Source organism: Leiobunum rupestre, chromosome 8, assembly GCF_980474605.1.
Source record: "Leiobunum rupestre chromosome 8, qqLeiRupe1.1.hap1, whole genome shotgun sequence".
In the NCBI taxonomy this organism is placed as follows: domain Eukaryota; kingdom Metazoa; phylum Arthropoda; class Arachnida; order Opiliones; family Sclerosomatidae; genus Leiobunum; species Leiobunum rupestre.
The window spans coordinates 6165210-6300085 of NC_143391.1; the positions used below are offsets into that span (position 1 = coordinate 6165210).

At 36.7% G+C, this 134876-nt stretch overlaps 19 protein-coding genes and 3 long non-coding RNA genes across 45 annotated transcripts in view; 8 read left to right on the forward strand and 14 right to left on the reverse strand.

Annotated features, from left to right (window-relative positions):
- Positions 1 to 2984: 2984 nt before the first annotated feature.
- Positions 2985 to 6720, forward strand: msl-1 (male-specific lethal 1). Of its 2 annotated transcripts, none has more exons than XM_090156469.1 (7): positions 2985 to 3678; positions 4965 to 5185; positions 5247 to 5548; positions 5608 to 5663; positions 5728 to 5926; positions 5985 to 6057; positions 6126 to 6720. In XM_090156469.1, exons 1-7 carry the CDS (start codon positions 3265 to 3267, stop codon positions 6229 to 6231), a joined length of 1371 nt encoding a protein of 456 aa, XP_090012595.1. In that variant the 5' UTR covers positions 2985 to 3264; the 3' UTR covers positions 6232 to 6720. The 2 variants fall into 2 exon arrangements, with proteins under 2 accessions (XP_090012595.1, XP_090012596.1); XM_090156470.1 differs by lacking the exon at positions 2985 to 3678 and adding an exon at positions 4637 to 4876.
- Positions 6721 to 7247: 527 nt separating this feature from the next.
- LOC149932230 (small ubiquitin-related modifier-like) lies at positions 7248 to 8388 on the reverse strand. The gene is made up of 5 exons (XM_090155798.1): positions 8225 to 8388; positions 8098 to 8151; positions 7794 to 7871; positions 7662 to 7733; positions 7248 to 7601 (listed from the first exon to the last, which is right to left on the reverse strand). Exons 1-5 carry the CDS (start codon positions 8240 to 8242, stop codon positions 7539 to 7541), a joined length of 285 nt encoding a protein of 94 aa, XP_090011924.1. The 5' UTR covers positions 8243 to 8388; the 3' UTR covers positions 7248 to 7538.
- A 6187-nt stretch (positions 8389 to 14575) lies between these two features.
- On the forward strand, positions 14576 to 16775 carry Rs1 (Dead-box helicase Rs1). Its single transcript, XM_090156664.1, has one exon. The coding sequence runs from the start codon at positions 14700 to 14702 to the stop codon at positions 16773 to 16775; it is 2076 nt and encodes a 691-aa protein (XP_090012790.1). The 5' UTR covers positions 14576 to 14699.
- A 315-nt stretch (positions 16776 to 17090) lies between these two features.
- ATPCL (ATP-citrate synthase) lies at positions 17091 to 24074 on the forward strand. Its single transcript, XM_090156663.1, has 20 exons — positions 17091 to 17274; positions 18279 to 18447; positions 19450 to 19572; positions 19639 to 19701; positions 19771 to 19869; positions 19941 to 20032; positions 20093 to 20172; positions 20234 to 20483; positions 20548 to 20864; positions 20927 to 21177; positions 21239 to 21407; positions 21468 to 21583; positions 21642 to 21943; positions 22009 to 22090; positions 22146 to 22384; positions 22447 to 22540; positions 22612 to 23061; positions 23115 to 23228; positions 23292 to 23451; positions 23530 to 24074. The coding sequence occupies exons 2-20, from the start codon at positions 18295 to 18297 to the stop codon at positions 23637 to 23639; spliced, it is 3264 nt and encodes a 1087-aa protein (XP_090012789.1). The 5' UTR covers positions 17091 to 17274; positions 18279 to 18294; the 3' UTR covers positions 23640 to 24074.
- Positions 24075 to 24156: 82 nt separating this feature from the next.
- LOC149932233 (tRNA-queuosine alpha-mannosyltransferase) lies at positions 24157 to 26356 on the reverse strand. The gene is made up of 8 exons (XM_090156677.1): positions 26029 to 26356; positions 25269 to 25436; positions 24985 to 25206; positions 24810 to 24919; positions 24609 to 24753; positions 24482 to 24552; positions 24322 to 24413; positions 24157 to 24267 (listed from the first exon to the last, which is right to left on the reverse strand). The coding sequence occupies exons 1-8, from the start codon at positions 26280 to 26282 to the stop codon at positions 24196 to 24198; spliced, it is 1134 nt and encodes a 377-aa protein (XP_090012803.1). The 5' UTR covers positions 26283 to 26356; the 3' UTR covers positions 24157 to 24195.
- On the forward strand, positions 25637 to 47056 carry shep (RNA binding motif single stranded interacting protein alan shepard). Of its 10 annotated transcripts, none has more exons than XM_090156668.1 (15): positions 25689 to 25782; positions 27274 to 27494; positions 28079 to 28171; positions 29228 to 29452; positions 39408 to 39610; positions 39678 to 39736; positions 39884 to 39975; positions 40572 to 40619; positions 41325 to 41482; positions 41549 to 41752; positions 41903 to 42035; positions 42153 to 42251; positions 42332 to 42439; positions 42502 to 42636; positions 42705 to 47056. In XM_090156668.1, the coding sequence occupies exons 2-14, from the start codon at positions 27309 to 27311 to the stop codon at positions 42583 to 42585; spliced, it is 1692 nt and encodes a 563-aa protein (XP_090012794.1). In that variant the 5' UTR covers positions 25689 to 25782; positions 27274 to 27308; the 3' UTR covers positions 42586 to 42636; positions 42705 to 47056. The 10 variants fall into 10 exon arrangements, with proteins under 10 accessions (XP_090012800.1, XP_090012798.1, XP_090012794.1 ...); XM_090156667.1 differs by lacking the exon at positions 25689 to 25782 and adding an exon at positions 26418 to 26564; XM_090156669.1 differs by lacking the exon at positions 25689 to 25782 and adding an exon at positions 26418 to 26564 and having other exon boundaries at positions 28079 to 28162.
- Positions 47057 to 48187: 1131 nt separating this feature from the next.
- Positions 48188 to 51025, reverse strand: Pgant35A (polypeptide N-acetylgalactosaminyltransferase 35A). 2 transcript variants are annotated; one of them, XM_090156666.1, is made up of 9 exons: positions 50240 to 51025; positions 50010 to 50176; positions 49833 to 49951; positions 49519 to 49763; positions 49337 to 49454; positions 49124 to 49276; positions 48823 to 49062; positions 48527 to 48760; positions 48188 to 48468 (listed from the first exon to the last, which is right to left on the reverse strand). In XM_090156666.1, the coding sequence occupies exons 1-9, from the start codon at positions 50647 to 50649 to the stop codon at positions 48340 to 48342; spliced, it is 1815 nt and encodes a 604-aa protein (XP_090012792.1). In that variant the 5' UTR covers positions 50650 to 51025; the 3' UTR covers positions 48188 to 48339. The 2 variants fall into 2 exon arrangements, with proteins under 2 accessions (XP_090012792.1, XP_090012791.1); XM_090156665.1 differs by having other exon boundaries at positions 49824 to 49951; positions 50240 to 51024.
- A 2625-nt stretch (positions 51026 to 53650) lies between these two features.
- Positions 53651 to 58088, forward strand: LOC149932236 (ninein-like protein). Its single transcript, XM_090156913.1, has one exon. The coding sequence runs from the start codon at positions 53883 to 53885 to the stop codon at positions 56724 to 56726; it is 2844 nt and encodes a 947-aa protein (XP_090013039.1). The 5' UTR covers positions 53651 to 53882; the 3' UTR covers positions 56727 to 58088.
- Positions 58089 to 59475: 1387 nt separating this feature from the next.
- Positions 59476 to 65182, reverse strand: LOC149932237 (uncharacterized). Its single transcript, XM_090156914.1, has 11 exons — positions 64892 to 65182; positions 64439 to 64830; positions 64229 to 64370; positions 63958 to 64176; positions 63736 to 63897; positions 63331 to 63456; positions 61657 to 61784; positions 60612 to 60780; positions 60386 to 60544; positions 60139 to 60319; positions 59476 to 60073 (listed from the first exon to the last, which is right to left on the reverse strand). The coding sequence occupies exons 1-11, from the start codon at positions 65150 to 65152 to the stop codon at positions 59994 to 59996; spliced, it is 2019 nt and encodes a 672-aa protein (XP_090013040.1). The 5' UTR covers positions 65153 to 65182; the 3' UTR covers positions 59476 to 59993.
- LOC149932238 (serine/threonine-protein phosphatase CPPED1-like) lies at positions 60505 to 80699 on the forward strand. Of its 2 annotated transcripts, XM_090156916.1 has the most exons (6): positions 60505 to 60548; positions 61702 to 61846; positions 79326 to 79535; positions 79591 to 79820; positions 79874 to 80063; positions 80128 to 80699. In XM_090156916.1, the coding sequence occupies exons 2-6, from the start codon at positions 61768 to 61770 to the stop codon at positions 80328 to 80330; spliced, it is 912 nt and encodes a 303-aa protein (XP_090013042.1). In that variant the 5' UTR covers positions 60505 to 60548; positions 61702 to 61767; the 3' UTR covers positions 80331 to 80699. The 2 variants fall into 2 exon arrangements, with proteins under 2 accessions (XP_090013042.1, XP_090013044.1); XM_090156918.1 differs by lacking the exons at positions 60505 to 60548; positions 61702 to 61846 and adding an exon at positions 78986 to 79122 and having other exon boundaries at positions 80128 to 80698.
- Positions 67317 to 68659, reverse strand: LOC149932239 (sodium/nucleoside cotransporter 2-like). The gene is made up of 6 exons (XM_090155251.1): positions 68600 to 68659; positions 68359 to 68518; positions 67986 to 68113; positions 67795 to 67922; positions 67558 to 67726; positions 67317 to 67490 (listed from the first exon to the last, which is right to left on the reverse strand). Exons 2-6 carry the CDS (start codon positions 68456 to 68458, stop codon positions 67317 to 67319), a joined length of 699 nt encoding a protein of 232 aa, XP_090011377.1. The 5' UTR covers positions 68459 to 68518; positions 68600 to 68659.
- On the reverse strand, positions 71198 to 78401 carry LOC149932240 (uncharacterized). Of its 2 annotated transcripts, XM_090155806.1 has the most exons (13): positions 78261 to 78401; positions 75323 to 75450; positions 74996 to 75242; positions 73179 to 73808; positions 72994 to 73117; positions 72795 to 72889; positions 72578 to 72739; positions 72328 to 72453; positions 72136 to 72263; positions 71900 to 72068; positions 71684 to 71842; positions 71432 to 71612; positions 71198 to 71373 (listed from the first exon to the last, which is right to left on the reverse strand). In XM_090155806.1, the coding sequence occupies exons 3-13, from the start codon at positions 75152 to 75154 to the stop codon at positions 71303 to 71305; spliced, it is 2004 nt and encodes a 667-aa protein (XP_090011932.1). In that variant the 5' UTR covers positions 75155 to 75242; positions 75323 to 75450; positions 78261 to 78401; the 3' UTR covers positions 71198 to 71302. The 2 variants fall into 2 exon arrangements, with proteins under 2 accessions (XP_090011932.1, XP_090011931.1); XM_090155805.1 differs by having other exon boundaries at positions 74996 to 75450.
- LOC149932241 (uncharacterized) lies at positions 80347 to 82774 on the reverse strand. The gene is made up of 5 exons (XM_090156915.1): positions 82578 to 82774; positions 82443 to 82511; positions 80861 to 82384; positions 80653 to 80792; positions 80347 to 80584 (listed from the first exon to the last, which is right to left on the reverse strand). Exons 1-5 carry the CDS (start codon positions 82692 to 82694, stop codon positions 80440 to 80442), a joined length of 1995 nt encoding a protein of 664 aa, XP_090013041.1. The 5' UTR covers positions 82695 to 82774; the 3' UTR covers positions 80347 to 80439.
- A 719-nt stretch (positions 82775 to 83493) lies between these two features.
- On the forward strand, positions 83494 to 85442 carry LOC149932242 (uncharacterized). Its single transcript, XM_090156333.1, has 8 exons — positions 83494 to 83506; positions 83566 to 83711; positions 83773 to 83817; positions 83877 to 83957; positions 84020 to 84158; positions 84233 to 84315; positions 84382 to 84647; positions 84709 to 85442. The coding sequence occupies exons 2-8, from the start codon at positions 83573 to 83575 to the stop codon at positions 85354 to 85356; spliced, it is 1401 nt and encodes a 466-aa protein (XP_090012459.1). The 5' UTR covers positions 83494 to 83506; positions 83566 to 83572; the 3' UTR covers positions 85357 to 85442.
- A 1997-nt stretch (positions 85443 to 87439) lies between these two features.
- LOC149932243 (uncharacterized) lies at positions 87440 to 89340 on the reverse strand. Its single transcript, XM_090157087.1, has 6 exons — positions 88802 to 89340; positions 88576 to 88731; positions 88369 to 88512; positions 88159 to 88302; positions 87529 to 88092; positions 87440 to 87451 (listed from the first exon to the last, which is right to left on the reverse strand). Exons 1-6 carry the CDS (start codon positions 89066 to 89068, stop codon positions 87440 to 87442), a joined length of 1287 nt encoding a protein of 428 aa, XP_090013213.1. The 5' UTR covers positions 89069 to 89340.
- Positions 89341 to 94554: 5214 nt separating this feature from the next.
- On the reverse strand, positions 94555 to 98854 carry LOC149932244 (uncharacterized). Of its 6 annotated transcripts, XR_016472886.1 has the most exons (6): positions 98675 to 98854; positions 98407 to 98610; positions 97967 to 98006; positions 97837 to 97908; positions 94796 to 94932; positions 94555 to 94726 (listed from the first exon to the last, which is right to left on the reverse strand). XR_016472886.1 is itself a non-coding variant. In XM_090156236.1 (4 exons), the coding sequence occupies exons 1-3, from the start codon at positions 98844 to 98846 to the stop codon at positions 97972 to 97974; spliced, it is 411 nt and encodes a 136-aa protein (XP_090012362.1). In that variant the 5' UTR covers positions 98847 to 98854; the 3' UTR covers positions 97363 to 97908; positions 97967 to 97971. The 6 variants fall into 6 exon arrangements, 2 of the variants coding, with proteins under 2 accessions (XP_090012362.1, XP_090012363.1); XR_016472885.1 differs by having other exon boundaries at positions 94555 to 94932; XR_016472887.1 differs by lacking the exons at positions 94555 to 94726; positions 94796 to 94932 and adding an exon at positions 96689 to 97115.
- On the reverse strand, positions 95200 to 96616 carry LOC149932245 (uncharacterized). The gene is made up of 3 exons (XR_016472955.1): positions 96245 to 96616; positions 95356 to 96157; positions 95200 to 95256 (listed from the first exon to the last, which is right to left on the reverse strand). It is a non-coding gene; the product is annotated as an uncharacterized LOC149932245 (long non-coding RNA).
- A 141-nt stretch (positions 98855 to 98995) lies between the features above and the next one.
- Positions 98996 to 110282, reverse strand: LOC149932246 (uncharacterized). Of its 3 annotated transcripts, none has more exons than XR_016472865.1 (5): positions 109841 to 110282; positions 109503 to 109768; positions 109230 to 109379; positions 109041 to 109162; positions 98996 to 99579 (listed from the first exon to the last, which is right to left on the reverse strand). It is a non-coding gene; the product is annotated as an uncharacterized LOC149932246 (long non-coding RNA). The 3 variants fall into 3 exon arrangements; XR_016472866.1 differs by having other exon boundaries at positions 109263 to 109422; XR_016472864.1 differs by having other exon boundaries at positions 109230 to 109422.
- Positions 99619 to 107536, reverse strand: LOC149932247 (uncharacterized). The gene is made up of 3 exons (XM_090156440.1): positions 106102 to 107536; positions 104922 to 106039; positions 99619 to 104359 (listed from the first exon to the last, which is right to left on the reverse strand). The coding sequence occupies exons 1-3, from the start codon at positions 107379 to 107381 to the stop codon at positions 99837 to 99839; spliced, it is 6921 nt and encodes a 2306-aa protein (XP_090012566.1). The 5' UTR covers positions 107382 to 107536; the 3' UTR covers positions 99619 to 99836.
- A 3528-nt stretch (positions 110283 to 113810) lies between the features above and the next one.
- On the reverse strand, positions 113811 to 115108 carry LOC149932248 (uncharacterized). The gene is made up of 4 exons (XR_016472882.1): positions 115047 to 115108; positions 114917 to 114983; positions 114602 to 114857; positions 113811 to 114542 (listed from the first exon to the last, which is right to left on the reverse strand). It is a non-coding gene; the product is annotated as an uncharacterized LOC149932248 (long non-coding RNA).
- A 4308-nt stretch (positions 115109 to 119416) lies between these two features.
- Positions 119417 to 121425, reverse strand: LOC149932249 (uncharacterized). Its single transcript, XM_090157088.1, has 3 exons — positions 120891 to 121425; positions 120281 to 120826; positions 119417 to 120123 (listed from the first exon to the last, which is right to left on the reverse strand). Exons 1-3 carry the CDS (start codon positions 121423 to 121425, stop codon positions 119417 to 119419), a joined length of 1788 nt encoding a protein of 595 aa, XP_090013214.1.
- A 6692-nt stretch (positions 121426 to 128117) lies between these two features.
- The window catches only part of LOC149932250 (prominin-1-A-like), a 10439-nt gene continuing 3680 nt past the window's right edge, over positions 128118 to 134876 (forward strand). For 3 of the 4 annotated variants that reach the window (XR_016472807.1, XM_090155596.1, XM_090155598.1), the window contains exons 1-13: positions 128118 to 128292; positions 131055 to 131455; positions 131524 to 131594; positions 131677 to 131882; positions 132320 to 132507; positions 132574 to 132654; positions 132719 to 132999; positions 133739 to 133802; positions 133870 to 134176; positions 134238 to 134370; positions 134430 to 134509; positions 134570 to 134693; positions 134774 to 134876. The exon at positions 134774 to 134876 is cut by the window's right edge and continues 50 nt beyond it. Coding sequence is in view for 3 of the 4 variants with exons in the window: in XM_090155596.1 (XP_090011722.1) it covers positions 131227 to 131455; positions 131524 to 131594; positions 131677 to 131882; positions 132320 to 132507; positions 132574 to 132654; positions 132719 to 132999; positions 133739 to 133802; positions 133870 to 134176; positions 134238 to 134370; positions 134430 to 134509; positions 134570 to 134693; positions 134774 to 134876 (1867 nt within the window). In the remaining variant the exon portion in view is untranslated. Of the gene's footprint in view, positions 128293 to 130678; positions 130717 to 131054; positions 131456 to 131523; positions 131595 to 131676; positions 131883 to 132319; positions 132508 to 132573; positions 132655 to 132718; positions 133000 to 133738; positions 133803 to 133869; positions 134177 to 134237; positions 134371 to 134429; positions 134510 to 134569; positions 134694 to 134773 lie in introns of those variants that run through there. The other variant, XM_090155597.1, reaches the window with a different exon arrangement.

Here is a 134876-nt window from a genome sequence, read left to right on the forward strand (position 1 = left end):
TTCTCTAAATTACATATATCTATCAGAAATTCTCTAAATTACATATATCTATCAGAAATTATCTAAATTGCATATATCTATCAGAAATTCTCTAAATTACATATATCTATCAGAAATTCTCTAAATTACATATATCTATCAGAAATTCTCTAAATTACATATATCTATCAGAAATTATCTAAATTACATATATCTATCAGAAATTATCTAAATTGCATATATCTATCAGAAATTCTCTAAATTACATATATCTATCAGAAATTCTCTAAATTACATATATCTATCAGAAGTATATAGTGTTTAAATAAGTACCCATCTCCCAATACTGCTCTAGTTGTTATTCGCTTGAAATATGCACTTTCGCAGGCTCGCATTGATTTTTCAAAATACTTTTCTGAATTTAAACGTGAACGCTTGGTCAATTATAAGCGTTATTCCAAATTAGTAGAAACTACACTTTTACGTTCAAACTACCTTTGAGTTTTTAATTAAAAGACCGAAAACTATCGCAACGCCCCCTTGAAAAAACGTTCTTATGAATTTTTAATTATTCTGTAGCATCCGCGATTTGTCGGGAAAATAGTGCCTCGAGCCTGCGAAAGAAAATGTTTAATTTTTATAGTCTAAATGGATATTTCTCTCGAAATGTATATTATATACCTCTGTATATTATATACTTCTGTATATATACGCTCTTTTGTTTCACATAAGGAGGCTAAAGAACGCGCAATATCAACAAAGTCTCTTTGAACAAAAAAAGACTGGGTGTTTCGAACTGTACGGCAAAACCATTGTCTTTCTAGCGTTCCTCATTCTATTTCAGTCTCATTGTTTATTTTAAATTATAATTTGTACTTTAAAATAAACTTTATTCTTTATAGTTTTAAGTAGGGAGCCATTGTTGGCCAGGAAGAAGTAATTTGATAAAACCAAAAATTGATGATCTTAGCGCGCTTTTCAATTTGTCCGTTTTTGGGTCAAGGAATTAGGCGATTTTTGCGCGGGGGATGTAACCACAGCAACCGGTATGTTTTTTTGAATGCCACGTAAAATTGAGAAGGGTTTTCTCCTTTCACACTTCTCGTATAACTGGAATAACCTCTTCCAATAACAACGATGGAGGATAATCGAAATCCTAAAGAAAGAACATTTAAAATAAATTAACGAAGACGTTTCGAGGAATTCTCTTTTCCATTGTGTAAGGAAAGCCGTTCCGTCTCTGGTAATTTAATCGAAATTTATATCTTCCGGAGACCCGTTCATATTATTTCCCACGGATTGTGTTTATCAAAATTTTCTAATCTTGTTGGGAGAAAGATCGACCCAAATACTAATAATGCCTACCGAAAAGCTCTGACGAGTAAATTTATAATTTTCGCCACCTATATTAGTAAGAAGTCCGCTTAAAAACAAGTTTCGATACGCGCTTTCTCGTCGCTACTACGAATTGGCGCTGTAGTACATTAAATTCGTATTTTAAAAATGTTTTCACGGCGCATTGGTGCCATCTAGAGGCTTCTCTAGGAACAATTTACCTTTTTCCAACAAAGGTTTGCGAAACTACTACAATCCGTATATATACTAAGACGCCGTCATTAGAAGTGTCACAGAAATACTAACAACGTGGGAAGAAACGTTACGTATTCATGTTCTAAACTCCTGAAATTCATTACTGTAATAAAAATTTTATGTGTAGAAGTTATCCCAAATAAGGATCGAAATTGATCGAAGACTTTATCTCCCCTAAATGTTAGCTGCTCCCTGAGCACCAAATTGCTGTACATATTGTAAATAACTTTATTATTAGTCCTATTCAACCTTTTGTTTTATTTTTCTAAATTTCTATAGTTTTTTGTGCCAAACTTATTCTATCGAAATTATTGTAAACAATATGTTTTTGACTATGGCCAATATATTTTAAAGTATGTAACTCGTGAAACCAAAATTTATGGTTTCCTCCCTGTTATAAAAGGGATTTGTTCTTTAACAAAAAGTAAATAAATATGCATTCATTCATGCTGTTAAAAGCAAAGCTAAAATATATTCATGCTTCTAGTAAAACACATCTACAGAGTATATAGACCAAGACGGATGAGATTTTAAAGCCGAGTTTAGATAAAAATATGTAATCCAGTAATTAATTAACAAAATAGAATTTAGTAGATTATTTACTTACAGTCGAAAATTATCGGGGGCCAGTTGGCATAGCCAGAAATCCTTCAAGGGAGGGGTTCAAACTATGTAAAATACCTACCTGAAAGGGGATTAAATTTTAGTCCCGCCAAAGCTAGCTGCACCCGGGGGGGGGGGGGGAGGTTTGGACGTGGAAACCCTCCCCTTGTCTACGCCACTGTCTATTTTTACCAATTTTATTTTAAATCTATAAACATTGTATAAATTAACCATCATAAATGTTATAGTTCCGTTCCATGGTTAGTTTACAAATTAAAATATTAATGAAAAAAGACTACTATTTCATTTTATTCTTTTAATAGTGGGAGCTTTTGGACCGTGGTCCTTCCTCAACCAAATTTTTACATATTTTAAAGGTATATCTTAGGTTTATAACACATTTTAAATGCATACTAAAATTCACGATTCTGGTCTGTCTTCTTTCTAGCCGAAGGGGTTGCAAAGATTATTCTCTGAGCCTATTCTTTACGTTCACCCGCGACTGAGGTCAAAAATATCCTGCGGGGTTAGTGGCCCCATTCGCCTTACCTTCGCGGTGTTTCGCTCGCGACGTTATCAAGGCACGCAAGAGTTTTTTATGTAAATTTTTGTAATATAAGAATATTAAGAATTTCAGCTTTGTTTCTTATAAATTGCATCTAAAATTAAAAGTGTTTTTCCATTTAAGGCACTCGGGGGAATAGTTCCGTTGTTTCGAGGGGAAAACGGGCCCAGAGAACAAAATAGAAAGGGAAAATATGGATAACGATCTATATATGTTTAAAGGCATTAAAAAGCGGTCAAAATCGATAAAAGGAAAAAACCCGAAAACGTCAACAATTTCTTCTTTTGTTCGTCCAATAACGAACGCGATATCAAGTGACGTAAGCTACGTACATGGCCGCCATTAGTTCGCAGCCTTCAAATAAACGGCAGTACCCCGCAAGCCGGCGAAAAAATATTTTCCGCGGACTTTGAATAAAATTGCATCGAGGAGATAATTTACTTTTGGAATTTAATTCGCTTTTACGACGTCCAGCGCGAATGGAAACCGCGTAAAAGCGGGATTTTTTCGACGACAAAAAATATATCATGAAATCGGAACTGTTAGCGGGCTCTGATTATTGCACTGCGATGACAACCAAAGCTGCGCCGAACCTCGCGAGCGATCTCACTACGACTTTCCACAATTACGTATCTCGCGGCAACAAAGTGTCCACCTTGCCGCCGGTTTTGGCCAACGAAAGCGGATGTCAACAAGAGGAGGGCCACAAGGACCATATATACGCGAATTTCAGCGGCAATAATAACAATAATAACCAAAGCAATGTCGCCGTCGGTAGCGGCGCCGACCAAATCTCGAAAGTGCCGGCCGAAGATGCCGCCCAGCAGGCGCATAAACTGAAAGAAATGCTCCTTACGCAACTAGACCTTATTCAACGGCAAAGGGAACAATTAGCGCAAAAAGATCGCGAAGTTAATTTACTACGACAAGAGAAAGAATCGGTAATCCTTATTTATTCAAGATTCCTCGGGTTAAGGCTATTTTAATTTCTTTGACCCACACTTAATTTGCAAATAAAACCCAGTACGCCCAGGCCCTTGGTCTATCCTTTTTCCATAATAATTTTCTACGGCCTTTGCCGGAACGATGGAGTAGGAAATTTGACAGTTGGTCAGTTTGACAGTTGGCGTAATTTACATACGTAGGCCGATATTGTGTATGCCACCTCAGGTCTATAAAGTGAGAGTTTGGGGATAAAAGGCGTCGTTATCTAAGTTTTGTCTGAGGATCATAAAGTAGACTCTATCATCATCGACCTTGAATCATGGATAATTTCATAGGCCTTTGCCACGATCGAACTGTTAACTGAGGCGTAGTAGCGCTAAAAGCGCTTTTATTTTAATTAAACGTTACCGCGGTGCTCAATGACACCGCCGCAAAAGCTTGCCTTGAAATAAAATTAATTTAATGTTTTCGAAACGTCAAAGTTTTCGGCCCGAAATTAGGCAAAAATAAAAGTCAAAACAAATATTTATAGCATTATCATTCGAGCGCATGCTTAGACCTTTTAATGATTTTGTTCTTGTTCTTTAACTATTGCGTCATTTCCGTCAGGTGAGAGTTTTTCACCCATTTTTCTCCCTTTTCCAAATTTCTTCCTTCCCCTTCAATCCTAAGACATCCGGTAGTTGCGCGGGAACCAAAGCGAAAAGCATGTGCGCGGAAGGCTAATAATAGGCTTAAGTCGGTTCCTTTTTTTTAAAAAGACACGCTAAGCCTACTTCAGTTTTTGTTGCCGTTTTATTGTTTTTCTTTGTACTTGCAAGCCGTTATCGATTTATGATAAAATAAAAGGAGTCAATATTTATCAAAGTAAATATAAATGACGCGTTCTCGTTTCATGTGTAGTTTATAACTTTGGTAGACTTGATACGCAGATTCTACTTTTACAAAGATTTTACGACCTTGGCCCTTGTCAAAAAAAAAACAAAAAAAAGCTATTTTCGAATTTTGAATTTCGAAGCTTGTCTTTGCTTGTTTACAAATAAAATGATCAGTTAGCGCCATGTGCTAGTTTCTTACAGTTGTTGAGCCTTTGTCCTTTGGTTTTTTTAAAGTCAGGATGCATTTATGCAAACAATTCATAACTTAAACACTGGCATGTCACATTTATCTCAAAAGATAATGTTGAAAAAAGAAGTAGGCTTATTTAGCTTTCCAATTTTTTTGTACATAATAATGCCATGTGTTATTTTAGTTTATCAAACATATATCTCTTATTTTACAGCTAAAAGTACGCCTGGAGCGTATGGAGCGTCGAGTCTCTTATTTGAAAGAACAACACAGGAAGAGAAAAGTGTCTGAAATGGGTTTAGATGCGAATCCAACCAGTCCGAATACTGCGAGTAATGCCAATTACACTCGTATAATTGGCAACACTTCCCCTACAGTTGGCCTTGGTTTATCGGAAGATCTAGACACTAAATCAATTTCAAGATCTCGGAAAAGGTAAATAATTTCATATCGCATCAATCGAACATTATATTAATATTCTAATTAATTAATTTAGAAGCCGCTTTTCGAGGGAGTCACAAAAGGATACCAAATCAGAATTTTCATCCCCATTAAAAAATGACTTCCGATGGTCAAAATCTTCTTCCAACATCGCTTCTCAGTCCAAATTAATAGATACAAATTCAAATGACAAGAAAAACGCACTGTCACAATGTTTAGGCATTTCACCTAGAAGGCTATCTTCGGAAATCAGGCCTAATGATGAAATGCAGACTGAAAAAATGTATCATACCTTAATGGACAATTCATCTCGCTTTCCGTTACCTGAAAATACAAAAACGTGTTCTACAATTGAAGGTAAACATGCTTTTTCCAGGAGACGAGAGGATTTTATTAATGCATGTCTTCTCCCACAGTTCCAAGCTGGAGGTTTCATCCTGTAAATAGTTGCTACCAACTAGAAGGAACAGAAGTAATTACAATTGAAAGAAAATAACGCCCGATAAACTATTACTATTTTATACTTAATCTTTTAGAATATCGATGACGATATCTTTTTGAAAAGACACGCCAAGCTTGAAATTGATGAAAAGAGGAGAAAAAGGTGGGACATACAAATACTAAGGGAACAAAGACACAATGAAAAACTACGTCGAGGTAGATTAGCTTCTAGGGAGGCTAGGAAAAACCAGGAAGCAGACAGAGTGTCTTCATTTTTTCCACAAACGAATGAAGGTAATATAATGATTTTCATTTATTTCGTTTATTTTTATTTAAAAATTTTATTTTTCAGTACAATGTATTGAAGTGTCTGATACTGTGCCAGTAGTGGCTTTTGGCTGTATCATTCCCGATATTAAACCAAAGTAATAAGTTTTAAAGTTTTAACATTATTTGGTATCAAATTAAAACCACTAATTTTCCTTTATCTTAGTAACTTTTCCCTGAGTTGGTTCTCAGTAGCTGATAGGCTGAAAGAGGAACAAACCCGTGTAAAGAAACCTAAAGAATCTAGAACCTCGTCACGCAGAGGAACCTGAAATTCGTGTTGTGAAGTTTTATACACGGTTACCAGAAGTCATCAACTGCCCTTAAAATAACTAGTCTCGAGTCCAGGAACATAAAATGTTGCAAGATTCAACAAGCCAAAACTCGAGATTTTTTTTCCAGTTTAAAATCAATACCATTATATTAAGGTTACAGGGAAAGAATTTAATTAAATTTTAAAAGGCCACCTGACTGATAAAATCTGTAAAATAATGAACGCGAGAATGGCGTTAAAATGCCCTTAATTTCTAAACTCTTAGAATGTCCCACTCCAGGTCTGTGATCAATAAAGCACCTTCGGAACCTCGATCGATTCTTAGTGAAGTCTTTACTGTATAAAATATTAAAGAATGAGCACTTTCTTTTTTTTTGTAAATATTGAATAATTGTTTTTAAAAAATCGTTAAGCCTTTGCGCGAAGCTTGTGACAAACTTTTAAAATAAAGTTAGAGAAAACAATCGGTCACTCTAATTTATCATAATCTGTTTTTTTATTTTTAGAGAACAAGTTTTTGAGATTTGTTGCCTGGATTATTGCTATTTTTACTTAAAGCACTTAGTGCTATTAAAAGTCGCTTTCAGTATTAAGCTGACCTTTTTTTTATAACAAAAAATGTGCCTGATAGGGAGTAATAAATTGTTCATTGTAAATTTTTAAAGTTCATTCTTTTTCTAATTTTATTCAAACAATGCAAACCTAACCTCAAAATAAGCCTATTAGAATGCATTTGTAATGTTCAGACACGGCCAACTTTGATCACGCGATCAAAGTTGGCTGTAATTCAGTTTTTGATTCCTACACATTCAAAGTCCCTCAATCATTAATTTACTAATTACAATTTCATGGGAATTTTAGACTTCACTCTGCTTTTTAACAAAGAAAAAGTGAATCCTACCACGGCCAACTTTGATAGTTGTGATCAATGTTGCCAGTGATCCTGTTGTTATTTGGAAACAAAAATAACCAGATATTTAATAAAATGTTTTTTTTTAATTCTACATATACAACGTATTAAGAAAAGAACAAAGATATCTTCAAGAAAAGGTGGTATACATTATTAAATGAAATGATGGTACATTAATAAATGAAATGATGAGATTTGGAAATTTTATGAAAGTTTTTCATCTGTACAAAATAGCCAGCATTGATATTTTTTGCAAAGGTACACGACTGATCAATTTAACAGTTCTGATATTGATCAAACATTTTGACAAAATATACCGATAATTTTAAAAGAATGTGGACTTTCATTTTGCTTCAAATGAAACTTGCTGGCTATGAATTTGCTTCAACAAGTAATTACACGAGTCCACCAGTTTGTTCTTGATAAACTTCAATCACATCATCATTTTCCATTTCAAGCTAAATAAGATAAAATTTTAGATTAACACTTTACCTTAAATACTGACCATTAAATGTTACCTGCTTTGGCGTTTCATCATCATTTATTCGTCTACCATCAAAAAGAAATCTTAGAGATGTGACAGGAACACCCTGAATAAGTATGTCAATTTAAAACCAAACACCCCCTATAAAAACAAATTAAAAATTTACCACTCTTTCACTGTATGACTTTTTTAACTTCCCCATTTGGGTTGTCATTTTCACCCTAAAATGAATTTCATTGCTATCCTGAAAGAACAAAGGCATTATGAATAAAAGTTACGCAACAAAATGGTTGGTGGCTAGTTTGTGATTAATGAAAAGCAATTGGTGACAGCTATCCAGAATGACCCTGCTGAAAATTCTATAACAGTTATCACGTTAGCCTTTGTCAGTCAGCCATTAATAGTTAAGGAACATAGGAAATGATAGTTAGGCCCGAAAATTAGGCTTAGTAAAAAAATTTAACATTTACCTGCCCTACCACCTTCAGCTTAATATATTCGGATCCAGAATCACCCGTTTCAGCCTAAATTAAAGAAATGATAATTCTTTCCGTCAAAGTAAGGAAATTTAACTAGAGATTAATAAGAGTTACGTACTTGATGTTGGTCCGACATTGTTTCTTTGTCGTATTTTATGCAATTACAAATAACTTAAAAGTAAAGAGCAGAAAGGCAACGCCGGGATTCCTGTCTCCAAAACAAATTTTTGGTTCACGAGTTTAGAGAGAGACCGAGTCATTTCGAGGTATTCATTTTATTGGCTAAAAAATTAAACGTTTAACCATTCACGAGAACCATATATTCGACCTCTTCGACCTTCAAAATATAATAGAAGTTTATTGGATAGTATTAACCTTTTTATAGTGACGTCATGATCGAGACTTTCTCTAATAACAATGTTCCCGCGCAAAAGCCTAAACTTTTCTACGAATGGATGAAACTAGGCGAACACGTGGATGATTTTGGAAAAATACCGGCACAGCGTTGCCAGCCGTACTATAATTATAGTACATTTCGATAATGGCTCAACGGTCTCAACGTTGACTACTTTTTTTCCACTGAACGGTTTTTGTAATTTTCGGTTTGGACGTCACGTTGGCAACGTTAGCTCAACAAACTCAACGATTGAAAGAGCAGGGGTACGTTCAGCAGCAGTCAACGAAAAAAAAACCCGATGGATTTGATATTTTCCACCGATGAGCTTTTTCGTCATAATGACGCCGTAAGTTGCTGAACGCTTTTATTCAGTCATCGGTGTTTTTTAAAATGCCGTAGCTTTTATAGTAGTTTTACGTCAGAAATGACGTCAGTCATCGGAAAAACCGACTCTTCCAGCCGATGACTTCGGTGAGTAACCAATGACTATCGTGACGTCAAAACCGGAAACGCGACAAAGTGTACAGTAGGAAACCGATGTCACCGATTAGTAATCGGTGAGTCCGATGAGCGCTGCTGAACGTACCCCAGGTTTCTTCGTTGTTAAACGGAATCGTGACGTCACAGCACACGGGAAGGCCGTTAGCTGCAGACGACCCAGCAGACCATAGAAATCTCATGGTAACTCATTGAGTTGGGAATATTAATCTAGAGATCCAATCAAATCTGCTCCCCGCGAAACAAGTTTTTGAAAAATATGAATGTGCCGTCTGCTCTAAAATGACGATCAAACGTTATCATATGACCCGTGGCGCCATTCATTATTTTGAAGAAAAAAAATATTTTTGCTTCAAAACGCGTCTTTTTTTTTCAAAAATAATAAACTTTATTTTGGTGCACATGACAACTAGGCCTTCGCACCATACACACCCTGAACGCGTCTTATTTGAACGAACCATTGAGAGATAGACGGCGCCACGGGTAGAATGATAACGCCGATGGGAGCAGACGACAGTATTCTTATTTTTAAAAACTTGTTTCGCGAAATACTGAAATCCGACGTTTTGATTGGACCTCTAGATTAATATTCCCAACTCAATGAGGTAACTAGAATGCTTCCGTGTAACTGGCAAATGGACCAAACGCCGTGGCAGACGATAGCCAGATCTCAGCCAATCAGAGCTCAAAGAGTGGTTCGGTCAAGAATTTAATGTCCCCAGAGTGAATGACGTCACCTAGCCCCCTCAATAGTAGCTGAACCAAGGAGGATAATAATTCTCCTTGGTTCAAAACCATAGAAATAGAAATTAGACTAGAAGCACGATTGGATTGGGCGGGGACGTACCAGCTAGAAGGCTGCCATTATCGCGATAGTCGCGCCATCTCATAGAAACAATTTAAACTAAATAAGTAAATATGTTCACTAGGAATAACATAAAACAGATCGTAGGCAACGTATTAAAAACTTTTTTTTTATTTATCTGACATTATATTAAAGGAAAGTTCCAGCTACTATTTTTATTTTTATTTAAAAGATCCAAGATGCTTTTAAAATAAAAAAACAAGAATTTAAAAACCATAATTAATTATGGAATTAAAATAATTAGCATTTTAGTACAATTTATGGGCGCAGCCATATACCTGAAATATGCTTCACGGCAGAGCCCGAAGGCACAAACATCTGATTGGCTCTGACCATCGACGGAAAAAAAATACTATGTAGTAGTCTCTCAAGGTTAGTAAATTTTAGGCTATAAAAGGTTGCCTCGATGGCCTCGATGCGCTGTGGTTGCTAAGGGCTAAGGTTGGTAACTTCGTTGCTAACGAACATCGTGATGTCACGGAGATGAGTTCCTATTGAAAATCAATGGGATCTCATCTGGGTGACGTCAGCAACAGACAAATTTTGGAGGAAATCCAAAAATTCTTTCAAACCGTTTCTCGATCGAGACCCCGTTGGTAGTCTCTCTCACCACGGCCCCCTGCACGTGCTCGTGACGCGAGCAGAGTGCACGCGAAGCGAGCGCGTGCAGGGGGCCGTGCTCTCACATAATAACCAATAGACAGCCTTGCATGAAAGTATTTTAGTGGTTTTTAACTTCTTCAATTATTGTAGAACCTTAAGTCGTCTATTTATGGCAAGAAATTTAAGTTCGTATGATTTGGACCCTGTTTTTAATGAGGGGGAACTAAAAAGAATACAAAATGAAGCGGAAATTCAAGGAAGACCAAATGTAATCGAGTTAGAAAATATTTTAAATATCGACGAAGTGAGGAACAGCTGTGAATGTGGTCACTGGCATTTTGATTACTTTGCCACCTAGGCCTAACTCGAAGACACCGAAGTTTGAAATAAAAAATGTATCACGTGATCTAGACACAGTCTACTATTGGTTAGTTTTAGAACCAATGCGGTCGCTGTGCCTCCGTGTTATGCGGAGAAGCATGAAATACAAAAACATGGCTGCTAGCACTTTCAATGATTAAAAATTAAATTAGGTAAATTTTAAATTATTATTTTTTTATTTATTGGCATTTTTGGTATTTTTAAAACACGTAAAATGTTTTAAGCATAAAATAAAAACAACCTGAACCTTTCCTTTAAGTTATTTAAACAGCTTTAGGAAAATCATAAAAATCTCAAGAATCTACTATATCTACCGTGTCACCCTTAAAGTCACTCGTTAACTTCGCGCAATCATTGTAAGTCTGAAATACTACAAATCATCACAGTTTAACTAAATTTTAATTATTTCAGTGTTGTTTAAAATATGCCTACATGAGATTCCAAAATCTTGGTTTCAGTGTCTTTTAAACTATTATCAGTATTAGTCAAGTCAAATTGAGTGGTTTCCGGTAGTTCACTTTTTCCGTAAGTTTTCTGAAATAAACTCTGATAAATAGGGAAACTAAATAACAATTACTAAAATCAATAAATTGGCATACTCTAGAAGATGTAAATATGCTTTGTTCTGGAATAGATATTTTTGGAAGCTCTTTCAAATTGTTTTAATAAAGAAATTATTCATATTTCAGTTAGTTTTTTATTTCAGAATGTATAGGGTAATTTTTACTTGTGCAGGTACAGCATTTGCTTTCAAATGGTGCCTTCCATTTTGAAAGTAAATTTCATCCGGCAGAAAATGTTTACTACACACAAAGTCATATGAAGTAATTGAAGATGGAGTCCAATTTTTGCGATTTACCGCTAAAACCCATTTTCCTAGTAATTAAGCATTTCTCAGAGGAAATCTTAGTGTAAAAAAATCTCTTATTCCGAGATTATTATAAAATATTTACTATAATATTACATACTTATGAAATGAGAATTTTATTTCTTTCCCAGATCTCTCTTTACAATGTGAAAAAGCGCAGTTTTTAACCAGTTTTGCTGATAATTATGCTTTTAGACGCAAAAATTTAAACGCGAAAAGACCACCGCTGCGCACGACGTGATGCGCAGTGGATCGCCTTTTTTTCCCCTTTCAAAATTCGCGTCGTAGCCATGGCGACAATGTTTAATGCGTTTGTCAGATGGCGCGTACATCGCGATTCCACCCAGGGCCGGATTAAGACTTTATGGGGCCCTAGGCCCAAGTTAATTTTGGTGCCCCCTTTCAATAGCGAGCGAAGCGAGCTAGGCGCTTCCTCAATTTATATTTGAGAAATGGAAGGAAAATTCATTCATTTTGCTGCCAGATTTAGTATGTCGTCAGGGGCTAGGCGGCAGTCCGTCAAAGAATGTGACAATCAGGCGTTTTTGGTTCATAGGGGTGGACGCATTTACTAAAATTACTCCGGAAAATATTTTGTGAAAAGCAAATGATTAAAGTTTTTTACTTTTATATTTTTCCAACCCTCTTGGTGCCCCTTGTAGGCTTGGTGCCCTAGGCCCAGGCGTATTCGGCCTATTGGTTAATCCGGCCCTGAGCCTATTATGTTACGTAGCGTTTTCTACATTGGAACACATTACTAATATTATTTTCGTGTTGAGGACTAGAGGTACATCTAGAGGCAAAGACTATATATAAATAGACTGGCGTGTTCAATGGCTCAATTTGCATACGATAGCAGACGCTGGTAAAATTTTCCCCGCGCTTCGGAGCAGGCTTGGAAATAAGTGGTGGTCACTGGGTCAAAGACCAGTTTTTTTATTCAAAAGCTAGGGGTTCACTGGTCCAGTGTCCAGTGAACAAAAATTATCTACCGTATTATTAACCAACTGGTCTACGTGACCCCTTAAATAATTCAAGAGTTGGGAGTCACTGGCCAAATAGACCAGTTTAGAAATAAACCTTATTTCCAAGCCTGCTTCAGAGTGCTACTAGTGAAAGAGTTAACAGTTTTTTTGTATGGAGACGCCGGTCTAGTAAGCGAAGTGTATATGTAGTCTTTGTCTAGAGGATAGCGCAGGTTTAATTTCGGTCGGCGGCTGCTCACAGAAGCCACATTTTGTAAATTATTGGAAACCTCTGATGGAGATCGCTAAAATTTTAGGGTATAAAATGACGTACAGCAGCCTCTGACGTCACGATGCTCACATTGGCGTAGCTAGCATGGGTGACACCCGGGGTGGATATCATAGCATGGGGTGACACCCGAGGCGGATATCATGGTTTGCTACTTACTAGTATCTAGTTTGTGTAACTTTTTATTTTTTTCACGGTCGGGTGTCACCCCCAAATCACGCCCAAACGGGAGGCACCCGGGGCGGGCTGCCCCCTCCACCCCTCTAGCTACGCCACTGGATGCTCAGCTATAAAATTTGAATAACTTTTTTAAGAAAGCACATTTTAGGCAGTTTGGAATTACTGAACGCATCTATGGCAGAAGATTCCCAACGGCGTTATCAACAGCGTTGCCAACCTGTACGATAATTATCGTTTTGTACGATAATTTCACCTTCCGTACGATGTCGCCAATTGTACGATAATTCAGTAGGATGAACGATATTACAACGTACGATATCGGCAATTGTACGATAATTCAGTAGGGTGTACGATATTACAACGTACGATATTGAAAATTGTACGATAATTCAGTAGGAATGAGTTTTTGTTATGTACGTTGTTGAAAACTACCAGTTTTGACGCTAAATTATAGTACGCTCTCAAAAAAATAGTACCATTTATAATATTATGCAAAACGGTATTTGTACCATAATTATAGTACGTATGGCAACGCTGCCGATGATTCTCTATCCCTCTATGTCTAAAGAGAGATAAGAACCGATCCCTTTTTTAATTTCTCCCCCCTTTTGTACTCGCTAGTCAGACCTCTACATATTTTTGAAGCGTACGATAAAAAAAACTGAAATACGATAATTTTCGGGTGTTGGTACGATAATTCTATTCGATCAGGTTGGCAACGCTGGTTATCAACCAATAATGGGACTTACTCGTTTGATAAAAACTGTCCCATTGAAAGTTTTCCAAACTGTAGCTCTAGACGTTTAAGTCCTCTTCAAAGACTATTTAAGTTATAAGGATTTATATAGTCTTTAGTCCTCTTATACAAATCAGCGTGGCCAACCTGTACGATAATTATCGTTTTGTACGATAATTTCACCTTCCGTATGATGTACGATATCACAACGTACGATATCGGCAATTGTACGATAATTCAGAAGGATGTACGATATTACAATGTACGATATTGACAATTGTACGAGATTGAAAATTGTACGATAATTCAGTAGGAATGAGGTTTTGTAATTTACTTTGTTGAAAAATACCCGTTTTGACGCTTAGGTTTGGTCGAGGGGATGATCACTCCGCGTAATCGGTGTACAGAGCCGTACCTTTGACAGTACTAATGGGATTACGCGTAATCTTTGAAGTCCCTGCCTTTGGCAGTGGTAATCTAAGAGTAATGCGGTGTACAGACTTTTTAAGAGTGGTTAGCCCCTCGGGTTTGGTATCGAAGTTTATTCTTAGAAATATGTTTACAATTAAACTATAGTACGATAAATAGGACTGAAATACGAAAATTTTCAGGTGTTAGTACGATAATTCTATTCGATCAGTTGGCAACGCATTACAAATATTTTTGCTACGGACTCTACGGTGGTGGCTTTGTCGTCTGCTAACAAAGCACGTGTTAAGACTTTCTTACTTTGACGCCATAGGTTGAAGCTTTAATTGTGTATTTAAGATTAAGTTTATTTTATTTATTACTTTTAAAGTTTTCCAAGACTATGGCAAATAAAATTAAAATACCATACAATGAACAAGGTTTCATAAGAACGATTACTGAAGATGAAGAAATAGACCAAGGCCTGTCAGATGGGGAGGATTCTAGTGAAAATGAAGAATCTTCTCTAAGGCCAGTGAAAAAGAAGAATCTAAGTACGAATTCATTTTTTTGCGAAAATTTTCATCAACAAAATGTTTGGGAGTCTTTTAAAGAAAAAGGAAAGAAAGCAGTTTTGGAGCCAAATTTGACAGATAATTACGATGACTGTGTAGAAGATGATAGCGTAGAACAGTTCAAAAGTTTATGCGACAGAAAAGATCATTTAAGAGAAAAGAAAAATAAAACAAAAGGTGCTAAATCGGACAAGCCAGTTGAAGAAATGAATGCTGATTCACACATGTTTTCAAGCGACGACACTTCTTTTCTTATGATGAATTTGTCTAGGCCTCTTCAAAAAGCAATTCAAGCCATGAATTACATCTACCCATCAAGAATCCAAGCTTCGACCATTCCTGTAGCATTGTTGGGAAGAGATATTTACGCCTGTGCAGCGACTGGCACTGGTAAAACTGCTGCATTCATGCTACCTGTTCTTGAAAGACTTCTTTTTAAGCCAAAAAGTAATCCAGTTACGAGAGTTTTGGTACTAGTACCCACTAGAGAACTTGCTGTGCAAGTATTTCAAGTGTCTCAGCAGTTGGCCCAATTCACTCATATAGAAATCATTTTGGCTACTGGAGGCCTAGATTTAAAAAGCCAAGAAGCTGCTTTGAGAAAATTGCCTGATATAGTTATTGCTACTCCTGGTCGTTTGATAGATCATCTGCAAAACACTCCTAGTTTTACATTACAAAGCATCGAAGTTTTGATACTAGATGAAGCTGACAGGATGCTTGATGAATTTTTTGCTTCACAAATGAAAGAAATTATAGATCAGTGTTCTCCTAGAAGACAGACCATGCTGTTTTCAGCCACTATGACCGAAGAAGTTAAAGATTTAGCTGCTGTTTCGTTAAAAAACCCTGTGAAACTGTTCACTAACAGCAATACTGATGTAGCTTGGAACCTCAGACAGGAATTTATTCGAATAAGACCTCACAGAGAGGGGGATAGAGAAGCTGTATTAGCTGCTTTAATTTGCAGAACTTTTGGAAATCGCACAATGGTTTTTGTACAGACTAAAAAACAAGTTCATCGCCTGAATTTGCTACTACAACATCTAGGAATTTTATCAGAGGAGCTTCATGGAAATTTGAATCAAGTGAAAAGATTAGAGGCTCTTCGTAAATTTCAAGAAGAAGAAGCCAATGTTTTAGTTGCTACCGATGTTGCTGCCAGAGGATTGGATATAAAGGATGTTAAAACAGTGATTAATTTCACAATGCCAAACACAACTCAACATTATATTCATAGAGTAGGAAGAACAGCAAGGGCCGGTCGGGGAGGAAGGGCACTTTCTCTTATTGGAGAATCTGAAAGAAAAATGTTAAAAGATATATTAAAGAAATCAAGGAATATCATCAAACAACGAATTATTCCGCAAGATGTTATAACTGAATTTCAAAATAAGATTAAAAGTCTTGAAAATCAAGTTTTTCAGTCTTTAAACAGCGAAAAAGTAGAACAGGCTCTGGAGAATAGTGAAAATCAAATAAAAAAAGCTCAGTCTTTAATGGAAAAAAGACCTAACCAATCAATGGGAAAGAGAAGTTGGTTTCAAACTGCGAAAGAAAGGAAACAAACCCAAAATTCTATGCGTCTGGAACCCAAAGTGCCAAGAAAGGGAAAAGACAATAGAGGTAATGTGAAAAGTGATAATGCCAATGATAGAGTGTCAAGAGAATTAGAAAAAGTGGCTTTATTTCAAGCGAGATTTTCCAAACGCTCTCAGAAACAAAAAAGGATCCGAACAATTAATGAACCAGTTAATGCTCAAAGTAAAATGAAAAAGAAAAATAAATCTAGTTTTGATGATGAACTTGTTAATACTAAAAGGCAGTCTGTAAAAAAATATAGGCACATGGCCAAGGAAAAAAATGTAAATGCCAAGAAAACGAATAAAAAGATGGGAAAATAGATGGTTTAATTTTGTGTTTAAATACCTATTTAAGCAAAGATGCCGAAAATAGGCCTATAAAACCAATACTGTCTACGCGATTTGGAGCCACGCTATGGCCACGCGTTTTCTACAGGATTGATTAGTTAAAAATACTTTGGTCCACGCGTTTTCATGAAATTTTCGTGTGTTATGACATCACGTACAGTGATGGTACGATTCCATTGTGATTGGTTGATAGTGAGAGAATGAGGTGACTTTGCGTAGTCACCCTATTGGCTATTTTTTTTTAATCCTACTTTTTCCCCAAAACTGGAGGCGCCACCTCGGAAGGATTATTAGAGACGATCGAACTAGAGCCCGCAAAAGTTTGTTAAAGGCCAGACGGCAACGTCGACGTGTACATTTAAGAATTTGAATTAAATCGGGTCGGCATTTGAAAAGGTGTTTATACGGAGTTTCGGAGCTAACGACGGGTGAAGCACGTCTGTACCTTCGCATTTCCTGTTATCATCTTAAGGTAATTTGGTGTTTCAATTATATTACATTTAAAGTATGTTTAAAACCGGCAGATCGAAGGATCCTTGGTCTAGGCTTACGACTCTTTCGCCGCGCAGGTAACCAAAAATTCCCACAGGTCCAATCTCTCGATCTTCCCCGCGGGTAGAGGAAGATCTCAGCCGACCACGCTCTTAACAATTCCTTCAGAATCCATTTAACGGATTTGCGACATATTATTGTGATGTTAAAATGTTGGCCTTTTGGGGTAACTTATAGTCGTGTTAAACATTTTTTTGGGAAGATTTTTGCTTTACATTTTCTCTTAACCACTGCCATTCTGAATCTTAAGTATGGCTTCAGTGATGTAATTTGTAAGCTCCATTGAACTTTGTACTCTCAAATCTTCATAGGAGGCCTGAGTAATTTCAGGTTACTGGGTATTGATTTTTTTCCAAACCCTATGAAGCCAATGAGCATTGGAACAAACAACAGTAATTGGTCTACCTTTATCTGCTAGTACACGTAAAATACAAATAACAAATGTAAAATACGAACTACAAATGGCTACCCCAAATTAAAAGTTTCCTACTCTATACATTCCTTTTGCCTTCAGGGAAAATATTAACATCAAGCCAGTTTTATTTTCTTACCCAGTACATTAGTACTAATGTTTATTAGTCATTTAATGGTTTGATGGGCATAGCATTTTGCTAGATATCAAAAACTTTACCACAACTGGAAACTAAAATTACTAATTAGCATTGGTTAGCCATAGCTCTGTACTTTTAAAGGAAACTTTACTTAAGACTAGATTATAGGGGAAATTTTTCAATGAGGCAAAATCCAATCTTCAAGGGTTCTAACAGCATTCAATTGACGCCATAAGGGTGTCAAGGAAATGATAATATGTAAAAAAAAATTGCTTTACCAACACCTCTGTTCTTTTTTCATTATATATGACTCTGCTTTTAATGTTAACTATAACTATAATAAACCAACTTGAATTTACATCTTTTTCCTCAGTGTGATTTAATTAAAAATGTCCGCTAAAGCAATTTGTGAAGCAACTGGAAAGGATCTTCTTAATAAACATTTGGCAACTGGAATAGCAGTCAAATGCCAGTTTGCAGTTGTAGATGAAAGCTCTTCCTGGGATAACATTCTTGCAAGCAACTCTTGGCTGAAAAATACGGTAAGATCTAAATTTTTCCTTAACAACCCCAGTCAATTGTTTAGCATTGGGGTTAGAGGGTAACCCTTATATCAAAGTGGTGCTTGGTTATTTTCCTACTTGTGATGAGTTTGACCTCTATTACATTTGAAATAATTTGCCTCTTTCCTGATTAGTTCACAATAACAGTTTTTGGTTTTTTTATAGTGCTGCCAAAGTGCTGTTACAATTCTTTTGTCTTCATACTATTGTAGAGTTTAACATTTATTGACCTTGTATTCATCCCTTTAAATTATTTTTAATTTTCATTTGATACAAACTCAAATATGAGGAAAGATTTTCCCATGGGTTTTTGAATAGTTGATAAACAATAGGTTGTAAAATGGTTAATATAGCCATAGTACTTGACTGAATTTTTAGCTCCTCATTTAAGTTTCTCTTTATTTTAAATTTATTTATGGCTAGACCTTTCAAGGTCTGATAACTTATACCACAATCACTTTTCATATTGATAGTTTTTTTTAAGAAACTAAATGTGATAAAGGAGTGTCTCTTAGTTATTTTGTGATAAGCTTTGGACGGAAATGTTATGTAGGACAAACTATATGCTTCGTTGCAGTTTCTGAGTGTAAAATTATCACATACTGATATTGAAAAACAATTTTTGGGTAATATTTCCCCCTTTTTTCCTTTCATTATCATTCACCTATAGCCAAAGGGTGGTCTTTAAAAACCCCTTTTCTAGTTGGCTTTGACTAATACCTCTACCCTATTTCTTCTTATTTCCAAGTTCCCACCAAGAATTTAATAACCAGAATAATTCCTTGCATTCTTTCCTTTATTGATTTTTTGGGGGACCCATAGATTTTAGCTGTAATAGCCTAGTCCGTTGACAGATATGAAGTGCCCCGAATTATGACCTTTCATAGGTTTTTTTACCATATTAATTTCACTAGTCACTTTTTTGCTTAACATCATTTTCTAAAAAAAAAAATTAATAATCTGAAATTTGTTTGTTTATAGAAATTAGTCGTGAAACCAGATCAATTGATTAAACGGCGTGGAAAGTTGGGCTTAATTAAAGTTAATGCTGATATTGCTGGTGTTCAGTCATGGGTGAAGGAAAGAATTGGGAAAAATACACAGGTATAGGTAATTTGTTCGGAAATACTTTAACACTGTAATTAACAAATTATTTACTGTTTCTTAAAGATTGGTAAAGCTAGTGGAAAGTTACGCAATTTCATTATTGAACAGTTTGTTCCACACAATCAGGTTTGCTTTTAATCGCCTAGATTTGTTGAGAGAGTAATTTCATTAATTAATTTTTTTAACATGGATTAGGATGATGAGGCTTACGTTTGTATTTATTCTCATCGTCAAGGAGATACCATTTTATTCCATCATGAAGGAGGAGTTGATATTGGAGATGTTGATGCTAAGGTGTGTTTCTTAAATTTATTTCATTGTAAATTTTTTCTATGGCAATGTTAATGAATGATCTTCTGCCCAAGGCTACAAAGCTTGAAATTCCTATTGACACTAAACCAACCAAAGAAATCATTAAAAGCCAACTTATCAATAAATTAGCAGCTGCTAAACAAGAGTATGAATTAAATTTTTCCTATTTCTTAAATAATTAGAAAATTAATTTGTAACTTTCTAGAATTGTAGCCAACTTTATCGTAGCTCTCTATGACTTATATGTTGAACTATTCTTTACTTACCTGGAAATTAACCCCTTAGGTAAATAGTTTGTTTGTAAGTAGCTCATTGTGATGTTTATTTATATGTATTCTGTTTTTAGTGGTCACGCAAGGACAAGTATATATCTTAGATCTTGCAGCCAAACTTGATGCTACTGCTGAATATATTTGTAAACAAAAATGGGGATCTATTGACTTCCCTCCTCCTTTTGGTCGTGATGCTTATGAAGAAGAAGCTTATATTGCTGATCTTGATTCGAAAAGTGGAGCTTCACTTAAATTAACTATTTTAAACAAAAATGGTCGTATCTGGACTATGGTAGCTGGAGGTGGTGCTTCAGTCATCTACAGGCAAGGCTTGAAGCTATATTCTATGTAAAATACATTTATTGATATTTTTCTCTTAAATTTTCAGTGACACTATTTGCGAACTTGGTGGGGCATCTGAATTAGCTAACTATGGGGAATATTCTGGCGCTCCAAGTGAGCAGCAAACTTATGAGTATGCCAAAACAATTCTTAGTCTCATGACAAAAGAAAAACACCCTAGTGGAAAAATACTTATTATTGGAGGTGGAATTGCTAATTTCACTAATGTAGCAGCGACATTTAAGGGAATAGTTAAAGCACTCAGGGAATATCAGACAAATCTAGTTACGCATAAGGTCTCAATCTTTGTCCGAAGGGCTGGTCCCAATTATCAAGAAGGGTTGAGGGTAATGCGCGAAGTTGGTAAGTTCTTGAACAATATTTTCTTGTTTATGAAAGCAGAAACTAATGTCATGGGTGTTTAGGAAATACTCTGGGGGTTCCTATTCACGTTTTTGGGCCTGAAACTCACATGACCGCAATTGTTGCAATGGCCATGGGAAAGAAATCTGTACCTGAAATGCCAGAACCCAACGTAACAACGGCAAATTTTTTGTTACCTGGAGGAATGGAATCTTCACACTCCATGCCAGGAACGCCAAAACCTGATAAGAGAAAATCAAGCCAAATTCTTCCACCATCATCTGGAGTTCCTACCAAGCCATTGTTTCGCCCAGTAAGTCTTTAAAGTTACAAATTCACAATCGCAGTACACAGTTATTCTCTCTTTCTGTCAGTCCACAAAAGCCATAGTCTGGGGAATGCAAACCAGAGCAGTTCAAAGCATGCTGGACTTTGATTTTGTCTGTTCTCGTAAGGAATGGTCAGTTGTTGCAATGGTGTACCCCTTCACTGGTGACCATAAACAGAAGTTTTATTGGGGTCATAAAGAAATACTTATACCAGGTTAGAAGAAGTTTCTTTATAATAGATTTTCCATGTATACAATTTTTATTTTATTTTAAGTTTACAAGAACATGGCCGATGCCATGAAAAAACACCATGATGCTGATGTTATGATCAGTTTCGCATCATTACGTTCTGCTTATGACAGTACTATCGAAACTTTGGAGTACCCTCAAGTAAATTAAAGTTAAAAATATATCCCTTAAATTTATTTCTAATAATAATTTTATTCAGATACGTACAATTGCCATAATTGCTGAAGGCATTCCTGAAAATTTAACCAGGAAGATGAATAAACTTGCGGAATCTAAAGGAGTGACGGTTATTGGACCTGCCACTGTTGGTGGAATCAAACCTGGTTGTTTCAAAATTGGTAACACTGGAGGTATGATGGACAACATTCTGGCCTCCAAGCTGTATCGACCAGGCAGTGTCGCTTATGTCTCACGGTCAGGAGGAATGTCCAATGAACTTAATAACATAATTTCCAGAGCCACCAATGGTGTTTATGAAGGAGTTGCCATCGGTGGTGACAGGTAAATAGCCTCTTATTTTGCCAAAATTGTATTACTCTTGGATTTATTCTTTTGATTAAATTCAGGTATCCTGGTACCACATTTATGGACCATCTACTTCGATATCAGAGAGAAACTGATGTTAGAATGTTGGTTCTTCTGGGAGAAGTAAGTTGCCATATTTCAGGGCAAAGAGGAGACTTACTGATAAATGGATTTGTAGGTTGGAGGTGTTGAAGAATATGAAGTTTGCGAGGCCTTGAAGGATGGTAGGATTTCTAAACCAATAGTAGCTTGGTGTATTGGGACATGTGCTGGTATGTTCACTGCTGAAGTTCAATTTGGCCATGCTGGTGCATGTGCCAATAGTGAAAGGGAAACTGCCATGTCCAAGAATAAAGCCCTGACTGTAGCTGGTGCTTATGTACCTCCAACTTTTGACGAACTTGGGAACACGATCAAGTAAGTTGCTTAAGCAGTGTTAATTATATATATGTAAATATTAAAAATATTTTGATTATCAGACGAGTATACGATGATTTAGTTGCTTCTGGTGATATCGTTCCGCAACCAGAAGTACCCCCTCCTACAGTACCGATGGACTACAACTGGGCTAGGGTTTGTGTTCTTGATTATTTTCCACATACTAATTTAGTATTTTTTTTATGTAAACGTTACCTTACATACAGGAATTGGGCCTAATTCGTAAACCAGCATCATTTATGACAAGTATTTGTGACGAAAGGGGTCAAGAATTAGTTTATGCTGGAATACCTATCACTCAAGTTATCAAAGATGAATTGGGTATTGGAGGTGTCCTCAGTTTGCTTTGGTTTCAACGAAGATTACCCCAATACGCGGGAAAATTCTTGGAAATGGTGCTGATGGTGACTGCAGATCACGGCCCGGCTGTCTCTGGGGCGCATAATACCATAGTCTGTGCTAGAGCTGGAAAAGATCTGATTTCATCCTTAGTTTCTGGACTTTTAACAATTGGTGATCGGTTTGGTGGAGCTTTGGATGCTGCTGCAAAGCAGTTCAGTGATGCTTATGACAGCAACATGATTCCTATGGAGTTTGTCAACACAATGAGAAAAAAAGGTCAACTTATCATGGGAATTGGCCACAGAGTGAAATCTGTAAGGGTGTTGTATCATTTAACTCGGAATTGTTTTACAAAAATATTTTTTAGATTAATAACCCTGATATGAGGGTTCAAATTCTGAAGACCTTTGTGAAGGAGAACTTTCCAGCTACGCCTGTTTTAGATTATGCTCTTGAAGTAGAAAAAATTACCACATCAAAAGTAAAGGTTTATGAATTTTTAATTTTTTCTTAGTGCCTGAACTTGTATCCATTTTCTTGACAGAAACCCAATTTAATATTGAATGTTGATGGATTAATTGGAATTGCCGTTGTTGATTTGCTACGTAACAGTGGTTGTTTCACTCGTGAAGAAGCCCAAGACTACATTGATATGGGAGCACTGAATGGACTTTTTGTTCTGGGAAGAACTATTGGTTTCGTTGGTAAGTTTGTGTAATTCAATTCTGCCCTTGTTTTGAACACTCCCTTAAATATACGTTTTACACCCTTAATTTGCTTAGGCCATTATTTGGATCAGAAGAGATTAAAACAAGGTCTATATCGTCACCCCTGGGATGATATTTCTTATATTTTACCTGAAACAGAAACCATACCTGATGATAATGCTTAAGGGAATAATACTTTTACGCCATAACTGGCTTTTCCTGTGCAATGCGCAGACAATCATATTTGTATGTGTGTTACGTCCATGTTCATGGTATGTACCGTACTTATATCCATTTCATTAGGAAATGAAAAGTAATTAGGTTTAAATAAGAGTTGTGAAGTTATGGCTTTTAAAAGATCATATCAGTATCTTGAGATGTGATAGTCTAGTGTAGAACAAATTTTGAAAAGGTCTATTTAAGTGTTTAGCTGAATTGTTCCATAAAATTAATCTTCATAATGTTATATTTAAAGTGTAAAAGTCTAGATATATATATATAACAAAATTGCAAACATTCCAAATGGTTGCGTTTATAAAATGTATGTTTTTAGGTTAAAATAATTTTTCATGCGTACATTATGGTTGAATAAAGTGGGCTCAAGTTTTTTTTAAACTTCATATTGATTTTTTTTAATTATTTATACAATTAAGAGTTCAAAATACAAATAGATTTTTTTTTATGAAGTTACAAAATGAGTTTGTTTACATTTATAAACCAAATGTATTTATCCGCTCCCAATTACAAATTTGGATTTAATAACTTTTCATACTTTGGTTTCAATGTTGTCCAACTATACTTGGAAAAGTCTACCTGAAAATTATTTTGTTTTTAATTATTGTAATACCTTTGTTCAAAATTATATACTTTAATTTTGTGATTCCTTAGCAGAGAAACATTCTGGCAAAAACTTTTAAGTTTTTTGTATAGCTGATTTTCAGTGTTATACAAGAAATCTCCTAAAACATTGGTTCATGTGTATATATATACAAAATTCTTAATTTGAAATGTTAAAATTTTATTTAACCTGGAAAAATTTCAGGGTAGACCAATTTCTTCGGACAGAGAGCGTAACAGCCGCTCATCACGGCTTCAAGCCTAAATGATAAGCTTTCATAAGTTCATTAGCCAAAGTCAAAAAAAAAAAAACTAACATGGCCACTCCAAAAAATTCATGATTCGCTGTGGAAACTACTACGTCAGCAGAATATAAAATATTTATGTAATCTTCTTTAGATTCTTGGAATCCCCAATTTATAACATTTTCTTTCAAGATTTCTTTAGCATCAGTAAAAATTTCTATTTGGTGAACAGTTAGTAATTTATTTAGTTTCTGAATTTATTACTTTGCTAACTTGGTATATCTCTGAAGGTTTGACCCAAGACTGATAGTTTGAAATTCAAATTTTCATTTTTAAGTCTGTATAAGATTTTGAAGAAGAGGTCTGGGTTTTTATCGTGTTCCCTGTTTTTGAAAAAAAAAAAACATTTGAGACTATTATTGTGATATTTAATTTATCCTTTTTTTACCAACGATGTGGCCATAATATGTGCAGCTCATCTGATTTTGAAACACTTTCATTTGGTAAATGTATGTCTAAAGGGAAGTACAAAACATGGCATTTGGGTTCAATTTGAGTCACAATATTTTTAGGTCTAAAATCAGGCATTATGTTGAGAAAGTGTGGAATTGATTTCAAAAAAGATTCCATATTGTATTTTGAATTAAATACAATTTTGTCAGCAACCAAACTAAGAAAACCAAAAGAATGACAATCATGTAATAAATACATGTTAATATTGTGTAGTTTTACCATGAAAGTATTTGATTGTAACCATATTGAAAGTCTCTTTCTTTTTGTTGTTGTATTGGGTAGACAAGTTGGTTTTCGTGGAAATAAAGAATTTTATGTAAGTTCGATAGGTCTGGTCTCAAAGCGATAAGTTCAGCCAAATTCAACACGCAACTTGCAAAAAGAGTCCTATAATTTGAAATTAAAATTATATTTTCATTGCTTAGGAATCAAATACAGGTTACAATCATGTAAGATTGAAAAGTGTGCGCCAAAAAACGCACATTTTTAAAATTATTTAAATTTTTAGAGAGAGTCACGGTGGTTGGTTAGGACTTTTAGGTAAGGTTATTGGCTAAAAATAAGTTACGTCAAACTGTTTTGTGACGCATTAATCCGCGCATGACTTAAGTAGTATTGTGGTGTCGTCTGCCTAAAAAATAAGCTGTCAAAATGGTTTCCGTGGTTGCGGTGGAATATCTTCGGTCTCTGTCATTATAAGCTACGTATTAATGAAATTGTTGCAGGCTAAATCGTAAGTTTAAAGTTCATTTTAATTTTAAGAAGTCTACGATCGGCAGTAATAAGGTGTAATTAGAAGTTCAAGCCAAAATTGAGAAATATCAATTTAGGCTTAGGTTTTACGGACTAATCAGGTTTGGCCCTTTTGGGCCTTGCCTTTTGGGTACTAAACCGTAAACCCGCGACTCGGATTGTCAGAGTATCCAAGGCTTACGATTGTTATTTAATTTTCCGATAAAGATACGTTCTTAGTTCTTACCGATATTCTTCATTTTTTGGAATTTGTTGACTAAAGTAAAGAGCGGAAGTACGAGCCCTCCAGTGCCACTTTTTAGGGGGCAATGTTAGTAGTCGGGTAATTTGTAGTTCTTGTAGTTTGTCAATTAATTGTTTATGAGATCCGCCATAGAACGGTTCGATGACTAGCGCCATTTTGGGGTTGGGTGCCTTTGTATAGTTATATTTTTTCCATAGAGGGCAATGGGTTACCCATTTGGGATAAAAATTTATCATTAATTATGAGTTAGAAAGCTATCATAAGTGTTATGAAATAAAAACCATATCATTTAAGTTTTAGATATCTATACGAATAGAATTTTTATTTTTTTATAACTGTAAAACATTGGGGAGGATTATGATGAAAGTCTGGTATCCCTGTTGCTAGTCCATCGCCTTCAGCCTTCACGTCCATCAGTTTTTCAGAGCGTAGTAGTCGCCGCTCGTAATTGTCAAAATTCCTTATCTCGCAATTAAAAAAACTAGGCTTAGAGTAATCCGTTACATTTTCCGTATTATGTAAGTTTTTTTTATTTGTTAATATTTTTAAGATTAATTTCAAAGCCTCTGAACCTTGTTAATACAAGAGTTAATCTTTAATATACATTTAAGCCTATTTTTCCTCTGAATAATTTTTTACCGAGGCGTAACCACTAACCACCAGTCCTCTAGTAAACTGTAGATCCCGAGCATTTCCTTTATGCAGTCAATTATTTTTAAACTATATATAGGGTTCCAAATTGGAAAAGGTGTGCCTTTACCCCACACAGCTCAATACTAGGTCCTAAAAATATTATAATTAAAATTGGCCTTGAACATCATTGTAACTCAAATTTTGGGAGTTTTAAGTAAATTTTCATGTCTTAAACATTTTTAAAGCTGGTTTCACACTTGTTTCCTATTTCATTTTCTGCTTTTATATCCATCTTTATGCCACTAATTTTAAATTAAGAGTGAAACCAGCTGAAGATGTGATTGAAATTTTATTGGGAAGTTTATTAATTATTTCAACATAGAGGTACTTGAATGAAAAACATGTACAATGGCTTTCAAAAGAATTTCCAAAATGAAAGAGTATAATTATGCACATGTACTGTAAGCATTTATGCAACTTGTAATATCAATGGTTCCAAATTTCTCTTTTTTCTGTAATTTCTCAAGATTATCTGATCGTATGTCATATTACATTTTTAAGCCTTCATCTGTAACAAAGTTTTTACCCTCTTAGGATGATTATTGGCAAATAAGTCCAGAAGTACTCAAATGAACAGCCGGGAGGGCTCCCCTTCTACTTTGGGGGGTGAAAACAACTTAGGTGCCAGTGTTGGTTCTTGCAGTACTGGTAGCGCTAAAAGTGATCGAAAATCCCCCTTGAATGGTGGCAGTTCAGCAGGTAGTACTCCAGATCAAGTATTAGATTGCGAGGATTGCCTAGCTGATGAGAAAAAGGTTAATTACGATCATTTTTAAGTTCTATTCCCAGCATGTTTTGTGATGTTTGGTTTTATATTACAAGAGCTTGAGTTTTTATTGGCCATGGCATAACATCTAGCTTACAGTACCCGTTCATAATGATACGTTTTCTAGTGTGATATCGAAAAAATATCATGCATTGTTACCTACGATAATAATTTAAATTTTTGCTAGGTCTTAATTTTGTAAGTTTGAGGTATGATTTCTAATTTTTTTACCATTATCATTTTTGGGGAGTTATTTTAAATTGTCTTGTTTGTTTGTGATAAAAGGAGGATTCAGAATTAGCTTATATTTTACGTATGATTAAAGGGACTACTTGGAGATATATTAGAGGAATAGTTTTGAAATGGTGCTTGCTCAATTTTTATTTTGTGGCTAAATCAAAATATGCTTAAAAATTAAATATTTTCTGACAAATCTGATCTTTAATTTACAAATTGTTAATTTCCAAAAAAAGATCCCTTGTTTAGACTATCTCCAATAATTCCCTTCACCCTCAAACAGTGATCAAATATTAGAAGTTGTAAGTATTAAAAAAATTTATCCGTTTATGACAGAATGCTAGTACTGGAACTTTGATTAATCGGGGTACTCAAAGATATGGAACTAGCCACAAACAAACCAATGGTGCTGTTGTGTTGGTGAGTAAGGTACTAGTAGAATTTAGCATATTTCATTTTAAGATGAGTGGTAATAGTGCAAAGGCGATGTTGGCTTTAATGGTTCATCTATTTCTAAATACATGGTAGTTTTTTGGGTGGGCTTTAAGTAAGAATAAAGGGTTCTTGTTGGCCAATTGCCAAAGAGAAATGAAAGAATGAGACTGACACGTGACTCTTCCTCTAGTATCTGGGGAAATTGGTTTAGTCACCAGTTATAATATTCTTTTTATCCAGCCTTCTATGTCTGCCTTTTTGTTATTTAATGTTTTATCATTTGGTTAATAGGTGATCAATAAATGAAAGTGCTCTGTAATAAGGCTCACAATACTTTTCCCTGTTTGTAAAACTACACACTACTATTACTTTTTGGGAACTCATTGAACAAAGTTAAATATTTAGATGTTTATGGATGAAATCTGAGAGATTAAACCAGTGCTAGAAAACCAGTAGGGAGAATGCATGGACTAATTAATGTATACATTAATTAGTCCATGGAGAATGTGTAATTGTGTATGCGTACCCAATGGAAAAAATTTAGTACACATATCCCTAAGTGTTTTCTATTGCCGGCTTAATCTCTCAATTTTCAGAATGGTTGTAAAGTTTCCTCTATACTCTTCGTGTAAACTTATAAAACTCATAGTGTACGAATTCGTGTAAGGTTTTTTTTTCACAGCGATGCTTACTAATACCTAAAAGTTGGTGTTTAGAAGCTAAGTTTAAAATGGAAACCAATCAAGGTTTTCGTGTCCCTTAAGTTAAAATACTTTTAGCAAAACATTTTTGGAATAATTTGTTGGAATAATCAACTTCAACTACATTTCAAAAAATATTATTGGAAATATAAATGTGGGTTCATTTTCCGAACCAAGTGCTGGGCGTACGCTTAAATTTTATTATAATTACCCCATGGTTGTTACAAAGCCCAGTAGTATTACAACAAACTACATGCTAATTGATAGTTTATTCTTTAAAACTATGCAGATCTATTTGTTTGAAAATGATACATAAGTAATTATATGGTGTTTTTTTTTTAAATTTCAGCTAGTTCGTCCAAATTCTCAGTGTAACTTCAGTCAGAGACCAAGATTTGTGAGCAACGGCTACTACAGCATGACCCAGTCGAGCGCTTTAATGGCTAGTAATCCTGCAGGTGCTGGGTTATCCAACATGTCGTATAGGGTTCCTTGCATTAATCCCTATTTTCCTCGTTATCCTAATCCTAATGCGCTTCCCATGGGGCCTTACTCTGGATACCAGCAGTCAGTTGTAAGTGCAATTTTAAATGATAAATTTTGGGTTCTTAATGGTTTGTCATTTGGATCTGATCAGTGGCGTAGCTAGAGCTTTTGCCACCCATATTAATACATTTTGGTATTGAGAAAATTGTGCTGCCCCTTGCTATGCCACTGCGTCTGATTTAATTGAATTGTAACAAGTTTTCCATGGTTGAAGGTCCATAACAAAGGGTATAAAATATTGAACTCTCAGTGTGCAAGTGACATTATTTATGACCGAAGAAGGCTTGAGTTATCTTTTTCTGTCTCTAACCTATCAATAGAGCTAGAGTCTGACCTTTCATGTTTTACAATTCTTCTGTAAGTCAATTTTTGTGGCGTTGATAGTGTTCTAATTTATAACTTTTTAACCCATGCCTTTTAACAATTATTGTGAAAAGTGAGTTGACCACTGGCACTCCCTTTTTGCAGTCTGTAAAGGATTTCGAGATTGTATGATTTCTACCTACGTAACAATTTCTGTTAAAAGAAAAAGGGGTAGTGGGTCACAATAGACCGTCAGCCATCCTTGGAGGGCGGTGACTTTAGGTGAAGGAACGCGACCTCTTGTTGCGATGTTGTGAATTTTTTCAAATAGATGGCGACATTTTCGCATCTTTGGAGACGAGAGTGAGGGTTTCACTATGGACAGTATATATCCCTGTCTATGGTTTCACTTAGTGACTTGCTTTTTTGATCTCCGATTAGAAATAAAGATGTGACTCATGACGTCACAATGTTATTTGGTCGAATCAAAAACGCCACACTAATGGCCACTAAACTGCAAATGTGACGTCTCTCAATTTTTATAAAATTACTCTACATTTAATTATGGAGATGAGTATGAAATTGTGACAACAAAATTTAAAATTGTGAGAAACACTGTGTAAATTAAAAAATTTCATTGGGTTTTATGATAGAGAATTCAAAAAGGTCATCAGTCTAAGAATGCCCCACTGGCGTTTCCAAAATAGGAAATCATTTAAAAATAATTTAACTAGACCCGTTTTACATGTCTGGTTTTTTTGCTCAGTTTGAAATTCTTAATATGCTTTTTAAAATACGCATTCTTAAATCCTTGCCATCTCCCGGGCAATATTATGTTTATTCGCGCATTCCCCTTTAATATTTTAACATGGAGTAATAACCGCTCGCCTGAGTCCGGCTGCTTATGTAGGGGGTGTGGACTTTGGGCAATTTTGCGTCTTTCGCGCACGTCTGTGCTGCCGCCGCGCGGGGACGGTGTTTAGGGGCCGGCTTCCAGTGAAGGAGGAATCCGGGGTGAGTCGGTTGGAATCCATCTTTGAGGAGCGGTGTAAGACTAGTGTCGGGTTGTAGAGACAAATTAATAAACCCTTTCGGCGGGTTTCTGACCCTGGTTTTTCGTCGCTCTCCTTTCGTAATATGTCGCTTATTATTTTCCATTTTCGTCAATCGCGCTAGTTCATCATCAATACTCAGCAGTTTAAGTTGCGCTTTCGCCGTCGTAGAACCGCCGATGATCGCTAAGCCTAACCCAAGGATTTAAGCCTAAAAATTGGATACCGGACTCCTCCCTCCTCGTAATTTTTTCCGGGCTTGTTTCCTACCACTGATGGTGCCAGTTTTTTTCGGTGAATTGTTCCTATTCGGTTGTGGTGATCAAAGATGCAACAATCATCGTACCAACAGTCTCAACAAGTTTCTTACGTTAGAAACGTCTACACACGGTCTGAACCTAATAACTCCCATAATGCTCAAGGCCGAACCGGCACCAGGGGTAATGTCACGGCCTCGTACGCAAGTGGGGGCAGCTATAACTTGAGGAAGGTGAGCTAATTGATCAGATTAAACGGACCGCTAGCCTTTTATCCTTTTGCCGATAGTAAACACCTAAGCCTAAACGCTGTTGCGTAGACTAAAGCCAAATTGAAAGGCCTAGTAATTTATTTACTCTGGGCACTTAATGGTTAGCCATCTTCGGTTCCACCGAAATTATTTGATAAGGTCGAAAGTAATTTTGGCTCACTGCTTAGGCTTAGAATTGGTTGGATATTTTTTACAAATCAGAAATTGCTCTAAATAACTTTTATTGAGTAACTTGAATGTTATGGAAAAATATTAACTACAACTCGCTTTTCTAATGATTGACCTAAATCATGGTACTTGCCCAACTTCTTTCTTGAGCCTGAACCATTAGAAATAGGTGTACCATTATAATTTACTTAAAGGAAGTTGGTTGAAAAAGCTATAAGCAGTTACCTCGGAGGGAAATTTTTGATTGCACCCGAAGGTCGTTTTTTTAGTTCAAATGTTTGTTCGTATTGACGCGCGCTATTCTTCCTTTAGTATCTCGTTAAACAAATAGTTTATAATACTTCAAAACATGTTATTTTAAATCTTAATCAGCCATGCCCTTGGCTTTCGTGTCTAACGCGTGGTAATTATTTAAATTTCGTACTTCCAAGTTCGTAGCCTAAAATGTATCAATAACGCGTTTGTTTCTGTAAATATGTACCCTTTTTTCGTCGGATATTGTAAGGATAAAAGTCCCGTATCCATTCCTTTTGACTGACTTGATTTGGGATATATTTTCCCTGTTCTACGTACGCGTAGAAAATGAATTTTGCATTTTCCCTTCCATTGAATTCGTACGGGTATAAATTAGTGCCATTTTTATTCGCGAACTTCCTTAAGATTTTCAAGAACGCGGCGGTATCTCGGTTATCCCCCTTCTCTTTCTCGATTCACATTTTTTTGCGCAGATAGTGGCTCCCTCTTGATTTTGATCTTTGATCTGTCTCTGTCGACATTTTAACCACTTATCAGTATTTTTCCAAGAGTATCCTCCACAAATAGTTTCTTCGAGAGGCCTTTTTTCACCGCTTTATGACGTTAAATGGGAATATTTATGCGGTAATAGCAAATCAAAATTTGTTAGCCCGCGACATTGAAATATCACTCCAGTTTGGAAATAAAATGCTTCTCTCTTCTTTAATTGAAATCTTACATTTTCGACGAGGAGAGGGAGAGAGAGACATAACATAACTGGTTTTTAATTTCCAACATTCCCTCCTTTCTTTTCCCCCGTTTTCCCATCGATGGGCTACGTGTAGTCATTTTGCTATAAGGAACGATATGTAATTAAAATATTGCAATCGACTTTTTTGGCCTCGAAAGGAGCTTAAAAGTTTTCCACTTTTGACTGCTTGCCACGGAGTGCGGTTTTAGTTATTCCGTGTATTGACGTAAACTCTCTTTCATTTTATATTCACTACAAAAAGCAAACGCCGTTGTCGACAACTTATTCTCAAAAGATCCATCTCGGAATATTCGAATATTTGATCTCGTGTAATGTAAATAGAAAACCGCGTCTGTCTGGGTGTCGCTTCTGGAACTTCAATTTTTGGAAGGCCTACGTCTAATTTGCGTTCGCACGAGTATTGAACCCTATCATAAAAAATGGTATTAACCCCCGCCATCTACAAAATAGGGACTTGGCAGCATGACGTCACGCCGTTTTTGGCTATGGCCGCCATGCTTGTATGGGTTACGTGTTATATACGTCATGCTGCCAAGTCCCTATAGCGCGTTTTCTCCCTGGCTTTATAATTTTTTTCCAGGAATGCAAAAATAATACAATTTTAAAATTCCTATTGAAAATGAGAAAACAAATCTCGAATTTGTACAGATTTCAGTAAAACGTCGAAAGGTTCTGTTATTATAAATATTATAGGAAACTCCGACCCGGATAGTAGGGTGGGTATCCATGTGTTTCCATCCCGGCCGATTTGGGGTGATAAGCTTTAGAGTTCAAAAGTGATATATTTTTTCCCTGTGTCAGTTTTCGTTACAATCAAACCGTAACTGCTAAAGAATGTACCAGAAAATTATATATTGGAAAAACTAAATTAACCCCGATAGATTGCTCGTTAACCAAACGCGCAGTGATTGTTGCACAATATTATTATTTCACTTTCGAAGTTCAAAGTAAAAATCATCAAACCGAGAAAATCCCATGCTTTTTTAAATGGAGATTTTTTTGGTTTTAAGTGGTCAAAAACATTTTCGGTTGCCATGGCAAATGGAATGGGTAGTGCAAAGTCTCCTTTTGGGAAATTTCATACCTCGTATAGGTCTACATTTCGCCCGAATTTGAGCCAAATGGGCAATAAACACCTCGGGTACTCTCCTTGTAAGTGTCACCCCTATTTTATAGCTTCACCGCTATGACTCGAATGATAATTTAAAAGGTCAAGAGAAATCCGATTAGTTGTAATAGAGCCTTAGTAGATTTAGAGTAATTGAACCATTTGAGCTGGTAGCGTGCCATCAAAGATAATATAGAACTCCGTAACCTATATTCGAATTCTGAGAGCTTTCTGATGGACGGTTTTGAAACCCACTTGACCTCCGAAAATTCGGCCTCCATCGGTCGCTGCCATAGTCATATCTCGGCCAACTTTGACGCACAAGCGCCAGGGTTGAACATAAGGCACTAGTCACGGTATTTGACTGCTAAAATAAATGCTCTGACTACTAAAGGTCTAAAATTAATCGAAATCTGGGGGCTCACTAGTCAAAATTGACTAGTTAGTCAAAATTTGACTAGTGAGCCCCCAGATTTCGATTAATTTTGACTATTGGAAAATTTACCTAAATATTCATAAATAATGGCGAATATGGCGTATCATAAATTCATCATTCCCATTTTATTTGAAAAAGTTGTGATCGGCCAAAGTCATGCGACTCAAGTGAATATAAATTCCTATTTTAATTCTGACGGGTAAAGGAAAATGTTGGCTGTCCTTGTTTTTATACCCCCTTTTTACCCCCACTAGTCAGTGACTACTAAAATCGAGGGGTCGGACACTTGCCATTATTTTATACGGGATATCGTAGCGATTTTATCATTACTTTTTGAAGTGATTTTGGGATTTCAATGTTAATTTACCATAGAGAGAGTTAAAAGATTTGCGATTTTAGACAAAGTGTACGGGATTTTGGTAAATGTCCGACCCATGACTAAAATAAACTAAGATAGGAGGCTCACTAGTCGGGCTGACGATTGAAAAAAATATCCTCATGTCCAACACTGAACAGCGCGTCATAAAAGTTGGTCGTCTTATCTATAATTGGTTACTATGGTAACTATGGAGCTAATTTCTTCTAAGTTCCGGCAGCAAGTGGGTAAACGCTATTGACTAGGCTGTTATTTCGAATCTAGGGTACGAGGTTGATATTATCTTTGGTGCCATAGAGCCGCGAACAAACTGTTACGTGAAAGTTAAACCCAACCTTTCCTCTTCCCCGATATTTGTGCTCTCTAAGAAATGATCCAACTTGTCAGATAAGTTTTTTTTTATTGAAAGTACAGAACTTCTTCACTCGAGTGAAATCATACTGTGACAAATCCAGATTATTAATTATTTGTTCGCAACTTTTGGAAAGACATTGAAGAGGAAATATTTTCAAGGTGGTTGTTACAATCTACTTTTCATACATCTTCAGCCGCCATTCATTCCTCCCTCGTAAAAAGCTACCAAGCAAATCATACGAACGTTGGATTTCTCTCTCTCACCCGTTGGACCAAATTCTATTTACCCGTTTTCAGATATTTTTTTTATTTTTCGCCCATTTCTCCCGGATCATGAGCGAGGGAAAAAATCAATTTTTTTCCCCAGTACCGGTAATTTTTGAAAGAACCCCGTATTTTATTTTACCAAAAGAAATCTATTTACGATTTTCTCGCCGGAGCCAGTTGCGAGGTTTCTTTTATTTTGCGTTCGCTTCATTTTGCTTCTCAGCAGATGAAGGAAGGGGGATGAAAAAGTTTTTTGTCAGTGTTTGCTCTTTGCTCGACCTCCTTGGCAAAAAGAAGTCGTAAAAAGTTCGATCAAAATTTTACGCCCTCTCCTAGCCCCGCCCGCGTCAAGGGCCGTAAACGAGCCGCTGCTCATTCCAAAATAGTTACTTCATAGGTACATAATCCTTCGTTGAATCATGGATTAAACACTAGTGTTTAATCCATGGTTGAATTGTCCTTTCAACCCACCCCCCCTCCCATTTTTTTTCATTTTAACACCCACCTTATGCCGTTCTTTCGGTCGGCTTACCGTTATTTCAACATAATTATCGAATTTTCTATAAGCGTGTATCGTACGCTTACTATTCGCCATATTTTTGCGTTTTATTTCAAATTGCTCGTAGTTCCTAGTAGCTGATTCAATAATGATTTTACGAGTGGAATGGGCAATTAAAAGAGTATGCCCGTATTTTTCGCTGTTTTGCGTTTCCGAAAGAAATTTGAGGTCCACTTTGGGTTGGTTTTTCATTGTCATTTTGCCAAGTTGGATCCTCGGAGCGGAACCGGCGACGCGCAACCTTTTAACCTCTTCATCAGAGATAGAGTTTGAGTGTGGAGGGAATACGACGAAACTGTTCCCCACATTCTGACAAATAGCCTAGTCAGTGTCCGTTTTCAGCCATCGAGGTTAGTCATTTTCACTTGTCAGTCTCTTCGGCGAAGAGTTTCTTTACCCTTACGCGCTGTCTCTGGAGACGGGGGAGGTACGTTCCATTCCCGAGTTGAGGCGCGCTGTGTGGGTGGGTGGATGTGTTGACGGCTCAACGATTTCATATCCCCTCTCTTCGGATTATTTGCGCCTTTATTAAAATTTCTTAGTATATGGGTTTGTCTAGTTATCTCCGGCGAAAGACTGCCTCCTTTTCAAATAGGAAATGCTTCGTCTACTTTAATCTATAGTCTCTTTACTATAACTTCTCTTCATTAATTACAATTGTTATACAATTTTTATCTCCGTGTAAATTTAATTTTTGTAGTTCATTTCTGATGCTGAAACTGTAAGCGTGGTTGCCGTAAGTCGAGGGAAAAGTCGGGGAATTTTAATAAATTGTAAATAGATCTGACAAATCGGGTGAAGGTGAGATGTTTAATCAGTCGAAGAAAGTCAGGGAATACAAATTTGTCGTAGAGCTTTTATAAAGGTGATCTAAAAAAACTAATGTCTGTAAACGTTGCAATAAAATAACTTTTAGTTAAAAAATTACCTGAAACGTCACTATAACATGAAGTCCATTTATTAACGTAGCATAAAAGTTAAATATAATAAAAAATGTCTAATTTTGGCTCTAAAAACGTCTGGTAATATTGATTTTAAGAAACATGATTTAAATTGATAAGGAATTTCCAACAATTCGATATTTAAAGCATACTACGGCGTAATTGCCACGTTTAGAAGCAATCTGCGATGCTCGTAAACCTTTAAACACGTTGTACGCGTATTCCTCTTTTTTTGTATTGTTCGTCCGGCGACTTTTCGCGCTTCCTTTTTTTCGCATCTCGAGAGTGAAATTTTAAATAATGAAGCTTAATTGCGCTTAAATAGACTGCTACGCAGTTTCTAGGCGCGAAATATTCTGCCTCCTTAAGATGGGAAAAACCGTACGTCAATGAACGTTAGGATAGGAACGAGCCGGCGCTTGATTGGAAAGTCCCACCATGCGGAAAGTAGCCTAGGATAAGCTCTTTAGAAATCCTCTCTGTGATCTATTAAAAATAATTTTCAAGGTTGCACTACACTCATCTTTTCTTCTTATACTTTTTTGTTTAATCTTTAACGATATAATTTGGGAGTTGATAAGAACTACCTTTTCTCCCCTAGCAACCCCGACAGACTTAATTCTCCCATTTTTTTCAAGTTCGAAATTTGAAAAGAGTTTCAATTTGTTGTGGGTAGTTGAACCGAGGCCATATTTCCATATTGATCCGTAACTTTATTTTTCCTTTCATTTTGGTATACTTTTTGTTGTTAAAATATGTCTACCTGCGGTTTACTTGTGCCACCCGCGAAAGAAGAAAAAATCGAATAAACCATTTAACGAATGTCAGAGTTTATGGCAACGGGGTTTCCCTATTTAGGCTCAGCGCGTTTTGGAAGGTGGGCCATTTGATAAAAAAAAATCCTTCATCTCTGTGTGGTATTTTTATTCTTATGGAAAATTGATGGCAGTCATGATTTAAATAATTTTACCAGGGCTTCCGGGCTTCAGCCTTTTTTTTTCATCGCGATTCTTGGAATTTCGTAACCTAAATTCTTTCTTATCATTATTGTAAGACAGGATCCAAAAGCCCACAAAGTGTATTGGCCTTTCTCGCCAGTTTAATGGCGCGTGGTTGTTACGTCATTGAGAGGGGTGTGGCTTATGTTTTATATATTTAAAAAAGAGAATTGTAGGAGGAGGGGGTGGGGGGGGGGGTAGATACGCGTAACTCTCCATCTGTAAACATCCGGTTGAGGAAGTAAAATAGGCAGGCATTTAGCCCGCCCTTGATACACAGGATTTTATTTTAACTTTTATCCTCTCGCGCAACCTCTCCCCAGTGTCTAATGCATGTAATTTGCGTTATTTTCCTAGTAGTCTGGGTTTTCCTTTAAAGCAAGTCTTGCCATTATTAAATATAAAATCCTAACAGAACGTAATTTCTGGAACAGTGCTAAAATCAACTCGTCTGCCATCTATTAGCTGTTTCAGTTGACTTAGAACACCTAGCGGCAAACTTGAGAAGTTCACGGTTGAAGAAAATTGCCGAATTTTTGTCTGCTAAGCAGACTGTTAAGAAACGACAAAGTATCTACTTAGAAGATGGAAATACAGTATAATAGGATTCTCGCGTTGATCGCTAGATCTTTTTGGTGGCTATGCATGTCCACAATACTCTTGAAGTAATCAGTGTTACAAAGAAAAACTCCATCAGAAACATGTTCCATTTCTCTCTCAGAGTAATATAAATTACGTCAGACTTATTCGGAGGAAATCTTGAGCAGTCATATGAAAAACATTTTAATTTTGACTGTCACACCAATAGAACAGCTCCAAACTGGACTTATAAATTGACGATTTAACCTACAGACGATGAGATCCAATTTACTTTACTCTTGCTTTTGGAGAAAAAGTAAAAGTGTAGACCAAATACATTGTTCTTGCCCGTAGTTTGCGCTGCAGAGTTATATCACCACTGGAACAGATTTAGGGTACAATATGTACACTTTTAGTTCCAGAGAAAGAGCTAAATAGTTGGATAGTTTTGGTTTGTTTGTGTGTAGTAGGCGAAAATCTGTTAGCTTCAGAATGGAAATAAACTAGAAGCTCTGTGTTGAATTAGACCTTATTTGCTCAACAATTACAAAAATCAGTGCAGTAATGAATTTTGTTATTATGGTCCTTATACTCCATTAATTAGTAACTTAATTTGCAATGAAATTTCTACACTAAATAGAATAAACATAAATCTTAAAACCCAACAATTAATCATCAAAGGGATAATCGTTAAAACTTTTTATTCTTAATAGTATTAAGAAATTGAAGAAATTAATTTTGCTTCGAATATACCTAAGAAAATTTTATGGTTGTGAAAATCTTTTTGGTTTTACATCTATTTGTTTAAGAGTACAAAATTAACCTCTTATAAAAAATATAGTAGGGAAACGTCTTGGAATTTGGGGAATGCAGAACTGACATGGCACTTGCTATAAGGTTGTAGTACCACAGTGTCTTAGCAATGAGTAGCCAGTAGAACCTGTTTTTGCTGAATGGGGCTCAATCCAATCTTAACCCTAAAGCCATCTTTCATGTACATGCTTCCTCAGGGCATTTTGTTGCACTCAAATGTCATTTCATATAGATTTAAAATACCATCTAAGCAGGTTGCTGATTTTTTATATTCCTGAATTATTTTATTCACAATTTTTTATAAATATGAAGATGTTGTGGTTCTTTTTGCATTTAAAAATGTTAAAAGCGTTTTGAAAATTACAAAATTTAATGAAAAATTTTGATGCTGGCTTAAAAAAAAGAATTTACTGAAGTTATTGCTGTAATTCTGACATTTTGTTGTTTAACTGTTAATATTTACTAAGTATTTTTATATTTTTCTAAATTTTCAGGCATATCCCCCGCGAGTTCCAGCTGCTTCACCACCAAACTCAAGCAATTCAGGCTCGGGCTCCCATTCTGGTTCGGGTACTGGGTCTGTTTCAGGTTCTGGTAGCTCTGGATCAGGGGGCGAACAATTAAGCAAAACAAACTTGTACATCCGAGGTTTAACCAACACAACCACGGATAAGGACCTCTTAAATATGTGTTCTCCGTAAGTGCACTTATTTTGGCTATCCAGGATTTAATTACCATATTAGTTTCGTATTACACAATTTCAGGTATGGAAATATTATATCAACGAAAGCAATATTAGATAAGAACACAAACAAATGCAAAGGTATGAATGATTATTCTTTTTACATATTATCATGTCTACTGGTACATATTTGTACGAGTTATATTTCTGTCAAGTAGCAACTTTATTCCCATCTTTATCTCTGCTGTTCTACATTGTTAAATATTAAAACTTGGACTCTGTTTTTAGGATACGGCTTTGTTGATTTTGAATCTCCTGCTGCGGCAGAAAATGCTGTCAAAGCACTGCAAGCCCAAGGGGTGCAAGCTCAAATGGCAAAGGTAAATGCAAATGTTACGTATTTACATCACTTATTCTGTGTAGGTAATTCTATAGGGAATTTTTTGTCTACGAAACAGGTTAATTTGGTAATTAGTTTTTTAAACTTTCATGTTTGCAGTTAATTAAATAAGGAATAGCAATTTTTATACAATTGTTTAAAGTTATGTGGAAAGTATCGTACCAATTTGCCAGTTGTGTTTCGATTTGTCCCAACTTTATTACTGGTTTTAGGTGATAGATTCTAAATTAAATGAGGTTTCATTTATGGTACATATTAGGATAACTTAATAATTTTAAAGTTCATTTTTGGTATTATGTTGGTTTTTATTACATTCCCCATTTCATTTTAGAATAAGATTGAACATTGCTTCCTAAATATTTTGCTCAGATATGATCATTATTGCTTTTTAGGCAATCATTTAGCTCTTCATTTTCTGCCCTGGGCTATCTTTTTTCGTGCCTTTCTCTATTTTTGGCTTGCCAAATTTAGTGTTAACTTAAAAAATATCCAATAATCAGATAAATTAAATTGAAAAAAAAAGAAAAAAATACAATCAAAATCAAATAGTGTTCTGTGCCCTCTTTATCCGTCTAGTGTCAGTCCCGAGCTAATACTGCACCCGTGATGACTTTAGATGTAATGGTAAGTTCATTCTGCCAGCTATATGTAGGTAAAAAATATACATGTCCCTGCCCTACCTCTTTTTATGCATTATACTTCATCACTTTATAACAATAGCGTACATTAATTCATTTTTTTAGTACAAATTTTGTCATAAGCATGAGTCTCCTCAGAGCGCTTGATATTTTTATGGGTATTTTAGGTGTTTTCTCTCTAATTTTGCATGTTTTTATCTTTTGCATTATTAGTGCCAAACTAATCACATTCTCTTTTATATTATTTAGTTGTATAAAAATCATTTGAAATAGACCCTAAAATATGCACACTGTTTTACTTAAGTGGTTTTAATATTAAGCTTAATGTAATATATCACTGGCCTCCCTTTCATTAATGTCCAGAATGATTTCACTTAATGTCCAGAATGATTTCACTTGTAGAAGAGTGTGCATTGGTAATTGTTTGTGCAACAAAGCAATCTACCATAGATCTGCTAGTTATTTTATGTACGCGTATCATGTTAATTTATTAATTACTGGTAAATGCATGTATACTGCTTTATATTCTTGTCTGACAATTGATTACAAATATTTTTTGCTTGTGTTTGCAAGAAACAAAATCCTTGTTGAAAATTTTTTGTGTACTTATTTTCTTTTTGCCTGTTTTATCTTATTGCAAAATGTGTGAACCTTTTAACTGTAGTGGTGTTGTAAATAATGACTATTTCAGCAACAAGAACAGGATCCGACCAACTTGTACATTGCCAATTTGCCTATATACATGATGGAGCAAGAATTGGAACAGATATTGTCTCCCTATGGCATGGTCATCTCTACACGCATCTTACGCGATAGCAACATGCAATCCAGAGGAGTAGGCTTTGCAAGGTCTGCTCTACGTGCAACTTAAAATCTGCGCTTATCATTTTCTACATTTTAATTTGGTCTCCATAGGATGGAAACTAAAGAAAATTGTGACCAAATCATATCCGCTTTCAATGGAAAACTCTTACCAGGTTGTAAAGAGGTTCTTCTGGTGAAGTTTGCTGATGGTGGAAACAAAAAGAGAAATCAGTATAAAAATCAGGAACAACGGATATGGAGGGAAGGAGAGGGAATTCCCCTATCTTACGAACAAGCCGCAATGCCTCAAAATGGGTAAAACTTTCACCACCTTTTGAAGTGGCTAAGGATTTAAGTACATTTAGTGTACTTAACTAGTTTCTATTTATGCTAAAAAATTATTATAATAAAAACCAACAAAGTTGTCTGATGCACAAGTATTAATTAGTTTCCATTGTTTCACAGTGTGACTGCGCAGTTAGTAGCTCCTATAAGCGGTTACCAGAGGCCATACCCAGGAGCCATTTCCACTTACCCATTTCAACCCACCTATATTCAGGCTTCTCCTCAATACATTGTTCAACCCCATATGGGACAGGTCAGTATCGTAATGCTGGGAATTGATTTTTGTATATTATTATGGTGATGGTGATGTCTTACCTCTAACATTGTGGCTTCCCTTTGTATGAATGTTAAAATGTCATCCCATCTCAAGGTGATACCCTCATCGATGGATCCCAATGCTCTTCATTATGGTCCAATGATCCCCCAACTTACAGCACAGATGTCACAGCTTCAATTGTCAAACACATCGGTAGGGTCAATCCAAAGCTACCATTTAATATTTTACGTATGATTTATTCATATTTTGTTCTTGTTTAACGCAAACTTTAGTACATGGCAGCTGCTGCAGCTAGCGCTCCTCATCCTTACGCTGGCCACCCTTCTGCAGCCCCTATTTACCAACAGCCCGCTCAGCTGGTTCAGTCCATATTAACGGAAGTAAGTTTTGTACTTTTGCAATAAATTATTACTAAATTTATGAAGTAAACTGTTATTTTTAGGATCCAGGAAATGCTGGCGTAGTATCGGGTCCTTCTTCTGATGAGCAGCAGCATCAGTACCAGGGGTATAATCAACCAAAATGAAAGCTAATAACATGTTCCAATTTTTTGATTTAGATAATATTATTAAAATCGGTGAGTACCTTTTCTAAATTAATTACATATCAGCTTCTCTTATACTTATCAGACGTGATTCTATTTAGTTGATGAAGATCTGAGAAAGACTTGTAAAAAGAAAAATAGGAGCCCTCATAAATTTTTGTTTAATTTTGCGTGTGCGTGACGGGTTCATACCCTGGACACTTAATAGTTTTTTTGAGGGTATTTTTTCCTATAATTGATCCCAGTTTTTCTCCTTTATATTGTTTGTAAAAAAAAGGATATTGGGGTGCTCTGCGAACCAAACAAAAAATGCCATTTTTGTTACCTCGAACGATATTTCGGAAGTCTTTTTTGGGTGTATTGAGGAAAAAGCCCAAAACACAAATTATTTGAAAAATAGACTAAAAATGACACAGCTCTAATTTTTAGTGTGAAAGGGTGAAAGATACATCCCCTCCTCCTACCCTACCATGTGGTTTTCCTTTATTTCTATAAGAACCCAAATACATTTCTTCTCTAAGAACATAAAATTAAAATAAAAAGCCCCCTTTTAACTCGCTCACGCAATCATCTTCCCTCCAAGAGAAAAAAATGTAAAAAGTCACGAATGATATTTTCCTTTTTATTTTCCATTCCCTCATCCCTTTAATTTTTAAAAAAATGCATCTTGTACCCCCAGTTTTTAAAGCCTCTTGGCTGTGTTATTGTTTTTGGCTTCTGTTTTCCAATCTTTTATGTTTTAGAATGTTAATACGATAAGAAGAGATAAATTTATTTTATTATTAAGAGAAAGAAAAACATATTTTATAAAGACAAACTGGCCTTTTCATCTCTGGTGTAAGTCTAAATACGCCACCATTAAGATCCAAAGTTTCTTTTAATTTTAGGGATTTTCTCATCCCTATATGTAAATTAAAACTAATATAAGCTAGCGAAAAAGAAACAATTTATCATAATTTTTAGCCGATGCAATTTGGTGTGAAAAGTCAGTTTAAATTTAGAACTAGGAAATTTCTTTTTTTTTAATGAAATTTAAAGAAAATGACGCGGAGAAAGTTTTTTCTTATAACTTAATTTAAAAAAAAATCTACTTTGTTTTTGTTTATTTAGAGGTCTATAATTTTTTATCATGGTCGCTTTTGTGACCTAAAGCTAAGAGCACGATCCTTGAATCCTTTTTCTACTATGTGTAAATTTCTGTTAATTCCAAAAAAATCCCATTGTTTTTTCTACCACATTTCCTTTTTCCATCCTATTTGGTAACTGATTTTATTTTGCACGTGTGGCTGTTGAAAGAGAAATTCTGTGCATTTGTCAATTTGTTTCGAGTAGAGTTAGAAATTTAGAATTTAGGATTTCTATTTAAGAAGTTTGTAAATTGCCAAAGCGATTTGCAGAATTAAGAAACACCAAATTGAACTTATTTAATACTGGAAAAGAATGGACTTTGTAAAAGTGTCAAAAAAAGTATTGCTCCGAAGATCTTTTAAGAAAGTTTGATAAGCCCGATTTTTGACTTAAGCGCGGTGCCTTTGAATAAGTTTACTGCCTAGTAAAGTGAAACTGAAAAGTGACTTTCATGGTATGCTGTTTTACTGGGTGGTTTTTTTTGTCAACTGAGAATGTCTTTAGTCAACTTGTACATTAGTTAATGCAACGTAGATTTTTAAGGCCTGCGTATTCAACGAATGGTAGAAAGACTTTGTAAAGAATGTCTTCCTTTTTTAAAATTGGTTTTCAAAATGGAATGGTCAAGAAAAAAAGTCAAAAAAGCGAAGGTTGAAACAGTTTTGTTAAAATTAAAATGTTGGTTGTGTAACTCTTTAAGAATGAAATTTGGGCACTAAAGTTTTGTATAAAGAATTCAATTGCAAAGAAATCCTTAGCAGTAAATGCTTTTTATTTCAATGAAAAAATCCCTACCAGTAAAATTGATGCAGTTAAAGGGGAAGGAAAAGGATAGTGTAAAAATATTTGGGGAGCTTAAGGTGTTTATTCCTTCTCTCAACAGTTGATTGTTTTTGTTTTTATAAATTTAAAAGATTTTTAAAATGATGGCGCGAGTATCTGCGATATTTGTACTCAACCTAAAAAAGAATTTGAAACCAGGAAATTTCACCGTTTTGTCCAAAACTAGTTTTGATCATAGTGGTAATACTGAAACTTAATTTTATTTTCTGAAATACAAAAAGAGCCAAATGAAGGTAACTTAAAATGCCAATGATTCGAAGTAGTTTAGTAGAAATTGCTCTATTATGAAACTCTGTTTTTAAATTTGATAGAGCTTGCTGTTTAGCACCGAGGCAAAATTATCTTTATTCGTTTTGAAAACCCCAATTTTACATTTTTTAAGCAGCTGAAAAGACAACTAAGAATACTATTATTTAAATATAAAAGCGAGGAGTCTTAAAACTGAGAGTTAAGTTTCGATATAGTTTACTATTTAAAAGTGTGCCTAAAACTTGAGTGAATAAATAACGAAATAATTAGATTTTTGCTACAAGAAAAATAGATCTAAGTAACCTAATTTATATTCCTTTTAAAACCTGAATGTCTTCCCCAAATTCCAACATGATTAAACTACCCAATTACTACTTCACAATGGGGCCCCCTTGATAAAAAGAAATTCCTTCCTCGCTGTTTTTAATGATTTAATTTAAATAGCTTTGTCAACTGCTGTGCCAGTATTTTAATGCCTGCAATCTGAATATGTAGAAGTGTACGGGAGTATTCTACCTTTCTGATAAATAGTAGTTTATTCCTTCGGAAATTTCCCCAAGAAACTTAGAACAAATAAGTCAGTGCCTTGTTAATGAAACATATTGGCTATTTTGCCTTAAGTGCGTAATTTTTAAAAGCTGATGTAAATTAAGAGAACTTAAAATGGGGAAAAAATCAGTGAGATCTATTTTAAAATTTAGGTTTTACAAGAAAAATTAGTTGTCTTAAACGTAAAGCTGTCTAGTATCTACTATAATCACCAAATAGTTTGATTTTTATTTTAAAATCTCTTCAGAATAAAATTTGACATTCCTTTTCCTAATATTTTGGCTGGCTACGTAACTATTATACTAAATTATTGTACTAAGGCATTGGTATTTTAATTTCACTAATTTCTGTTTTAATAACATTCTGGCTCTGCATCGTTGGCTAATTCGGCCTTTTCAATAAGGTTTTAACGGTCAATTACTAGAATTTTAATTTTGGTGTTGCAAACTTAACTATGCCCAGTGGCTTCTTCTTAAGTCTTTAAGCCATCAGTAATATGTATTTAAATTCCAGTTGATTGACCGTAATTTGGATAAGGCCATTTATGTAAAAAACTAGAAGCCAAAGAGCTTTGAGCGACTTTTTATACATTCCGCCCGCAAATTTTTCAATTTTTTGTTTGCTGAGCAAACAGTGATATTGAATAATTATAAGAATGAAAAAGAAGCACTACTAATTTCTAGGTAGTTTACTTTTTATTTACACACTGGTATTATTATTACTGTACTGGCAAGAGTTACAGAGTCTATTTTTTGGTACATAAAACAAACTAAGAGTAGCGGAAATTTAAGATGAGCTATTCGAATGTTTAAACTGTAAGATAATACAAATTGAGCGATGTGTGTCATCGTCTAAATTCAAAATGCTGATTATAATGTTGGAAAGTTTTTCAGAGTAAGAGTTGGAATTTTGTTTCAACAGTTTTTCATTGTCATATACGTAAGTCTGTGCGAGTTAACTCTAGCCAAAATCTAAAAACATCAACCAAAGTTTACCTTGCATTATATCTAGAGTTGTTTTCAGTTGCTCACATGCAAATATAAAATATTATATTTTTTATATATAGTGACAAAGATAATATAAAAGCTTTTTAAGTTTTACACAGAATTTTTATTTATATTAACTCGCACAGAACTTAAAGCTACATCCAACAGTGTGTTGAAGAGAAATATTGTAAAATGTATCATTGTTTTTTTTTGCAATTTATTTTGCAAGATTGTACAGGAAAATGTGTGAATTCATTTTGCAGTTTACTGCCAGTTAAAAAGGATTCAACAAAAATGTGGCATTGAAAACTTTTGCGCCAAGTTTTTTTTGTTAATTGTACAGAGAAAATTGTGTGGTTTGTGTAGTTTTTTTGTGACAAACTTTATTGCGAAAATGTGAACTGCATTCCCATAACTTCCAAAATTGTTTGGGAACATTTTTTGGTCAATTTGGTCTTTAACTTTTTTTTCTCTATCTCTTGAGAAAAAGGTGCCGCTTTTACATGAAAAAGGAAAAGTAACAAATACCCATTTGAAAAGCTGGATGTTATTGAAGAAACTTGCGTTTCTACCCACCACCCTTTTTCCCCCTCCTCCAATTTTCCCCAGCAAAGAATAAAACCCAGTTTTTTGGGGTTTGAAAACTGAAATAGGGATAATTTTGTTGTTGCTGCGGGAATAAAAACTTTTGAATGAAACGTAGTGTTTATTATTAACCTACATAACACCTCTTATAATACCAAAAAAAATTTACTTTTTGACTAACTAAAAAGTAAAGAACTTGTTAAAGAAAATGTTCTGAGTCTTTTAAGTTTTACCAAGAATGTATTTATTTCTACTTTGAGACTACTACCAACCAGTGGCGTCGCTAGGCTGTTTTAGGAGGCGCTTGAGCCACCTGTAATATTTCAGAAGCGCCACCTAAAATTTCTTATAAACGCCTCCTAAATTGAAACTATTGCTTCTACTAAAATTTCCGAAAAATTCTAGTAAAACCATGTCCCGCTTCGCTCTTGAGTTTTTCAAATATGTCGTTATATACCTTTATTTCTATGTTTACTGGCTACTCTCGTTACCCTCCTATTCTAAACAAAAGGAAATTATTTTTTTGTAAAGCCGGTTTACCCGGTGAAAGTAAATATTAAGAACCACATAAAACAGGGCGTACCGAGGATTTGAGGTATGCGCCAACTCCTTCTTAATTTAGGCGAAATCTTGGAATTTGTCTTGAAAAGAGTTAATTGGTCCAAAAAAGGTTCATCGAAAACTAAACTTTAGGGGTGATACTCCCACTCCCTCCCCCCAACGGACATCCCTCCAGGGTTTGTGGCTTAAGCGCCCCCAAACTTCCACCCCTGGCGACGCCACTGCTACCAGCAAGGAGCATGGTCATAATCTTCTCCAGCATGGACTTCCCTCACGCCTACAAATGCAAGTTTTGGATAACCAATAAAATACCAGGGCATTTCCCTTACCAAAAAATAAGTGGTCTAAGAACTATTTAAGTTGGTTTTAAGTTTGTATTTGAGACAAATACCAACTAAAAACCTACTTAAAAACAAATTAACACCAACTTAAAATGCTACTTAATAAAGACCACTTAAAGCCAACTTAAAACGTTACTTAATAAAGACCAATTAAAACCAACTTAAAAAATATGTAATTTTCTGACCACTAAAAACCAACTAAATACCAGCTTAAAGAAAAAGGCATTTTCCCACCAACTTAACTAGTTTACTGAAATATGCTGACCACTTAAAACCAACTTAATATCAACTTAAATGTGAATACCAACTAAAAACCAACTTATTTTTTGGTAAGGGTTAATTTTTCATTGGGAAGAAGCATATTTTTGTAGCATGAGGCGGGTTGAGGCAATGCTAAATATCATTTCAATATTGAAATTCTCTTTATATACAAATACATTGTTAAAATATGCCCATTTTTATCACAGGTTGCATTAGGGTTTTTGTTTAGACTATTATTTCCTCAAGTCCCACTTTTGGGCATTCTCGCTGCTGCACATGACCATTAGAATATGCTCTCCAATTTCAACTTTTTTCACTCCCAAACAAAGACCCGCCGCAGGGTTGTAAATTGGAGTATTAATCTATTTAAAAAAAAATGAATAGAAAAAGATATATAAGAACCAAATTTTGTTACTGTACATTTGAAGAATGTCTCCAATCTTGTAAACCTCCCATTTCATGGCACTTGTAAAGTCTTGGGTATTTCTCTCCCGCATCCAAACACAGCAAAAACGCTAATCTAAGATCATTTTTCTTAGTTTCAAACCATGTTTGTTTCTTTACTGACGAACATTTCTGTAATTGCAACAAAGATCCTTTTGAAGTTACTTCTTCTTCAGACTCTACGCATAGAGCTGATCCAGACAACTGAATCTGAAAATAGGCATTTAAGTTTATTTAAGAAACTTGCTGATACTTGGCAAATTTAGATTAACTTGATATTTGTCAACAATTTCAGGTGGGACTCTACGAAATATCGGACTTTGTTTTCCATTCTTTTGAGCTGGTGCATTGATTACATTCTTTTTGTTAGCTGGAAGTTTTAGATCTTTATATACATTTTTCATGTACCAATCAAATGATTTGCATTTCAGGCGTTTCCTGAGTTCAACTCTCTCCGCAATATTGCCATATGGTTTATCTTTCACTTCTGGACGAGTTTTAAAATAATATTCCTACAATGAAAAAAGAATAAATAAATATCATCATATGCCTATTTTCAATCTATTCAAATACTTTATATTCATCCATCCAAACATGAGCAACTCTTAACGAGTTTTTAGTTAACGTATCCTCTCCTTGTGGAGAACCATACGGCCTGCGATGGCGAAAGACATGACCCACCCTTGAACAAGGTATAATTTCTAAACGACCACCGCACATCCATACCTAAGTTTATTGTGAACTGTCAGTAAAATCTTTTAAGCCCAGGGATTAGAAATCTAATACCCTGAAAGATATTTCCAGATTTTCACCACCCCAGACGTCCATTCCCTCGTCATATTCACCAATATGCTTAAAATACTTGCGATTAACAGCAAATAATCCACCAGCCATTGTAGGCGACCTATAAAGTAAGAAATTTATAGATATAGAGAATCTGGGTTTTCTAATAACTACGTTGAAATTACTCGATTGGTTTAATAAAGTCTGATTTTTCATTTATCATATCTAAAGGAACGCTGTCCCATTTAAAATGAAGCCCCCAGTTGAAACCTCCTTTGACTGTAGGAGATGCTGAATATTGGAATGTATCAGGATTGATAATGTCAATTATAGGGCAGACAATTGTCGATGGACTGGAATTGATTTGTTGTAATAATGGTTCCAGCCAGCCCTGGTTTGTTTCGCAATGACTGTCAAGGAAGACTAAGACCTATAAAGTAAAGTACGATATTTATATTGAGCGATCTTTCAGGGTATACTTGATGTATACTTCTCCAACCGACTGACGTGCTCCAAAAAGCCTAGCTCTTATTAATCCGGCTCTTTCAGGCGTTCTCAAAAGTTTCACATTACGAGAGAGATTCAGTTTAAGATATTGATCCAATTCTTTTATCAGTCCTATAGGGATATACACATTTTAATTTTTGAAGTAAATTGAATTTTCGGTTGTCCATACCAATGTCACTATAATCATCAACTAGTATGATTTCTTCTATTAAATTTTCTGGCGTTCTATCGAGAACAGATTGAACAGTTCTTAATAGCGTGGATAACGCTTCATTATAAAAACAAATAATTACACTGGCTTTTGGCAAGCTATTATCAAAGGACTCCTTTTTACATCTTTAAAAATAAAATTTAGTTATTCTGAATTACACTTGAAGAGACTTCAGTGCGAAACCTTACAATGGATGTCTGGTATCAGGAATGTTTCGATGGAAGCCTAGGCGATTACTTATTAGCAAATTAAAGGCATGTTTCAAATAGCCTTCATCTTTAACTCTCTGGTCCTTAGGGTCTTTTATAACTCCCAACATTAGTAGATCTGTGCTGTTAAAACCATTTACATCGTTGGGTATTATTTTATTAGATACTTTTCCTATTATATTGTTTTGTCGAAACCAAGATTTCTTATATTGTAACTTTTGTTCAGGAGATACTTCGCTTTTATAATAACGAGGTATTAGTTTAACTTTAGGAGAATTTCCCAAATTACTTCCGTAAATGTGGAGGTATAAATACATTATGGTAAACCAAACTATTGAAGTCACTATAATTCCTAAGAAAAATGACTTAAAACGCACAGACTGAAACATGATATTTATCGTCAAATTGTGGTGGTGAGCATTATTACTACACGTGTAAATATGACACCAATGACACTTCCAGTTTCGGCAGTGTCGCGATTTTATTTTTCCTTTTAATCGAGTTTGTCATTTTTCCTTCTATTAATAAACGGATCCGAATTAGAAGGGGTTCAATAGTTTGTTTTCAGTGTTTCAGTTTCATCATGGGCTGTCTCTTGGCAGATATTACGTTAATTAGTTCATTCTCCACCTTAAAATTAAAAACCGTCTGCAAGCGATGAAGGGTGATGCCTTAATTGCCTTTTTCCGTTCGGTGGTTTCAAAGTAAGGCAACTAGTGTAGCACTTCTATGTCATTACACTCCAATTTTGCCCTAGTTGAGTTACACCGTGCACGAAAGATAATAAGAACCCATGCCCTAGTGCGTTTAACCAAAGAATATAAAGCTTTATATTCTTTGGTTTAACCCATAGATAGCTTCTTCTTCCATGCGTATATAAAGGTCTAGATAAAATATTTCAAAGGGAGTGAATACGGAGTTGACAGCTAGCAGAAACGCGTAATTTCTGCCGGCTATCCTTATAAGGCGCTATCTTTCGGTAAGAAAGCTCGTGCTATCGTCGCGAGAGCCTATGTCTCCTGCTTAAAATTTATACTAAAAGTCACCAACAGATGGTGTCTAAAGACTACGGCCTGCGGAAAGCATTGAGTTGGGAATATTAATCTAGAGATCCAATCATTCTAGTTACCTATGAGATTTCTATGGTAGCGATAGTTTCGGTCGCGAATAGCGTCTGCTTTAGCCACTACCAGGAATCCATACCTCTACTTGGAATGCTTAACGCGGCAGGTTTTCGTCTCGATGTGGCCAAGGACAGTAAATATCTACTGTCCTTGATGTGGCTGACGGTTTTTGGACGTCACTATTTTAACTTAACAATCCTGGGGCCTGATTCTACTCTTATCGTTAGGAGTTAACGAAAGAAAATTTTCGTTGGCTCCATTGAAATTATATTAGCTAACGAAAAATTATTTTCGTTAAGTAGCTAATGATAAGAGTAGAATCACGCCCCTGGTCAGAGTGATCTTACCATAAGGGATACGTCAGGTTAAGCATTCCAAGAAAAGGCATGGATTCCTGCAAAGATAATATAACTACGTACCCAGTAGTGCATGCAGATTTTTAAAAACCTTTTTATGTAGTTGAAATAGTCGTGTCAGAGCTCGAAATTTACCTAACGTTGTAAAAATTTAAAAAAAACTAAGCCATGTAGGGAGATTTACTTATTTATAAAGAATATTTTATAGTGAAGATTATACTAATTAAAGTGCTGTCTTGAGAGAAACCATGAAGTAATTAAGGTAGCCAAAATTCTGGTGATGGGGAGGGGGAAATATCAGAATTCTACCCACAACCATACGTTTCCTTTCTACGTCACTTCCATTATGTTTCTACTTTTTATTCATTTTATTTTGCAAACAGTTTGGAGCAGCTTCCAAAATCGAATTGTAACCAGAGTGACGCTTTGACTTTTCAGACGAAAAAACGCGATTTCTCACTTGAGCGCCGTATCGATCAATCACTGCTAAAAAGGCCGCAGGCAGCCATTTTGGAAAAACGTTATTACTCCGACTCGAACAATTCACCCCCACAGAATTGGAGTAAAATTACGTCATAGCGTTAACCTTCTTACACTACTCCGAAATCCCGGAGCAAGCGAAAAGAAACCGCCTACTGCCAGACGGTAATTATCATACACGTAAACATGAATATATCTAGCTATGAATATCCAACCCTACGATATAGCCCTTCTATCATGTCGATTTGATTTGGGTGGCAACTTTCGAGACCAGTGACGCGTTTTCAGCCAATCAGGAAACTGAAGGAAATGACGGCATGCTCCTCACTCGGTCGGAGCAGATGTGATTGATCACGTGACTAGATAAGCCCAACCCAAATTTTAGCGGGAGGTTAGAGAGGCCATGGGCCAAATAATGATAAATCCAGGACATGACTCTATGCGAAAAACCCGTCCAATAGCGCTAACACCCGACCACTATTGCCCCCTATTGGGAAAAGCGCGCGATCGCGGACCTACGTCATTTTGGGGGCAGTTTTCAAAAATAATACACGTGGTCATCGTAGTAAATATCAAAGAATATTTATTCACAGTTATCATATATAGTGTGGTTATAAATGTAAGTACTTATTTTTATACGTACTAAGTTCATAATTAGTATAATATATATAATTATATAATACTTTCCTAGAATGGTTAAAATTAATCTAAAACTGAGAGGCCAATATGGCAGGATTTTTGAATAACAACCGCCACTTATTTCCGAATTCCGACTTAAGCAACACTAGATGGCGTTCGGGAAACCGGAAATTTCTGCTTGATTTTGCTCCCAATTTTTTTTTATTTACTCCTTTTCCCCACCTACTAAAATGGCCGCCTGTTACTTTTGGTGGACGACCGATTTAGTACGTGAGAAGGTACCAGAGTCATGTCCTGGATTTATCATTATTTGGCCCATGGAGAGGCTATTGCTATTGTATATTCATAGCTAGATATATTCATGACGTAAATTAATTCGAGAAGATTTTTGGGATGTACGATATTTTCAATAGTACGCATTTTTCGATAATTCCGCTTACGCGTACGATAATGTATGATACTTATTGAAATTGTCTGAAAACCAGTTAAAAGTGTGACTTTTAAACATAAGTTTTCAATCGGTTGAACTTTATTTATTGAAGTTAAAAATTAAAAATCTTTATTTCAAAAGTTTAAAGTCAGTATTTCACACAAAATTCAAATTTACCGCTAGTTTTCAGGCGTACTATAATTTATATCTGCAATCGATAATTTTTTGGCTCTGGAGCCTCTGGTACGATATTTTAAGTTTCAGCCTTTCAGGAAGTGGCAAGTGATTGTTCGCTAATCGCTATTGTAGTTCGTAACATCTACGATGTCAATCGTAAAAGTATTCCATAAGCTCGGGGTCAAAATTGCTATGTTCACTAAACACAATGTAACTTAAAAATCTTCCCGTAAATTCCAGAAATTAGGCGGTATATACATTTCTGAGTTTATAGATTTATATCTGCCTTATAGTAACAAAGTACTTTCAAGCAAGTTACAAGCTCTATTTTTGAAGCCTTGGTAGGATGTTTGTTAGTTTTTCAATCATGTTTGCTACTGCGACACAACGTTGCGTCACTTTCTCTATGAATTTAAATGCTAAAATTAAATTTATTTCTGAGAGTTTTAATTAATTTCACAACAATAAAAAAAATCGATATGGATGCAAATATGGAACAAGGAATAGCACAACTTCGGGAAGTTTTTAATAGTTTTGATGAAAAGCGAACTGGATTTTTGGGACGAGAGAACCTGATAAGTTTGTGCAATCAACTACAGTTGGGTAATCAGTCGAATATGTTTATTCATCATTTGCTAAGGGGAAATAACACTGCAAAAGTCAACTTCAACGATTTCAAGGAAGGTTTCATCGCATTACTAACTCAAACTGCAGGTGCTGATGAACATAATAGTCTAGACGATGATGATGATGATGATGATGATGATGATGAGGATATGGATTCAGTTTTTGCGTCAAATAGAGAAGTTTCTCCAAAGTTTGTTTTGGGTGCTAAGAAATATGGACGTCGTTCCCGTCCAGCCTCAGTAATTGAAAGTGAAGTTTTTGATTCTCTTTCTGTGGAACAATTAACTGAAACAGAGATTTTGGTGACATCATCTACTAAAACTATTTTCAAAACCACCACCACTGGTGATCCTTCTAGTTTATCCTTGGATTCTGAGAGTTTAGAGCCACACGTCCCTCTTCATTTGGATTTGAAGAAAAACTTGACAGTGTCTAATGATACTGAATTAAACACCTCTTTGCCATCAACTCCAGAACACATGTTACGATGTTCCGTGAGTCGAAATTCTTCATTTCAAAGCCAGTCGGAGATAGATAACCTACATTCTGTAGCGCCCGAAGAATATCTGAAGAATTTGTGGAAAAAGCTAGGTATTGGAAAAAATGGTTACCTAAATTTGGAAGAATTGGGAAATGTCTGTAGTCATATTGGTATGGAGACGACCAGTGAGACTGTTAGGCAGCTCTTTGAGAAACTAGACTGCGATCACGATGGGAAGGTCACTTTTGAAGAGCTGCTTCAGGGATTATTTCAACACGAAGTTCCAAATTCAGGAAAATCACCAGCAGTATCAATATCAGAAATGTCGTTTACCAGCAGCCCAGTTAATCATAGAGTTTTCAGACACGGTTCTCAAGAAGAAACGCAAGTCTCGGAACCCTCTGTTGAAGCTGGAATTTTTTCCTCCATTGACCCAGAAATGGGTGGCTATGTTCCAGCCTCCGTGATCGTGGATTTGTGGGAATCTCTCGGAATTCCTTGCGGAACGCAACTCCTGAAAGATCTTGGTTTCGATGTTAATTTGAAAATAAATTTGCAAGATTTGACACTACTGTTGGAAGAAGAATTAGCTAACGCGAGTTCGGATCAGGTCTACCAAGCCGCCCTGACCACTTTGCAAAACGAACTCAGGTACGCGAAAACCGTGGCGGCGCAGCTTAAAACGGAACGCGATAAATTGCGTGATTCTGTGGCCGAAACGAACGAAAGAGCCGCTTTGTTGGCTCAAGAAGTGGACGACCATCACGCCCGCCTCGAAGAATCATCTCGTCACGAAATATCTTTATTGGAAAAGAAGCATCAAGAGCAGATAAAAGATCTTCAAGAGGAGTTGCGCAAGGAACGAGAAACGTTGACAACTCATATGGCGAACCTCAAACAAATACTGGAAAAGGAATTGGAAGCGTCTCACGCCGAAGAAATCAATTTGAAGAAAGAACTTCAGTTGCAGAAAGCGGACAACGCTAGGTTAGAGAAAGAGTTGCACGATCTTTTAACGAGGTTCTCCGAGTCCGAAAATAGAAACGAACAGTTGCAGAAAGAGTTGGATTCGTTGGCCCAAGTACGTTTGAAATTTTCGGAACTAGAAACTTCGACTAACGACGAAAGATGCGAAGCGCTCACTCAAGAAATAGAGGAACTTCGGAAACAAAACCAAGATCTCCAAGATCATACTCTAGAGCTGACCCTCGAGATTGAAAACTTGAAACTGATCGCTAATGCCAACAGCAACAATAAGAGGCATAATCGAAATAGCTCCTGGTTGGCCGACTACAACAAGTGCGCCGGGGATGCGGGAATAAGCGTTAGCGGTAGCGGCCTCAAACGACGAGGAAGCGGATCGTCTTCGGATGGCAACTCCGAAGACGACAGCCGAATGGTGGGCAAAGTTCGAAGGCGGCTGTCGGTGACCTCCTACTCAGCAGAACAACCCATGATGGAGTCCTACGACGAGAGCTGCTCCTTCTTAGACGAAGAACAGGTGGGCATCAGCTTCGCCATCCCGAAACGAGAAAATAAAAAATTATCCTTGAGCAATTCGTACCCCAAGTTTACGGAGAGTGAACGGGGTGAAAGATTTTCCAGCCTGCAGACGCCGAGCCAAAAAGAGCGATCTTCGGAAGCGGTTTTCGAGAAAGAACGCGTCGCCAACCACCTTGAGAAAGGCGATCTTTCCTCGCTGCAAAAGAAATTAGAGAAAGAAATCGAGGGTCGCCGGAATCTGCAGGCCATGATTGATTCCATGAAAAACGAGATTCAGGACACCATTTGCCAACTCTACGAATTAGTCCAGAAGATATTCCAAGAAAGCGAAACGGCCGAGAATCCCGTGATCGCGTCCCTTAAGAAGAAAATAGAGGACCGTTTCTCCAAAGTTCTTCTGATGGCGGATAGCGCCTCCAATAAAGAAAATTCCCGAATTCGCGATTCGTCCGAATGTTTCGATGACCAACCCAGCAAAATGGACACTTTGTTGAGGGATCTTTTCCTCGAAAACGGCCGTTTGGTCAAGGAACTCAAAAGCGCCGAAGAACATAGACTGAAGGCCGAACATAGCAACATGAGATTGCATTACAAATGCAAGGTTCTTCAGAATTTGGTTGCCGAAGTGACCCACGCCAGCATTAATTAACTAAACTGTCTTTCGCGTCAGACTTTTTTTATACGCTCTTTTTTACCAGGTGCTTTCAGTAGGCCTCTTAACATTTTTAAATGGTATTATCCTGTTTACCGCGTAACGGCAGCAATTTATGCAATATACATGTTCAATATATAATGTCATAAGTATATTCCAGCCATATTAACGTTAAAACCAGGAAAATGTACAGACGAAAAAGTTATTTAACAGATTTTGACTTTAACGCGTATTATACACGCTTGTATCTGTAGCTGGTATGATTTTTAATAATAGCTCAATTCAGTGTAGAGGTTTCCCTTGATGCGTAATAGCGTTTCATTGTGTATATTATTTTGTGGGTTTTGGGTACTAGTTTTCGATATCATTGATAGCTGGTAGAATAGCCGCTAAATTCCGTCAGTTATAGCACGTATGAAAATTGTGATATCTTAAAAAATTCTAGCTGAAACTTAAATTATGCAACTAAAAATTTTCATTGTTAAATCGATAAAGTTGTTAGTAAATGCAGCCAAGGTAGAACCATCCCCTCCGAAACTCTGTAGGTTGAAAAGTCAGTAGGTGATAGAAAACCAGTCTTTCAAGCTCTCTGCGCCTATAGAAGACACTTTTGGGTGCTTTAGGTACTGTCGTGTATTTTAATAAACATTTTTATAAAACTCGCTTACACGTGGATATTTCAGGACCCAACTTGACCTAGAATTGTTTACTCAATTTACATATTTGTAAAACGGAAATTGGTTTTTATTCAGTTGTTGGTAATTTCGAAGTGGACCAACGGACTTTTAACGATACGTCCAAAGCCATTTAATGAAATTAATTTTAATTTATTTATCGTTAATATTATTTTAAACAAAATTATTATATTATAGAGCGTTTTCGAAAGATTCATGTACTAAATATTTCCTAATTACTGGTATCATCTTACCATATATAGGATAACTGTGTAGATATAAAATTAAAACTAACGTTCCTAACCCAAATTAAACGCAGCTTGACCTGTTTTACCCCATTTTCGCGATCGTGTCTGCTCTCTGATTATGCCATATGGCCCAACTAGGCTTTTCAAAGAATCTAAGCGGAAAGTATATCTTTCAAGACTAGGCCATTCCCACGCATTTTCCTCGCGGGTTAAAACCAATATGACGCATCTCTAGTAAAATAATTTTTACTTATTTTTGGGTAATTCGTTACGAATCTGGTTTTGAAATTATTATTTTATGACACAGATCTGTTTTTAACCAAACACACGGAAATTGTATTCATATTTTATTTAAAGTTTAAAAACCAGTTGTATTAATTGTACACAGGGTCTGTTTTTCTTTAAGAAAATAAATTTGTCACGATGCTCTCAAATGAGTTTGATAAATAGTTACTTTGTACTATTTACTACATTTCTAGTGTAAATAAAAATAACCGCGTTTTAAAAATTTAACTGCATAAACTATATTTTCGTGATCTAATAGTTTTAGAAAGTCACTGTGGCTTACCACGTAATTTTTTGGGAGAAATGTCAAAGCTTCTTTTCCAGTAGCGGCGCCAGGATTTCTGGGGCGGTAGGCCATGGGCCAAATAATGATAAATGATTTATCATTATTTGGCCCATGGGTAGGCCAACCATTTGGAGGCCCCACCAAAATTATGGAGGCCTCCCCCCACAATTTTTTCAAATCCGTCCACGTGGATTATTTAATTTTTTTGAAGCAAGTGGTGAAATTTTTTGGTTAAATTTGTACGCGATGAAAAAATTAAGAGTTAATTATGAATTTAAACATTACTAAAAACTGAGTGTGTGTTGATCCTCTTTTGTGTACCGATAACACTATTTCAGGAACAGCAGGGCCTCCAGAGGTTCTATAATTCCTATAAAATCCTATATTTTCCAAAATGTCTATTGTTAACAGGGTTAGCTACTAGTATATTTTTATGATAAAATAGTAAAATTTTTTAAGTGAAAATCAAAGATTTATTTAACTAAATATAGATTTTATTTTTTAAATTCATAACGTTAGTAAATGAAATAACTAATATATAGTCCTATAAAATCCTATACTTTGAAAAAATAGTTGTAAAGTCCTATATATTTTGAAATATAATCCTATTTTTTATTTAAATTTGAAGATTTAAGTAGGGGCCCTGGGAACAGTATTCCTGAACTGCAGACTATTGGCTTCGGGACTGATTCGTGTTTCAGCAGTACTTACTCAAAAGCATGTACCATCGAAAACCCAGGGCTAAGCTCTCTTAAATTCGACTAGTTAATACGGTCTTTTAGTATGGAATTTCAGACTATTCGTACAACAAGTTCTAAACTGCCCAGACGTTTTGGTGACGTCATAGCTTGGTCCGAATCGGTCCTTTGGACGGTTCCGGACTTACGAATAGTTTTCACCTATTAGCAGCAGCGGGAGCGCAGACTTTGTGTCGCGCTAAAATACGGGCGCCGCCATTTTGGACAAACTATGAACGGCAACACAGTTATCTCGGTTGTTAGTAGAAAGTATACACTCTTTTACGAGCGTATTCCACCCCCCCCCCCTTACAATCTCCCATGTGGCGGCCATGTACTGTATGGACGAATATTCTCCGAAACAGAATATATAAGTTGAAATTTTACAGTATGAAAAGAACCACTTATTATAAGGTATATTTTTGTATATAGCCACGTGAATAGAACATTTTTGAAAATATAGGAATATTATAAATTGAATAATAATACAATATTAGGATATCGTTATTTCGCTTCATAATTTTAAAAAGACTTATTTTCGAAAATATTACCCGATACATCATACAATCATATGTATATAATTAAAATATGAAAAACAACCTTCTCAAAATGGAGAAAGCTCTAGCAGAATCCAGTAGGATGATTGTAACAACTGCGGAGGAATTTTACAAAATCACCACCTACAGTCCCTCTTAAGTGAGCGCGGATGGCGGATATTGTGAGGGGTATATGACGAAGGCGATGTTTTGGCCCAAAGTAAGTCTTTAGAAGGAGATGGATCCTTCTCTCTAACATAAATATTATACGATTTTGGCCACTGTTATTATACTAGCATTGAGAATAACTGCATGCCAGTAGCGTAGGCAGATATGAGGTTTCAGTGTTAAGCCATCCTTTTTTGGCCTTGCTTTGACTGTACTTAATTTTCACCCCTCCGTAATGTTACAAAGTCTGACTCCTCCCGCTGGCACTGGCCTGGACTAATCGCTTTTCTAAGGCTTGGGGTCAATTAATTTTAAAACAACACCTCTACTTTAGAAGAAATAGGCGAGTGTCTTGCCGTCCGGCTCGAACTTCTGTCGTGTTCCGCCCTTTTCCTTGATGGTAAGTGAACCTTGATAGCAGAGCACGGTCAGTTTAATTTATGGTTTCATGAGTGAAGGACAGATGGCGTTATACCTGCGACGCAAGCTGTCATGAAGCAAATGGCGGCACCGGAAATGAGAGATCGAAGAACGATGGACGACAGTTCGGATTTTCGTTGGGGTATCAAAGATCCCAGTGTTCCCAAGGCCATTCCCAGAGAGGATATGTTGTAATATCCACAAATGGCGTAAGTTGCGATGACCGCCGACCGGTGCTGAGAGGGGAATTATTTTTCCAAGTCTATTTAAATTGTAATTGTAGGCTGCTTTTGAAAACCTACCGAAATGACGCTTTTCCTCTGAAAATCCATCAAAATACGGATGGCTGAAGTATTGGAGAAAATGATATTGACTCCCACTAACCACGCAACGGCGCTACAGTCTTGGGGTTCAACTCCCATAATATAAGCCAATGGAAGAAACAGTTTGGAAAGGATCCACTAGGTTTGTTTCGTACGTTAACCTTTTGCCGTAGTATGAGATGAGCTTACGGGGCTCGAGCCTTACCTTCAATGATAAGTTATCCGCGCCGATCAAGGAGCCTAACCAAGTCGGTATGTTGTTGACGAAACTTATAAAACTTCCAAAGGCGACGATAGTGGCGCAAATTCGGGTTAATAAGTGGGCACCCTCGCCGGCACCGACCACGATAGCTTCCAGCATTGAATTGCATTCACTGAAAGCAATCACGAAATAGGAGCTTCAATTGTCTCCTTCTTTTTCTTTTCTCCCCTACGCGCATGCGCGAGTCACGAAATAAAATAGTCACGTGTTTATACTAGTTTTATTTGAGCCTAAAGTAGTAAAGTTTATAGCGCAAGCATTTTTCTTTCAGCTGGCACTTGTGAAATTGAACGAGCCCTTCTATATTGAAATATTAAAGGGATCCATCACTGACAACAGGGGGAGGCATAGGGGTAACATAAAATCCAGACTTGCAGTGTGCTTCAAAACCAGTTTTATTTTTACCCCTATGCCTTCCCCTGTTGTGAGTGAGGGATCCCTTTAAGCAGTGCGTGCTTTAAAATAATACGCTTTTACAAATATGACCTGGCTCCCTGTATTACTACTTCTATTCAAATCGCCGAGCAGGTTTTATTTAAAGGGCCACACCGGCGTTTGAAAAAATTCATCCCGGTTTTACCACATGGTAGCAGATACGACCAATCACATACAGGAAACAAACGGGTGAAATTCCAACGCCGGTGTGTCCGTTTAAGCGTCTATAGGGACTAGTCAGCATGACCACGCCGTACCTTTGACAATGGCCGCCATGCTGGTATTCTTTTTTTCCCTTTGGGAAAAGCATGGGTGGAATATTGATCTACGTCATGCTGCCAAGTCCCTATTAAAGGGGCTCCAAAGTTCGGTGGCAAAAAAAAAAGAAAATTGAGCATGCTTTTCTCCCCCCCCCCCCTCACTCGGCCTTGGCAGAGAGGCGGGCAGAGTCAACCGTAAATTTCGCACTTGACTGACTTTACACACATTTTGCCACCGAACTTTGGAGCCCCTGTAAGCCCGAATTTGTCTGGTAGCGTAAGGCAACAATTACCCCTTGTAAACTCCGATATTCCATATTCTGGTTTTGCTTCGACAGATCGGCGGATAGAACAGCTTGGCAAAGGCGAAACAACCGCTAACTGACAATAAAGATGCCGAAATCATGTCGACTGCATCAATCTACCGGGAAAATACGTTAATTTTGCATTTATTAAAGGGCAACGCAAGTGGCCATGCAGAGGGTAAGTTATCTTATAGATAAAAAGAACGACTGCGCTTGCGCTATCTGCCATAGCCTTTCCCTCTGTAAAAAAAGCAGAACCATTTTTGCCAAATTTATTTTCGAGGTTACCAACAAATCGGATCCTTTATACAAATGTTATAAAACAAAGATATATATTCTTTCTGGGTATAATGATTTGGAAATTGTTAAGGGACACTGTATATAGTGCCAAGTGTGTCAGGCTAGTGGCAGAGATATACCGCGTCCATGGGCCAAATAATGATAAATCCAGGACATGACTCTGGTACCTTCATACGTACTAAATCGGTCGTCCACCAAAAGTAACGGGCGGCCATTTTAGGTGCAAATAAAAAAAATTGGGAGCAAAATCAAGCAGAAATTTCCGGTTTCCCGAACGCCATCTTGTGTTGACTAAGTCGAAATTCGGAAATAAGTGGCGGTTGTAATTCGAAAATCCTGCCATATTGGCCCCTCATTTTTAGATTAATGTTAACGATTCTAGGAAAGTATATGTTTAATATTATATAATTATATATATTATACTAATTATGAACCTAGTACGTAAAAAAAAAGTACTTACATTAATAACCACACTAGATATGATAACTATGAATAAATATTCCAGGATATTTACTACGACGACCACGTGTATTATTTGTATTATTTTTGAAAACTAACCCTAAAAAATTTGCCCCCAAAATGACGTAGGTCTGCGATCGCGCATTTTTCTCAATAGGGGGCAATAGTGGTCGGGTGTTAGCGCTGTTGGACGGGCTTTTCGCATAGAGTCATGTCCTGGATTTATCATTATTTGGCCCATGCCGCGTCCAATTATTGGCCAATTGAAAATATTCAATTGACCAATAATTTTTTCCAAAACATTGTTAAATCGAAAATATCAACGTCAAACTCTCGGAAACTAACCCAGTTCTTTTCTCCATAATAAACAAATTAAGCTAAGCCTAAAATCCTCGGTTCGTTGGTGTTGAGCTAAAAAATCGAAAAATTCGCGAATGAGATCGAAATTTCACTACGTGGCTATACGAAAGAGAATAAGGTTTCCGTGCGGTATAAAATCCTCCTTGGAAAACCAACTTACGACTTGTAGAAGAAAACATAGTTCCGAATGAAGCGCCCCCCTACATGGCCACTTGCGTTGCCCTTTAAAAGGAAACAAATGTGACTTGGGGAAATCTACATGGCAGAACCTACTCAACCTGCACCGAGACATTGGGTCAGAATTTATCGAGGAATTTATATACCAGTGCACTTAGGATATTGTATCAGCCTATATCACCGATAGTCCCATCATAATGCCGTGCGAGAGCTTATACAGCTTCGACGGGTGACTAGTTCCTTTGGCGTTGTACGGCAGCGCCACAAGCCGACTTTCTTTGAAATCAGCCACGTTTTCCCCTTTTAGCCATTTAGGTTTCCCCTCGCCACTCTTGTTGCCCTTTAAGTATTTGAAGGTTATCTTACGCCCTGTTGCATGTAAGCCCCTTGAACGCTCCCCGGGACGTTGGCGAATCCCGCTGCCAAAACCGCGTGTAACTCCGATAAAGTCATGTCGTCCAAGTATGGTTTGATGGTCAAACAAGCCATAGGCTACGAAATATAAAATACATAGCTTTTTACAACGCGTTTTACAACTTGTTCATAGATTATTTGGAAACTATATAGGTATACACTTGGAATGTCCAAGTAAGACTATTTTGGCTCTGATTATTATCATAGAAACGGGTGTAGTTTATAGTCGCTTGATGACTTAGGCGTAAGGTGGTTATTATTATTTATCCAGACACATTCGCAGCATGGTGGTCATTAACCCTTAGTCATTTTAAATGTATACATATATTCCTGATTCCATCTATGACATGGTCGTACCAAACTAAGAGCGATTGAGCAGGCAACCGCCATGGACTCGCAAACGCTGGTGCCCATGATCATCTCCAGAAACCAACCTATCTTGTTTACGACAATCTGCATGATCCCAAAGTGGTAGAATACGCTTATGAACATATTTATGAAGATGATAGACGTTAAAGTCTAAAACAAAAACACTCGTTATATCTTGAGAATTATTAAGGCCATTAAATATGGTTGTACCTGGAAAGCGAATATGTGCTGTTTGGGCCCGTTATCGCTGATATCCCCGGTAACCAAATAGGCAAAGAGGGCTTGCGTTCCGTAATCGGTGTTGCGAAGGAAGATGGTAATCTGCTCCTCTAACACTTCCAAAATGCTACGGCCGAATGTTGATCTTACGAATAACAGGCCAAAAACGTACTGCAGAGCGACTCCCCATAAAACGGGTCTCCATCGCACCTGCAATGACGCTTTTAAGTCCGCGTATACAAGGTCACTTTCAAAACCGTACCTTAGTTCTGTCGGCTGAGAAGACGTAGCCAAATATGAGGACGACGACGACACCTCCGGCGGACATTAGTCTAATTCGGTTTCCCGCGGTATCGATGATTAAAAAAACCGCCAGACACGTGTAAATAGATGCCCAGAAAGCTCTGTGGAAAAAGGATTTATGTATTCTCAACTTTATGATATATACCTTTGTGATCAGTCTTTATCGTACATTCCCAGATAGTAGTACCAAAGGCTTTCTTTGGCCCTTTTGTGGGAGCGTTTCAGTTTCCTTAAAACCGGCCGCAGGATCCTCTTTCGACAGGCGCTGTAATACAGCACGATGGCGTAGACCATGAGGGTGACGAAAACCAGCAAGCGAATGCCCTGATCCGGAAGTCCAACTCCCCATTTGAAGGATATGGAATAACACAAGAAGGCGTTGTACAACAAGAACAGCAAGACGTAGAAAAAGCGCTTGGTGTTCCTCTCGCTTAAGCCGCCGATGAAATGTCGGATCAGGGAACAGTACGACCGAAGAGTTCCGCAGGTTTTTCTTTGGAAGATGCTTTTTCTTCGCGTGATTCGGTTGCTCACCACGTAGATTGACGCTTTACGTTCGCCCTAATGAAGTACCTAACGTTACACTATTCCCACGTTACACAAATAAATTATTTTCCCTTACTGAATGTACGCATCCGTCGAAATTGTTGTAAATGTTGGGGTCTTCGAAATGGGCGATATCTTCGTCGTTGTCGAATTTGTAAGAGTCGTCCGCGAAAAAATATCGGTCCTCTCGTTCCTCGACAGTCCCGTTGAATCGGACGGATAAGGACACTCCCGGTTTTTCTCCCAATTCTGGTGTTCCCACTTGTTCGCAGCCATTGATTATCGTCTCGGGGCTGTCTTCATCCTCGTACGTTTCGCAGTTTGTTCGTTTCGCCATTACTTTATTACGTGGAATTCCGTTTGGAATGGCCACCGAATTGGAAATTCTTCGTCTGCCCTCAATTCCTGGTTCATCCCCGCCCACATCGTCATTTTTTTCAATATAAATATTCATGATTCTTAATTTTTTGTATAAGCGTTATGCAACGTGGTATCTCCATTACTTGTGTCTCGGAAATGACTGTCGTAATATTTGACATTTTCATTCCCGAAACATTATTTGGAGCGTTCTATTTTTAATTCCTGTAAACAACGAATCCTTTTGTTCTCTAAAATCGAAATAGCGGGATTTAATCGAAATTCGTCCGTCAAGGTGAATTTCAATTCCAGCTATTGGCGTCCAGCACGCTCGATTAATTTTAATAAAGTGAATCAAGATTTTAATTATTTGCCTTAGTTTCATTTTACGTCAACTCTTTTCCAACATTGCATAGGGACTTAGTACTTAAATCAAACACCGGTTTGTAAAGAGAGAGAGAGAGAGAGAGAGAGAGAGAGAGAGAGAGAGAGAGAGAGAGAGAGAGAGAGAGAGAGAGAGAGAAAAGCCTCTTTATTGTATAATTTGTAAAATGTTTTGTACAATAGTAACTGGTAATATCAAAAGTCCCTAGGACTTCGTACAAAAAGTCTCGTTCTACTTAGCTTTCGTACATTTAGCCACGCTTCTAGTGCTCGATATCGCTTATTGGGGCACCTAACGATTGATGTACCAATTACCTTCTTATCACTAACAGAGCAAACGACAGTCAATGTCTATTATTCCCATATCTATCAAAGAATCACATTTATTTATATCCCTAACGGATGCGATGGAAATCCAATGTCCAAAGTCTTTACACCCCAACTGCCCAAATGGATTTAGTAATAGCGAAGTCCCCATACTCTATTTTGATCCCCCTAACGATTGATTATATATTTCCGTTACTATAACTAACAGCGCGACTGACAGCTAATGCCAATTTATGTGAGCAAACAACATATTTGTTTTTTTGCAATTTCTCTTAGTCAAAATAATTGTGGTTTATAGATAATAACCACTAATATTTTTGTGGCCCTCAAAATGTTTCAATATTGGCCGCTTTCTTCTGTGTCCTTTCATATTTTTGGCGAATATAATCTTCCCTAATAATGCGTTTGATTTTATGCTTATTTTAAATGAAAAGAAGTGCAGTCCGACCAAAGTCATAAGCACCCTGATGAGAAGAAATAGATGCGGTACACTTGGGAAATGAACCTACCAGGAAGCAGTGGCGTAGCTAGCATGGGTGACACCCGGGGCGGATATAATGGTGCGCTACTTACTAGTGTCTAGTTTGTGTAAGTTTTTTTCACGGTCGGGTGTCACCCCCAAATCACGCCCAAACGGTTGGTACCCGGGGTGGACCGCCCCCGCCCCCCCTAGCTACGCCACTGCCAGGAAGTACCGCCGATTCATCTTTCATTTAAGCGTTTTGGTTCATTAGATAGTGCTTTACAAAATTTGTTTCGTTACTCGTTAATTGTTATAAATAAAATTATAATTAATTTAGAAAAATAATTTTATGATCTCTTGAATTGAATCTTTTTTGCCTTGGCTTTTGGTGTATTTATACGACAAAGGGGACAAAAATGTTGACCCCGGGAGCGATAGAAAGAGCACTTTCCCATGGCTAGTGTGAGTTGTTTTGAAAAACGCCCTATGAACTTTTGATAATATTGATAGCTCCGGATGATGTTATGAAATTTTCACATCCCTATTATTCCGGGGTGTATGTTGTGAGACGTTTCATTGAAAATAATATCCGGTAGCGAAACATCTATATCCTCAATTAAAGAACCTTGAAAAGATTGGGTGGTTAGACTTTAGCCGAGGATAATGGGTTCAAACAAAGATAATAAAAATCTCACGTACGAGGTCTATTTTATCTTTGGTTCAACGATGCCAACTTACCCGCGACGCAGGCTGTCATTAAACAAGAACACATTCCTCCGACCAAAGCTCGTGTGATCATAGTCGAGAACTCTGAGATTCGTTCAGGAACTAGGGTATCTAAGGTTGCGTAAGCCAATCCGATAGAGGACAGATTACAGAATCCGCAAATGGAAAACGTCGCTATCATCTCGGAACGAGGCTGAAGTGTTTTGGAAAAGTGAAAAAGTGGCCGTAGACGTGGTATTATTATTTAATGGGGACCTACATCCAATATTTTAGCGTTCTTCATATCACCCATGATTTTGTAGCCGGCCATGTTAGTGAACAAAGCGTTGACGGCGATTAACCATGCTACTGGATTACAGTCTTTTTTTCTGACTCCAGTCAAATAAGCCACTGGCCAAAAGATTTTAGACAAGAGCCACTGAGTGTAAAACAAAATTATATGAAAGACTGTTGAGTTATTCCTGCGCTGGAGGAACTTAACTTACTTTAGTTGAAAGAAACTCTAGCCCCACCAGACTACCAAACCATCCTGGTAAAAAGTTAATGAAGCTGATGAAAGAGATAAATCCAATGAGATTTCCAGATAGTTTGAGAATGAGAGCCATTCCACGAGTGGCTCCCGTCACCATGGCGTCGATGAAAGAAGTGGTTTCTCTAGAAGTCATTATTATATACGTTTTTCCGGGGATATTAACTCGTAATAAAACATAATGACAATTTACCCTTTGTACACTACGATGTTCCAGAAACGTGTCTTACTCCGCTCTGTTTCCGGGTAGAATATCTTAGAGAACGCCAGAGAGGCCGGCGCTGACAAGATCGATGCGATCATGAGATAATTAGCTCGAGTCTGTAATTGTGGTTTAGACAAATTTATTGACCTGGTCCATTATTTTTTCATTTTCTTTCTTACCCCGAGTCGAATGTAAGCTACAAAAACGTTACAGGCAATGGTGGAAAATCCGCCGGTCAGAACGGCGTGAATTTCCGACATGGTCATGATACCCATGTACGGCTTGATGGTTAAACACGCTTCTGGCACTAATGATTCGAAAAATGACCAACGCGTGCATTTATAGCTCAACATCTACAATACCATTATAAATATCAAGCTAGGTTTCCAAGAGCGCTTGAAATCTTAAAAAAGCTGAGATCGAGCGGTTCTTCGAACTTCGTCTATGGATGTTTGTAAAGTATCACTGACACTCATCGGTAGAAGCTTGCTTTTACATATATCCCAAATACCTTTGGAAACCTAGCTAAATCCTGATTATAATTATTTTTACTTGTCAATATGATGTTAGCAGCAGCGGCCATGCTTTCGCAACAAGTGGTTTTCATGGTTTTTTCCAGTAACCATCCAACCTTCATAATTACATTTTGCATGATCCCATAATGGTAAAGAATAGATACAAACGTACTGACCAACAGAATTACACTGAGATTCTAGTTTCGTAAAAGAGAATCAATGACTGTTTTTTTAAATTCCCCGTGTAGTGATGACGTGGAAGTTGGAATACCATTTACCTTATATATAAAGATGTAATCGCAGGTTTCAAGTTGGTCAATTAGTTCTCCACTGACCAAGTACCCGTATACGGCTGAAGAACCATAATCCACGAATCCCAGGAATTCCACTACCTTGAGGTCGACCAAATTTAACACTTCTTGGCCGAAAGGCCACCTTAAAGTCAGAAGCCCGATTAGGTACTGAATGAAAATTCCCCATATGACTGGGTGCCATTTTATCTATAAAAGTACTCTAATCAGTGAAGAACATTACGACCGATGTTCTAGAAAGAAGTCATATCTACTTTGCTGCGATTGAAGGAAAAGATATAGCCGAATATTACGATACATAAAAGTCCCGCCATAGAGACCAGCCTCAGATTTTGCCCTTTGGCGTCGAATACCAGGAACCCCAACAGTATCCCGTATAGCGCGCACCAGGTCAAACTATGACAATGAGATACCAAATGTATAAGTATATCGCAAAGATCAAATAGCGAATCGAGGCCCTACTTTCCCAGGAATGGTGTTATGTCCGTCTGCACGTTTAGATACTCAGCCACCCCGAATTTCTTTTTGAGCGTACTCCAGGTTGCCCTTAGGACTCGTTTCCTCAACAGAGTGTAGTAGAGAATGGTAGCGTAGGCAATGAACGTCAGCGCGACCAGGAGTCGAACGTCTTTTCCTTTGTCCTCTTGGTTCCAGCTGACACGGACGGCTTCCATCACGTAGGCGTTGTAGGCGATGAAAGAGCCGAAAAACAGGACTAGTTTGACGATGCGGCGTTTGTCGAAATACGTGTAAACCAGTTGTGCACAGATGATCGGACAAGATGAGTAACTCCCCTTCGCATTCACAAAGTATATTGATCCTCGTCGTTTCTCGCCTGACTCCTGCACCAATATCATGGGCGCGTTAATCAAAGACTCGTTTGTACCCGACATGAAACGAAATTAACTTACGATATCTGAGGGTATTGTGTCATTAACGCTGTACTTTTTTGTGTCATCTGAGGTTGCCATCATCTGAAATACGAAACTTATCCGTCTAAGTTATGTTACTATAATGTAGTTATCATCATCTTAAATGCTGTAACGGTAGCCGGCGTAGCCGTACTGGTAACTAGCATCAAACTTTTACACTTAACCAAACGGAAAATGTAAATAGATAAATCACGTTTAAATAATACGTGGTTGACTCTATTTACCAGAATTGAGATAAGCAAGTACACTGATTAACAGAAACTTCAACTAATCAAATTCTAAGTTCCACAACTAAATATTGATGTCTTATTTGGAAAGATAAATTTTAATAATTAATAATTAATAATAATTAATAATTAATTAATATCTTATTTATCAAAATTTTACCGATATTTTCCATTTCGATGGTGGCAATTGAGTATATAGTGACGAACGTTTTCAATTTTCCATTTGTCCTGACGTAGCACGATTAATGGCCTGCGGAACAAATTGGACCAAATACTTCGCAAGACGTGAATAACATCTTTCATAACCATAACAGCTTACATTACCACACCACCATTTATTGTTATTGTGTGTTAAATCCAGTATTAACAAATCATAACGAAAGGTTCCTTTTTTTCGTTTCTGATCCCCCAAATTTACGAGTTTTCGATAAGATTAGTTTTCTTAACCAACCTCCTCATTTAATTTATTTTTAGAATTTTCCATCCAAAGTCGATAAGAGCCGCGTGTTTATTACTAACTAGGTAAATAACTATAAGTAAATATAATGTTTGATTGTACCGCGGCCTATCTTCAATCATCGAAGAATATCTGTCTTCGGTCATGGTCGTGTCGAAATGAATTTTCCGTTGTAGTAGCAAAGTTGCTCAACTAACCAGGTGATATATTCAATGACGTTGAATTGGCAAATATGGCGGGTTTGTAAAAATCGGTTCTTGGCTAAAATTATTTGAGAATAAAGGGTACAGATTTCACGAAAAAATACGCGTTTGGAATCGAAGTGTTCAAATATTTGATATAGGCGAGCGAGAGTACATAATGAAATTAAACAGTAATTTTCGATGGTATTTTAACAGACTGCCTGAAATAAGAAAGCAACTCACGTGATGTCGTGCTAAAGATGCTTCGAACTAGGAAGACTGATACCTAAATTGGCAATGTTGGTTAGCATCATCATTTTTTGAACTTGAAAATGAATTGATAATGGTGTAGAAATGAGTCCAATAACGTTGCGAGTGGAATCTGGGGGACCCTTAATGTAGTTGTAGCTCGTTGTTCTCGCCGGTGAATATGGAAATTGGGCCTTACTTTCTATTTTTGGCCCCCAACATTTGTAATAAAAGTAGAAATACCAGTCATTCTCCCTTGTTTAATTTGTGCGTGTTCACGTTTTTTTCCGTTATCGGTATTCAAAGAACGGTTCGCCAACGTGAATATCGAATTAGTAGGCGAAATATTTTTTGTTGCCCTCGAGATGTTTACGGATAATTTGAATCAACTTTTTTTTTACCGAGACTGCGTGTATAACGTTCTTAGTGATGTAGTGAATATACGTGATTCGCCGCACATATTTTCCAAAGACATTTTACACACTTTATTTATAAATGAAAAATACTAAATTTGCTTTTTATTATATCCTTATAGCGTAATATATAAAACCAGGTACAGCACATATTCCGTTAATCTGTTCAATATTATTTACATATTTTAATCTCCTATAAAGCGTAATTCTTTACGTTAAGGGTAAAATTTGCATCGGTGCCGATGGTGTCACCTGGTGAATAGCTTCGTCTATAAGAGTTCCTGCAAAGATGTGAAATGTTTTAGCTTAAGTATCGTGAACCTCACAAAGATCAATTACCCGCGATGCAGGCAGTCGTAAAGCAAGCGGCGCTCCCGGCGATCATGGCCCTGACTGCCACGCTGGCCATGTCACTTTTTCGCGAAGGGGCGAGCGTGGTCAGCGCGCCCAACATAATTCCGATGGATCCGATGTTGGAAAAGCCGCAGAGAGCAAAAACGGATATAGCCTCCGAACGGGGCTATTTCAAGGATGAATTTCGTAATCATTATAGACATTCGGGAATAAGTTAAAATCTTCACAAATACCGACCGACAATTCTCCATGTTTTTGCATAACGGCTAGTTCCTGATAAGCAACGAACTCGTTGACGATGGTCTTGAGGCCGATAAGTTTTCCCACCTGTTTACATTCCACCCACGGGACTCCCATGATAAAAGCCAGAGGTCGAAACACTTCCGATAAGATCCACTATACAAGTCGAAAGGTGATATTACATTTGCAGAGATTTAAACCATGGAGCAGTACCTCGAATGTTAAGAAATCCCAGCCAACTAGCGAACCGAACCAGGAGAGGTTTGAGTTGAGAAAGTGTACTCCTGCTAAGAAAGCGATCAGATTGGCGGCGATGTTGGCCACCAAGGACACAGCGGATGCCGCTCCGTTGGCTGCGGCCTCAATCGCGTTTCTCTCAACCCTAAAAGACGTAAATGTAAATATTAAGAGAAGTAGAAAGCGTGTACAACGATAACATAGGTACAGACCCCTTCTCGACGGCGATGTCTTCGCTTTTGGTTTTACTGACTTCGGTTTCCGGATAAAACAACTTGGCGAAACCTAAAGCAGCGGGAGCCGACATGACTGATGCTGACAGCAAATGACTAGGATTGACCTGTGAGAATATTTTCCCATTAGTATTTGCAAGAATGGTATTTGGTATAGATTATTTGGAGTACTCCAAAATTAATGTAGGCTGCCAACACCGAACCAGCCACTGTAGCGAAACCACCCGTCATGACGGCGTGAAGTTCTGATTTCGTCATGGATGCCAAATAAGGTTTGATCATTAGCGGAGCTTCTGTCTATAAATCATAGAATAAACTATAAATTTCACCTTGCTACGTAAATTAACCTTTTTTTTTAAACGTCGTGATTTCTGGACAGTATTGCGAATGTCAAATGGAAGGTATTCACGGTTAAACTCACCATTCCTAGGAAAATATTCGCGGCAGCGTTGGTGCTTTCGCATGCCGTGGTTCCGACTGTGGATTGCAAGAACCAGCCGACTTTCATGACCAGGATTTGCATAACTCCGTAATAGTACAGAATAGATATCACGAAAGAAAAAAAAATGACGGTGCTTAAAACCTGTGAAAAAATTTCATTAGTGTTTGATGGAACATTACATCGAGAATAAACAAACCTTGAAAGCGAATATGGGCAGTTGATCAGGGAGTCCTTGAAGTTTACCCGTAACCAAATAACCGAACACGAAACCTGATCCTTGGTCGGTGAAATCTATTGTTATTGTAATATATTTATAAAAAAAATATTATTTAATAAACTGTAGGCTGGTATGGAGTTTCATACGTAAGAGATACGTAAAGTTTTGTAAAATTTACCCAAAAAGTCTTTTGTCTTGATTCCCAAACAGTCGAAGAAATCTTGTCCAACCTTCCATCGAAGAACAACCAGACCCAGAAGGAACTGCAAGAGAAGTCCCCACAGAACGTGCCTCCAAATAATCTACGGGAGAGGAAACTTTATAATGTTAACCGAGTGGAGACGTTGTTGGTATTTTAGTAACCTTTCTGGGATGGGCGGAGAAAATGTATCCGAAAGCGATAATGATGACCAGTCCGCCGGCGGAAATTAACCTGGACTTGTTGTCTATGGAGTCGTATATGAGAAAGGCAAGAATGGCAACTCCCAAAGCCAGCCAAACGGAAACGGAAAATCTTCGGTGCCTCACCGCTTTCATTAGAAAGCCAGTTTGGGCGGAGAGCCCCTTGAGAGTCGGTTTGAGGAGGTATTTTTTCAGGAGCACGTAGTAGATGATGAAGAAATAAGTGACGGCGGTTATGAGGACGAGGAACTTGATGCCTTCGCACCAAGTTTTGGTCACAGTCCATTTCAAGTGGATGGCGAAACACAAATAAATATTGTACAAGACGAAACCGCAGAACGTTAGCACGCTCTTTATGATCGTTCGGTGTTTCCGGTAGAAACCAGCCACAGACATTTCCACGAAGGTCAACGCCCGCGAAACCACGTTATTCCCGCGATCGTTGTTTTCTCTTTCGTGATCTTCTCCACTACCCTCGCGCGAACTATTATCTTCTTCAATCCTGGCAGGAAGTTGTCCCTCCGCCATCTCGTCCATCCCCTCCGTTAGTGTGATCGATTCATCCGCGTGGAATTTCTTGCCATTATCGCCCTTAATAGGAAATTAATTTGTTAGTAAGAAACAATAACAGTAAGCAACTTTAGCTCTAAAACTAGTCCTTTTCATAGTACCTGATAAATTAATAAATCGTTACCCGTAATGTCATTAAAATATAATTTCGTTTCTGCCAATTAATTCATGGTCTCCAAATAATTTCGACTGTGGTTACGTTTTGTAAAATCTAAAAGCATTTACCCTTTGAACCTAAGATTGTATTTAGCTTATTTAGTTTAGTTCAAGAACAAAGATTGTTTTTATCGTTATTCGAATTTTCTCCCCTCTCTTCCGTAGGTTATCCTGTGTTTCTGCTATCAAACATTTTTCTAAGTCAAGTAGAAAAGCATTCTAGTTTTAAGTCAGCAAATATTAGCATTAATTTTTCTTAATCTATTTTATTATCTATACAGGTTGTCTTCATTTGATCGGCCCAGGCATTTTTCTCAAAAACTATACCTTCTAGAAATGTGAAATTTTCGAAATGTACTCTCTCGGTGGAGAACGTTGTTATTTGTGAATTTCAGAAAAATCGTGAAATTTGTCACGGTTTTAGTATTTGTAGTTTTAGAACGCTAGGGGGTAGATGAAAAGCTTCAATTAGTAAGTTGTAGAGCACACTCGAAAACCTTTAATGGAGTTGGTGTGGTCAAAATCGTACATTTTGCCACTGAAATAATACACTCTTTTTTGAGGTCTTTTCGACCCCTCTTTTTGGCCGCCCGCTAGTCGGCCATTACCTGGAACCACCGGTGGGGGGTCTAAGCTCGGGTCTTTGGTCCCAGGATATGGAGAATGGGGGTTAAGGGGGGTAAACTCAACATGAACGCGCCCAGCAAAATTCCCAAAAAACGAGTGTATAGGTCATGAAAGATAACAAGTTGGTACTACCCAAATGTTTTTACGCCTCATGTTATTGTAATGATTGTCTGTGCAAAATGAACATGTTTTGAGCCAAATCATTGTTTTACCTTTACAAATTAAGTGTTAGAACAAGTGCAATTTTATAAGGAATTACAGTAGGACCCCGCACACGTTTTCTAGGGACGAAAAGTTGGTGTTTTTTATTCATGTATTTCTGGCCGAAGTATATAGATAATAAAATAGATTAAGAAAAATTAATACTAATATTTTCTGATTTTTTGATAAGGCCAAAACTAAAATTCAATAAAAATAGCGCATACCAATACGATGTCGTTAATGAATACGGGATTGACGTAAGCCTCGTGGTCCATTTTAATCGTGATTCCATCCTCCGACTCGATTTCCTCCGGAACCCGTTCTTTTTGATCGGAGTCGGGCTCTGTGCCGTGCTGTTCTTCGTTCTGAACTTTCTCGACCATTCCGCTTCCGGTAAAGCGTGATACTTTGCCGTTGACAATTGATCCTTAACAGACCAAAGTGGTTCCATGATGAATATGCATCTTTAACCTTGGTTTATTGAAATATTTAAAATCACCGAAGTTTCCCTTTTTGATAGAGATTATATTTTAACAAGATAGGAAACTGACGAGGTGAATTTCAACGAGTCGCAAAAACGGGAAAAGCGTTCTGAATCCGTAAAAAAATGAGTAGAGGCCCTTCTGTTCGCTGATGCCTTTCAACTGGAACAAGGACAGTCCCCCACAAATAATATCTTCTTAAATAGAAGGTAACAAACGTAAAGGCTTGTCTTCGCTATTGCGCTTCTTTGGCGTTATCTTTAAGACTTAAACAATCCTCGCATTCTTTCGTTTCGAGGTACGAGATTGGGTAAAAAGTGAAAAAAATAAACAATCATTATCTTTCGGTCTTCAGTCGAGAGTCATTTCAAATGTCTACACGCTAAAGCTTTTATCAGTGCAGTCATGCGTTGCTAACATAAGGGCAATTTAAAGAAATAATTCCTGTTAGGATATGGAAAATTTCCCTAGAATGTATTTTCTAAATGGTGGGGTGTTTTTTTTCTGTTTTCTGCGAATTAGCCTCGGCTGCTTTTATTGTAATTTCTGCGGGCCGTGCGTTGGATGGTGAAATAGTTGATTTTGTGTTGATAATCCAGGAGCCACTAAGGGTTTAATGCCACTTTTAAGTGCAAAAGGTTTCATGCCATTTTTTTAGTGCGAAAGGTTCCATGCCAATTTTGAGTGCAAAAGGTTTCCGAGTGGTTTTTAGGGGGAAAATGGCGGTGTTTTTGAAAAAAAAAGTCTTATGAGTGCCAGCCTGGGCATTTAGCCACCAGAGGCCATTAAAATTTAAAATGGTTGCTCTAAGCCAAACACTTGCAATATAAAATGCAATAAATTGAAATATTGATTCTAGGTGAAACAATGGCTCTGACTTGTGAGTGCGACAAAAATATTTTTTATAGTGGCAATTTGACCGTTTGGCCACCAGATGGCGTAGAATGTCAAAATGGCCATTACAGCAGAAACATATGCAAATATTAAGTGCAATAAATTCAAGTGGCGCTAATTAAGTGTGTTAAAAATAGTCAAAATTTTTCCAAATTGGGCCTTTAGCCACCATACAAGGATAAAAGTACTGATAATAGTGGAACACTAAGAATAGCTTTAGCAGCTCAAAGCAAGTGGCAATTCCCACTAAAGCTAAACTTGAAAATCTTGTCACTAAGTTTCCTCCTTCAGCTTCAAAACGGTACCCTTTATGTACGATAAACGAAAGTAGGCTTAATAACTTTGGTAAATTTTCATTAAATATTAAATGTGACCACAGAGTTCGAAATCTTTTTCGATACTTAAGTTAAATTATATGGGATTTTTTGAAAGAGGGCGATGTTAATTTTAAATTTACAAATGAATTTGAAAAAACTGCCTTTGCCCGAAAATAGGTATTGATCCAGGAATGTTACCTCCATCATTATCATATAGTAGTATTTCTATAATTTTGTTCTTTTTAAGTGATTAGTGCAAACAGATTTGAAATTGTGTGCCTAAAAATATTTTCTATCAGTTACGTTAACCTATTTAAAACCATGAATGCGTCTTATAATATAAAACATTTTGAAAATCTACGAACACATTTAAGTTTGTTTCAAATTTAACAAAATTTTTTTGCCACCTTTCGTTTATCGTACATAATGGGTTTTGATAAGTACTCCCCCCCGGAGGCTGAATTAGGAAACTAATGGTATCAATGACAAAATTTTCCAGATTAGCTTCAGTGGGAATTGCCACTTGCTTTAAGTTGCTAAAGCTATTCTTAGTGATCCTCCATTAGCTGTAATTTTATCCTTAAACGCCCAATTTGGAAAATGTAGGACTATTTTTTAACACACTCAGCGCCAAACGGTTAAATTGGCACCATAAATAATATTTTGCCACACTCAGCGCCCATTTTTTTAAATTTATTGTAGGGATGCACCGATATATCGGTAACCGATATATCGGCCGATATATCGGCTAATTTTTCAAATATCGGTATCGGCCAATATCGGCTTAAGCGAGGCCGATATTAGCCGATACTTCTGGTATTAGAAAAATATTTTCAGGAAAAACTTTAAAAAAAGGCGATACTCAACTAACTAATTAATGGAAAACATTTATTGCCACAACCTTACATTTCCTTTTAAAAAGGCCAGTTGATCGCTGTTGTAGGAAATAATTATTCGCGTCCAAAACGGTCAGGAATCATAAGTGGTTTTTCGACTCCAAAAGCCATAGATCATATCATTTTTTAACAGGTGGTTACGAGAGTAAACAAAAAAGCATAATATTGTGATAGGTAACTTTGTTAATATCGGCCGATATATCGGCTATTCTAGGCCGATAAAATCGGCCGATATTATCGGCCACGATTAGCCGATATATCGGCTGCACCCATATCGGTGCATCCCTAATTTATTGCAATAGACGCTTCAATAAATCATCCTCCAAGGAAACCGCCAAGAAGTAATATTTCCGAGAGCCAGGACATGCAAGTCAGTTTATATAGTGCTTGTTAAAATAATGGAAATTTTTCACCTTTACGGCAGCAATAGGTAGCTATTAAAATATACATTGACCATTTCATATTTTGAAAGTATCTAAGCAAAGTTATCTAAAGCTCGTGAAAGCTTCCTAAAGATTTTGCAATGTTTCATATCAATCCTTTAAATCGCTGAATTTGTCAGTTTGAGACCATTTTCCGTTTGGGTGTCTAGACATAAATATATTTTTATTTTAGTTCTTGGAGCTAAAGTAGTTAATAAATACTTAACCTTTAGTGGCGAATCACGTTACTAGCTAGAAATTCCAGCAGACTTTTGATAAAAAATAAACTTTTGTAAATTTCGACTTAAAGGGTAACCGGATTCGACATTTGTTTTTTATTGACCGAAAATTCAACTATGATATTCTCCAAATATGAAAATTTAGTTCACGCTCTAAATAAAATATGACCCCATTTTGACAAGCACGGCAAAATGATCCTTTCCTCCTAATTTCGTAGATATTTAATTACGCAACTTACCAACGCTGATTTTGTTCCGCCAGTTGTGTAAAATTATTAATTTTCCAGAAGTTAAAACGACTACCTGAATACCTTGAAATTTAATATACAATTGCGATTTTTTTTTAGCGAATTTTCAGTTCTCTTATGTATAGTCAAAGTTTTACCGCTCTTCAGCGAGAAAACGCGATTCTACCTCAATTGTTACGCTGTTCATGCTCTGCCAAAATGATTACCTCTCTCGAATATAGGAGCGTTTCAACAGGTAGCTTTTAAAATATTCCTACTGGGTAGATGAGACTAAACCGGATGGGGAAGTTACGTAACCCAAGTGACGTTCCCCGGCTTGGCTGCGAGAACGTTTGTAATAAAAAAATGTTTAAATTTCCTTGTGTCTAGTATAAATTGTAATGTAAAACGTATATTCGCGTCAGAATCGAGTTTTTCATCGCTTCTGAGAAATTGACGACATAATTTATCGACTTTTTTTATGAAAGTATACCCGGCTATTATTTTCAAAATAACTATCTGAAACTATTTCAAATACATTTACAATTTTCTTTGGTATAATATACATTTAGGATAAAAAAATTGTCAGCTGGAGAAGCGGAAATTAAGCTTGGTACGACAATTTCGACATTTAAAATTCCCTCAATTTCATCGGCCAATCGCTGGGCCAATCGGAGTGTTCAAGTACCTCGTACTTTTTATTTTATCTCAGAGTTTATTGGGCGTTTAGACGTCTTGTCGAACGGAAGCTACTTCTCCCATTAAAATTTATTGGGCGTTAAGATTTGGGATACGTTTTCAAATATGTCGAACTCCGAAGTTGTAGAATTAAGAATCAAAGCTAGGAACAGAACAATTTCTGCTTTTGACAATGGTATCTTTCTTTTCAATTATTAATATTTGAGAAATAGCTTTTTTTTCGCCAAGGGTTAGCGGGTATAACTCAAGTAGTCAAGTTAATTTTAGCGCCTGTTATGAATTGCCCAAGGAATGTGATGATTTTAGCAAAAAATATTATTTTTCCCTTACTAAAGTAAACTAGCCACGGAAATTTACAGTACACGTGTGTTTGTTTAGAGAAAGAGAAACCTTGGAGCGGACCTTTCATTTTCATCCACGCTGCTGATACACAGTTTGGAATGATAAGTACCTATATTGAAGAAAAGGTTGATCCAGGTTGGGAAGAAGAAATTGCATTGACAAGTCAGGCTGTTGAAGCTGCTAATTGCATGAATCCCAAACCCCGTTTTTTTGTTGTTTGTGGTGATTTGGTCGATGCCTTCCCAGGTACATCCTAATGTAGTGTAGTAATCCCATGATCTAAAAAGCTCTTATTTGTCAGGTATCCCTCACAAAGACGCCCAGATCAGGGATTTCAAGAAAGTATTCCACAATTTGGACCCTGAAATCCCTTTGATATGTATTTGCGGTAATCATGATATTGGAAACACCCCTACACCGGAAACTATTAAAGATTTTCAGGATAAATTTGGGGATGATTATTTTTCTTTCGTGTGTGGAGGTGTTAAATTTATTGTATTAAATTCCCAATATTATGAAGATTTTAGTCAGGTACATTTTAAATATCATTAAGTTATAAACGTTTTATATAAAATTTAATTTAGGTTATCGAATTGGCTGTTGAACAAGAAAAGTGGCTTGATAACGAACTTGAAGCCGCTAAAGGGCAATATAAATACATTGTATTATTTCAACATATTCCATGGTTTTTAGAATCTGCAGATGAAGATAAGCAGTATTTTAATATAGAAAAAGAGTTAAGAATGAAAATGCTTAAAAAATTTCGAGATTTTGGTAAGTTAACTAATGCTGTAAAACCTAAACCTTTAGTTAATATGCTTATATAATTGACATTTAGGAGTAACAGGCATTTTTTGCGGCCATTATCACCGTAATGCGGGAGGTTTTTATGAAAACATGGAATTAGTCATTACATCCGCCATTGGTGCGCAACTGGGGATGGATAAATCGGGAATGAGGGTTGTACGGGTTTTAGAAGATGCAATTAAACATGATTATTATGATTTTGAGCATATGCCTCACAATGTGCCTTTCGAGTAATTTAAGAGTCTTTAAGATATCTTAGAAATTATATTTTCTTAAATGATGGTATCAATTGCAATTGTATTAATTGCTTAGTTTTTGGCACATTATGCAATAAAAATATTTATCAATCCTGCACAATAATTTCTATGTTCAAACTTTGTGAGCAAGCTTCATCAAGCTCGCAGGAATTGGGATCAAACTGAGCCGATGAAATCCCTTCAATAGATGAAATTAGATCGTCCAATCTCATAGAGGTCTGAAATTCGACCCTGAATATATAAAAAATTGGACTATAAGAAAAATCCTAAATTTTTAATATAAATTTGTAAGTATTTACCGAGCATGTGCTGTAAAACTATCTCTGACACATTCCAAAGAAAATTTATTCACTTTGCCAAATTCAGATAAAAAGGTAAATAAATTGACTTTACACCTTTCATTAACTATATTTCGAAGTTCCAATTTTTTCACCACAGGCTAGAAAAATTTTAAATTTGTATATAATATTTCAGATTTATAGTTTTTATACACTAAAAAAACCTTACCACTTTGTACTGATTCAAAAATGAGGTAGCTTCATTAGAGTCAGAACTCGAATTGTTCGAATGTGATTCGGTGGCTGAATTACTTTTTGCCATCCTCAATATAGAGCCAATATCTTTCAAACTGGGTTTGCTGTCCAAAAAATCATTGATTTCAGATCTTGCCTTTGATGAATCATTTACGGGTTCCTCGCTACCTAGTTTAGGAAACTCCTTTTCACTATCTAGTTTAGGGTTTGATAAGGGCCTGCGGTATTTGCTTAGGGGAGATAAATGATGTGGGCTGGGTGTGCGGGTACATTCAAAATATGGCTGGCGAGACTGTGCCAACATATTTTTGTCATCTGAAGATCCAGAATCAGGTATGGATTTTACTTTCTTAGCGTGGCTTCGACTTTTTTTGTGAGAAGCCCCATTAAACCTTTTTTCTTTCTGAATAGCTCCTCCAGTATTATTATTTCTATTGGATGAAACGCCATTTGAAGGAACTTTGACCCCTTTGATATTTCCTTTAAATCCTCTTGAAAAATTAATACTTTCGGAAGAATCATGGTGCGTTTTATATAGAAGCTTCCTTTGAACTGCCATATCCAAGATATCCGGTTCTTCAGAGGTAGGTGATGAGGAGTCTGGCAGTGGACTTTCAATTGGAGTTATTTGGCAATGTTTATCTAAATCACCAGCTTTATTTGTATGAGATATTGCAAAGTTGTTATCTATACTTTCTAATAGTACTTTTGGATCTGATTGGATATCTATTGGTTCTAAAGCACTAGCAATTTCTGAAACTTTAATATTAAATTTTAAATCGATTGCATCTTGTTTTGAGGGTAGATGACTAATGTTTGTTGCAGTAGTATTTTCAACTTTGCTAAACAGAAAGGAATCTTGTTGAAATCCAGAACATTCGGCAACACTATCATTATTAGTTTCTTCATAGTGTTTTGTTTCAATTGTGGCTTCAGAATTAGTACTAAATGTGTTGTAGGTTTCATAAAAAGTTGAGCCTTCCGTATTCTTCTCCAACACATTTTGGCTAATTATAGGGTCTTCTTCTTGGCATTCTAGTTCTCCTAATATGATAGTAGGTGACTCCAAAATATTTCCATCAACAACTTCAAATGGTGAACCGAGAGATTCTTCTTCTGAAGCTAATTTAGTTTGAGCTGCATCAGTTTTTTCCAAACAAATTTTCTGGTCATTACTCAGTACATCAGATTTTTCAATCAATGTAATAGACAAGGAATCATCAGAATCCCGAGAAAAGACAGAAATTGGTCTTGAAAAGTTTTCTTCACTACTAAATTTATTGGAAACGGTTGCTTCTTTTTCCAATTTTTCATCAACCAGAATAATTGCGTTTTGATGATTTTTGGTCTCACTACTTATGTCTTTGGCTTCGTTATTTTCAGGAACATTTACATTGATTGAAGTGACTTCATCATCTCTGAAGTCTGAATTAATCGTGCTCTCCACCTCAGCATTATCTAGTATATCTATTGAATGATTGTTGTTTGGAGAAATAATCTAAAATAAATTCAAATGTCAATGATGTTGTGATATTTAACAAGTTTTATTTCTCTACTTTTAATCCTCGACCACGTCCTCTTCCAGTTGCCTTATTTCGTTGTTCAGGTTTTAACCAAGGTGGAGGCTTCAAAAATACTTCAAATTTAAAAAATACATATGAATATCACTTTAGAAGAAACAATAAACTTACAGGAATCAAGTGTATATTCTGTCTAATTTTAGAAAACATTTCCTCAAATTCCATTTCGGAGACCCTCGGAAGCCCTCTCCCAATAGTTTTATACCACTCTATCTTCATATTAGCCATTAAATTTATCGTTGATTTAAACTATCAATGATCTTCCATGCTTTAAAAACATCGAAAAACTACAATCTCTGTTCTAACTTCAGCCCGCAAAAAACGACGATGGCCCTAAAGGCAGTGTCTATTCTCACGTCCCCCGTGAAAATAGTCATCAGGCTATTCTCACGTCCCCCGTGAAAATAGTCATCAGGCTATTCTCACGGGGGGCGTGAAAATAGTCATCAGGCTATTCTCACGGGGGCGTGAAAATAGTCATCAGGCTATTCTCACGGGGGACGTGAGAATAGTTAACAGGCTATTCTCACGCCCCCACGTGATCAGCGTTAAACTCGTATAACCCCGTAGCGGCATTCTGGTCAATAAAGAGGTGAGTAACCACATTTTTCTTCCTATTCTTTAGGCCAAATTTGGTTATATTTCGTATTCTTTAGGCCAATTTAAATAAACATATATGTGTTTTTTAAATAAAGCTTGATAATTTAAATGATTTTCTATAGGGGCGCCTGCTCTACAATATATTCTTAGTGGTTTTTCTTCACTAAGCCTAGGTCTTCGTAGTTATACTTCACTAAGCCTAAGCTTAGGTCATGGTAGCATCTTGGATTAATAATATGACTACTGGATATAGCACTTCGAAATATCTGTTTCGGTCAAACTTCGCAGGGCACCCCAGCGCCATCTTAAATCTTAATATTGCTTTCTCTCGTTTTGTGGGACAAATATTTGCTCAGCTGGTACACGTGTTTTTTAGGCTAACTATTGTTTTTTTCTACTCGGGCGAATAGATTTCTAGAGTAGGAAAACATATTGGTTTGGTAAGTTGCTTTTACTAATTGTTTTTTTTTATTCATCAATTAATAATCTCCTCTTTTAGGTCTCATATGAATGAAAAGGGAATTAACGAATTCTTTTTACTGTCTTCTTTCTTTCTTTCTTTTTCAATGAGTTGTTATTGGAACACATATCAGGAGTTGGGAATTTCCGAACCTGAAGTTATTTCTTCTAGTTCTGAATCTTCTGGTAAGATTATCTATTTAACTACATTTTATTAGTTTCAAACTTTTATTATATAATAAATTAGATGAATATGATGAAACAATTGAAGGAAATCATGCAATATCATCAGGTACGTGAAGTGTATTGTATGTTGATAATTTAACCATAAATTAACTTCTGGTTATTTAGATGACAGTGAGTATGAAAGTGGGCAGAAACAGCATGACAAACCACTTGAAATTGACGCTCGTTATAATGGATTTTCATCAGGTATTTTCAAAATTTGGAATTGCAAGTAAAGAGATATACACTGATGTTGTTTTTTTGTCTAGATGCTCATACTGAAACCGAAGGAAGCGATGATGAAATACTTGGTGACAAAGAAATCGAAATAATTATTAAGGATATTGATAGTGGCATTTGCTCTTCAAAAGGGAAGAATCAACGCAAGCCACTGGGAACAATAACAAAGTAAGATTAAAATCCCTTTTTGCAAAATTTAGGTAGTTAATATATATATATATATTATATATATTTAACTATAGCAGTCCTCAAAAGCCAGTGGAACCACCACCTTGTAAGAAGGCAAAAAATAATAAAAAAATAATTAGAAGCTGTATGATTGAACGTATGTATTCAATATTTCAATGCCTGTGATAATTCTTTTTAATTGAATAAAAATATTTACATTTAGCAAATGAATATGATGCTGAGTTCGGGGGAATTTTTGTTGAAGTACAACATTCATTCAGAAATTCTAAATTGGAATTTACATCTGGTGCCAAGAAAGCCTGCGAATGGCTTGTAAGTTTAAATTACAGGGATTTAAACGAAGTGAAAGGCTGCATAAGGCAAATTTTAACTACAACTCCAGAGGATAAAATCGCCCTTAAAATGAATTGTTTAATCAAAAATTCAAAGACAGCTGAAAAAATTATGAAATCTTTGCAGCACACTGCAGTAAGTCATATTTGTTAATTATCACTGGATCCATTCCTTAATAAATAGTTTCTTTTGGTAGGGTTTTCAAGACATTACGTCACAAGAAAAGATTTGGGCAATCAATTCACTAATTAGAAGAATTATAGAAATGGGTTCAGCGAAGAAGAAAAATGTGCCTATTGACACATCTATTCCAGTTGAAGAATCAAACGATACTTTAATGTACGTTGTAGGAGCTGTGTTAAGAGCCATTGCACGAAAATCCGAGTTTGGGTTGCAGGTTGTTAGAAAGCTTACAACTACAAAAGAAAACATTGCTGAAGTATTAAAAGTATGGATCGAGGCTCAAGATAGGGGTGGATTGTTTTATCCAACAAATGAAGCCTTCAATTTTTTCGTACAAATGTACAAACACATGGGTAAATTTTATGGAAAAATTGCCATTGAAAATAGGGTTGCAAAATCCAAAGAAGAAATTCTACAAAATAATGAAATAGTGGCAAAGTGGAACAGTTTTTTTGATGATCATGTCCCAGAAATTGAAAGAAGAAGAATCTTTAACCATTGTGTCCAAAATTTCACAAACACAATTGCAAATGGGCATTTAAAAAAATTAAAAGATGACTTTAAATCAAAAGCTAGAATTAAAGCTAGCAAATCCAAGGCTAACTCAAAGGATAGACAACGAAAACAACTTATGCAAATGTCAACAGGATTCAGTAAATAAATGTCTGTGTTAAATGTAAATTAAATGATTTTAACTTTTTTTAAATGTAAATTAAATGATTTTAACCCTCAATTCCTTCCACTGACTCAATTGGTCTTTTGGAAAAGTTACGAAAAGAGAATTATTGAAATAATTCTTCCACAGAGTCTACAGATGTGTTTCCAGAGGTGTTATGGCAAGGTATTTTGTAATTCTTTAACATCCAGAGAGTTTCCCGGTTGTTGCCAACTGTATCGACTGTCGGATTGTCATTAGACCCATTGGCCCCTCGCTGCCTAGAAAATTCCAGCTCGAGTGGGTCTTGGTTGAAGTTCGCGGTGAGCACGAATTTGGCACCTTTCTTCAAAAGAAATTTGACAATCCCAATGATGGCTTTAGCTGTTACAGAAAGATTCATTTTTAATTTAATCAACAAATGTATTTTTATGTCTTACAACAGTACGTACTAGTTTGTCTCAACCCTGAAAGTGTTTCGGAAGATAACATCATCTTTTTCCTTTCCTCTACTCCGTAATCACCAGGTCGTTGCTCCACATCTTGTTCCCAATCATCCAAATATTGTAGAAAATCTTTTTCTAACCACTAACATGTAAAAAACAAATTTTACTTTAGTGAGAAATTTTAGTTTAAAATATTTTGAACTGTTACCTTTAGCCGTGAATCGTTTATTGTGGAGAATGGCCTCTTGTTCACCTTCCGTTTATGGTATGCCTCATTAAAGTTTCTAGTATTTAGAATATCAAACCATTTGTCGAACAACCTGATAAATTTAACAGTTTCTCTGTTTTTTTCTATATCTTCCGGAAATACCAAATCAATGGCATTCGCAACAGAGGCGCTTAAAACTTGAGAGGCGTATCTCACTTTCATTTTGCTGTAGGAGTTTAAAAATATGTGGTCAGCTGTTAATTTATGTGCCTTCCTTAAATTTCCTGGACTCAGCATTTCTTGTTTGTAGAGCTGGCTCACAGGGCAAAAAGTTATATTTTGCCCATTTTTATACATCAGTCGTACAGTTGAGCCTACATAGCTTGAATGCAAGCAATTTCTTGTTGTTTTTAGTAAGTGAGGTGTATCGAACAGGAAAAAAATTGGGCGCTTCTCATCCAAACTATAGGGATTAGTGCAGTAGTGGGGAATTTCATCAGTTACATTCAGATTCATGTTGAAAAACTTGCGATTGGTAGCTGCGCCATCCCCAATCACAGAAAGGATTTGAAAGCCAAGTGCCTCTAGTTTTTCAACGGCTTCCCAAATGATGGAATTCAAGTCATCACCTGTTAGGGTGTTCGTGGCAAAATGGGCGAAAGGGTACTTTATGTGGCTTGTAGTGCCACGGAGCATCAACATTAATACATGACTTGCCACTCTTTTGTCTGCATAAGCTTTGGAATCAATGTTGTTAATATTGTTTCTTGCATCATTTAGATGCGTATATCCTACAATATCGCCGGTAGTTGTTTTGCAAATGAGTTCTTCCTTGACCTTTATTTCATCTAGTAGAAGACTGAAATATCGTTTATGAGGCTCAAGAGTTTCAGGTTTAATATCCTCCTTCATTTTGTTTAAAACTACATCTGAAAATCCGAGAGTTCTTTTATCTTTAGGAGTGTGTCTGAAAAGTGTACTGTAAGACGGAAGTTGAAGAATTTTCGAATCAGCTAAGCTTCTGTAGGCAGTTGGAGATTTGTGGTATTGATACAAACACCATTTGATAACCAGAGGGTGCCATCTTCTACCACGTTTATCCATTTGCTTATTTATTTTTAGTTGGGTCCTGAGAAATAGTGTTGCGAAAGAATGATCTTCTGTTTTTGATAGGGACGCTTCTAAAATTGATTGAATGCAAGAGTCATCGTCCTCATCAATTCTTGTTCCTTCTAAGGTGATATATTTCTTTATTTTTTTCTTTAGGCGTTTCACTTTTCTTCTTGAAAGATCTTCCTTTATCTTCGAGGCTTTGAGCAATTCAATTAACTCTTTCTTTGACATAGATTTATATTTCTTATTTTTTTGATTCTCATTTAATGCCTTGGTTTTTAAAGAATAGCTCCGCAACTTTAAGCAAAAGACGCAGGTTTTTTTATTGGACAACCTGATACACATAACATCATGAATAGCCCCAGAATCCAAACAGAAATTTCCACGGGATCTTTCTTTTAACAAAGTTACTAGCTCTTCTTCCACAATTCCGCTACACACTTTTAATTGATTTAAGTTGGATAAGAAGTCGCGTAGCTCATCTCCACTATCAATATTCTGTGGAACATTCAACATATTGTGCATATGCAAACTTTTACCTAAAACTGATGCTTTAAATTGAAAATCGGTATTTATAGTAAGAACTATTTCGATTCTTTTAGTTTCCCTGTTGAGCCTGAACAGTTCAAGTTCATTGGCATAGGAAGGTGAATAGTTTGAAAGCCATTTTGAGTACGCTTGCATTTTGAACCATTCTTCACTGTTAAAAAAATGTCTGAACCTTGTCACAATAGACACTGCTTCTTGACTATTATTTCCGATTTCAAACATCACTTCACCTGCGATAGAACTATTACAGCTCTCTAATGTTTGAACTTCATGGGTTGTGTCCAAAACAGTTTGAATGTCCTCAATAAAAGTTGATTCGAATTTATTTCCCATTTCATCTGGAAATCTTTGCTCTGAATTGGTGGTTTCCTGAAGACCAATTGAAACAGGTGTAGGTTGGAAACTTGAATCTACATTCCTGACACCCTATAATAAGTAATTAACAACCATCAGTTACTATTTATAGATTAAAACCCTTCATTTAATACTTACTAAACAATGAACTTTATCTGGATGTTGTGCATTGTTCAGTTCACATTCTATTTCAAATGGAATTCTTTGCTCTGAATTGGTGGTTTCCTGAAGACCAATTGAAACAGGTGTAGGTTGGAAACTTGAATCTACATTCCTGACACCCTATAATAAGTAATTAACAACCATCAGTTACTATTTATAGATTAAAACCCTTCATTTAATACTTACTAAACAATGAACTTTATCTGGATGTTGTGCATTGTTCAGTTCACATTCTATTTCAAATGGAATTCTTTGCTCTGAATTGGTGGTTTCCTGAAGACCAAGTGAAACAGGTTTAGGTTGGAAACTTGAATCTACATTCCTAACACCCTATAAGTAATTAACAACCATCAGTTACTATATATAGATTAAAACCCTTCAATTAATACTTACTAAACAATGAACTTTATCTAGATGTTGTGCATTTGTTAATTCACATTCCATTTCATCTGTAATTCTTTGGTCAGGAACCTCGTATTGCATTTCATTTCGAATGCTTTTGTCCGAAATAGTGTTTTCCTCAAGAACAAAGGTTGCATTCGTGATATTCTATAATATAAAAGTATTAACAACCATTAGTTAATATGTATAAATGAAAAACGATTAATGCAATACTTACTTGGCAATGTACTGGATCTGGATATTGTGGAGTTGGGCCATTTTGACCCACGAAATGTTTAGAACACAAGTACGTTTCTCTTGATATGTTTTCAAATTTAAAATCTATTCTTACTTCTTTTAGCCAATTTAACCATTTCCTACAAGCTTCAGGTCTTCTCTTTGTTTTTGGAAATGGTAAAAATTTTATTCCCAACATATGTGGTTTATGCGCGTATCTGGAGTCACTATTACATTTTGGGTATGCACAATGTTTAATTCTTCCCATTGTACATCAATTAGCATACCATTTAATTAAAGAAATAGTTCATAAAATCTTGCATCCGAGCCTAGACTACACAGAGCTAAATTTCAAATCTGATACCGTTATCATCTAAATTCCGCCAGAGCGCGGGAGCGCCGAAGAACTTGTCCCACTATTTCCCCTCGTAAATTTAACATCCCCCCTACAAAATGTCAACCCACCCGCGACTTACCCACCGACATTTACGAATATTGAGCGACGCAAGCGAATGCCTTAACGAAGCTACAGTGCTATATCCAGTAGTCATATTATTAATCCAAGGTAGCATGGAGGAGACTGACTTGCCTCTGACCTATATCAGATAAGTAATAGCTATGTGTAAAGTGTTTTCACTTGATTATTGAAATTATTTTCTTTGGTTTTTAGATCATGGCATAAATCAGGTAAGTAGTTGCCATGAGTCCAGCTATTTATGAGTTTTTAAGTTTCCTTATTTCCTTTATAGATTTCCTTGGTCTGATCCGGAGATTTGGTTCGTTTTAGTACTGTGAATTCGGTGAGTTTTGTAGTTTGAGTAATTTTTGGGCAATATTTTAGTAAGATGTCTTAATCTCGTCCAATCTTCGGCCCCCGTGTTGCACCTCAATGCTTGGCTCCTGGAAGAAATCCTCTAAAGGTTCCTTCTGGCGGTAGCCCTTTTTGTGTATTGGGAGCCTGAAGCATTGGAACAAGATGAGGCATCGGGGTTCTTTAGCTCTTTGTCTAAAGAGTTTCAGAGGGATTTTTCTTTGACCCCTTGCTGTTCCCCGTTGAGTAGCGTATAGGGGTTCTTACTCCAATTCCTACGGGAGAGTGGTGCATGAAGCTGACTCGTGCTGGCCACCGGTTCTTCTCTCACTGAAGAAATTTGCTGAGGGTAAAACTGGTGTTGTGTTCAATGCAGCGGTTGTGAATCTCTACTGTAATGGTGAAGATTCTGTGGCATGGCATTCTGACAGTGAGAAATGTGTTCATAGCACCATTGCTTCGCTCTCTTTTGGGACAAGCCGAAGTTTCCAACTTCGCTCCATTGGCTCGCAGGGCATCGGGGATTGTATTGATGTTTCCCTTACCAATGGCTCCCTACTTGTAATGGAAGGGTCATGCCAGCGGTATTGGCAACATTAAGTGACGATAGCGAAATTTGTCCGACACCCACGGATAAATATCACTTTTCGGTAAATGCGTCCAGCAGTTTCTGGACCAATTCTTTGAAATCCCACCCTGCGTTGCTTGCCCGGCCCCCAGGCTCCTTCTGGGCCATTTGCGTTTGCGGCACCTTTTGTTCCATCTTTCCCCTCTCCTTGGGCTTTGGTGGCTCCTCCTCCGGGCTTTAGTGCTAGGGGATTTTTTCCCAGCTGAGAAGGCTTCCTCTGGGGAGTCTTCAAAGCTATCCTCTTCTCCTGCTTTTGGGAATTCCTTTCTGGCCAAGAAACATTCCTCCGGGAAGGTTTTGGAGCCATCCCTTGGTTTTTCTTTTCTTGAGAGTGATTTTCCTCTTCTTTTGTCCAGGTCATCACTGGCTATTCTTGCTTTGCTAGCGCCTGCCCCTGGTCTCGTCCCTGTGGCTTCTCGCAAGCCTGCATCTGGTCTCGTCCCCGTGGCTTCCAACTTATAACTAATTTTAACTGGTAAAGAATATTTATTGTCTAACATAATATACTAATTTATTTTAGCATGAAAATTCCCTGTTTTAAGAGGAACTTTTTACCGCCAAAAGTTTTTATAAATATAAATTTCAGTTAACTGTTTATTTAGGGACATTATTCGAGGTTATAAAATGATTTAATATGCAAAAATATAAGTTTATTATTTATAATTTTTGGTTATGGATAAAAACAACTGATTTCTTCCCCAAACACCAAGCTGTTCATACTTATCTAATTTTAATATTAAAAAAGTCCGTCCCCTGAAGATATTAATTTATTTAGGCTTACTAAAAAATCCCTACTGTACTAATTTTAGTATAGTAGGGATTTTTATCCTAATTAATTAAATTATTAATTTAATGTGGGTTTTTTCTTTTTGCTCTCCTTAAATGCAGCCTCCACGTGGCGAGAGTGGTAACACTTACTTCTTTAGTTAGGTTGGCACAGTTACAATGAAAGTGGTTTTGATTTGGCAGGACTTAGTAAAATAAAAACACTTTAATAATCTGTGAAATCAAACCTAGTTTTTGAATAAGTGGCTAATGGCATTTAAAATTTTCGAAAACATTACTTGTAAATATTAATTTGATTATTTCTAATTCAAAAATAAAGTTGCAAGAAAAGAAAATATCCACTAGCACTGAAATCTCAAAGAGTCTTTCTAGCAGTACTTATTAAAGCATAGTTATACTTCAAATCATCTTTGAAATGAGAGGTTTTTAATGTTGGTAACACTTATTTTTGTACATATGTAATAAATGTTTGCCTTTACAAATTTTGTTTCCTTTTTTTGGTCAATTTAAACATAAAGAAGACACTTTATTAATATTTTATTAAAATATGAGTACATTTGAACAAGATAAAAAATGATTAATGGAATTCCAGTTAAAAGGTTAAATAGATATTTGAATAAATTACAAATACTAGTGTAAGTTTCGTAATTATAGATAACTTTTTGTGTTCCAAAAACAGCTTGGTTACTGTGTGGGATTGTTCTTCAAAATTAAAAAGAAATTTTCTATGAGACTTTTGTATTATTTGAATGTCTTCACTCCCTATGCAAGCAGCTATTCAATGTGATGACACACAAAGCCAAAAGCAACACGGCTCTTTTAGTGGACTAATGATTATTTATTTTTAAGAAGTTACTTCAATTAAATAGTTTTTGACATCAGTATTTTATGGGGTAAATTTATAATTTATCAAGCATATTTTACTTTTTAGGAAAGTGTCAGTAAATGCAATCAAATAAACAATATAGGGTCCAGTAATTAAATACATAGGGCCGTTTAATTATATGCCATTTACGATGATTCTGGCTACATACCCCTATCATTTTCTTACTTCTTTAAAAATCATGTGTCGCTTATTTTCATCCACAAATCTTGAACAATTCTAAGTCCACCAACTCCTTATTTACTATAACTACCAAAGGATTAAAGTACCATCGTAATTGGTTGCATTTAGCTTCAGGTAACAAATTTGGTATAATAATCTAAACTTTTAAATTTTCCTAATATAATCACATTATTTAGTTAAAAAATAAGCAACGAATAAGATTAAATACATAAAAATAATTCAAAAGTTAAAACTTTTTTAAAATCAATAATATTGAATGTAAAACTAAATAAATCACATTGTTTAATTGTTTGAAATGAAACTATTACTGAAATTTTAAAAATCTGGTTAAAAGCCTAAAACGGAAAAAAAAAATATTTTTGGAGGATCCAACAGATTTATTTGTAAAACGTTTATAAGACTTCTGTCGTTTTTAGAAGTTCAAAATACGAGTTCGGGTTTAGTCTAATTTTTAACAACACAGACTACTTTCCTCTGAATGCTGGAAACTGGATAAGGGGCAAATCGATTGACAATTTAATGTTTCTTCAAATTTTTAAAAATATTGCAGAGTTTTTTTCGATTTTAACTTAGGTTTGAGTGTAATTTAGATAAATAGCTAAAAATTAGCCAATTTCACTCGTTAATCCTAGTTTTAAAACAAATTAAACTTCCCGCCAACAATTCAAATTATAGGATCGCGCTCAAACTTAATTTGACGATTAAATGCTTTTATTTGTATATAAATTGAACTACTTCACCAATGCCCTTTACAATTTCGTTTATGAATGCTAAGCTAAGAGAATTTAGGGCTTATTTCACATTTAGGAAAATCTACAATATTGAACGATTTGGCGGGAATTTGAAATACCTTATTTGTTGACAAGCTAGCAGTAATTTTTATTTCCAAATTTGGATCTGTTGAGTAACTTTTAGAAACCAAAATAAATTATTATATCTTTATGCTTAAAGTTTAACTATTTCATGAGGAAATAATTTTTATTAAAATTTTAAAAAATATTGGGAAAAATAAAAGAACTAAGACTTTGGAATAGAAAAATTCCAACACCAACGAAAGAAATAAGGAATGGGTGGCTTTCACTATTGTGTCAAAGGACTTGGTCAAAAGCTCAGGAACCTCTGAAGAAAAATGAATTTTCCAAAACCAATTTCTCAAACTAATTATATTATTTGGGTAAATTCGAATAACAGTCGGTTAAAATAAGAAATATTAGATAAATTTAACTATTTGGGTAAACTGGTATAATTTTGGCTATAGATGGGTTTGACTGGACGAAATCAAATTATTTGCATAAACTACAATTATTTCGGGGGCAAAACCAATCATCATAACTCGATATTTAAGCCAGAAAATCCAATAGTTGACCGGTTGCGATCTTTAGGAGCTCAAGTTCAAACTCAAATATTTTATTGTGAAGTCAATATTGATTTAAGGTATTCGAGGGCCAAGTCTTCATGCGACTTATACTCATTAGTACTGTATAGGATTTCTGGCTTCAACTTCAAGAATTTAACCAACTCCATGAAAAAAACTGTAAACGTTTAGTCATTGAAATTTGCTATCATCCTCCAAGTTGTCAATTAGATTTTAAATTTCAACTTCAAATATTGGTAGATGAACTGGGAAGTAATGAAATTATATATCTTGGACATTTCAACTCAAACCTACTTGGAACCATAGACTCACAACTCTCGCATACACGTAGCTTGAAGTCAGCTACATATGAGTTTCACCAGTTGATATCAGATGCAACCAGAATCAAGAAGAAAACTAGTTCTCTAATTGATCATATTTATACTAACATACACTCAAGAATAAAGAAATTAATTAACGTTCCATTGGGGATTTCAGAACACAACCTAAATGTATGTACTTCTAAAAGGAATATCCCGAAAATTGGGAAAAAGCTTGTGAAAGTCTGAGATTACAGGAAAGCAGTGGCAGTCTTTTGTTAAAGACATGCAAGTCAATCTTAACCAGACATCAAAGACGCTGACAACAGAGTCATTACACTTAACTCCATAATAAAAAATACCTTGAATATACATGCACCTTTTGTGAGTAGAAAAATAAATGCATCTAACCCACCATGGCTAAGTAGAGAAGTCCAACATTTAATGCACTTACGAGATGTCTATCGCAGGAAAAGTAGAATTCTAGGTCAAAGATAATTTGAGGCTCAATTCAAAGCCTATAGGAATCAAGTGACGGAGAAAATCCGAAGAGATAAGTGAAAATACTTTCAAAATAATATCCATGTTGGAAATAATGGAACAAGTGATGTCTGGAAAACTCTAAAGCCTTTTTTAAAGGCTAAAAAGACAAATTTGAGATACACCGATATATTGGCCTATTTTTCTAATATCGGAATCTGTGAATATTGGCCGATACCGGTATTAGAAAAATATATTTAGAAAATTCTCTATTAACTAATGATCATATTTTATTGGATTAGCCGCACCACTTCAGAAGCTAGATCATACCTTTTTTTAGACAGCTTTAAGATAGAAAATATGTATCACGTAAAATCAGAAGTAAATGAACCGAAGTTATCAGACTGCTATACTCCCCATGTTGGAGGTGTTTTCCTTATGAAGTTACATTTTGACCTCGAATTTAAAGTTTTGCACGCTCCTACGCCAAAAAAAAAAAGGTTTTTGTTTTATGAAACCATTTTTTATACATAGAAATAGCTATACCCACAATTCTCAAGTGCAATTTATCGCTTTAAAAGACGGAGATGGAAATTAGCTTTTTTTGACTCGATTTTCTCATCATTTTCATAAGGAAAACGCCTTCCGATTCTTGGTGATATTTTGATAACTTTGGTTCATTTACTTCTGGTAAAATTAAAAGAAACATTCGGATAAAATGGTATGAAAGTGTATTGAGCTGTCGTTTACAAAGATTTTATCACATACACTAAAGTTATGATGGATAACTTTGTTAATATTGGACAATATATCGTCCGATAGTACCACCGATATAGCTGATATATCAGCTATACCCTTATCAGTGTACCCCTAGTATAATTACAATAGAATCACGAGGAAATATCTTAACCACTCCCAAAGAAATTGCCAAGGAATTCAGCAAATTCTTTGGAATGACAGAAACAAAAATAGAATCAGAAGAGTTCCAGCACAGTATAAACCAAGGCGAATCTAGAAAAATATTTGACTTTCAACCTGTTACCTAGTATTCTGAAAATTTCCTACTGAATCAAACAAGCATGGGAATATTTATACAAGTTTCGGTGTTACCTTGCCTTTCCAAGTTTTTGGAACCAAGGGTGAAATTGTTTGGATCACGGATGGCTCCAAGACTCACTCAGGGGTGGGTGCTGGAATTTATTGTCAGACTAAGAAGTTTGGCTTCTCTGAGAGCCTTGGCGTTGTTAGACTGAGATTTCAGCCATCTGCTTCTGTGTTGACTTCTGTCTTAAGAAGAAGTATCGGGGCAAAACAGTCAGGCTGCCCTTAAGGCTCTTAATCAGTTTAGTAATACTTCTAAGCTCATTCTTAGCTGTCTGGATCTCCTTTCAGAACTGGGCACCCATAATAGGGTTCATCTATATAGGGTGCCTGGTCATAAGGGGCATCATGGCAATGAGATAGCCTTCTAAGAAAAGAGCATTTGAGTTGCTCTCGCTCCCTAAGAGTAGTATCAGGGTGGTTTTACGTTACTGCCAGCTTAATAGACATCTGCATCTGATTGATATCAGTGAGAGTCCTATGTGCAGAGGAGGAAACTTCGTCTCATTGATTCTTATGCGGCTCAAAGGTTTGAGCATCTTGGTATGCATAGGCTGGAAACGAGCGATCTTTCCCGCCGAAGCAAATCGTGCGCTTAGTTTCAGAGACTCTGCTTTCCCATCTTTAAAAGGCTGGGCCTGCACAATGGTCGAAGTGCTAGATTGGGTCTAACCCAACTCTTACTTACTACCTTGTCTCTAATCCAATAGAGCATTTCTTGTTTGCAGCTTGTACAAACACATTTTTTTCCAGACAAATAACCACCATTATATAGACTGCAGTCAGGCTTCAAACCAGGCTATTCTACCTTCTGGAAACCAAAATAAGTCGACTTACAAGGGCTGCGTTCAACAACAAAAAGCTCAGCGCTGATCTCAACGGTCAGCGGTTTTTTTACTTCCGGTTTTGACGTCACGTTGATCATCGGAGACTCAGCAGAAACATCGGCTGAGCAAGATGGTTTTGCCGTTGCTCATCGGTGTCATGACGTCATTTGACAAAGTTAAAGGAGGGGCAGCAGACGATATTTTGTTCGTTAAGTCAGCGAACCATAAAATTGTACAACAACTTTTAGATTTTTGTGATTAAAAGAACTCAACGATAACTCAACGGTTTTTCTCTGTTGATAGTTGTTGAACGCAGCCAAGGAGACGACCCAAGGTGTAACCCACCGATTTTGTTTAACGTAACTTCAAAATTCCCAAAGGGAAAAGTTCCGCTGGGCTTTCGTTTTGCCATGGCAACCGAAAAGGTTTTTGACAACACCAAATCCAAATTTCTCTATTTGATTTAACATGGGAAAATCACATATTTCACAAAAAAAATTTCAAAAAATATGTAAATTGGGAAAATTTTTGTATTTTTGGGTAAGAGAGACTATTTTTGGGTGTACCAATTCACCCCAGAGGGCAAACATTGTGAGCGTTCATTTTTGAAAATCCTCTCGAAACGAGTGAGCACTTCAAATACGAAGGTCGGTTGCTCTTCTTAAGCGAGAAAGAGAAATTGAGCCAGCTCAGGGTGATCGCCGATTAGTTCGCTCAGTCAGTGATTTTTTACGGCGCAGTGAGCGAGATTGGCCGATCGAGGCGCTGGCCTGCTCAATTTTAAGCACCGCTTCCCCTAGCGGCGAGATAATTCGTTCACTAGAAAGCGCTGACGGCGGGCTGAGTGAGATCGCGCCGAGAGAAGCACTAGTTTTTTAACATTGGAATTTCTCATCCCACTGAACGACGGGGTAGACTGTTTCCCGGAATTCGCTCAAAGTGCTGTGAGAAAAAAGTTTCATTTCTTATAAATTATTTCATAAAAAAGTACATTGAATAAAAAAAATCGTCGATAAAATATTATTTGTATAATATTTTCTCACCGCGCTGTGAGCGAATTCCAGAAGAAAGACTATACCGTCGCTCAGTGGGTTGAGAAATTCCGATGTTAAAAAACTGCCGCTTCTCTCGGCACGATCTCACTCAGCCCGCCGTCAACGCTTTCTAGTGAACGAATTATCCCACCGCTGAAGGATGTGGCGCTTCAAATTGAGCAGGCTAGCGTGTCGATCAGCCGATTTCGCTCAACGCACCGTGAACGATCAGTGACTGAGAGAATTTCACGGCTTTCGGCCTGAGCTGGTTCAGTTTAAGAGAGAGAAAATAGCATCGCCAGTATTGAGCACTAGCTTACTTGATCACTCAAATTAAAAAGGTCTGAGCGTTCATTTCAGAATTCGCTCACAATTTTTGCCCACCTCTAATTCACCCAAAAATACAAAAAGTTTCCCAATTTAAATATTTTTTGAAATATTAATTTTTTGAAATTTCTTTGTTTTTTTCCCATGGTAAATCACATAGAGAAATTTGGATTTGGTGTTGTCAAAAACGTTTTCGGTTGCCATGGCAAAACAAAAGCCCAACGTAACTTTTCACTTTGGGAATTTTTAAGTTACGTTAAGGTCTACTAATTCACCAAGTTTAAGCAAAATCGGTGGGTTACCCCTCGGATCGTTTCCTTGTCTTCATTGTACGCCTTCAAAGGCATTTGTTGAGCTTGAGAAAACATTTTATCCTGTGAAAGAAAATTAATTAAATTATTAGATATTTAAAAAATTATAAGAATAATTTACTTCATTCAATCTTTCCAATGCATGCAAAGTTGAATTCCATCTAGTAACGCAAACCACTTTTAAATCTATACTAGGCATGTGTAAGTCCGGATTTTTGGTTTTCGAGTCAAGTTAGAGTTTAAAAATTTTTAATTTTGAGTTTCGAGTCGAGTTTCAATTTTATTGCTAGTTTTCGAGTAATTAGGCTTAACTTAAAAGGAGGTTTAGAGTACTCAATGATTTAGGTTTAGGTTTCGAGTGCTCGAAAATTTAGTCTTACTTTGAAGTACTCGATTCTCTACACTATCAAAATTCTTTCATTGAGACTTATTTACTCAAAGTAAACAAAATAAAATAATTTTTCGATAACACTGGTTCCAAAATTTCCTCGTGAAAAGAATACTCGAAACTCGAACGAGTACTCGACCAAAATCGAGTGCTCGCACATGCCTAATCTTTACCTGTTTTAGCAACCAATTGGCCTGTATAATAGTTTTTTCTGAAAAAAATGATGATTGTGGTGGAATATTCAATCAGCTTAGTATCGTTTCCATCTTGGTTCAAACCGTCCTTGACTGTTAACTGTAAAGTATGAGCTAGGCATCGTACTTGATCCCAATTCATAGCAATCATTGCCAATTCCTCTTCGGGAAGACCTAACTCACCTAGTAAGAAAAATCCAGATATTGAATGAGTTTACATTCAAATGGATCAATAAAATTCGCTTACTGTAAGAATCTTTCAATCCATCTCCATATAGTATTTCCTCATCCGAATCATCTTTAGACATTTCAAGGTCATCTGTTGGTTCATTTTTTCTTTGTTTAACTGCAGTCCAATCAAAGCCTATTTCTTCCACAATGTTAAAAGCTGAAGTAATATTAGAAGCGTTATCCGCCATGACTTTGCCAACCTGAAAAAAGAAAAAGAAAAATGGTAATTTCCATTGATAAAATTAAGTATAAATATATTTGTTATGTACGTTGTTTGTCATTGACAATAACAACTAATTAGATAGATAATAAAAACTAATTTATTTACACTATTCATAATTATTATACAATCGTCATACTGTATCGCACGGTGCCCAAATACCGAATGTCCTAATCCTCCGTTCACCTCACCTTCAGACCTCCTAACTTATGCATGCGCCCTCTATCTCTAATTACGTCATCCCTATATTTACATATACAACATCACTCTCCCTTTAAGATAAAAGCTAGAGTCTTTTAGAAATCGTCACTTAATGTTCAATTATTTACAAGGAAAGTCTTTTCACTGGTTTGCGCTGTCTAACTGATCTTCTCACTGCAGTTCTGGGATTATTTGAAGTTGGTGATTTAATAAAGTCTTTCCGAACAATTATTTTTGACTGGGGACAGCGTACTCTTGATTCGTTAACATCAGCGTTAGCAAGACTGGTAGTTTGAGAGGCTGCTGGAACTGGTTGATCTAGATTGACACTACATGGTGGTTGAGAATGGTCGAGTGGAACTAGTTGTTGACTCGTCTCTATTATTGACTCTTGAAGATTCTGGTGCGTGTTGACTGGATGTTCCTGCTGTAGTTGAGTTGACTTTTTATGACTCTGGTCGTAGTTTTGACAAGATGATTCTGTTCGAGTTTGCTGCTTGCTGCTTGTTGAGGTCGTTGTTTATATAATTAAATATACGTTACTATTGGAAAGGTACTTTATTAGGGAATCTATACAATTTGGGCATCGTGGGACAAGTGTCTTATTCTCCCCCGAAGCTTCTCTACATCCGTATCCGATTATCACATGCCGCGCCATCATACGGGTATTTCGCGTACTAATATACTATACAAGATTGTCTATCCTAACATCACTTTCCTTTTTTTTTTTTTAAAAGTAACACATATAGAAAAAAAATTAAATGTCCATGATACGACGAGGTTTCGGTGGTCGTGATGAACGTCTAAGTAGTGGTTCTGAGATCGGAATGGAAAGTTGACTAGGTTGAGATGGAGGAACCGCCAGGGATTGTTGGACAGTGCCTGGCTGTGGTAAGAAATCGAGTCTCTGTTGAATAGTACGTGATGGTAGTGGCATGAGCTGTTCTGATATTGGCCTCCGGTGCGGTGTCAATGATTGTAAATTCTGCGCGGATGGTGAATGTGGCCGTGGTGATGCTAACATCTGTCTTTGAGCAGGAACAACAGCATGTCTGGTGATGTGTGGTTTGAAGGCTAATACTGGAGTGGCAGGAAGCGTTGGTTTATGTGATGTTGTTATGGGTTGGCTCGCTCCTGTAGTATTCTTATTTCGAAATAAAGTACTTGATGCGGAAGAATAAAATCTAATTTGATTGCGATGTTTTTTATATATTCCGTCTTTGGTCTGTACCTCGTACATAATAGTACCTAAATGTTTAATTATCCGACCAGGAATCCATTTATTTCCTTTTCCATAATTACGAATGTAAACGTTGGAATTAGTTGTGAAACGTACGTCTTGCGTGGCTCTATTATCAGATTGGCGGAATTGCGTCACAGTCGGATTAAACATATCTAATCTGGTTAAAATTTTCCGGTTGAACATCATTTCCGCAGGTGATCTGTCGCCATTCACGGGTGTTCTACGGTAATTGAGTAAGATTCTGGCAATACGTTGCTGTAGAGTACCATGTGGAAATTTCTCAAATCCTGCATCGATAATATCAATCTCTGGAGAAGTATCACCATTGACTTTCTTCAAAGTAGTCTTCATCGTCCTAACAGATCGTTCAGCTTGACCATTTGAAGCGGGATGATAAGGTGATATTGTTATATGCTGAATGCCATTCTCCCTAGTAAATTCCTGAAATTGTGCGCTTGTAAAACATGTAGCGTTGTCCGTGACTAATTTTGGCATAATACCAAATCTGGCAATGTGTGAACGAAGACAGTCTATTACAGCTGATGTGGATGTGGATTGAGTAATATCAACTTCGATCCATTTGGAAAATGAATCGACAGTTATTAACAAGTATTTGTTCTCAATTGGTCCAGCAAAATCCAAATGAACTCTCTGCCAAGGTGAATTCTCTTTAGGCCAATTTGAATATTGTCTTGGTGGCATGGGGGCGTGTAATCTACAAATATGACATAAGCGCGACAATTCTTCTATTTCTTTATTTAAACCTGGCCACCATATTTTTGATCTTGCCAATTCCTTCATTGACCGTGCCCCCTGATGGGTGCTATGCAAGTCCATTAATATTGCTTTTCTCAATATTTCAGGTACTATCACCTTGTTGGAAATGACCAAAACGTTGTCCACAACTGTTATGTCAATGGAGCGTTTCTGATATAGTTGTAGCTCTCCTGATAATCTTGAAGAATTGGTTGGCCATCCGTTCATAGTAAAATGCAATACTTGAGAAAGAACTCTGTCTTGTATTGTAGCATCAGCCATTTGTTTAATATTGATAGGACATGCAGATTCTTGACTTAATAGCAACACTAATTCATGTGGTATAGGAGGGTTAGTACCGGGAGTGTTAAGTGGTAATCTGCTGAGTGCGTCGGCATTACCATGATTTGTGCCCTTTTTATATATAATGCGATAGTCATATCCAGATAATATCAGTGACCATCGTTGCAAACGAGCCGCGGCGGTGGCGGGAATAGGTTTATCATGGCCAAATATAACGACCAGTGGTTTGTGATCAGTCACAAGAGTAAATCTTTTGCCCAACAGATAATCTCGAAAACGTGTTACCCCGAAAACAATAGATAATGCCTCCTTCTCGATCTGCGGGTATTTTTGTTCGGCTGATGTTAGTGTGCGTGACGCGAAGGAGATAGGTCGCTCAAGTCCATCAATCACGTGCGAAATGACTGCGCCCACGCCTACAGGAGACGCGTCGCAAGCCAGGAGAACATCTTTGCCAGGATCAAAATGTATTAAAACGTTAGAAGATTGTATAGCATTTTTAGCTTTGTCATAACTGTCTTGATGATATTTCGTCCAGTGAAATTTGACATTATTACGAAGGAGTTGATTAAAAGGTGATAAAAGAGTTGATGCATTGGGAATAAAGCGGGAGTAATAATTAATTAGTCCTAAGAAAGAGCGTACTTGATCAACTGTTGTAGGATTTGGCGCATCGCGTATTGCTTTTAATTTTGACTCGAGCGGATGTATTCCGGTTTCATCCAGCCTATATCCCAGGAATTCTATGGACGTCTTCATAAATTGACATTTGGCTTTATTGAGTTTCACGTTGTCTTCTTGAAATTTGGCAAGCAGTGCCTCAAGTTTGTCTAGATGATCTTGCTCTGATATACCGCCCATGATAATGTCATCCTGAAATGGAATGGCAGTTGTGTGGTCCTTGAGTAGAGTTTCAATATAACGTTGAAATATAGCAGATGCGGATGAAATGCCGAAGGGTAATCGATTGTATTGATACAAGCCCTTGGTGGTATTTATTACCACATGTTTACGCAATTCTTCATCCAGTGCTAGCTGATTATAGGCATTTCTTAAATCTAGCCTGGAAAATACTTTACATCCGTGTAATCTTGCGAAAATGTCATCTACTTTCGGTAGCGGATATTTTTCTGTATCAATGATCTTGTTTGTGGTGATCTTGTAGTCACCACATATTCGCACCGTACCATTGCCTTTTTGAATTGGCACTATTGGAGCTGCATAATCCGCGTATGGTATAGGTGTGATGATTTGTTCATCCTGCAATCGTTGAAGTTCGTTCTCCACTTTATCTTTAACATGGTATGCCAGTGTTCTGGGTTTATAAAATCCTGGAACTGGAGTATCTTTACGAATAAATAGTTTTACTTCAATTCCCTTGATGGGTCCCATTCCTGGATTAAATGGTTCTGGATATTTTTGTAAAATACTGTCAAGTCGTGTATGTGGAGATTGTATATATGAGATCATCTTATCCCATGTTGACAAAATATTAAAATCGGAGAAAATCCATTGCCTTCCCAACAGATTGGGTCCAGGGCCATGATAGATCAACAATGGTAAAAGTAATGTCTTTTCTTTATAGGTTACCCGAACAATAGCTTCACCCTTGATTAACACTTGGTGTCCAGAAAAAGATGTCAACTTTGCATGATTTTCTCGAAGGTGTTTTCCAATTCTCAATTGTTGTTGATGTACGTCAGAAATCAAGGTGTGAGCCGACCCTGTGTCCAGTTCAAAAAGAAAATCTTGATCATTGACTTTACAGGATATCTTAATAGGAGGTGGTGATGTAATGGTATCCTTCACATGAAAAAGATGATACTCTTCTGGTTTAATTTGCGTTTCACTATCATCAGTTTGAGTGACAAGTTGCTCAATATGGTTCATAGTAGAATATCCTTGTCTGGTTCCATGTCCTCTATTATTGGTTGTCGCTCTTGAATTTACTGGGTTGTTAGGTTTGCGTCTACATGCTCTTGATATGTGTCCTTTTGTATTGCAACGATAGCATATGTCATCTTTATAGAAACATTCCCATTCAGGGTGTTGATGTGAAGTGCAACGAATGCATGCTTTGAGCGGACGATTAGAAGTTATTGTTCCTTGATATTGCCTACTTTGACTTTGAGGATTGCAGTTGGAACGCTGTGGAATTCGTGATGATTGATTATTTGAATAGCGATTAGGCTGACTATTCCCTCTTTGTTGGGTTCTTGAAGGACGTTGCGACGAATAATAATTTTGCTGTGATAAAGGCTGATTAAATTGAATTTGTTTTCGTCCAGAATGTGAAATCTTATTCACGGTCAGTGCATCATGTTTATTGGTGATATTATCCATCCCACGAGTTTCACGATCGACAGTTTCTACAGATAAGGCAATATCTAAAGCTTTGTTGAAATCTAGTTGTCGTTCAGCTAAGAGCTTCCTTTTGATTATGTCGTTGTTGACTCCTCCCAGTAAGCGATCCCGTAACATTGTATCGAGAGTGGCACCAAAATTACAAAACTCAGCCATTTTCCGCAAGGCTGCGACATAAGAAGATATAGTCTCTCCTTGTTCTCTATTACGTCTGTAAAACTTGTCCCTTTCAACAACTTCATGAGGAGTAGGCTCGAAATGTGTATTCAATGCGTCTATTAATTCCTCATAAGTTTTATTGGATGGTTTTTCTGGTGCAACCAAACTTCTTAATAAGGTATAGGTTTCATTGCCTAAGACTGTTACCAATGTAGCCCTCTTCTTGGCTTTGACAGTAGCAATAGCAGCTCGGTTTGCTGCAATAACATCGGCGTCCCTTGATGCAGTGACAGCTGGCTCTATGATATCGGTAGCCAAGAAAAATTGTTCCAAACGTTCATAATATATAACCCACTTGTCTTGTGCTTGGTTAAATTGGGGAAAGTTGCCATAAAATGTCGCCATAACTTGATATTGTATCCCACGAGATTGGTCGTTGTGATAGTGGAGATGCCCTTGTTAGAAAATATTTCCTGAGTCCTTGTTTCTTTGTCTACCCAATCTACGGCAAAATGGCGGCTGATGTGACGTAAGCCTTGTCGTGCACCACGATGTCCAAAAATACGTTTCGCTGACGTGATAAATCGTGACTTCTTGATAAAATAGTTAAAAAAAAGGAATCCCCATCCGTAGTATGGTAATCTCCGTCGCCATATGTTGAGGTCGTTGTTTATATAATTAAATATACGTTACTATTGGAAAGGTACTTTATTAGGGAATCTATACAATTTGGGCATCGTGGGACAAGTGTCTTATTCTCCCCCGAAGCTTCTCTACATCCGTATCCGATTATCACATGCCGCGCCATCATACGGGTATTTCGCGTACTAATATACTATACAAGATTGTCTATCCTAACACTGCTCATCAAGGTTGTGGAATTTATAGGTTCTATAGCTGGTACTCTAATTACACTCTGAATTTCAGGCTGACTATTTCTATTCTGCACTGGTGGTATTTGATGTGCAATTGTAGTCGCGGCTGACCTGTATCCCTGATTTTGGTTTACCTTCATACTTTGATTAATATTGAATCGACCGGATTCTCTTTCCTCTGTTGGTATGTTCTTTTCATACATGTTTGGATTTTCCTCCCTGCGCCGTAATTGGTTTTGATGTTTTCTCAGAATTCCTCTATCACTTGCAACTTCGTACATCATATTGCCTAATCGCTTTTTGATGACTCCTGCTATCCAACTCTCCCCTTTTCCAAAGTTTTTAGCAAAAACGTTTTGTTCTGTTTGGAAACTTCTATTGTCTTGTTGCGTTGTGATTTTGGTGTTGAGATTTTTAGGGTGAAAAATATCAAGTCTAGTCTTGATTGGTCTTCCAAAAAACATTTCAGCCGGTGATTTTCCTTGAGCTTGAGGCGTTCTCCGGTAGTTGATTAAGAATCTTGCTATTCTGGTCTCTAAGGAACCCTCTGGATAATTTTGAAGTCCATCGTATATGGTTTCGAGTGTTGCATTTGTAGTTCCATTTAGCTTTTTAAGTCCGGTTTTAACCATTCTCACCGCTCTTTCTGCCTGCCCATTGGAAGCGGGATGATGAGGCGCTATGGTAACATGCTTTACTCCATTATTCTTCATGAACGTTTGAAAATCACCACTCGTGAAACAGGTTGCATTATCGCTTACTAATGTATCCATCAGACCATAACGTGCCATGTTCTGTCTTAGGAATGCTATAACGACGGCTGAACTAGTATTGCTTGTTACGCCTATCTCCATCCATTTTGACATTGAGTCTACAAGGATTAGAAGATATTTTCCGTGAACAGGACCAGCAAAATCAATATGCGTTCTGATCCATGGTTGTTGCTCTTTTGGCCAACTTGAATATTGTACTTTAGGCATAGGCGCATATTGTTGACAAATGTGACATGTCTTGATTCTACTTTCAATACTAGCATTGAGTTCAGGCCACCATACTTTGCTACGGGCCAATTGTTTGGTTTGAACAATGCCCTGGTGTGAGCTATGCAACTCCCGGAGAACCTCCTCTTGACAGCTTCGTGGAATTACCACTTTGCTACTGGCCATTAGGATTCCTTGATGAATTGCAAAGTCAAATTTTCTTCTTAAGTATGGCTTGAGTTCAAGTTGTACTTTCTTGGGCCATCCGTTTTGCATATATCTGCATTGGAATGTTGTGCTCCCTTTTTGTATTGTATTTCATAGCTATAACCACCCAACAACAATGCCCAACGTTGCAGTCGTCCAGCTGCAGTCTGAGGAATGGGTTTTGATGATGAAAAGATGGTTACCAACGGCTTATGATCCGTAATTAGCACAAATTTTCGTCCAAGTAAATAGTCTTTGAATTTTACCACTCCAAAAATGATGGCGAGAGCTTCTTTCTCGATCTGAGAATAATTTTTCTCAGCCGATATTAACGTCCTACTTGCATAAGCGATTGGTTTTTCTTGACCATTAACAATATGAGACAATACCGCTCCAACTCCTTTTGGTGATGCGTCACATGCGAGATAAAGTTGTAACTCTGGATTATAGTGTACCAGCAATGTTGATGCTGTTAAAGCGGATTTAGCGTCTTTGAATGCTTTTTCTTGAGCTTCACCCCATTGCCACTTCGCGTCTTTACATAGAAGTTGGTATAATGGTGCCAGTAATTGTGCACAATTAGGGATGAACTTGCCGTAATAGTTAACTAACCCCAAAAATGATCTTAGGTCTTCTATATTTTCTGGTTGAGGAGCCTCATCAACTGCTTTGGTTTTCGAGACTTGTGGATGCAATCCATTTTCATCCAAATGGTATCCGAGGAAGTCCAAGGATGATTGTAAAAAAGCGCATTTCTCCATACGGAGCTTAATACCTGCTTCTTTAAATCTCTTCAATACGGCTTGCAATTGTTTAAGATTGTCCTCGACATCTATTCCACCCAATAGGATGTCGTCCTGAAAAGGTGACACTCTTTTAATACCTTGTAGAATAGTCTCCATACAACGTTGGAATATTGCCGAAGCTGATGACACACCATATGGTAGACGGTTATTTCGATAAAGTCCTTTTGATGTGTTTATCACCAACAGCTCCTTTGATTCATCGTCCAATTCCAATTGTGAATAGGCTTCCTTCATGTCTAGCCTGGTAAAGATTTTACACCCAGCCATGTTGGCGAAAATATCCTCAGCTTTGGGAATAGGATACTTCTCTACCTCGATGGCTTTATTGGCTGTAAGGGAAAAATCTCCGCATAAACGTACTTGTCCATTTGGCTTTATAACCGTGACAATTGGTGCTGCAAATTGTGAATGGGGTATGCTGGAAATGATTCCTTCCTGTTCCAATCTATCGATTTCCACTTCCACTTCCACTTTTTCTTTAGTGGCATATGGTAAGCTCCGTGCCTTCATAAAAGTTGGTTGACAGTCTGGTTTTCGATATAGATGAACTTTGAAACTTTCTAATTTGCCAATTCCTGGAGAAAATACTTCTGCATACCGTCTTAACATTTCTTCCACCGTTGAGTCATTGTTTCGTATATGCGATATTTTAGATGGTATGATTTGTAATTCGGAATATATCCACAGTCTTCCACACAATGTTGGTCGTTGGCCTTTACATACTATTAGAGGTAGCTTGGCTTTACGTCCTTTAAATTCCACGTTGACCATGACTTGTCCAATAATCTTTACATCATGTCCGGAATATGATGTCAAAGAAATGTGACATGGTTTAATTTCCGCTGTGTTAGGAATCTTCTTAAATTCGGTTTGTGATATAAGTGTGAATCCAGCTCCGGTATCGACTTCCATCGTCACAGCAATACCATTAACAGTAAGCTGTTCAAAAATAGGCCCAGGTACTGGTATATTTTCTTCACGTTTCACAATATTAACTCGACATTTAGTCTCTTGTGTACTCCGTATATGGTACAACATATACTCTGACACGTCGTATTCTTGTAAATGATAAGTTCTACTATTTCCACGACCTCTATTATTGGTGACTGTCTTGCCAAAACAAGCTCTTTCCAAATGCCCTATTTTCTGACATTTACGACATTTGGATTGGAGATATGGGCATGATTTAGAATTGTGATCTGTCCTTTCACATCTGATACATTTGGTGTTCCCAGACTGATGGTGCATACGCTCATTGCCATTTCTGTGTGTGTTTTCCCGTCCACGATGGTATGAGCTTCCTCTATGTCGTCGCTTATTCGTATTATATATGGCGTTGACATCTCTAGTAGCTCCCCCGTTGGATTGACCATTAGATATCTTCAAGGTAAGTGCATCTCTCGAGGCAGTTTCCACAGCTTGAGCAATACTCATGGCTTTGGCTAGTGTTAATGAGTCTTCTTCTAAGAGTCGTACTTGCGCTCGCTCATCTTCAATTCCTGATACTATCATATCCCTGATCATGTTATCCAACTCCGCTCCATAGTTGCAATGCTCCGCAAGTTTTCTTAGTTCGGCAACGTAGACTGCTAATGTTTCATTGCTTTGTCTCATCCTATTACGGAACTTGAATCTTTGAGCTGCTTCAGTAGGGATTGGATTAAAACGATCTTTCAATAGCTTTACTAGATCTTGAAAGGATTGATTTGCCGGCTTATCTGGTAATAACAGATTTCTCAGGACTCCATAAGTTTCTGCTCCAATGCTGGATAATAATATTGCCTTCTGTTTATTGATATCTATGATATCGTTAGCTGCAAAAAATTGTTCCATTCTTTCGGAGTATGCGACCCATGATTCGGTATTGGCATCGAACCGATCTAAGTGACCATATGTAGGCATCTTGAGTGGTTAGGCTTACGAAGAGCTGTTCCTTTTTGTTTTTCAACATGGCGTCGCCAAGGCCCGATTCCTGTACGTCGTTGTGCGTCGTACGTAGTCTTTATCCTTCTTTATCATTATCCCCGTCGCCAGTTGTTATGTACGTTGTTTGTCATTGACAATAACAACTAATTAGATAGATAATAAAAACTAATTTATTTACACTATTCATAATTATTATACAATCGTCATACTGTATCGCACGGTGCCCAAATACCGAATGTCCTAATCCTCCGTTCACCTCACCTTCAGACCTCCTAACTTATGCATGCGCCCTCTATCTCTAATTACGTCATCCCTATATTTACATATACAACAATATTTTACCTTTAGGGGATCAATATTCCATTCTTTTAGCACTTGAACAACTTTATCTCCTATATTTTCCCCGGTATGTCTTTCTCCAAAAGATTTAAATCCTAAAGTTAACGATTTCAGCTCCCAAGAGTCTAAGTTCGTAACATAAATAATAGTTAATAGTTCCAGTTCTTATTTAAAAAATGGATAATTGCATACCAGAATGAAAGTGGCATTTAACACCAATAATACCTTCTCTTGTACGTGAGGTCCAAATACCATGAAAGGTGTACGGTTCCTTCATCTAAGGTTATTGCAGGAACAACTTCATTTTCCACTGCGTTCTTGAGATCTCTAGAAATTGTTCTCCTAGACCAAGTATTAATAGCAGGATTCAATTCGTGCATGAATTCTTGAAATGCAGGGGATTAACAAAATTTTTAAAATATAAAAATAAAATAAAAAAATTTCTATTAAAATTGGTATAGTTACTTTCTGTTAAGACTAGAGGCATTCCTGATGTGGTTGGTTATATAATTCAAAACTGCTCTCCAGTATTTTTTTGGAATCCAAGCATCATTATTTGTTGAAATTTTTTATGATGGTCTTTTCACAGCCTTGTTTTCCAAACCAAGGTCTAAAAGTGTATTAGGGAAATGCTGAGTGCAAATTAAAGAACTTGGAGGGCTGTCAATGTCATTAGATACATTTGAAGGCTTTGCAGGTGTCTCGTTTGATATTTTAAATGCATGGAGTCTCTGTAATTTAATAAGAAGTAGAGGAAGTTATTTTTAAGTTGAAAATTTTAACCAGAAAAATTTAAAACTTACTTCAAGATGTCTTGTGAATTTAAAAGTTGCGTTACCGACATTTCCATATATAGTTTTATCACAATACACACATTTCAAGACTAAATTTGAATAGGTATTTGTTTTTTCGCTGAATGAATGTCCTTCATATGTGAAATATTTTTTGAAAGTTGTCTCCCAGCACTTGTAAGTTCAAAGACCAACCCATTTTTTCTTTTGATTAAACGAGTAGCCGTCTCATTCCCTTCACTTTCATATTCAAATTCCGATAAAGAAGTTACAATTTCATTTTCCAATGAATCGTACAAATTAGCGGTTTCTTCTGTGACACTATCTTTCTCTAAGTCTTCAACGTGAGTAATCAAACTTAATGGGGTACTTTAGCTAAGTAAGCTGGTACTGTTGCTTACACCTACACTAGAATCTGTAACTGGAACTAACACTTCTTTTTTTGCTTACTTTGCTTTTGATCTTCCACGCATTTTAACTTGATTCGTTCTTTACTAAAATATTAAAACCAAACAACGATAAAACATCCGAAAGTTTAACGACGCGCAGAGAACAAACGAGATGTTACGAATACCGCTAAGACTCTGAAGACGTCTGATAGCGGATAAGGTAAGAGGTCACCTGTGGAAAGTCTTATTTAACGTTAGTTTGTGCTAGTTGCATTTTCTTCTTTCCAAAAGTGGTACCCTTTTGTCTTGCTCTTGTTAGAAATGCTCGTTAAAGGGCATTATGATTAATGTACTTTCAGTTGACATGAGCATGTCATCAGTGGATATGTCTAAGTTGCGTATACCTTCAAAGGCTTGTTGCATGTGTCTTTGAAATATTTCAGAGGCAGATGCAATCCCTTATGGTCAACGTAGGAAGCAATAGCGTCCATATGGTGTAGAGAAAGTGCATAATTTAGAGCTTGCTTCATATAATTTGATTTGCCAAAATGCAGATGTAACATCAAGTACTGTAAAGATTTTTACGTCCATGTAAGTTACTGAAGATTTCTTGACACGTGGGCATTTTGGTATGTTCTCTTTTCAATGCTTGATTCAAATTTCTAGGATCCAAACCGAGTCGGATGGACCCATCAGGTTTAGGAACAATTACTATGGGATGAACCCACCCCACCAGCAAAAACATTTGCTCAAGTACTGGACAACAACAAGGAACTTTTCTCTCCCAGATAAGGAAAACTCAAAGGAGTAAAAGTACACCTCTACCTTAAGCCGAATGCTATTCCTAAATATTGCAATGCTAGGACAATACCTTAAGCAATGAAAGACCAAGTAGAGGAGGCAATCCAACGTATGGTAGATGTGGGTATACTGGAACCAGTATCATTCTCTGACTTTGCATCACCAATAGTACCAGTGCAAATCAGGCAAAGGCTCCATGACAGTAAATGCCAATCTGGACATTGAAATGTACCCATTACCACAACAAGAGTGCATTTTCGCAAAGCTTGCAGGAAGTAAATATTTTTCAAGACTAGACCTCAAAGACGCATACAATCAGAGAAAACTAGATTACGAATCAAAAAGTTTCATTGTAATTAACACATCAAAAGGATTATTAAGATAAAAAAGATTACCCCATGGTATATTGCTCCTTCCATGGGTTGCTAAATTATTACACACACTTTTTGCCCAACAATGCCACAACACTTGCCCCATTGAACGACCTACTTCGTAAGGACAACAAATGGAACTGGTCAACGAAGAAAAATGCTTTTCAAATAGCAAAAGCTAAAATGAAATCTTCAAAACTGCTTGTGCATTATGATGTCACCAAAGAGCAAAATTTAGCCACCGATGCCTCACCAGTTGCATTGGGTGTGCCAATTTATCATGTCATAAACGGAATCGAACGACCAATAGCATAGCCTCACTACTGCAGAGCGCAACTATTCGCAATTGGAAAAAGAAGGTTTGGTACTCATCTTTGAAGTGACTAAATTTCGAGATTATACTTATGGAAATAAATTTATTTTGTATACCGATCACCAACCATTAGTCACTCTATTAGCTCATAACAAGCCGGTACCTCCTATGGTAGCTGCTAGAATTCCAAGATGGTCTCTTTTACTGTCAGCATACACGTATGAACTCAAATTCCGAAAAGGGAAATCCAACTGCAATGTAGATGCACTTAGCAGACTGCCGATATCAGGTGCAGCAGATGTAACGCCAGTGCCTATGGAATACGTGTTACTATTGACAGCTATTGATGAAGGCTCAATCACCGTGCACAAAATGATAAATTTTACGACAGCAGACGAAACACTAAAAACACTTGCTTGTTACATGCGCGAAGGATGGCTGCATAAAGTCTCTTCGGAACTCAAACCTTATCATACGAGTTCAAAATTGTCTATCAAACATTGATAATATTCTACGTGGCAACAGTCATAGTTCCACAAGTTTGCAAGATCACGGATTTGGTGGCCAAACATTGATTTAGATATTGAGAACAAAGTGAAGCAATGCACGATTTGTCAACAAGCTTCAACGATGCCTCGCACTAAATATGTTCCATGGCCCATACCTGCATCACCTGGAGAGACAGTTCATGCTGATTTTGCAGGCCAGTCAAAAACATATACATTTTGATAATTGTGGATGCACATACCAAATAGATCGAATTAGAAGTAACACAAACCACATACACTGACGCTGTAATTCACTCACTTCGCCAATATATCGAACGTTTTGGTATAATGACAACGCTGGTTACAGACAATGGAATTTGTTTTACAAGGAAATCATTCCAAGATTTTACATCCCAAAATGGAATTACACATCTCCGGACAGCACCCTCTCACCGAGAAAGCAACGGTCAAGCAGAAAGAACTGTCCGTACTGTCAAAACTACCCGTAAGAAATTGGTAATGGAACCACTGAAAGCATCGATTTTTTAAATCATGGGTTAAACATTTTCAAAACAGGAGATATCGACACGTCTAACATGAGTTTTACTAAATCATCACTGAACACAAAACCATACAGGAAAATCCCCGGCTGAATTAATGCTTGGTAGGAAAATCAAAATTCGACTTGATTTATGTATTCCACAATGGTTACAGGAAACTACAAAGCCACCACATTCAGATAAACTGACAGCGATCCCGAATTCCCCCAATACAAATGATCAACCCACCTCCAAACAGCAATACCAAATATCTGACCCAGTATATGCCAGAAATTTTGGCATTGGAAATAAATGGTATGAAGGCTACATAATAAGGAAATTGGGGACAACTATGTTCGAAATAGCAAGACCACAGGGAAATATCCAACGTCATTTTAACCAAGTCAGAAGACGCAAGATGGAATCTGAATCTAATCACAAACAAGACTGTGATCAGGCCCGGACTGGCCCGGGCGGCTAACCGGCGATTGCCGGTCAGATCGGGGCCAACTCAAATTGGGGGCCAAAGAGGAAAAATTTCGCATTAATGGGAAATGGGGCCCAGACGATTGCATAGCCGGTGGGGCCAACTACTAGCCAGTCTGGTCCTGACTGTGATAAACCAAAACCTGAATTTACAAGCAACACATCACACGGTTCAATTAAACCCTTCACAAAGCCAACTGCAACTACCTGTAGTTCCACAAACGCCAATACAGCAGAGTACAATCCAGTCTCGTCTAAATTTCATGCCATCAACAGTATCTAGAGCTTACAAAAAGACCCAAACAGAACCAAAGTACATGCCGCAAGTACCTCAACCACTTTTCAACCAGTACGAATCCAACCAGCCGAACAGAAAAGAAACCATCACGTTATATACACATGCATGTTAAGAGAGGAGAAAGAGGAATATGGAGGGGAATGGACAATAGAGGAGATGGAATGCAGAACAATCTTGTCTCACTCTTTTAGAAATACGAATACATGTTGTTTAATATGATTAGGGCTCCTCTACATTAAAAACAAACACAACACCTGTAAATAAAAGGATCTGGAAGAGTAACTTACAGATGCCAACGTTTGATACGATCTCCGATAAATTACGAGGAGCAAAGATTTTTCAATTTTGGACGCGAAGGATGGTTTTCACCAAGTCAAATTAGCAAAAGAAAGTCAACACTTAACCACGTTTGGTACTCCTTTTGGCAGGTATTTTTATAAGTGAGTGCCCTTCGGAATTTCTTTGACTCCAGAGGAGTTTCAACGTCGAATTTGGGGGGTGTTGTAAGGTCTTCCCGAGGTTGCAGATGATTAAGTAGTCATTGGTCATGGCGCGACACCAGAAGAATATCACAATGCGAACTTGAAGAAACTGCTAGAGAAGGCAGAACACGCACATTTGGTTCTGAATGAACGTAAAATACGGCTGGCAGTATCAGAAGTAACTTATTTGGGCCAAATTATAAAAGCAACAGGGATCAAATCAGATCCGGCGAAAGTACAAGCCATAACAGAGATGTGTCGACCGAAGGATAAAAAAAGAGTTCCAGTTTCCTGGGATGCGTAAATTATTTGGCACAGATTTTGCCTGCAATGTCCACAGTTAGCGAACTGTTACGGAAATTATTAGAAAAGAAGTCAGTTTGGGAAGACGGTCAAGACAAAGCTTTTACAACACTAAAGGAATTGTTGACTAAAGCTCCGGTCTTGGCATATTACGACGTAAACAAAGAGGTCTCAATATAGTGTGATATCCCGGAAAATGGACTGGAATTTCCCCCCATAGCTTGGTAGGTTCTTTCGGTTCAAGCTACAAAGTGAAAAATAATATAAACACAGTAACCATACGAGTAATAGCAAAATTCATACTTTGTAGGTCATCAATATGAGTTCAGGTTTGATGGCAACATTAGAGGAAACATGATAACAATCGGCAGCCCTGGAAAAAAAAAGATAAATTAACATTTGAGCAGCTTTGTCAAAGCTTTTACAACGCTAAAGAATTGTTGACTAAAGCTCCGGTCTTGGCATATTACGACGTAAACAAAGGTCTCAATATAGTGTGATATCCCGGAAAATGGACTGGGATTTCCCCCCATAGCTTGGTAGGTCCTTTTGGTTCAAGCTGCAAAGTGAAAAATAATATAAACACAGTAACCATAGGAGTAATTGCAAAAATCATACTTTGTAGGTCAATATGAGTTCAGGTTTGATGGCAACATTTGAGAACACATGATAACAATCGGCAGCCCTGGAAAAAAAAGATAAATTAACATTTGAGCAACTTCGTCAAGCGAGCGTGCACTAGAAGTACTTTGGCAGTTTGACTTTCTAGCAAACGGGATTGCTTTCACAAGCCAGGCGTTAAATTTGAATACTACACCATCAAAATCCAAATTTGCACCACTATAATAATAATAATAATAATAAAAGCATGCCTGAATTACATAAGTACTCAAAATAATATTAAGGTTTGATAATGGTAGGGATGGTTTTACCCAATTTCGGAATCTATCGTTAAACTTTAATGGGGATGTTGAATGGAACACCCAACTTTAAATGGTCCTTCTAGGGGTCCAGTTTTTAATGAAAGTAACACTAAATAAGAACGAAAAAATATTTTTAAGCTGTAGAATTGCATATTTATATTGAAATGATAGGGGTGTGAAAATAACAACAACGGAATAAGCATCAGAAATCTAGTCCTAGCTGCTTGGCAGCTCATTTGATACTCATTCTTTACAATATTCTAACAATTTAACTAGCCAAAACGTATTTTTTAATGAAAGTAGAAACATTAAATTATAAGAATAAAATATTTTCAAGCTGTAGAATTGTATATTTATATTGAAATGATAGGGGTGTGAAAATAACAACACGGGAATAAGCATCAGAAATCTAGTCCTAGCTGCTTGGCAGCTCATTTGATACTTATTCTTTACAATATTCTAACAGTTTTAACTAGCCAAAACGTATTTTTTAATGAAAGTAGAAACATTAAATTATAAGAATAAAATATTTTCAAGCTATAGAATTGTATATTTATATTGAAATGATAGGGGTGTGAAAATAACAACACGGGAATAAGCATCAGAAATCTAGTCCTAGCTGCTTGGCAGCTCATTTGATACTCATTCTTTACAATATTCTAACAGTTTTAACTAGCCAAAACGTATTTTTTAATGAAAGTAGAAACATTAAATTATAAGAATAAAATATTTTCAAGCTATAGAATTGTATATTTATATTGAAATGATAGGGGTGTGAAAATAACAACACGGGAATAAGCATCAGAAATCTAGTCCTAGCTGCTTGGCAGCTCATTTGATACTCATTCTTTACAATATTCTAACAGTTTTAACTAGCCAAAACGTATTTTTTAATGAAAGTAGAAACATTAAATTATAAGAATAAAATATTTTCAAGCTGTAGAATTCTATATTTATATTGAAATGATAGGGGTGTGAAAATAACAACCATGGAATAAGCATCTGAAAACTACTACAACAGATTGGCATTATCTTCTGCAATATTCTAGTAAATTTTAAACTGCGCAATTATATTTTTATATGATAGTATGAGCATTCACGTAACATAATTTAATAATATTTGTTTGTATGGGGTACTTTAATCTATGTTATAATACATAATTACTTACCCCTTAATTCGAACATGACCGTTTGAAATTGAACGATATTTTAAAAAGTATACTTCTAATACTTTGTTCTGATTGGTTGGCTCTGCTTGTCACGTGGGGACGTGAAAATAGCCTAATGACTATTTTCACGCCCCCCGTGAGAATAGTCATTTTGCTATTTCCACGGGGGGCGTGAGAATAGCCACGGCCAAAACTAAAACCACAACCAAACATTTATTCCATGGTCACATACGGTGTACCAATGAGTATTTAGGACACGACACATAGCCTATAATTTGTCGGTGGCGTCATCTGCATTTAGCTCGCTCCAGACAGAGAGGGTAAAGGCGAAGCGACTTTACCCTCTCTGCTCCAGAGGCCCTCTTTTGTAAAAAAATTCCAATTCTGGGGTGCGTTAAAATTCTAAGAAGGTCCAGAGTTCTTCTCTTGAGAAGAGTTCTTCAGCACAATTTTTTTCCCAGAGAACTCGTTAAAAAGTTTCAAATGATAATAGGCGCTTCAACCAAGGATCCTTGCTTCCAGCTTCAATCATGGACCAAGAATCTAAAGGGACTTACTGTTTAGACTTTAAAAGGCACGTATTAATACTGGAAATAGAAAAATCACGGGTAATTTTAGTTCAATGTGGACAAACTTGGCGTCACTGAAGTCAATTTCCGGCGTAGTTTTGTCTAGCTGGAGCGTTCACGTTCAATTTTAACAAAATGGTGCCGTTGTTGTCGGTTAAATCATGGACTGTAAATTTTAGAGGACGAGTAAAGCCTAGCCTTCTCCTGTAGAATTTTGGTTTCCCCGAGCATCAATCACTTCGAACTAGAGAGAGAGAGAGAGTCCGTCAAGGTCATTTGTACCATGCATAGAGATAGACCCCCCCCCCGCATGTTGTCTGGAAATCTGGCCGACCGAAAGACACGCGCTTTAGTTTTTTTTATGACCTTGAGCGACTCCCGTCAGCCTGATCGGTAAAATACCTCGGGAATACCGGTCCTCTAAAATTTACAGTCCGTGGTTAAATGATTAAGCTTAGTAAGTTTTTGACCTTTTATTTTGGAAATTGGGCCTTCAAAAGTTTAAGTAATGGTAATTAACCATTGTGTTAAATAAAAATAACCAGTAAGCCGCGTATGGCCGAGGTTTTTTAATCAAGTCTCCTGGAATCCATTTCATTTCTAAACTTAAACAATTTAATGAACTAAGCCTAACCTAACTTTCTCGCACGTACTGTCTCCTAAGCCCCAACTCGCAGTGATAGTTGAACAGAATTCTTGAGGCGCTTTAAAGCGGATGATGTACCTCAGTAAGCCTTCCAGTTTAGGAAACGTCCACCGTGTCAAACTATCGGGAAAAGTGAGTAACTTGCAGGTCCTGGCTCTCGGATATATTACTTCTTGACGATTTCCTTTAAGATGTTTTATTGAAGGGCCTGTTCCGAAGGTGAACCATAAAATACCGAGTAAACCGAAAAATCCCATCAACCCGCGGGTGGGTGTGGTTGGGTAACAATAATTTAGCGCGAGCATTTCGGATTTTAGTAGGTTATTGTGTCCTTCACGATTTTTTGGGGCCTTTTTTTTAGGGTTTTTCTGTGCAATAAGTCAATAAGTTACCTCATCTATAAACATTTTATAGAACTAAGCTCAAACTTATTGAAAACTCTAAACTAAAAAAAAACAGTCTTTGTAAAAACTATATAGAAAATAAACCCATGGGTGGGTATTTATTTAGCGCGTTTAACGAGTCGTGTTTGCTATACGATTTTTTTCGACTACAATCGGCTCAACTAATGTTTAGTTTCAGAAACTCATGAAAATGGAGTTAACGCGAATGTCTACGAATCTCCATTACGTTATTAGCGCGCTTAACAGTAATTGTCTTTACGAGCGTACGTCCAAAGTTGAATAGAATAGGTTTAATTGACTGGAATACATAAAAGTGCGAGCGCTTGTTTGGCGAGCATCGTTTTAAACAATATAAATTTCAATTTAATTTTATTTTAACAATTTTACAGTAAATGGTTGAAATATGGCCATGTCTTAAATTATAGGACTTATAACCCTAGACCTAATTAGGCTAATTGATTTGTTGGCATAGTTGTTGGAGAATAACAAATCTTCAGTACGTGTTCAATTTGTTCCAGCTTATTGGTCTACGTTTTAAATCTTAATACTGTTTTCTTCCGTGTGCAACAAATCGGTAGAAAACCATATCAAATACCCTAATAACTATTGTCCACATCAAAGATAATTTAAACTCGTACCCTAGATAGGCTAGATTCGAAATCACACTCTCGCGCGTGGCCGATAGCGTCTACCCACTTCCCGCTGGCACTCAGAAAAAATTCGCTCCATGGTTTGCGCCTTACCGCAACCGATGGAGCCCGATTTCTCTGAGATCACGTGCCGGAAAAGGGTAAACGCTTCGTAACTAAACCGTCAATGGGAAAGCTCTCAGTATTCGAATCTAGGGTACGAGTATAAATTAGCTTTGTCCACAGAACTACAGAGCAATAGATAGTAACACACAATAGCGATCTAGGTAGCGGCTAAGGTAGCCGCTATTAGTTTTTCCTCATCGTTATTCGTAAATTTGACTTTATAAATAATGATATATACTTGCCTTTTAATATAGTTTTTGCATCGTTTGCTTATATTTTGATAAGTTTATTTAAGAAAAAACGTTTTTATGACTTTTGTTGTGTTCGTGGGACATACTTTAACCAATTTATACTCATTACTTTAAAGATTTATAATGCGTTTATTAAGGAATAAAACTTATATACAATATTACATCGTAAGTCATGGTGAGGTTTTTTTTTTTTGAGAGTGACACGCAAAGTGATGTCAATGTCATGGTGAGGTGAGAGAGTGCCCTCTAGCTAGCTAGGACCTGTCAATATATACAATTTAATACACTCCTAGCGCCCCCTGGCTAAACATTGAGAACTATGCTTATCTTGTCTAACTCTTATCTATATACAACATTACTTCCCCTCCCCCTTTTTGCGTGAGGAGTTAATTTTAGCACAATTACTGTTTATATCTTGCTGGTTTGTTTCGTTGTCGTTGAGGACGTTGATAGGAACTGGTTCCCTGTTTTGGGGTTTGATCCGTTGATTGACCTTGAGTGCATGTATCCTGACTGACCAATGGCGTAGTTCGTGGTTGAGATTCAACTGGTGAGGATGCGATTGGAGTCGTTCCATCAGCTGTTGGTGGTTTTGCGATCATTGTTTGAGTGGGTGTCATCGTGCTGGTGTCCAAAGGTGGTGTGTCATTGCTGTTTGTTGCAACAGAGACTGCTGTTGATAGCGCTGCTATTGATAAAGCTGGTACCCAGGACTGATCTTCTAATGATTCTGGAATCGATGTTGAATCTACCTCTGGAACCCCGGATGGTGTGATTGGAATTGGTTTTGGCAAGATTCTCGGTCTCATCTGATTTCGGTGTCTTTGAATTTCTCCTTTTTCGGTCTGGATGGCGAACATCATTTGACCTTTGGATGCTAGGACTTTTCCCTCCAACCACTTTGAGCCTCTCCCAAAGTTCCTGGCGTATACCGGATCATTGATTTGGTATTCGTTGGCTTTCAATGTTTTTGCTGTGGTCAAATCCACGTTATTGTCCTTGGAAACTGGAATCTTTGAAGTCTCGATTTTATTCTTTAGATGGCACAGATCAATTCGAGATATAATCTTGCGACCAAACATCATCTCCGCTGGCGATGGACCATTTGCTGTCGGTGTTCTACGATGATTTAAAAGGTTTCTTGATAGTCTGGTTTCGAGAGTTCCAGTTTGAAATGTATCAAATCCCTTTTTTTAGGCTCGTTTTTATGGTGCGGACTGTTCTCTCGGCCTGTCCATTTGAGGCAGGGTGATATGGAGCTGTACGTAGATGTTCAATTCCATTCTGTTTGACAAATTGCGTGAACTCGGTGCTGGTGAAACAGGTACCATTGTCTGTTACTAGTGTCTGCATGATGCCAAATCTTGCTATAGCTTCCCTTAAGGCTGCGGTGACTGCTTCTGTTGATGTGGATGATGTGACCTTGACTTCTATCCATTTAGTAAATGAATCTACGATGATGAACAGGTATTTCCCTTCTAGGGGACCAGCAAAATCGGCATGAATTCTTTGCCATGGCTTTATGGGTTTTGGCCATTCTTGATGTTGAGATTTTGGCATTGGTGCCGATTCCTGGCAGACCGTGCAACTCTTTACTGCTCGCTCGATGTCTTCATTAATGTCCGGCCACCACATCCGCGATCTTGCTACCGCCTTCATTTTAACGATGCCTTGATGAGTGCTGTGCAACTCCTGTAGCTTGAAGATATTGACTGGATGTCCCGAATAGGATCGGAGTTTCTTCGCAAAAGGTTGAACCTCCGGTTTATCTGGTAGTGACTGAAATTCATCTTCCGTCATCATGGCATGGCCTGAACCATTGTCCAACTCGAATTAAATTATTTTGCCGTTGAACATTATTTTGACCGAGCTCACCTCCGGTGACTTTCATTTCTTTCGTATTCCTTGACGCCATCTCCATTGCTTGTAACAGTTTGACTGCTTTGTCCAATGTGAGGCCATCTTCTTCAGCTAGAAGTTTCTTTTGCATCGTATCGTCATTTATACCCCAAGCCATTTTGTCCAGCAGTTCCTCATCTAAACGCGCTCCAAACTGACAATGCTCTGTCAATCTTCTTAATTCAGCTACATATGTTGCCACCGACTCTCCTGATTTACGATCTCTCCTATGAAAACGTAACCTTTCTGCCATTCTGGATGGTTTTGGATTGAAGTGCTTCGTCAGCTCTGCAACTAACTCTTCATACGTTTTGTCCTTCATAGGTGTTGGTAATATCAGGTTACGGAGAAGTGCATATGTTTTTGGGTCGAGGATTGTCATGAGTACTGCCCTTTGCTTCGCTACATCTGTGATGTCATTGACGAGAAAATATGCCTCCAGTCTCTCTGAGTACTGAATCCATGTTTCTTTGCTTGCATCAAAAGCATCTAGTCGTCCTAGAGTTGCCATCATTCCTTGTGGATGTGAGACTTCTTTGGCTGCTGAAACTATTGCTTCAAAACTTCCTTGGGCTTTAGAACTCCTCCTCTTTATTCCAGTCTGCGGTAGAAACTTCGTAGCTAAACCTTTGATAACTCATTGGTATCCCATCCCCGTCGCCATTTATTTGTTGTGTTCGTGGGACATACTTTAACCAATTTATACTCATTACTTTAAAGATTTATAATGCGTTTACTAAGGATTAAAACTTATATACAATATTACATCGTAAGTCGAGGTGAGAGAGTGCCCTCTAGCTAGCTAGGACCTGTCAATATATACAATTTAATACACTCCTAGCGCCCCCTGGCTAAACATTGAGAACTATGCTTATCTTATCTGAACAGTGAGAACTATGCTTATCTTATCTGAACAGTGAGAGCTATGCTTATCTTGTCTATCTCTTATCTATATACAACAACTTTTTAATTTGTCTGTAGCAGACGCTAGATCATAGGCGCTACCAAGGGGCGCTACCTAGGAGAAGCCACTGCCCGTCGAGAAAAATACACTATTGCCACCTTTTTGGAGAAAAGTCCAGTCTCCAGGCCAGTGGAAAATAGTGGTAAATAGGCAAAGAGTAGCAAATAGTGACTAATAAAGAAAAATTTTATTTCAAAAAAAGTAATTGGAAATACATTTTTAAGAAGTTTATTGTAAAAATGTCTTAGTTTACTCTGAACTTACAATGTTAGAATTAATTTTCCAAAAAAAATGTTAATCAGAACCTGACCATTCCTATACATGATAAAATACGCGAAAAAGTAGATTAGTCCATAATTAAAAGGGATAATATAGCTAAATCCTAAACAAATTTGAAGAAATTAAAAAACTTACTACTAACTCGTACCCAATAGGTCTTCGAGCAAAAAACGCGAAACTCGGATCAAATAGATCTTCGAGTAATAAACTAAATTAAAATTAAATAAAATAGCCAGAAATTCCAACGGTAGACCGGTTTCGTTCTATTTGGAACTCATCAGTACCGTGCGGGAAATCTGGCTGGCGACTGTTAAATCTAAAGGAGAAACTAAGCCTAAACCTTAAAAATTTCAAAACGCGTTGCATATAGCAACGGAAAGCCGAAAAGGGGGAGTGTGGTGGAGAATAGAATATACGATAAGTTAAGTTAGAAGAAACCACCTATGGACTGTGAGAAGGATGATAAAATACGCGAAAAAGTAGATTAGTCCATAATTAAAAGGGATAATATAGCTAAATCCTAAACAAATTTGAAGAAATTAAAAAACTTACTACTAACTCGTACCCAATAGGTCTTCGAGCAAAAAACGCGAAACTCGGATCAAATAGATCTTCGAGTAATAAACTAAATTAAAATGACCGCCTTAGGCTCTGATACAGGTATGAGCCCGTCGTACGTAAGATTGTCGAACCCGTTCGAATATTCCGGGCGTGTTACGAATAGTGTCACAGGCGTCAATTATTATTTTTCGTTGGTAGTCAATGTCCTTGAGTTGTCCAAAAAGAAAAAAATCGGGATAGTTTAAATCCGGAGAGCGAGCCGACCACGGATCTGGATCCCCTTAAAGGAAATGTCTTATCAAGGTGGTCCCTTACTTGCCTGATAAAATGTGGGGAAGCTCCTTGGTGTAAAAACCACATTCGCGTTGCTAATGGCATGTCGTACAAAAACACAGGTAAGATGTCTTGCAAAAAAACGCAAATACACCTCAACATTTAACCTAACTTTATCAACTAGATTTTTTAAATGAGATTTTTCGCCGCTTTTTCCAAGTTCCCGATCAATTTTACGCCATGGCGATATGTCCAATTGGTACTCTGTTGGGACCCTATTGGATTCCTATGGGTTTTTGTCCCGATTCTATCCCAATAGACAAATCCAATTGGTACTCTATTGGGATCCAATTTGATCCCAATATGTTTGGGTCCCAATTCCAGCCCAATAGATCAATCGAATTGGAAGTCTATTGCAACCCGATTGAAAACCAATTTAGAAGTATATTTTAAAACGAAATCCTATAGGTACTATTGGAGAACAATATGTTCCCAATTGGACTCCTATTTTTTTTCGTAAGGGCATACATAACAAATGTGAATTATAATAATAATAATAATCAGCTAGGCTAAAACTTGCAAACTCAACGCAGAAGGAGTTGTTCCGAGTTTTCACCCAGTGCCACAAGCTGGGATTGAACCCGGCTCCTTTTGCTGCGAGGTGAAAGTGTTAACCACTCCGCCACCCCACTAGGTCATAACTATTTTCGACGATGATCCCTGAACAAGTACCCGGGACGTTGGGAAGTTCATCACGTTATGGTGTGGTGAATCGTTCACGACCATCAATATCACCCTTACAGCCTTCAAAAAGTTCAATCACTTAAAGGGGCTCCAAAATTCGGGGCAAAATGTGTGTAAAGTCAGTGTAGTGCGAAATTTACGGTTGACTCTGCCCGCCTCTGCCAAGGCCGAGTGAGGGGTTGGGGGGGGGGGGGGGGGAGGAAAAGCATGTTCAATTTTCTTTCTTTTTTTTGCCACCGAACTTTGGAGTCCCTTTAACGATGGGGACTATCCAAGGCGAACTGCCTTTTGGCAATGGCTTGTGGATAGAGTTGCTGTAGATCCCGAGTTTCCGAAATTTATCTTATCAGCTGACGAGGCCAATTTATCCCGTGACGGAATAATAAATCTGCAGAACAGTCACCAGTGGAGTCAAATAAACCCTCACGCGACTACTGTTAGAACACACCAAGATCAATTTAGCGTAAATGTCTGGTGTTGCTTTGTGGGCGACCATTTAGTTGGACCTTACTTTCTTCCACCTCGGTTAAATTGTGAGGCCTTTTTTGCAAGACATCTTACCTGTTTTTTTGGACGACGTGCCGTTCGCAACGCGAATGTGGTTTTTACACCAAGGAGCTTCACCACAATTTATCGGGCAAGTAAGGGACCACCTTTATAAGACATTTCCTTTGAGGTGGATTGGTCGAGGGGATCCAGATCCGTGGTCGGCTCGCTCTCCGGATTTAAACTATCCCGATTTTTTTCTTTGGGGACAACTCAAGGACGTCGTGTACAAAACTGAAGTTCGCGTCATTGACTACCAACGAAAATTAATAATTTACGCCTGTGACACTATTCGTAACAAGCCCGGAATATTCGAACGGGTTCGACAATCTTACGTACGACGGGCTCATACCTGTATCAGAGCCTAAGGCGGTCATTTTGAACAGTTTCTGTAATTTAATTACTTTTTATACTTGTACCTTGAATATCAAATTATTAAAAAGGTCCAATTTCAATTAACATCTTTATTTGTAACTGCGTTTACATTTTTAAAGACCTTAATTATTATTAAATTCACTAGTACACGTAGCCTACTTCTAATTAAATAATGCACTTTTGATACTAATTTATCTAACCTCATAAAAACCAAATGGGTAATAACTGAAAACAATTGTGATCAAGGCAGCTTACAGGACTTCACTTTTAAGGTTGTTTTTGTGTTTTGACGGCAGATTTTGAGGGGTAATAACTTTGAAACGAAACGCTTTAGGACCCATTTTGGTAGGACCCAATGAATAAGCCCAATAATATATGACATAGTTCCCGTAACATCCTGTATACTCGGTAAATATACAATATGGGGCTAGACGTGTATGTGAAGATGTGCTGAGCAGTATTTTAAATGACTTTCATCAAAGCGCGAAAGCCGAAAAGGAGCGTCGAAGAAGGAAAAGGATACGCGATGCCCTTGCCAAAGCAGTCCTCACATGGGCCGTAGGACCCATGAGTTTAGAGATTTAGATTCCCAGGTCTCTGACTTTATCATTCGACACCAGAGGCAGATCCCTCGCGTGGTAAGTGAATCCAGGGTTAGTTTTTCCAATATGCAAAATCATTGACTTGTTAGCATTAAAACTCATTGCGTTGTTATCAACTCCAGCCTACACTTTAGAAAGATCATCTTGTAGAGTCATTAAGAAAGATTTCAAACAAGACAGGACCTAAAACCGAACCCTGTGAAATTCCACTGCTGACTTATTTTCCACGATGACTTGGACCTCCGAAAGCAAACAGGTTGAGAGCGAGAGAGCTCGGTAACTCCAGTGCTCGCCGCTTGGACATCAACAATGAGGGGGAAACTGGGTCAAACGACTTCAGAAGATCACAAATGTTATGTCATAAATTCTTAATCGTGACCATCTTCGAAGACCATTAATTAAATAACGTAGGCCACCATAAGAACAGGTGACCAACTGAAGAACATGGTTTTTGTATCATTTACATTTTAAGATAATAAATTTCTATAATTATAAGATTGCCTATTGTTTATTTTCGTAAATAAATGTATCAATCGTACAATCAGATTTATAGAAAGTCGAATTAAATTGCTTTAATGTAATTATTTTGAAATAACTTAAATATAATTATTTAAATGTGCTTGGTGCTTCGGTTTCCCCTTCCATAAAAACTTGTCAAGGTTAACGGTAATAGTTAGTGTAGGGAGCTGTTGGCTCGATCGTGTGGCATGCAGGGCTTGCCACCACCCTCCTACGCATTGTAACCCGGCCACCTGAATTAAAGGCTTCAAAAGTCGCTTGATGACTTAGGCCTAAGGTGGTGCCTTGGGTATTAACCTAGCTGATTATTATATATTTCCATACAATTTTTTTTCTTAACTTTATTGTTTTTAATAATTTATGTGTAAAATAAACCCGAGAATATATGATTATTATCTTACTTTCATTCCAGTGATGTTCCAGGCGGTACATTTGTACTTTTTTGATACATTTTTGATTTTGAAGTACAAAAATACATTTTGAGATTTTTAATACGTATTTAGTACATTTTGTAAATTTATGATACCAAAGTAAACTTTTAGATACGGATTTAGTACATTTTGAAAATATATGAAACGAAAATACATTTTTATATTTTTGACATATATTTAGTACATTTTTTAATTTGGGGGATTGAACCATCACAAATTTTTAGCTTATCTCCGAATTTCCATTGTAAACCCCGCTCTCCCACCCTCCCCACCTCAGCCACCTGTATAGATAGCAAAATTCCGCTCATAGCTCCGACTTACTGGAATACTGGTTTTCAAGGACAGCTGCGTTTTAAAGGCAGTTAATATTTCGGACTTCTTCTTTTGACCGTTCATCTGTATCAATAGGGGGGGTCAACCCCTTTTGCAGACATAGAGCAGCTTTAAATGCAGGAAATGAAGTGAATAGTGCAATCTACTTGGCCGCTCTGAAGCACTCGCGGGGTAACAGGTGTACATTGGTTTTGTGGAATGTTTTGTGTACTTACTCCTTTTACTGTTTATTTTCGGGTTTTCACCACACAATAGTGGGGGTGGGTTTTAGGAAACTTTGGACAGTTTCGCTTATCAAAATCAAGGAGACTGTAAACAAGTTTTTGAAAATATACAAAAAAAATTTAAGTTGAAAATATTAAAATTTTAGATTATTTTTGTTTCAACTCATTGCTTGTATTTGCAATTTTCGCGTCCATCATCTTATTTTGTGTAATGTAACATCTGAGTTCTACCTAGGAACATCTGCGTTATTAAAGTTTGTTCTTTTATTATAGCATATGTAACATAATTACAGATAAGTATGCCTCTGTATAACATTTCCATTGAAAAAAATTCAATGAGACCTTGTTTCAGTGGAACATACATTGAGCGGACCCAAAAATGCAAAAATGCTTATAATCCTTGCGCTATTGAAAAGGTTACCATCTAAATGAAATCATGTAATCGCGATTCACGAACTAAATTTGACAAGGACAAAGCCAGAAACGCGTGAGGAATTCTCACTAACTTCCGTTTCCAATCAGTAAAGTTGATGACGCGTATTTCGTCACGGAATTGTAAGTGGCGTAATTTACGTCATATCCCGTGAACAAGGTTTCATTAACAAAAATGCTTTTATGGCATACTTATGAGTTACATATGATTATAGCAATAAAAAAGTTAAAATCTAGAAACGTTTTTAAATTTCCCGCGCTTTTTGGTAATAAAACTCATAGATGGCGCGCGCCGCTCAGCTTATAAACAAAAAGTACATTTTATCCTCCAAAAGTACATTTTGACCAGCGTTGCCAGACGTACGATAATTATCGCACAGTGCGATAATTTCATCAAAATTTTTAGGGCGTACTATAATTTTCATGGCGTACGATATCGTACCATTATTTCGATAATTCTGACTCAACGTACTATAATGTACGATAATCTTTAGATTTTTTTAAAAACCTACGAACGATTTATATTTTATTATTAATTTATATAACTTTTCTACTTAAAAATGAATGATATACATTTTCTGTAAGCGTAGTCCAGAGTGTGAGTTTATTACTCCTAGCTATTACCGCATTTTTTAAAACATTTTTAAACATATTAAGTTCAGTTAATAATGATAATAGACATTTTGTTTATTTCCCTGAAATAAAACTCATGTAGTGCTTTAAAAAATCATCCAAATTCAACGCATTTATGTATGAATTAAGATTTATCGCCAAAAAGAAATGTACGATAATTTTCCAGGAAAATCGATAATTTTTTGGCGTAGATACGATAATTTCAGATTTTCGATCTGGCAACGCTGATTTTGACCTAGGTGGAAAGTACATTCCTAATCGCGCCGGAACATCACTGTTTCATTCCCTTCTCCTTAAATTACGCAGTGCATGGCAACCATGCTCCAGCCACAAGCTAAATCGCGGTGCTTCTTTTGCGATTCTGCAAAACATTTTGAGTAATAAGAAAGAAAACGAACAGTAATCTTCACATTATCGTTAAAAGTTAATATTCTTTCTTTAAATGAAACGTTTCTCTAATTGGTAAGCTTGTAATTTTGGATTCATATTTCCTTTGTGTCGGATAATGTTTTGTTTGGGACTTGGGTTTTAGTACGGCACCACCGTTAGTACGATTTTACGCCGCGGTTTCTTGGCCTGCTGTACACAGAATGTCTGATTTAAACCGATGGGGGGAGAGGAGTTATTATTATTATTATTTTCAGCATTCAATTGCGAAAGCAAATGGTTTTAAAACATGAATGAAAGTTAAAAAAATGGGACATGGAATTAATTATGAAATTATTCCAGTTGTATATTTGAAATTAATGTTATTAATGGCTGTTCATTTGAGTAATGGTACTTCTAATTTAATGAAGCCTAGTACTTTAGTAAGAAGCCTCTGTTCCAGTAGAGTTTAGTTAATAGTAATTTTTTGTAACAAGCATTGTAAAGCTCAAGCTGCTTGAAGCGAGGGGTCCGACACTCTTAGAAATCCCTTACACTAAAGCAAAATGATTTTACAAATCTTGAAATCAACTAGAAAATCCCGAAATCTCGGTGAAAATTAGTTTCAAAATCTTGAAATCAGTCTAAAATACCAGAAATCAAGTTGAAAATTGCGCTCTGAAACCTCAAAATCAGTTTCTGATTTCTGAAACGCCATATTTGCAAATGTCGGACCACTCGAGTTCAAGGGTACTTCATATAGCAAAACAACTTTTTTTTAAAATGTGTGGGTTGATTATAATTAATCTTACACTAACCTTTTAAAGGGGTCCACGAATCATATAAAGGAAAATTGCCTTTTAAGACAGTGATAGAATAGAACCTGCTAATTCTAAGCAGAATGGTTCCTTAGGTGCCACCAGCTGGTATTGAACCTGGGCTTCTCTTGGCGAGAGGCAAGAGCTCTAACCACTGTCATTAGCATTTTATTCTTATTTTATGTATTGTATACATAATATATACAGGCTTAATATAAGTTTAATGATACTGAGCATGAACAAATTGTGGATAATCTGTTAATCCGTTGAGGATTGGAAGAAAAGTAAAATTTGGCTGGAAATTGGATGAGGCAAATTTAAATTCCAATATAATACATAAAAAATAACTTGCATTTGTCACAAACCCGTGTAATTTTTTTCTGACACAAAAAACTAATTAAAAAATACCTGGGTTATTTTTCATAAAAATATCCTTTACTTTGAACATTTATATATAAACCTCCGTGCCAAAAAATATTTAAATTCAAATATTAAAATTTATTGCATAATTTGAACAGATTTTCACAGATTGTATTGGATGGTTAGGATTATTTTGAATGCCAGATTTTATTTATAATTTAAAGATATTAAAAATCTTAAAATCAATTTGAATATATCTAGAAATACGGGCAAAAATCTGTTCTTAAATCTGGAAATCAGTATTCAGTATTTAAATTATACTTTACACTTCCAATATTTGCTTTCATTTTTACTAAATCATATTGTTATTCAAAATCCCCTATACAACTTTTTTATAAAATTTGCTGTTATATCTGCTTATAGATGGATAAGTTCTAAGGTAGATGGGGAAAGCTTTTAAAGGGCTTTACTTAGTGTCAATCAGTACTGGAGAATTGTTTCTGTGTTGGTTCAATATCAATATCAGTTCTTTGTTTCTGAATCTTAGTTTAGTAGTACCAGTAATTATGGTTCTGAGGTATTGAACTCACCATCAATTACCCTGCTTAAGTGATAGTAATTTGGAGTGGTTAGCGCTTTCGCCTCGCAGCAAGAATAACCGGGTTCTATCCCAACTTGTTGCACTGGGTGAGAACTCTGAACTACTCCTTCCACGTTGAGTTTGCAAGTTCTCCCTCCAGGGGTTAAAGGGGGTTTTCCCTTTCCATAAAAACTTAGAGGTTAATGGTAATAGTTAGTGTAGGGAAGCTGTTGGCTCGTGGGATGATGGGCTTGCATTGTAACCCAGCCACCTGTTAAAAAGGCATTATAAGTGGCAAGATGACTTGGGCCTAAGGTGGTGCCTTGGGTATTAGCCTAGCTGATTATTATTATCCTTTTTAGTACAAAATAATTTTTTTTTATAAAAATAAATGTAAATGGTACATTATAATTGTATTAAAAGAAATTATCTTCATCAAATATTTTAATTATCCCTCCCATGGATTGCTATATAATTAAACATTTTGCTATATGAGATTAGAGTAGTTCTAAATTAAAACTATATAGTATTTCATCATTTATCTTTCTCTCTCTCTCTCTCTCTCCTTGCCATTTTATTTCCACCCCATTATTCATCTCCCACCTCCAGCCTAGTGCTTGCTATCACAAATTTTCCCAGAGGAGGCTTTGACCTGTGATGAGTCAAACCTCTGAAACTGGAAATGCTACTACTAGTAACTCCCTGTTGCAGTAATTACACTTTAGAGATGAAACACGTCATATACTTCCTTTGAAAAATTTCGTAAGAATTTTTACTTTGAATCATGGTTAAATATATTATTTCAATTTTTAATTTAAATATTATGCCAGTGTCAAAATAATGTTGGTATTTTTTTATGTAATTTAGTCTTATTTGGTGTCACCTTTCATTAAAATCCACATTTTAAATGGGTGTTTCTATTCTACTTTAATGTAATTACAATATTTTTGAAACAAAAGATTAATTTGATAATGAATTTAATTAGGTGTAGATATTAACAATATCTAATAGACTTATTGGAAAAGCAATGTATTTTTTTTCTTCCATTCCCATAGTCATTGTTATGATAAGAATAAGATTTGTTTTTTTCTGTGGTGTAGGAACCAAATTCTTCTAATAAGGCTATGACAGGTTATAACTACGAAGTGGATTTCACCCTAACTCTACCACAACGCACTAATTGCTTACCAGCAACCAAAACATCGCCAAAATCAAGCCTGCATTACCATCTTAAAGACCCAAAAACTTCGCCATATCTACCTTAGTTTTGGAATGAATCTCTTCCACCTTTTTTACTTGGGCTTTTTCTGCTGCATTAGCCAAATTATTTCAACAGAAATTCATAAAAATGGCTCCACCCGAGTGGAAATTAGTTTCAGTAGCGCCGAAAGTCCTTTGGAATATCAATCAACTGTTGTTTTTGACCCCCGAGGAATGGAACACCTTTACAAAATCACCCAATTGTTCCTTGATTTCATTGTCGCTCAAGGTATTCCTGAAGGTACGTTGGATATATACTTTTTTAATGCCATTAAAGGTGAACGAAACTTAAATACTTATGAGTTGTAGGACTTATAACCCGAGACCTAATTGATGCACCGATTAATCCTATTGATTTTTTGGAGAAGAACAAATCTTCAGTATGTGTTAAATTTGTTCCAGCTTATTTGTCTACGTTTTAAATCTTAATCGTGTTTTCTTCCATTAATTTTTTCATTTTAGTTGATATCCCATTTTACTGGACCCATAGTCGTTGCATTATGCGCTTTATCATTGGCTGTATTAATTCCCTTCATTGGTCTAATATTTTGTTGTTGCCGCTGTGCTGGTCGTTGTGGTGGCCGGAAAGGAGTTCCTGAAAAGAGGAGAGACGCTTGCAAAAGGGGCCTCTGCAGTTTGTTTTTCTTCCCATTTGTGGTTTCTCTTTTGTAAGTATTGTTAGGAATCCATAATGCTAACAAGTTGATCTTATAGCTGAAGCATGAGAAACTCGCGCTATTTTTCACCTGATTTGAGAATGAAAGCTCTGAACAAATCAATAGCTTATATACCTCTTCTTTTTTAAAAGTGTGCCATATTACATCGCCAAAGATTTTTGGTTCGAAAACAAAACTGGAGTGCTTATTTTTCGTGTTCATTTACATCGACTATTTTCTTGACAGCCATAATCTTTTAACAATTACTTGCTGTGCTCCATTTGGAGCCGCCCTGATTCTAAGGGGTGTACTCTGGTATGGCTTAAATAAACCTCTAAACCTCTATTTAGCCTTATTATTTATAGCATTATGGGCTCCTGGTATTTGATTGCCTTACATCAAAAATTTTTTATTTATGTAAAATTGGGTTTTTGATTTTCCACGTTTAGATTTGGTTTGGTTTGCGCTTTTGTTACTAATGAATATGTTGAACAAGGACTAGATGCTTTACCAACCTCCGTTGAAAAAAGTTCTGGAGATATGACCACTTTTCTGGTTAATACGCGATCAGAAGTCAACACTCTCCTAATTGAAAACTTCAAACAATTACAATATAAATTGGAAACTACCCTTGATAGTAAAACTTTTGTTATGGTTATAAGATTTTAAACCACTTTTTTTAAATTATTTTTTATGTGAATAGGAAGTGGAGAAACTGTGAAAACAAGATTAGCAGAAGTTTCCAAAGCAGTGGCTGTAGACAACTTGACCGTGATAGTGTCAAGTATGTAAACCAAAATTCCCAGGATATTAGGAAATCAAGTTATAAGTCTTAACTCTTATTCTAGGGCTCGAAGAAATACAGCACCATTTGAAGTCCCTGGTTGAATATACTGTCCAGGTTCAGAAATCAACAGGCCAACTGCAACAGGGATTGAGAAATTTGCAGAGGGAGTTAATTCAAACCTTACGAGAGTGCAACAATCATTATTGTCGTGAAGAATTAGAGCAACAGAATTTTTCAGCTTTAGATGTTATCACAGATACAAGCAAACTTCCTGATTTGAATCCCGTTGTTAAAAATGTCTCTGCTTTGCTTTCAAATAATATTAGAGAAGAAATAACCAAAGTAAGCTTTACTTATTTTTAGGCTTGTGCGAATACTCGATCGAGCTTGAAAAATCCTTGGTTGAAAAGCTTGAAAATGAATTCAAGCCTCAAAGCGAGGCCTTGGCTAGACTTATTCTTACCAAGGCACTACCCGCGAACTTTTAAAAATGGCAGGAAAAGCTACTAAAAAAATTCCCTTTGGTCTTGCTTTAAGATCTCTTATTGGGTGAGGTACAAGTCGTAGTTGTTTCTGATTGGTCACTGATTTTAAATGTAGAAAACGAGACGAAAACCATAAGTTAGATAACATAGGGTGCCTTAGCTGTTTGTCAGTTGTTTGGCGGTTCATCATTCCACTATTTTGTTGTTGTAATCCCGTGTATGGCCAGTTATTAATTTAGACTTAACAAATATGGTTTGAAATAAATGTAAAAGCTCGGGCAGTAAATATTCTTTATTTTTGAAAAATGTTTCACTTAATAAACCCAATTATTTAGAGCCTTTTTAAGCTAAATCTATCATAGAAACCCCCCTTTATAGAGCTAAGCCTAAATATTTGAGTATTTTTTTTAGCTAAGCCTAATTATTCAAGTACTCTAAACCACAGCCTGATAAAATTTTACTTAAAAAGTTAAATTTTTCATGTTTGAAGCTCGGCTTGAAACCCAAAAATTAAGGCTCGCACATGCCTACTTATGTTCTTTAGTTAGCTACCAAAACCTGAAAGTGTTGCTTTTAACCTTATATTTTTACAATAGGGAAAAATTGAATTCGACAAATTAAGTAATACAATTCAAAAGGCTGTGAATAAAACAGTACCTGGTAGGTGTTAAAATAACTTTTGCAATTGATAATTTTTAAGTTTATCATTCTTCATTTTTATTTATAGATATAAAAGAAAAAATTGCTCAAGTTGGAGATGAATTGACCAAAACGGCTATTAATATCAGTGATTCACTTTACGTTCCACAACTACAAGATACAAAAAAATACGCTGACGAGTATGGACCAGTTGTTTCATTTTATTCAAGGTACAGATGGTATGCCTGTCTGATATGCTGCAGCATCATGCTGATGATAGTCCTATGCTTCTCATTTGGACTATCGTGTGGAGTTTGTGGAAATGAAAGAAATGGTAATTTGTATGCTGGTGACACTGGCTGTAACCGCAGTAAAGGGGCTTGTTTTTTGTTATGGTATGCTCTTCATTGAAGATTAAAGACGTGTTAGGTATTTATCTTACGCCGTTTTTTTCAGCGGAGTGGCACTAGTATTTCTGTTTTCATTTTGCCTTCTCATTGTTACAACTGCCCTATTTTTGATCGGTACGGTAGCGGATAGGGCTATATGCGATACCATTAGTAATACATCCAATCCTCAATTTCAAGAAGTAATTTATAATTAAAGTTAATTTTCAATCGTGCAAAATAAAAATAAAATGTTTTTTAGATTATAGAGCTTTTCCGTGATAGGTATGAATCTCATCAACTCATTACTGCACACCGTGTTGATTTTTTGGATGTGTTAAGGTATATGTTCATTTAATTACTTTAATTCTTTTAGGTTACTAAAATGTGTAAATATTTTAGGAGGTGTGGTCAAAATGAGACTTTGTATAAATCTTTTGGTTTCGACAAGTATGGTAGAGTTGAAGTCTGGCCAAATAAAATTGTAGAAGTTGGAAATTTCTCTGAAATTAAAAATTACAGAGAGGTATGTTTTTGTTAAACATTTTTATTTTTAAAAAGTCTCATCGGTTAAAAGTAATGGTTTTTTCAATGTGTTTCTTTCAGAAATATCAGTTAGACCATAAACTTCAAGAGTTTATGCACCAAATTAGCATCAATCCTAACGTAATTCTACTGACTCCCGAGGGAGTTCACTTGCTAGAACGAT

What these genes read in the sequence shown, in the direction of transcription:
- LOC149932241 (XM_090156915.1), bottom strand. Translation starts at nt 82,694, where the DNA reads ATGGCTAATATGAAGATAGAGTGGTATAAAACTATTGGGAGAGGGCTT. An exon ending in AGAATATACACTTGATTCCT is followed by an intron (nt 82,512 to 82,577) that starts GTAAGTTTATTG and finishes GTATTTTTGAAG; the next exon opens with CCTCCACCTTGGTTAAAACC. An exon ending in AGTTTTACAGCACATGCTCG is followed by an intron (nt 80,585 to 80,652) that starts GTAAATACTTAC and finishes TTATATATTCAG; the next exon opens with GGTCGAATTTCAGACCTCTA.
- LOC149932249 (XM_090157088.1), bottom strand. Translation starts at nt 121,425, where the DNA reads ATGGCAACTCTAGGACGACTAGATGCTTTTGATGCAAGCAAAGAAACA. An exon ending in AGAAATGAAAGTCACCGGAG is followed by an intron (nt 120,827 to 120,890) that starts GTGAGCTCGGTC and finishes ACAATGGTTCAG; the next exon opens with GCCATGCCATGATGACGGAA. An exon ending in GAATGGAATTGAACATCTAC is followed by an intron (nt 120,124 to 120,280) that starts GTACAGCTCCAT and finishes GAACACCGACAG; the next exon opens with CAAATGGTCCATCGCCAGCG.
- shep (XM_090156668.1), top strand. Translation starts at nt 27,309, where the DNA reads ATGAACAGCCGGGAGGGCTCCCCTTCTACTTTGGGGGGTGAAAACAAC. An exon ending in CTCTTAAATATGTGTTCTCC is followed by an intron (nt 39,611 to 39,677) that starts GTAAGTGCACTT and finishes ACACAATTTCAG; the next exon opens with GTATGGAAATATTATATCAA. An exon ending in GAACACAAACAAATGCAAAG is followed by an intron (nt 39,737 to 39,883) that starts GTATGAATGATT and finishes CTCTGTTTTTAG; the next exon opens with GATACGGCTTTGTTGATTTT.
- LOC149932244 (XM_090156236.1), bottom strand. Translation starts at nt 98,846, where the DNA reads ATGGCGGATAACGCTTCTAATATTACTTCAGCTTTTAACATTGTGGAA. An exon ending in TGGATTGAAAGATTCTTACA is followed by an intron (nt 98,611 to 98,674) that starts GTAAGCGAATTT and finishes TTTTCTTACTAG; the next exon opens with GTGAGTTAGGTCTTCCCGAA. An exon ending in CCAATTGGTTGCTAAAACAG is followed by an intron (nt 98,007 to 98,406) that starts GTAAAGATTAGG and finishes TTGCGTTACTAG; the next exon opens with ATGGAATTCAACTTTGCATG.
- LOC149932243 (XM_090157087.1), bottom strand. Translation starts at nt 89,068, where the DNA reads ATGGGAAGAATTAAACATTGTGCATACCCAAAATGTAATAGTGACTCC. An exon ending in TAGATAAAGTTCATTGTTTA is followed by an intron (nt 88,513 to 88,575) that starts GTAAGTATTAAT and finishes AATTACTTATAG; the next exon opens with GGTGTTAGGAATGTAGATTC. An exon ending in CAGATAAAGTTCATTGTTTA is followed by an intron (nt 88,303 to 88,368) that starts GTAAGTATTAAA and finishes TACTTATTATAG; the next exon opens with GGTGTCAGGAATGTAGATTC.
- LOC149932233 (XM_090156677.1), bottom strand. Translation starts at nt 26,282, where the DNA reads ATGATAAATTTTTATCCCAAATGGGTAACCCATTGCCCTCTATGGAAA. An exon ending in ATATTATGGCCACATCGTTG is followed by an intron (nt 24,920 to 24,984) that starts GTAAAAAAAGGA and finishes TTTCAAAAACAG; the next exon opens with GGAACACGATAAAAACCCAG. An exon ending in CTACCCTGAAATTTTTCCAG is followed by an intron (nt 24,414 to 24,481) that starts GTTAAATAAAAT and finishes CCAATGTTTTAG; the next exon opens with GAGATTTCTTGTATAACACT.
- ATPCL (XM_090156663.1), top strand. Translation starts at nt 18,295, where the DNA reads ATGTCCGCTAAAGCAATTTGTGAAGCAACTGGAAAGGATCTTCTTAAT. An exon ending in GAATTGGGAAAAATACACAG is followed by an intron (nt 19,573 to 19,638) that starts GTATAGGTAATT and finishes TGTTTCTTAAAG; the next exon opens with ATTGGTAAAGCTAGTGGAAA. An exon ending in TGGACTACAACTGGGCTAGG is followed by an intron (nt 22,541 to 22,611) that starts GTTTGTGTTCTT and finishes CCTTACATACAG; the next exon opens with GAATTGGGCCTAATTCGTAA.
- LOC149932240 (XM_090155806.1), bottom strand. Translation starts at nt 75,154, where the DNA reads ATGGTCGAGAAAGTTCAGAACGAAGAACAGCACGGCACAGAGCCCGAC. An exon ending in TGCCCATATTCGCTTTCAAG is followed by an intron (nt 72,740 to 72,794) that starts GTTTGTTTATTC and finishes ATTTTTTCACAG; the next exon opens with GTTTTAAGCACCGTCATTTT. An exon ending in GGGATTTCTTAACATTCGAG is followed by an intron (nt 71,843 to 71,899) that starts GTACTGCTCCAT and finishes CGACTTGTATAG; the next exon opens with TGGATCTTATCGGAAGTGTT.
- LOC149932236 (XM_090156913.1), top strand. Translation starts at nt 53,883, where the DNA reads ATGCTAAAATTAAATTTATTTCTGAGAGTTTTAATTAATTTCACAACA.
- LOC149932237 (XM_090156914.1), bottom strand. Translation starts at nt 65,152, where the DNA reads ATGGCGAAACGAACAAACTGCGAAACGTACGAGGATGAAGACAGCCCC. An exon ending in TGGTACTACTATCTGGGAAT is followed by an intron (nt 64,371 to 64,438) that starts GTACGATAAAGA and finishes CTTTTTCCACAG; the next exon opens with AGCTTTCTGGGCATCTATTT. An exon ending in CGGATAACTTATCATTGAAG is followed by an intron (nt 60,545 to 60,611) that starts GTAAGGCTCGAG and finishes AAACAAACCTAG; the next exon opens with TGGATCCTTTCCAAACTGTT.
- LOC149932247 (XM_090156440.1), bottom strand. Translation starts at nt 107,381, where the DNA reads ATGTTAAGACGGTATGCAGAAGTATTTTCTCCAGGAATTGGCAAATTA. An exon ending in CGACTGCAACGTTGGGCATT is followed by an intron (nt 106,040 to 106,101) that starts GTTGTTGGGTGG and finishes ATTCCAATGCAG; the next exon opens with ATATATGCAAAACGGATGGC. An exon ending in TCGATTCAATATTAATCAAA is followed by an intron (nt 104,360 to 104,921) that starts GTATGAAGGTAA and finishes TTTTCTAACAAG; the next exon opens with GGCATCTCCACTATCACAAC.
- Rs1 (XM_090156664.1), top strand. Translation starts at nt 14,700, where the DNA reads ATGGCAAATAAAATTAAAATACCATACAATGAACAAGGTTTCATAAGA.
- Pgant35A (XM_090156665.1), bottom strand. Translation starts at nt 50,649, where the DNA reads ATGTTTCAGTCTGTGCGTTTTAAGTCATTTTTCTTAGGAATTATAGTG. An exon ending in TGATGATTATAGTGACATTG is followed by an intron (nt 49,952 to 50,009) that starts GTATGGACAACC and finishes ATATCCCTATAG; the next exon opens with GACTGATAAAAGAATTGGAT. An exon ending in CACGTCAGTCGGTTGGAGAA is followed by an intron (nt 49,764 to 49,823) that starts GTATACATCAAG and finishes TTTACTTTATAG; the next exon opens with GTCTTAGTCTTCCTTGACAG.
- LOC149932230 (XM_090155798.1), bottom strand. An exon ending in AGTCATACAGTGAAAGAGTG is followed by an intron (nt 7,734 to 7,793) that starts GTAAATTTTTAA and finishes ATACTTATTCAG; the next exon opens with GGTGTTCCTGTCACATCTCT. An exon ending in ATGATGAAACGCCAAAGCAG is followed by an intron (nt 7,602 to 7,661) that starts GTAACATTTAAT and finishes TATCTTATTTAG; the next exon opens with CTTGAAATGGAAAATGATGA.
- LOC149932238 (XM_090156916.1), top strand. Translation starts at nt 61,768, where the DNA reads ATGTCGACTGCATCAATCTACCGGGAAAATACGTTAATTTTGCATTTA. An exon ending in CGCAAGTGGCCATGCAGAGG is followed by an intron (nt 61,847 to 79,325) that starts GTAAGTTATCTT and finishes GTGTTTGTTTAG; the next exon opens with AGAAAGAGAAACCTTGGAGC. An exon ending in ATTATGAAGATTTTAGTCAG is followed by an intron (nt 79,821 to 79,873) that starts GTACATTTTAAA and finishes AATTTAATTTAG; the next exon opens with GTTATCGAATTGGCTGTTGA.
- LOC149932239 (XM_090155251.1), bottom strand. Translation starts at nt 68,458, where the DNA reads ATGCAAAATGTAATTATGAAGGTTGGATGGTTACTGGAAAAAACCATG. An exon ending in TGCTAACATCATATTGACAA is followed by an intron (nt 68,114 to 68,358) that starts GTAAAAATAATT and finishes TCGAATCATTAG; the next exon opens with TGCCAGAAGCGTGTTTAACC. An exon ending in TAGAGTTTCTTTCAACTAAA is followed by an intron (nt 67,491 to 67,557) that starts GTAAGTTAAGTT and finishes TTTTACACTCAG; the next exon opens with TGGCTCTTGTCTAAAATCTT.
- LOC149932242 (XM_090156333.1), top strand. Translation starts at nt 83,573, where the DNA reads ATGAATGAAAAGGGAATTAACGAATTCTTTTTACTGTCTTCTTTCTTT. An exon ending in TTCTAGTTCTGAATCTTCTG is followed by an intron (nt 83,712 to 83,772) that starts GTAAGATTATCT and finishes ATAATAAATTAG; the next exon opens with ATGAATATGATGAAACAATT. An exon ending in TTATAATGGATTTTCATCAG is followed by an intron (nt 83,958 to 84,019) that starts GTATTTTCAAAA and finishes TTTTTTGTCTAG; the next exon opens with ATGCTCATACTGAAACCGAA.
- msl-1 (XM_090156469.1), top strand. Translation starts at nt 3,265, where the DNA reads ATGAAATCGGAACTGTTAGCGGGCTCTGATTATTGCACTGCGATGACA. An exon ending in TACGACAAGAGAAAGAATCG is followed by an intron (nt 3,679 to 4,964) that starts GTAATCCTTATT and finishes CTTATTTTACAG; the next exon opens with CTAAAAGTACGCCTGGAGCG. An exon ending in ACCAACTAGAAGGAACAGAA is followed by an intron (nt 5,664 to 5,727) that starts GTAATTACAATT and finishes TTAATCTTTTAG; the next exon opens with AATATCGATGACGATATCTT.